Below are 144179 nucleotides of genomic sequence, written 5' to 3'. Positions count from 1 at the left end.
TTTTCTCTCTGGATTCCCCAAATGCAAAGAAATATACTATGTGGGCACCTGGAAGAGAGAAACTGAGTAAGCTAGGGCTTCATTAGGAGACATCACTGTCTCAACACTGTCTCAAGACAGTCATTGTAAAGGACAGTAGAAAGCTCTTTCTGTGCAAGGGATTTGGGCTATTACCAACCTGATGCTTATGCACTGAAAGTATAGTGTGCTGGATGTGACATGCTGCACTGTTAGTTAACAGCAATTGATTAACATTGCACATAGTCAATAAAATCAGTGTCTGCAGAATTATAGATGAATATTTTTAAAATGTATGTTTTCAGGAGAAAGGCAGGAGAAAGCCTTAGCTTGACTTACACCCATCACTGAGTTAATTTTTTAAGAAATTGCCATTGTAGTTCCTAGATGTAATTTTATATAATTATAATTACATGTGATTCATAGCATTCAGTACACATTTTACCTTACCACTGAAACATAGGCATAGCTATAAACTGTGTGCCTGTTTTGTTGTTGTTGTTTTGGTTTGGTTTTGTTTTCTGGATACAACCTAGCTAATAACCTAGAAATATATATAAATAAAATCCCAAAGAAAAACATCCACTGCTCTGATTAAAAAAAAATATATATTTGAAATCAGCCTGGAGTGTAGTAAATGGTAACTTGTAGGATTTCAGTTATTTTGGCTTTGAGTTTCACATGGGCTTCATCCAAGCTGGTGCGACTTTACTACAGGCATCTGTTGGGTCTGGTTCATACCCATTGTGTACCACTGGTCTTCTAGAAAGTTTATAATGCTGTGAATCAGATCAGGAAAGGCTGAATATCACTGAAATTGTAAACTATGTTTTAAGCTGCATATAAACAGCATTGCTAAAGGGTGACAAAAATGTCACTGAAATCTTTCTCTTTTCTTCCTCATGGATGTAATAATGGCAATTTTGCTTCTCAGCCTCAGCTGCTGAGTATCACTGAGACATTTCAAAGCTCTGACATGCTGTTGCCATTTGAATGAACAACCCTGTTAGCAGCAAGATCATAGAAATATCAGAGATTTCCAATTGCTTCCAGACTTGAAGCTTCAGTAAAAGTGACATAAGAGACATAAAACTGTCTGTTAGGATGACTCCTTCCAACATACATTTCTAGTTAACCAGAGGCATCTCAGAAGGAATGATCTTCCTCCTTCCTGCCCACCTCTAATAGATCATAGCATTTCTGAAATTCCTTGTGTGCATGAAGCCACAACATGCTTTCTCATAGCAGCTACTCCATGGCCCTGCTTTGTCCATCCTGCTTGGAGAAGCTTCTGCAGTAATGAAGATCCACTCTTCCTCTTGCTTAAGTAAGAAAATTTTTATTGTGCTGAATGGGTTGGTAAAGAGCATCCAAAGCATGTCTGTCATTTTGCCACTTCAGGCTGTACCAGAAACCTCAGAAATACTGACCAGGCAAGTGGGAGTGATGTCTCACAGCCATTACATGAGCCTGGATTTAGGTGTGTGACTGAAATATGCCGAGAAAGAGACCATACAGGTGCCTCATGCCCTATAACAATCTGGGACTGTTGAACTGCTAATTTCATTGAGGCTTCAGGGTTGTTATCAGACCATCGTGCTGATGAAGTGTGCTCAGAGGCCTCAGCTTTGAGACTCTGCCAAGGAGAGTCTGCTCCTTGGTATCCGAAGGAAAGAAATAGGGATTATGAGCAAGTAACTGATGCTCTTGTCGTGCAACTGGTCACCACTAAATAGAGCCAGACTCCATCTTCTTTGCACTCCCTCTTCAGCTATATATATAGGTATTTCCTTTTCCCTTGACTCAGAATTACATTTCTTTGAACGGTGTTCTACACGTGTACAATGTCTCTTCTCTCTAAAGCCCACGGCTTCTGTGGAAAGGTGATGAAAAAAATTCTCTGTACCAGTAACAGAGCTGCTCTGCTCTTGCATTAAGACCTGGTGTTGCAGAAAGTGCTTTTGTGAGGAAGAACAGATAAAATTACTGCCTCCAGTAACTCTGGCAGACCAGTATTACATTAAGATGTCAGATACAGCAGGTAAACAGAATATATTGCACTATATTATTGGTATTCCAATAATTTTTGCCCTCTGACTTCCTTTGTTTATCATTATTAGGAAACTGTTTGTCTTAAAATTTTTGAAATTTTTACATTCATACCTGCTTGAGGAAGGATTCATCTGTGAAGCTGTTAGCTAAGCAGGACTGTAACTCATTAATATTTTCAGTAAAATGAATGTGCAGACACTCTCCTGGAGATAGGTTGGGTTCACACTGGCTCAGCTGAGGAAATTATGAGGTCAAACATTTTGCCTGGAATGAATCTGAGTTAATCATGTCAGAAATCTCACCACATTCTCAACAACTGCTTGGCTTTATTCTTCTTTTTAGTCACCTCTGTGATATGAATCATTAAGCAGGCTCTCACCCGTATAGGTGGAGCAAGTCTTTTAAAAGAGCATAATTAGCATGGAAAGAAAGCTCTCTTGCCACTAATTTTATGGCATGCCAACAAGTCTTGGAATGAGGCCACTCTACCTCAATAAGCAAATAGGCTACACCTACAGAAAATGAGGTGAAAGTCAGAGGGAACTGTATGAATAGATAATTTCTTCCTAACCTAAAGACTGACATCCATTAAGGAATAAATCAATTTCTCCTAACATCTCCTCTCCTAACATACATTTCAGACATCTATGTCTGTATTTCACCACTGGTTTTGTCACCTTGTGATGCCAATTTTATTGAGATTTTGTTTTACTTTACTTGTATTTACCTCTGTTTACTAAAACCTTTCTCCTGTAGTCTTCCCAGTTGTTTCCATACCTTAGTTTCTTCGTTCTTGTGTGTCTTCTTCAGAGCTTTTGCACTTTACAGATATTATTATCATATTATAATCTCCCTGCTCCTGGCAATTTGAGTTGTAGATCTTCAGGAAAAGACAAAATAATCTGTTTTAGCAAAGTAAAAGAAACCTGATTTCTTTACCCTGTTTCTCTAGCTTTCCTTGATGGAAAAATCAAAGCAGTGCAATACAAGGATTGTGGCTACTATTTAGACCAAGCAGACAAATCTGCTGAGATGGCACCCTTGCAAAGGTCTCAGACAGAGTTTTTAGTATGGCTGAGGCTTCTAAGTGGCTAGAAATGCCAGCCTAACCAATCTTACAAAAAGCTCTAGTTAGACAGGTGTCCATATGCTTAAACAATGACTTAAAACTTTGAGTATTTCTGTGCTAAAATCTCCTTGCCCCAACCCAAACCACACAAACTAACAGGTCAGTTTCCAGGGATCTGGGCAAGCTCACTGAGCACAGAGGCACAAGCACTGTTTAAAAAGCTCATAGAAGGCATTTTTTCTGATGTGATTCCATGAAGAAACTAGTGAACTATGGAAATGCATTCTTGCTGCTAGCTCTTTCTGCCAGGAGTTACATTTGCTTGGCTGGAGTGGTGCAAAGGCTTTGCAGAATAGCTAAGAAGATGTTTCCTGAATTTATGAAGAAAAGAAACCAATATATAATGAGAAAGCACATATAATTTTTTAGAATAAATCAGCAATTTACTAAAGAGTAACAATTTTTTGTTTGTTTAGTTTTTTAAGTTAAATATCATCCAAATATTTGTTTTGAAATTTTATCCGAACTGCTACTGTAGCTCACAAAGACTGCATGAGTTATAAAGTAGCAGCTACAGTATTGTTTATAAACTGCATTTTAAAGCTTTGGCCATTCGTCTCCCAGGATACTGTTTAATATAAAGCTTCAAAGAGTGACTGGAATCCATGATTTTAATAAATTATACCATAATAACAATAGAATAGCATTCCTATCAAATGCACACTTTTATGTTACTCATTACTAAGTTTTAATTCTAAGTAAGAATTGTAACAACTGACAGGTGCAGATTGTTTATTTAACACAGTGGGCAAGCATCACGTGAATTGAATGAGACATCATAAACACACGGTTGGGATTTTATTGACAGATAAACTTTAAATAATTTCCTGTTTTACAGAAAGCATACCTGACCATAAAGAAAAGAGCTTTGTAAAATAAACATTGCTTGAAACATGTTTCAAATTAGTTAAATGTCTTAGAGGTTTTATAGCTCAGTAATAGGTAAAAAGGTGTAATACTTGTACCTACTAGTTATAGAAAATGATTGTCTAAAAACTTCTGTTTTCTCTAGTAGGGATACATCAGAAAAACAGCAATATCATTGCACCAAAGGGGCTGAAATTCTTGCAGTTACCTAGAATGACCTTCCTGATAGCCCCAGGAACTCCTGTCTCCATCTTAGATTTCTTCAAGTGTAAAACATGTACCAAAGCTTAGTCCAAACAAAATTAGCAATATCACATTGCTATCAAAACTATTCTCTTAGCAGGTGACTGTCTCAAGCCTATATCCTTCTTCAGGTTAAATAACTTGGGGAGTTTCCCCCAAATGTTTCACTGATGTTAAAATCAAGGAATTGTTAAAGTAATTTATTAATAACGAAAAGGAGAAAACTTCATCTTCTAAGACATATCTGCACTTTGAGTGATGGCCTGCTCCATTACATTCATGTGATAATCATAGAAATATTTAGGTTGGAAAAGACCAACATTAAACCATGTCCTAAGCACTACAGGTGTTTTGAAAAAAACAAAAACAAAATCAAGGGATGGTGACTGAACTATCTCCCTGGGCAGCCTGTTCCAATGCTTCATAAACCTATTGGTGAAGATATTTTTCCTAATACCCAACCTAAGCCTCCTGTGGTACAACTTGAGGCCATTACCTCTTGTCTTATCACTTGTTGCTTGGGAGAAGAGACCAACCCTCACCTCTCTGTAGCCTCCTTTAAAGTAACTATAGAGCATGATAAGGTCTCCCCTGAGCTTCCTTTTCCCTAGGCTAAACAAGCCCAGCTCCCTCAGCTGCTCTTCATAAGACTTCTTCTCTAAACCATTGACCAGCTTCACCGCCCTTCTTTGGACGTGCTCCAGCACGTCAATGTCCTTCTTAAAAGTGTTCAACTTTCCTGGACTCCTTTGCCCTTCAGGACTGCCTCCCAAGGTACTCTGCCAGCCAGTATCCTTAACAGGCCAAAGTCTGCCCTCCGGATATCCAGGGTGACAGTTCTGGCAACCCCCCTCCTTATTTTTTCAAGAATCAAAACCAAGATTAATTCATGATCACTGTGCCCAAGATGGCCTCCAACCTTCACATCCCTCACAAGTCCTTCTCTGTTCACAAGTAAAAGATCCAGTGGGCACTGTCCCTAATTGACTCACTCAGCAGCAGTGTCAGGAACTTATCTACACATTCCAGACCTCCTAGACTGTTTCCTCTCTGCTGTGTTATATTTCCAGCAGACATCTGATAAGTTGAAGTCCCCCGAGAGAAAAAGGGCTAGCGATTGTGAGAGTTCTCCCAGCTGCTTATAGAATATTTCATCTGTTTCTTCATCCTGGTTGAGCAGCCTATATCAGACTCCCACCATGACATCTGCCTTGTTGGCCTTCCCCTTGATTCTTACCCATAAACAGTCGACCCTGTCATTGCCATTGTTCAGCTATAGACAATCAAAACACTCCATAATCTACAGGGCTACCCCCTGCTGCTCCTTCCTAGCCTATCCCTTCTGAAGAGTTTGTAGCCATCCATCCGGGCACTCCAGTTGTGCAAGCCAACTGTTACATGTAATTTTTGGGGCCTCAAGTGCAGTACTCAGCAATATTTTCACACTGATGAATCTTACAGCCCATGGTGAGTAAGCACGGTGTTTGTCCGTCCTGTCATAATGTGATCTGAGTTGGTAGTTGCTTATGTGCTCCCCACATTTCTTTTAAATAAACACCTGTCATCAGAAACATTTTTAACACCTTTTCTCCCCAGGTCATGATTAGCCCACTGCCTAAGCCCAAGTGCTTGGCTACTGTTAACATTTTTAGTCTCTGAGCACTGCTAACAAACTATCACAAAAATCTTTTGAGTGAAAGCTATAGAGTATGTGCCACAGGAACTTCAAAGAGTCAGGACCCCCTGCTCCTTTGTGGGCTCCTCTCCACAGGCTGCAGCTCCGGCCCAGGGCCTGCTCCACCAGGGACTCCTCCACGGGCTGCAGCGTGGAGATCTGCTCCGCTGTGGGATGCAGATTACTTCTGCAATTGAGCAGAAAACCATCCAGTGGGTGAAGCGTTCATTAAAATCTTTCCACAGTCCTATTTTTGACAGCTCCATTGCATGGATATACTTGTAGACTGATCAAATGGTGGTTAACTGAATTAAATTAATTATGGATTCTCATCTTAAGTGTTAACAATGTTTATCCTACAGAAATTAAAAGACACTTTGAACAAAGAGCTCTGTTGTCAGTCAAGTGACTGTCTCAAAGGTTAGAAAATAATCTGAAATTATCTTGAGTACCTGAAAACAATCATGAACTTTTTATTCTCAGATGATGGGATACAGTGTTAATGGTAACTCTGGAAATCATTGCCATATTTACTGTTCTATGATGTTAGATGCTCTTTGCTGTTCCTCATTCATGAAGGTTTCAATTTCCTTCACAAATAATACATATTTATTTTTTTCCCCACCTGGGTGGGGAACACCACACTACTATGTATCATCTTTTTTGACACCGATTTCCTTTTATGGGGCAGATTTCCAACATAACAGAAAATATAAGGCTACTTAATAACAACACAGGAAAAACTGTCTTGGCTGGCAAAGGAGCACTGCAGCAGCCGATCCATGTGATCCTTCTTTTTTCTGTAGCTGAGGCAATTCATCATAATGACAGGCACACTCGAAAGAAGATCCATAGTCTCTCTTCTAGTCACATATCTGTGGAGCATGTGTTAAATACAAAGCTCACCCATCCCTCTTCCACACAAATTTATGGCTATTATCTGACATTCAAAGCACAGAGAGCTGAAGAGACTGGATCTGACAGCATACATACTATTCTCTTTCTTCTGCTGTTCTGGATGAACACTCTGAATTGGTTTCTTCTAAAACAAAATATTTTCACCAGCAGCTGACTTGTTTCCTCCACCAACACTTGACAAAGTGAAATGCTTCAGGCTCTGCTTAGCTGCATTTTTCTCATGTCTAGAAATAATTCAATATTTTATTATTCTGAAGAATGTCTTTATGTTCCTCAAAAATATCTGGCCAATCAGTTATTACACTATTGTTTTTTAACCCAACAGGCAGTTCAGTGCCACACAACCAATCACTCACTCTCCCCAAGTGGGATGGGGGACAGAACTGGAAAGGTAAACGTGTGAGAACTCATGGGTTGAGGTAAAGACAGTTTATTAGGTAAAGCAAAAGCTCTGCTTGCAAGCAAAGCAAAACAATGAATTCCACTTGCTACTTTCCATCAGCAGGCAGATGTTCAGTACTTTTTTTTTTTTTTTTTTTTTTTTCCACATTAGAAGTCCTGCATTTCCTGAGTTAAGTAAACAAATACTTTAGGAGTTAAAATAATTCAATATTGTGTTTAGAGAGTGTTTTGTAGTCAAAGTCTTAAAAGTGTGAGCAAAGAGAGTTAACATTACAGGAAAAAATAAAAATAAAAAATTGCCAGGGGCTCTGAGCAACCTGGTTTAGTGGAAGGTGTCCCTGTCCATGGCAAGGGGCTATGGAATTAGATGATCTTTAAGGTCCTTTCCAACCCAAACCATTCTGGGATTCTATGAACAGTGTAACACTGAGCCAAGAAAAGGCCACATCCTGCCTGGATTTTTTCTGTTATTTGAAGTGCAGAGTCTCTGTTGTTCACTCTGTTATCATGGGGCAAATTCATGCTGTTCTTTGCGCACACTGGGAACAACTATCGTGTTACACTTGATAGTTTTGTAGCAGGCAACTTTCACCCAAACAAAAATCCTTCTGCTACTGAGGCTTATCAGAATTGTCATGTTTTAGCAGAGGCTCAAAAAACTCCTGACTGAGCAATACTTTCATGCTTTCAATGGAAAGTCCATTCCACTCTTGAACATATCCAGACTTTTCTGAGTACCTCACCTCCAAAATTTAAAGCTACCCCCAAGGTCCCATATAGGATCTACAGCTTAAAGATGTGAGAAATGTCTGTTGCTAACATCTGTGCTACTCTACACAGTGACATCTTTGCCAACCCTTAAGCCTTGTGATATTTCAGTCTTATGGATTTGTTGAGCACCTTTAACCCAATGGCTGCTCCAATGAAAAAGGCTTGTTGTCTCTCCCTGCTTTGTTCAGAGCATTTCTAGAGATGATTTTTTATAGAAAGAAGGAAGGGGCACAAGTGTCCATATTGCAGTGACTATACTGAAAGATGAGTATTTACAAGGCTGGAGCTGAAACTGTTTCAGCTGGTCCCAGAGAGAGGACTCAGTTCATAGAAAATATCCTTGTCATAGTTCATTGAAATGATTGTGAATAAGGTGCTTAAAACCTTAGAAAATCTGACTCCAAGTCTCTACGGGGTAAAGATACGTGTAATACATAAATACATAAGATACGTGAAATACATCATTAGGCTGTTCCTGATGTTTATCAGAGTGGAAGGAGCCATGAATAAGAAGCACGCATTTAATCAACATGGAGCGACATGCCCGTAGTTCCATGCTTGTTGCAAGCAGACTTTCTCTAGCTCATTTAGGTTGTTTATCTGGAGAGGCACTGTGCAGCGTGGTGGAACGCCACAACAAAAGGAGGCATGTGCAGAGCACACATCCACTCCCCCCATGGCCATCCAAGCGCGCTGCATTTCAGCAATGGGGTTGCCACATGCCAACAAATGAAAACAGAGGTATATTTCTGCCTCTCCTGTGGAGAGTGCTTGGAAAGGGAATATGGGAGCTGCACTTAGGTCATACACTATTGCCCTTTTGGCTCACTGATGGCATGCTTGGGACTAAGCACGAAGCTGGACATTGGGTAAGTTGATTTCCTCAAATGGCACTAGACGTGCCAGGTAGAGTTTTTCCTTATGATTCTCAAGGTAGTTTTCAAAAACATGTAGGAAGAGGGAGAAAAAACATTAAAGCCTCTTTCTACTCTGAAAACATCCATCCGTCTTATCAGCCAGGGTAGTCAGTAAAACAAAGAGGAATGGACCACAGACTTCTGACTGGATGTTGACTGGTCCCAGCAAGTAGCTGACCCAGGATCTGGAAATAATGTTTGATCTCTTGATCAGCCAAATTATTACTGCTATTATTGTGTCCACTTGCTGTTCCTTTGTAAATAGCTGAGCTTGGAGGAGGTGATCCTTGAATATTAACCAGCTTTCTTGGGTCCCTCTTCCCTCCAGGGCTTTGTCAGATCCCCAAAGAGGCCAAAGTTTGCTCTTCCGAAGTCCAGGGTAATGAACTAGCTGCGTGCCCTCCTTGCTGCCCTCAGGATCCTAAACTGCACCATTTCATGGGCACTGCAGCCAAGGCTGCCCTTGAACTTCATAGTTCAAGGGCAGGCCCATCCCCCAGGTCCTTTCACTTTCCACTGGCTGCACACTACCATTAAGACTTTTAAAACTTTCATCCTACCAGATGGGTCTAAAACAACTCCAGGATTTGTCACAGCAAACATGGCCTTAGACACCTGGACAATTAATACCTGGAAAGTATATACCAGCATCCCCATCTCTACTGTACGGCTCCAGATTTACAGTCCTAATCCGCCTTTAGAGACATAAGCAAAACTGAGCTTCTTCTGGACAGAGTAGAACAAAAATGATTCTTTCCATGATATAGGAAAGTAAAATGGACAGTTAGTGAAGAGGATAGCAGAAAAATAAACGTTTCACCCTCTCAGCTTTCCATGGTACAAACTGCTGAAGACTGAGATAGCTAAAGATGTCATTGTTTGCTTTCCAATGGCTATATCAAATACTTACAGTTTTTATTCTTCATAGATACAGGTTGTTTCTTTAAAGACATTATTGGTTAATTTAGCTTCTGTATATTTTGTACATCAGGAAGGGGTTCTTCACCGAGAGGGTGGTCGCACGCTGGAACAGGCTCCCCAGTGAAGTAGTCACTGCACCAAGCCTGTCTGAATTTAAGAAGCGATTGGACTGTGCACTTAGTCACATGGTCTAAACTTTTGGGCAGACCTGTGCGGTGCCAGGAGATGGACTTGATGATCCTTATGGGTCCCTTCCAACTCGGGATATTCTATGATTCTATGATTCTATGATTTTCAGTGGGGTTGCAAACTCCTTACAACCAGGCTAAAATTGTTCCTTCATTCCACTTTTCCTTTTTCCTGATGGCCATAACCCCATTGTTCTGGCTTTTAACTCTTCTACCAAAACAACAATTGCTGCATAAAATGCTTTTGTTGTCCATTTGCAAGAGGTGACCTTCCTTTTCCCTTTGGCACAAGTCCCCAGATGAAAGAGTAATCTTTCACGGCTGAATGACTTTCAATGAGAAGACAAAAGCAGAGTGAAAACCTGCTATTAAAGCTGCTGTCTATAAACAATTACTTGTATTAATAGGAATTAATATAAGAACTAATCCATTACGGAAAGAAACTGAAAGCATTGCAAATCCTGTGTTGCAGCTGCAATTTCCTCCTGCAAATAGAGCTGTGGAGCTACTAAACAAATTGGGCACTCTTTACCAGGGAGGTTACCAACAGAGTTTAAGTGCAAAACCAAGCTATGATAGTATTCATGGGATATATATATATATATATATATATATATATTTAGTGTGTATATATGTATATATACCATATTATATATATGATATGATTATTTTTTAATTATGAAGATTGCAAATAGATGATGACAGACAAAAAATGTATGCTATACGCATTTTAGTGGCTTGTTAACAATACAAACTTTACACATGATTTCAAATATTGGAAAAATGACCAGGGTGTGCAGAAGACTAGAAAAAAAATCACAATGAGCTAGGTAATCATTTTTATTTGTAGAATTTTAATGCACAGACAGTTCATTAGGAGCAACAACTATACAGAACAAACTACTCAGAGATGCTGTGCACTAGCATAATCAGTTAGATTAAATGCAACCTAGTGAACCACTAATCAGATTACATTTCAGTGAGCTAATCAATGCAATACTGTGATTACATGGAGTTAGAATAGATTATTAGAATAGAAATAAGAGCAGTCATTTAGATAGACTTAATAATTTGTCTTTTCTCATTTTTACGTTTCTTAAAATTTAAGCTCAGTGGCACTAGCTTTACTAAACCTTTTATTTATTACATTCTATCTGTTTATTTGTAATTCACTAGGATAACTTTGTTCATCTAAGCAGAGGGATTAGGAGAAGTCTCTTCCCTGCCAAACTAGCAGCAACTATTTCTAATCTAGCAAGCTATTTCTATTAAATATTGCCTCACTTGTTTTAAAGAGTATTTTTTTTTTAATTGGTGGTACCACATAAAATACTGTGCTTAAGTTTAATTAGATGAAAACTGTTTTACTTTCTTGTCTTAAAAAATAATAATCAGTCTTACTGATCCAGAGGTTAATTTGCTTCAGTCTGCCATCTACAACTGCACAATATTTCTATTTTTTTCTGTCATTTTCAGAATTTTGTGTATCCTGAGACCAGATGACAAAGTAATATTTGAACAACTAATTTTTTAAAAGTAAAATTGATTCATTTGTTATTCCCTGGTCATGGCATTAAAGGCACCTCAATCTGATGTTTATTCAATATTAAATATATATATATATATATATATATATATATATATATATATATAAATCTTTGACACCTTGAGATCTGGGGTGGAGGAAATCCTGTTTTGCTGGTCACTGTGTCTTTTTTAACCCTTAGGGCCCTCTTCTACATCTAGTTTCCATATTTAACTATTTATTTCTATAGGCCAGGCTAGCTTCTGCTGCAATCTTTGTGAACACTGATGTAAACTGTGCTGAATTTAATCCCATTCTCTCAGTTTCATCTTTTCTTTTTCTCTCCACAAGACTTTGTTCTAATTTCCTTTCCATGGTCACTATCTGCCTGAGCAGCAGCAATTTTTGCTTTATCGTTATTTTATGATCTCCTGATACCCTTTTTAATATCCCCCTACTGCAAGTTTTTTATTCTTTCTATTAAAATAAACAACAATTAGAATATTACTGCTACATTTTAATATTAAAAAAAGAATAAGCAGACAAATACAACTGAAATAAAATCTAAATGCTATTTTCAAGCAGATCAGTATGAAATGCTTGGTGGCATCAACCTGGTTTTCACCATATTTTTGAAAATCTGAAGGCCAATCTATTCCTAAGCAAGATTTCAGGTTAGGAATCCTCAATCTTCTCCTTGTATACAAATGATCAAAGCTTTTGTAATTGTTCCTAAAAGCAGAACAGTTGGTATGGCTTTCTTTGCTCTGCTTGACATACATTTAAATAACATAGTGATGGTAGCGTATGGCCTAACAAACCAGCAGCCAGCCCAAAACAGCAATCACAGAAACACGATATGGAGAAAAAAAAAAAAAAAGATTGAGTCCATAACCTAGTTTGTCTGTTTTTAATCTGAGTTTACAGTGTTTTGTCACCTAGTACGGTCAAACCTGTTAGCCCAAATACATGAGTTCAAGCACTTAGAAGAAATTACAGTTGTAAAAAGCTCCAGTGACCTCACTGTAGAGTAGTCTGTCATGTTATGAATAGGAAGAGATCAACAAGCACTGATACTAATCACCCTTGCTCTTTTGTTTCTTGCTTAGGAATAATAGAAAGCAATAACAGTGAACTTCAGATTTTCTATGGCTGAAAAAATGAATACACAAGGTCAACTCCAACAAGGGCCTGCTACCATAACTTAGTCAGCAGAGTATGGTAGGACTGAAGAAGCATAGCACAATGGTCTTGTACATGGAGACAGACAGCAGCTATTTCTTGGTATACCCAAGCCTTTTTTAGCTTCTTGGCACTAACTACTCAGAAATGAATTTCACTTAGACATTTCAAAGATTTAGTTCTGGGACTGAGGTTCCAGAATAGTTTTTCAGCAGAATCATGAAGATAACCCACCACAACTGTATTCCAAAAGGGCTTAAAGCCACTATAAAGATGGTTTGGCATGGGCAGTTATAACATCAGGTGACTGGAGGCCCTCTCCATGTACAGCACTCATTCCTGGTTGACTGGCTTCTCAGTCTGCATGGGAATTTTTGCTGACTCTACACGAAAATCCATGCATTCAAACAAGCATCAACAAAACAAACAAACAGATGCCTCCACAGGAGGTTTCTTGGTGTGACCTTACATGCTGATGCTGACAGGTATTATTTCTTCCATTTCTCTTCTTTACGCAGAAGATTAGTTTCAGGTAGACTGCATCCACTAGCAACAGAACTCACAGCATGCAAAGACTTCAAGGTGAGCTTGATTTGCTTTCTGGGAAATGATACTTGCCCCCAAAAGCCTATAGTAGGTTATCTAAAAATGGATAATAGAGGGTAGTTCAGAGAAGAAGTTCAGCTCTGTTTGTTCTTCTCAAGAGGAAATAAAGGCCTGCATATTTGCCCATTGGTGCTACAGGACCACTACCTTGTTTTCCCTAGTCTTCCATTCCAAAAAGGATCAACAGTCCATTAATTAAATTAATAGACTGAACTACAACAGACAGTAAGTAACACACAGATTTTGCAACAAAGTCAAAATGCTGTCAGAATTACCTTAAAAATCCCTGTCTCTTTTTGTAAGGCTCAGAACACCAGTGAATCACTTACCAACAGAAGATAATTAGCTTCTAATTAACAATTACACCTGTCACAGCAACTTTCTATCATTTTACATTTTATAGTTTTCCCAGCTTAGCCTGTTCTGAGCCTTTCTGTAATGAATGAACAGCTTTGCCTTACCCTTTTCTACTAACCATACTTGTCTTGGCTAATATTAGACTGCCACCCAGAAAAAAAAATCTTGGCATGAAATATTTCTGAATGGAGATTCTGAGTATCGATGCTCTTGTACAGCCTTGTGTGTTAGACACCACATCCTGTTATACTGTTGTGGATCCCAGGATGACTCTTGCTAGGGTTGTATCTCTCCAGGTACATAGACAAGACAAAAACACCTTTTCTAATATATTTTTAATTTTTTAATGAAATTCTGATTAAGGCCAGAGCAACACAAAACTTAAGTCAGTAAAGAGCTCTGAGGACATGGTAGCAACTTGACTGAATATATGGGAGGCAGCTAGGGTTGTACTTAACAGTGCATAACTTAGCAGAAAAAAAAAGGAAAAAAAAAAAAAGAAGTATGAGATCATAGCTACATAAATCTTGCGTCTGGCTGATGTTTCTTTTTTGTTCCACATGCTCTAGCATAGCAGTTCTTGGGCTTCTTGTATGTCACATATACATATGAAGTAGAAAACACTTGCAAAGTCCCCATATATGAAAATACACTCATACACATACCCCATAGGCTTATAAGGAAGGAAGTGCCCTTTCTCTTCACTACCAACCATCCAGCAACAATTTAACATGTATTTACATTTTTCATTAAAGTTATGTTAACTTTGGAATTTCTCCTAAACATGTCATTTAGAAGATCACTGGAGGACACATAAGTTGTTTGATGACTGGAACACGCTAGAAGAGTCATATGATAAATGTCAAAGCAGACTATGAAACATAAATTTAGCTTAAGCTTTTGCTGTTTGTTGAGAATATATGCTTGTGCAGGAGATCTGAGGCTAAACTCTGACCTATCTTTAAGTTTACATGCTTCTGTAAATGCAGACAAACAAAACACAAATTGTCTAGATAAGGGAAAACTCATTGTTATCGGTCTAGAATATTAAACATAAATCTTGGTTAGTCAGTAACTAAGGATATAGCTCAAGGTTAGTCTTAGTATATAGATACTTCTGTTTACTGTCTCATCTTCTTTGTGCATGTTGTACGTTCCATCCATCATGATGACCGGCAACTTCCACAGTCTGTCCTTTTGTCCCACACTTCCTTCAAGGCATCCTGACCATCTATAACATGTTCTTAAGGTCATAATTGCTTGCACTTCTTTTTTCATACTCTGCTTTCCGTAATATAGTTTCCCATTTCTTCCCTCGTGATAGAAAGATTTACTGTGACATTTTCTAGTTCACTCACTTCCAGCCAAGAGAGAAAAGCATCCTAAGGTGATGTCATGCAGAATTTCCTTCAACAAGTGGATTCAAGACTGTTCTCTTCTGTCTGCCTATTACTTGTATGTTACTTTCACCAAGTAATACGCAGCACGACATAACCTAGAGTGTTGCCCAGTCCATCCACAAGGTAGTACTTTTCTATGCCCTGCATCTGCATGAGTACGATTCCGGTCAAACCAAAAAGAGTAAGGAAAGCAGCTTCATTCTCTAATATCAAACCTGTTTCAACTGGGTGTTTACAGGGTGTTTAATTGCTTACTTAGTAATGTTCAAATATGTTCACGTTTTTTGAACTGAAGCGAGAGGAATTAGTTGGCGCTGTTTTAGACAATATCCAGTGAGGTGCACCAAGAGTGGTGTTTATGGTGATATGAGCTGTCTATCCAATTATGTACTCACTCAGCAGGTATCCCTGTCATGGGAACGTTAGATAGCTCTGAAGTGGTTAAATAGACATATATCCATGAATTCAAAGCATTTGTTGATTTGGCAATTTTCTGCAAGAGATTATAATAGGCACTACACCGCCATACAGTGGATACATACAGTGGATACATACAGCGCCATACAGTGGATGTACCTTCCTGAGAGATACGATGAAGTAACTGGCAGTATCTCCACAGGATTTTCAAATTTGATAGTGCTTCACAATGAGCATTAAAAAAACAGTATATACAAACAAAAAAGTAATCTGGGTAAGGTCTCTTAGTCAGTATAGCTTTCCCAGTTATATAATTTGTTAGGGTAATTCATTACTTTATTTCTTTAATTTATTTCTTTTTGTTTAGTAGATAATGATAGGACAAGGGGGGATGATCTCAAACTAAAAGAGGGTAGTTCTAGACTAGACACGAGGAGGATTCTTCACTCAGAGGGTGGCGAGGCACTGGATCAGGTTGACAGGAGAAGCTGTGGATGCCCCATCTCTGGAAGTGTTCAAGGCCAAGCTGGATGGGACCTTGGCCAACCTGATCTAGTGGGTGGCGTCCCTGCCCATGGCAGAGGTGTTGGAGTTAGATGGTCTTTGAGGTCTCTTCCAGCCCGAGCCATTCTATGATTCTACGACTTCTTTTTCAAAGTCGGCTCAAGAGATGCAGACTCTACTATTTCCCAATCCGTATATGATCTTGGAGGAAGCTGTCTGCTTTTTGTTGCCATCTGCTTCTGGCCCATGGCTAGTTCCTTTTCTGCTAATGTTACATTTTTACAATCTGCTGCATGCACCCAGGCATCTGTTCCTCCCACTTTCTGCTATTTGCATTGCTAATAGTGCCCCTGAATGATGACGGGGTGATAGGGATCCCCCAAGCTGCAATACCCCATGTTAGATAAGAGCCAGTTCCATTGAGCTCCAAAAGAGACCCTCCACTGGCCACAACTGAGCTGATGTGCAACACTTGTTGCACCTCTGTGAGATCATATTGAAGAAAGGAAAAAACTGCTACACAACAGCAGCAGCTGGTTGGAGAGAGGAGTGAGAAAAGAGAGAGAAACAGCCCTGCAGACAACAAGGTTGGTGAAGGAGGAGGAGAGCCGGGGGGGGATCTTATTAGTGTGTATAAATACCTGAAAGGAGAGTGAAAAGAAGATGGAGAAAGTCTCTTTTCAGTGGTGCCCAGTGCCAGGACAAGAAGCAATGGGCTCAAACTGGAACACAAGTGGTTCTATCTAAGCACCAGGAAGCACTTCTGTAATGTGCAAGGTGATGGAGCACTGGAATAAGTTGCCCTGCGAGTTTGTGGAGTCTCCCTTCTTAGAGATCTTCAAAAGTTGTCTGGAAATGGTCCTGGGCAACCGGCTCTGGGTGGTCCTGCTTGATCAGATGACCTCTAAAGTTCCCTTCCAACCTTAACTATTCTATGATTCTGTGAGTGGGACAGCTTTTAAGTCCCAGCATGGTGAAGTTAGAGAGGAAGCAATTGGTACCATCAGTCATGATGACCAGCAACTTCCACATAATTTACCAGTTCAACTGGCGAGTGAGTATAAGTTTTGTAACTTGGTCACTTCTGATCATATTTTGACCTTTATAATGGTAACTAATGGGTATGGATCTCATAAATCCTTTCCCTATTCACCAGCTTAAATTAAACAGCTTTTAGCTTTCACAATGCTTGTCAAAACCTTTATAACATAATTCACATACAAGGGATTTTGCTGCATTTCTTAAAATGAGTACTGCTGAATCTTTGCTGCAAGGTTAGAATAACCTTGATTTTCCTTGCTATGATAACACTCCTTGCAGGTAATGCTTTCCTTGGAGCAGTTTGTTCTCACTTCTTCAGCGATTTTACAATGTTCTCTTTATCTCTTCATCCCAGACTAATTCATTATAAATGTCTACAGCCTGTCTCTGGCCTTGTAAGTGCTTGTACTAGAGCAGTTTGCTCAGCTGCTGATGTTGCTGCTGCAGTTTGCTGTATATCAGGCAGCTGTTTCACATCCTCCATACCTCCTGCTAATTTTCTCCATTGATCTGCTGCATCTCGTTGACCACCAGGCTAGATCGGCCTGAGTTAATGCCAGCCATTTTTTGCTTGTTTCATTGCTGACAGTGGTATTATTACAGAATAGCACCGATTCATTTCATCAGAAACCTTTGAATCTGGTGACAAAATCATAAATTAAAGCCTTGCTAACAGCTTTTTTGTCCTTTCAAATTCATAATTTATGAGGCCCAACAGATGAAGGTATTGACACTCATTTAATGTATCACTCAGGACAGAATTCAAAAGAACTGTCTGCAAACATGCATTTCAATGGCTTAAGCAAGGTAATTTACCTGCTAAATTAAAGGAAGCTATAAGCTTTTTCCCACCAGTCCACTTGAGTAAAAATGATTCTAGTAGAAGGACATCAACACATTTATATTTCCATTACCTTCAGTTTAACAATACATTAAATGACACAGTTGTCTCAAAAATGTCTTCAGAAAATCGTAGACATCAGAGCAGCCCAACGTGTCTCGTGTCTCGGTTCCTTCTCATGCAATGAAGAAACATCCTTGTAATCCAGTCCTTATGTATTCCAGAAAGAGAAATGCATAACAATTTAATGGCCTTGAGAGCCAGTTACCAATAGCAATTCACTGTGTGTACCATCCCTTTCCTATTTCTGTTGTGCTGGCTAGCACAGGTGAGCCAGATTTAAGGACCGGATTTCTCTGTGCATTGTTAAACTCACAATGACTTTAACTCAATCAACACTGTTCATTGTGTGTCGCTGAATTTCTTTGTTTTTCCCCAGACTTTACTCAAGGTTACCTCTCACAGTAAGTATCCAGATGAGGAGAAACTGTCCAAATTTGTAAATCCCCAACAGCATGAACAATCTGAGCTGTCTTTTCCGAAGGAAAAGGAATCAATCCAGGTTGTACAGTGACTCAGACATTTTCAGATGACTATCCTTTGGCTATACTTCAAAAAACACTTTCAGCCTACATAAACAAGCACAGCCATTGAAAGAAGCAGTACTGCCCTTTTCCCTGATCATTTATTTTCACTCATTTCCTTCCTTGTGCTAGCACAAAGTTTTCTGAGAATATACTGGGGAATTAGCTAGCTGAAAAATAAACCTCTTTTTTAGTTTTGGTCAGGTTATATTTTAGTTCCTCGGGTCTTGCCTTGTCACTTGATGGCACAACTAATTTGTTCTAGCTCAAAGGCAAGGTAGGTTTGAGGCCAGAGTAAATGACTGGAGGTGGGTAGCTTCATTTCTTTCTGTGGAAGCACTGATTCAGCTTCAATACAAGGGGAAACTACAGCCTTCCTACCTACTGTAAACTGTGCAGCTACTCCACCAGTTGTCCCCTGACAGCAATGATGTCCCTCCAAGTGAGGGTCACAGTCCAAGCTCCAAGTGCTGTGATACATGATGGCACGCTTGTTCAATGATGCACATTTGGTCTTCGCAAAAGAAAATGGGACTTCACCACTAGAAAACGATCTTCCAACAGCAAAATAGCAAGTGTCATTGGTCTATAAATGGCTTGAATGACAGGTTCCCACCCCATTAATATATATATATATATTTTATTTATTTATTTTTTCCCAGAATAGCCCTAATTGCTTTTGGGCTGGCACTTTTTTTGCACTTGAAACTTTGCCTCATAGGAGCCATTGTTGGGAGACAATTGAAAAAACCAAAAACAGAAAAAGGACTTTCTAGTCTCACTCCTGAAAGACAATTTTTTTCTGGCTTTGATATGTCTTTTCCATTCCTTGGTTTTCCAGCAGAAAGAGAGCAAAATACAATTACTCTTAATGTAAAGCTGTGAAATGGAAAAAGCTGAGAAGGAAACACAGCACAGCAAGCCTTTTAGGTGAGCACTTTTGGCTCTTCCTGAGGAACACGAGTCCATTTATCTGTTAGCCTCATGATGAACAGCCTCAAGACTGGGCAATTGAGCAGCCTGACCACCTGAAAATGACAAGTGGTGTCTACCATTAGGGACAGAAAGAGACTTTTTTTGGTGAAATCATTGTATGGATTCTCCTGGATGAGGTGGGATGTATATTTGCATGCTTGCTTCAGTCACAGTCTAAATATCAGTAAAACCAAAAAACAGGGAGGGCAGTGATAAAGGGGGACCCCAGCAGATGCTTTCAGAGTGGAGAACCAGCTCTTAGATATTTTAGAGACCTGTCCTATGTGCTGCCTTAATACAAATACAGGATAGTACTAGATAGTCAGTGTCTAAGGATTATAATTGCAGATAGTTGTACTCTTGTAAATTTAAGCTGAATTAAGAGGAAGCAATACTGTTTTGCTGAGTATAATGATCAGCTCTTTAAATATACTAACTTACTGAGCAAATTACATGCAGGAAGTTCTTTTCTTTATGACTGACCCCAGCTACTAAACCTCCATAGCATTTAAAGACAGATCTTGACAAAAGTGCCACAGCACAAGACAAGCTATGATGTGCTGGTGACCTTCACCCAGCTCAATGATGTGAAATGAACTCCCTAGAGCCTCCCTGAGCCTGTGGTCATCCATTCACTTAGCACATTCACTGTTCATCATAGACAGTGTTCACCCCACTCACCCTTAGTCATCAAGGTGTCTTACAAAAGCCATTTTTCTCTGCTTCTTCACTAGGGGAAACAATATAGTCTTCAACTAGTTATAAAAAACAGGTTTGCAAACAGAAATACAGAACAGCATGTCTGCAAATAACTCAAGTTCTATTTTCTAAAGTCTGTTTTGCAGTTTCTTTGAAATGCAATGTGCTGATTACCTATTATTGGTCAAACCATGTGTACTTGTGTTCAGCATATTTTAAATGCTTTCTATATTGTCTGTAAGATTTGCAAGTTATGGAGTGAAATATAACTTTGCTTTCTTTTGTATTTATATAAAATGTTGAACTTACTAATTGCCATTAACAAAATGCAGGACTTGCAAAATTAAGCATTATGTGTAGGAATTACATACTACATAGATTTCCTCACAGATCCATATATAATTATTTTTACTTATATAACCAGATTTTAGTTCTCTAACATTACTTGCTTATGCATCGAGGCAGTGAACAGGTGTATCTGTTTTTCAAGCCAGAATAAATATTATTATTCATAGATTATAGTTTCTTCTTAGTTCATTCAAAATTAGAACTAACCTCTTCCAAGTATATTTTTCTCTGCATTGTTTCTTCACAATAGAGCCTTCTGCTGTATCGGTCTTGTGTTTATACAGTTAGTTAAAATGGGGGGGGGTGTTCTTTTGTTCTGATTTCCCAAAGAGTGTATGAAACACTGATCATTATTTTAACCCTGTTCAGCAATGGGTACACTGAACGTTGTATTAATAGGTGCTTATGGGAACTTTAGACAAGTTAAAATAGAGAAGATTTGCTGAAGTTATACTTCAAGAAATAATTCCAGATAAACATTAGAGTCATGTTTAACTATATAATATACAAAATTTGCTGGGGCTCAGGTCAGCATTTCATTTTTTTTTTATGACAATACACTAGTTTTTAATGACTCATCATTCTGGCTTTCTAATTAGTGTAATGTATGTGCTCAAAATTAAGTGCAATTAACATAGGGAACTTTCATTCTACTCTTTGCTTAGATAAAATCATTATTAAACGTATAGATACCTTTTACAGTTATAGCTGTACTTTTTCTAACAGGTAGTAGTAATTCTTCAACCCTCAAAGTATTTTCCTTTCATTCTCACAGGTGGAAAGATACTTTTAGCAAAAATAACCAGTATACTCAGTTACTGTATTGAGTTCTTAGTCTGTTTTCTGAATCTACACCATCTGAAGACTATTAGCTGGTTCTAATGAGTCATATAAACACCCCAAAGATTGAATTGTTTCTTAATTTCACCATATTAATCACCCCTGGGTTGGCTTTGTTTGTTTGTTTGCTTTGTTTTGCTTTCCTGATTCTGCACAGATCACAGATATTCTGAGTCATTTTGGTAGTTAGAAGGAGCCACCTGTAGTAGTTAGAAGGAGCTAAAGACTGAGCATTTTGATGTTAGATTTTGAAGTTAGATTTGAAGTTAGATCATTATTTTTTATTTCAAGTTACATTTTTTACAATTTGTCTTTGTCTCTCTGTTGATGTAGTTTGCCATTTTCTGTGGTGCATGAACTAAACTGTACATTTTTTTTTTGTTATTCACGTAATTTCTCAATTTACTTTATGCTTTTTTATACAAATGAAAACATCGCCTAAAAAAAAGTAAGGGAATCATTTTTCCAGCTTCACCAAGCCCTTCAGTGATGATCTGCTTATGTATCAGCTCCTCTTTTCCCTAGTTTTTAGAGGATATGGTGGCACAGAAGGAACGTGGAGATGACCATATCCAAGGATGAACAGAGGCTGAAAAAAAAAAAAAATCCTGAAATTAGGCAGACAAGACAGAAACTACAGCACCAGTGTTGAGCCCAAGATCTTCTACACTCCCTAGTCCAAAACCAATACTTTAAATCCGTTTTGGAAAGTGATTATCAGCATTTCAGTGACATTTCATAATGGTAAACGTCGGGTTTAAGGGAGCTTGTCCCCATCAAATCACCAGGTGGCGATGTAATGTCGGCAAAACCAGCCGCTCCTGGAAGCTTGGAGATGTTCCCTGGCTGATTGGCATCATGAACACCGCCTTTCTGCGAGCAGCTTTAGCGGTTAAATACCTGATAATGTCAGAAATTCCCTTCATTAGGTCTCCCTCTCCCCCCAAGCCCTATTCTGTGGGTAATTCTCTACTTACTGGTGTATGAGCTTGTTGCAAATGCTGTTCTGAAAGGTGCAAGATTTCTTCTTGACTCTTGCCACAGCTTTATTTTCCCATTTGTGTTCTAAAACCTAACCAGAACTAAAGCATCTATTTTTCCTACACACTGTCCGACTGAGTTCTTGTATTGACTAGGTAGGCTTTGGGGCCATTTAAGATGTAGCAGTAAGAACATCCAAGAAGGTGACAACGTATTTTTCTAATATTTAAAAGGAAATATTCTGTGAATCAGTTGTAATACTGTTTAATACATTCTGTAAGGCAGCATGGCTCTGCAGTACCATCATAATCATGAATTCCCTTTAAACCCTTGTGACTTGTGAAATGTCAGTGTCTCAGAATGAAATATTTTTGTTAAATTCATCTCATTTTTGCTTGATAAAGCTCTGTTTTACCACCAACTGCAAAACCAAATTCACAAAAGCTTCACAATTTCTAAAGCTACACTGAAGTGGTTTAGTATTGAGCACAACTCTTTGCAAAAAAAAATTGCCTGCCTTTAGGACACAGTTGATTGAAACAACATATACAACTTTTCCTGTCCTCCTGGCTTCTCCTGCTTCTCAAGCTCTTCACTAAGTACTTCCTAATGCCAAAAGAAGAGAAAAGAAATGAAAAGGCATGAATTGTTCAGACAAAGAAAGTTGGAGAGTGTTTTGGGGCCCTCTCAGACTTAATAACAAGAAAAATGTAGGTAGGTTTATTTTGGCAGGAAGAAGCAGTGACTAACCATGCACAAAAGGAGTTTCTTTAGAGTGGGAGTTTGAGTTGCAAGTGGGGGAAGAAATAAAAGGACGTCACCAGGAGAAAGAACATTAACATTATCAGGACAGAGAATTTATATTTTCTGTGTGTGGCTGGGATTCCCTTCGTGATGTCTCAATCTGTGCTGATGGGACTCATTAAACCAGAAGCTGCCACAAAATGATTTCAGCCAAACTCTGACCTATCTTGAAATCCTACGAAGTTAAAAGTAAAATGAGCAAAGAGCATTACATTACGTGCTCTGAGAGAAGGGACAGAAAGGAAGGGGAGAACTGAGCCCAGAGCTGCAGAGATCATACAAGACTCTCAGAATACAAACATTAGCCATAAAATGTGAGCCCAGTGAGTTTGCAATGAGTTTAACTGTGTCATGACACTGATAGCTGAGAAAACAAAAGGCAAAATGCATCTCTTTGGCTTTTGCCACCTGCAGCCTGTATATTGTAAAGTTTTTATGCAGCTGAAGAGGAGGAGGAGGGAAACATGCCCAATATCTGCTAAATCTGTGAACAGAACTGCATTACTGATTACAGCTCTATTTTAAAAGAAAGCACAAACTGGTTTTTAAGTCAAAGTCAGAATAAGCTGCAAGAATTCAGTAGTATTCCTGAACTCCTGAAGTCTATCTATGCAAACATCTGGGAAACCAGCAGAGAGATCCAGCTCGTGGGCACTGAAGATGCCATCATGGAGCTGTTATGAAGACACAGACAACCATTTACCTCCTCAAGTTGTGTCCTCCAGTTAGGTCTTTAAATGAGTTAGTTTCTGATTTGGAAGAGGACTTTTGTCTGCCTAACACACTATGCTGTTATATGCTATGCACAGCAGGATCGAAATTGCCAAGGTAATTTACCTTAAGCAAATGAGTTTCGTATGCCTAAACAAAGGCAGCAATCACTAGCAAGATGCTTCCAGGACTTGGAAATTCCATATGAGTGTAAAGAGAGCTTATTCTGTGAGCCCCATCTGCAGAAAATGATAAACACATGTCACAACCTGCTCTCAGTGTAATGCGTGAGCTGCCCCCAGATTTCCAGCATTCCCTTATCTGAAATGTAACAGAAATGGCCAAAGCAGATATGGGGGGGGGGAGGGGTGGAAAAAAAAAAGGAAAAAATCACAGAATGGTTGAGGTTGGAAGAGACCTCTGGAGGTCCTCTCATCCAAAATAGAAATGCACAAGTGTCAAATAACTATTGGGAAGTAGCTGGGTAAGAATTGCTGCCTTTTTTTTTTTTTTTTTTTTAAGCTTAACTAAACTTTCATGAACTGCCTGCAGGGATTTCTGTTCAAAGAAGCAGCTAGAAAAGCCAAAGAATGGGTAGAAGTGTCCCAGAAGAGAGAAGAAAATATTCTGCCTTTTCAGAGCAAATGAAAGCAATCAACCAGGCAGTTGTTCCAAAGACAAAACCAGGTGCTATGCGATGACCAGCAGACAAGAACACATCACTGAAATGGTAAAATGTTTATAACGAGCATAAAAGGGGAGGGGGAATGTGAGGGCAGGGTGGAAGCACCGATCCAAACCCTCTAGATTATTGGTTAGTTGCCTGGGGATGTCCATGCAGTGTTGATAGCTTAGGTTTGATTCTTTTATATGCTGGGTACTGATGTGAGCAAGCACGGGATGCACACACAGGTGAGCACATGAATGTCAGTGAGGACTATATATATCTAAATCCCTGCTTAGACTGTGTCAGGCTGATTAGATTTTCTACTGTAAGATTGTTGCTTCGTCTGGGTCTGGAACAGAAAAAATCAAACTACTAGAATATGAAAATAACAAATACTAATTAAACCTTAGCTATGAAATATCAAAGCGTCATCCAAAGAACAGAATATCCAGTAATGTGGCATCTGTAATTTTTGCCCTTTGGAATATGATTTTGCCTTGAGATTTCTGAAACTATATGAACACCCCCAAAATCACTCAGAATATAGACCTTTGGCATTTGCAGGACTCTTCTTGTTATAAGCAGAGATCATTAGTGTTGTGTCTGAGAGTCTTATTGTATAATGGAAACTCAGTTTGGCTCTATGGACAAAAAAAAGTAAATCCAGACACATGAATGTCTCCTGAGGTTTACATGCACATTCCTCAGCTATTCAAAGAATAGAGAGAAACTGAAACTGCAGTTCTGCTCATGCATTTGTTATTTTCAACAGAAAATTTGTATGGGGTTCATCCATCCCTGCTGGGCAATTTCTAAGAACGAACTGTGTAATTGTGTGCTTCTTACACTCTATATTGTATGCATATAAATTAAAGTAGGAAAACCTCTAAGTCATAATCCAAGCCAACTATTAGCATAATCAGTCTATCGTGCTTCTTGTAAGTCAGTAATGAGAGGCTGGAAGGACTTGTCTTAGATGTACAGGAAGGTCTGGAAAAGATCCAGTCATTTTATAAACCTGAGAATGCCATCAGTAAGAAAGAAATTAAATGTACAATGTTATTATAAACAAATGTTCCCAAATTTCAAGCCCAATTTAATACTGCCTTTGCAATGGACCAGAGTAAGGGGTGATATGTGACTTTACTGCTCTGTCATGTTGCACATTTTCAACTTCCCATTTCTTTCACTCTTCCTCTCTGTACCAGCCCAGCCATGATGCTTGACATGCAGTGGAAAAGGGAGCAGAGACCACGCCTACATCCTAAGTTTGCCAACCCATCTCCAGCACACACAGCTCCATGAAGACTTTTGGTTGCCTAATTCTGTCTGTTATCAATGGCATAATCTGCTTCTGCATCTTCCTTTATATGAACATACAATCACACTTCCACTTTTCCTTTTTTTTCCTTTGGACATACATTTGTAACCGAGGCTCCTAGGCCATTTATACATAAAGGGCGTACTGCAATGTTTGTGCTGAAAATCTTTTATGAACTGGTATGAACAATGTCTTCTTGGGATGTCTGGAAACCACCACACTACGTGAGTGTTGTGCCAGTCTCGGGCAAACACATCTTGCCTTTCTCATGGGTCAGTTTGTGACATGGCACAATTTAATATCCTGGCCCACGTTGGGCATCAGCTACAAGATGTTTAACAAAATCTTCACTAGACAATACGGATTTGCTCCTGATTTTTTTTTCTATCATTCTCTCCAGTGAATATTTTGAAAAGGGAACCTAGGGACCATGAATAGCAACATTTACTTTGGCAAGACTTTTGTCAAGCACCTGCAGTTTGGACATTGCAAAAGAAAACCAAAATTAAATAATTTTTCAGAATTAGATTTAAAAGCAGTCATCCCTGATAGGGCTGAGTTGGAATTATTCAGAGAAGAGGAATGCCCCTGTGCCATGTTTGGAGGTAACTGGTTTGTTTTGTAAATCTCATTGGAAATAAAAAGCTATGCCTGGTATATCTAAGACTGTATAAACATTCCCAGTTGATAACATGCATATTCTGTTCTGAATTAAATAATTTAAAACGCTCTCCACAGAAAGCCCACAGCAAGTAATTCAGAAACATATTATGAGTCTGACATTTCACTCTTGTCCAGCTATTTTAAGATTCTGATATTTTGAAGACATCACAGAGTTTCTGGGTACTCTATAAATGAATTAAAGATGTTCCAAGAAAACAAGCAATTCAGCAAGCCCAAAATATATTACTAGAAGCCCTACGTGTTTAGGAAGCCAGGCCTGGAGGATTTTGCATGAAGACTTTATTGTTTGACCACCTCAGGGCTGGGGCCCAGTGCAGGCAATGCACTTCCCAACACCCTTGCAGTCTCTGGGCTTGCTGGGGCTCCCGTCTCACCTCAGAAGTCCTCAGTCCCTTGCCCTGCACCATGCTTTTGGTGGGACAACAGTCACAAGGCTCTCGTGCAGCACCTGTCTCCCATCATGTAGCCAGAATCTGCCAACACTCTGCTCCAGCATCTAGAGGAATATACCGAAATCCCTAAACCAGAGCCAGACATGTGAGTGCCAGCGTTCCTGTAGGAGAGCTGGGATGGAGGAGCTGGAAGTTTTGGGCTGCTTGTAAACTTTGTCCAACAGGGGTACCCTGGGGGCTCCCTCACTGCTTCGTGGACCTCGTTGCTGACATCGAGAATATTGCTGTCCCCTGGAGCAGCTGCTGAGTGAATGAAATATTTTGGTTCAAATGCACTGTGTTCAAGTGCTTCTGAAATCAGATTTTCTTTGATTTCTGTTTCACAGATTTCTGCTTGAAATAGAACAAATCAAATTAAAAGAATCAAATAATGTCTCATAAATGGTGGACGCTGTCTGTGTGGCACTGTTCTGTAGAATAAAAGCTAATTTGAGGACATTTCCCCTTGATTTCCTGCTGGTAGATAAAATAATAACATGGATGCTGGATTTAGCTGTATTGCAGCTTTTTTAGTTACACAAATAGCATGAGAACCACAGCCTTAACACCTGTGCATGCGACAACTATGCACAGTTTTGCCAACATCAATCAAGGCATGAATCTTTAAAACAATTATGTGAAGTGGAAGTAGGAAGCATTGCAGCTCTGATCCATCACTGTGTTCACTCAAATAATATACTCATTTTGAAAACATCACCTGAAGCAACCTCTTGCAGAGCAAAGAAGGAGGGAGAGCAATGAATTTACATCTGTGGCTGTTAGTTTCCCCTTATGAAGTGGCCAATTTGTTAAACCTCTACAGGGATCACCAACAGGCATTCTGCTTTCCTTGTCTTCTTCTGAATCATGTCACACCCCTAAAGGATTTCAGTTTCATGCTCAGTAGCAACTCAGTGAAATGATTTCTATGCAAACAAGGTGACTGGGGAATTGTGTTCCAGCCGCTCACCTTCCTGCCTCTCCTGAGCAGCGTGCTGCAACCTGCTGCTGCTCTGGCAACCTGCTGGCTTGCATCCTCTTTAGTCAAATGAAGTTTAAGACAGATAAAGTTTCGTTTGTTGTTTGAAGTGCAGAGGGGTCAATCAGGCAACGAGAGCATGTGCTGTTTTGTATATAATAGGATTTGGTATGGGGTAAGGTGAGAACTCAGTAATGGCTTGTTTTCACATATTGGCTTCTTATTTTAACAGGTATTTCTGCTCTAAACAGGAATAGAACTGTGCTCAGTCTCTCCTTACTAGGTGCAAACACGTGTAACCTAAGAAAGGATAACATACTCTTCCTCTGTAGGAAGAGATTTCTACTGCTTATGACAGACAACAGCAGTCCTGACTGCCTGCCTTAAGTGCCTGGCCACAGTCTGCTCTCTAAAGAGGGAGACTTTTGTCCATACAGCAGTCTCATACAAATGCAATACCAGGTGCCTAGAGAAGGTGCACAGTGCAACATGCAACACCCATGTGTATTGCTCGGGTCAGAGATAGAGGTGTGAGCAAGTGCTGCTGGGTTGTAGCACCCTTGTGATCAGCACAGCCCCCTAAACAAGGTGTTGATCCCAGGGTGAAGATCTCCACATTGCCTTTGGTGGTGGCTCCGTATTTCCCTGACAATTTGGAAATGTTATTTTGAGTACTGATACAATAAAACATTAAACAAAATATTTGGCTCTAATTGCTTTGGAAAATTAGTTCCATAAGCATTTTTAAGTTGAATTACTAGATTCAATAAAACTATAATAAACATTCATTAAGTTATATAAATTAGAGGTAAGGACATAATTTGCAAATGTATTTTTGCTTCACTTTGCCTCACTGTTGGCACAGATGTCGGGGGACTATGATTCATGAATACTGTTTTCAGGTCAGATTTACTTTTAAACCCCAAAGTACACTTACATTAAATGAACAACTTTGTGATGCTTTTTTTCCAGATTTTCTGGGAAAAATGAAGCCTGCTAGTTCCAGGCTGTTAGAAAGCCTGCAAAATATTTGTCTCAAAAGCCTTTGCACAGCTTAAAGTGGTCTTTGGGCTTGTATACTTCATTATGAAAGGCAGAGAGGAAAACCAGTAATACCACCCTAATATTAAAATGTTTCCTATAAACAGGTAATATAATTTAAAGAAGAGGAGGCTGAGGGGAGGTCTCATGGCAGCCTGCAGCTCCCTCAGGAGGGGAGGCCTCATGGTGGCCTGCAGCTCCCTCACAAGCGAGGAGCTCTGTCCTCTGGGGACAGCGACAGGACCCGAGGGAACGGCATGGAGCTGTGACAGGGGAGGGTCAGGCTGGGTGTTAGGGAAAGGTTCTGCACCCAGAGGGTGGTCAGGCACTGGGACAGCCCACCCCCCCGCAGGGCAGTGGTCATGGCACTGACCCTGATGGAGTCCAAGAAGCATTTGGACAATACTCTCAGACATATGAGCTGATTTTTGAGTGGTGCTGTGCTGACTCAGGAGTTAGATGATGATCTTTGTGGGCTCTTTCCAACTCAGGATATATACTATGATTCTATGATTCAATGTTTCTTTGGTTCTATGGTTCTACGATACTATGATTCTAATTTAAAGAAAATAATTCAAAAAAGACATAGCTTTCATACACTAATCCTCAGGCAATAGCTGATAGGCTAGAATTTACAAAAGATCGTAAGCATTCTGCCTTTGTTTCAACTTGCTTGCTAAATCTTCAGTTAATAACATTGTGGGATTCAGAATAGTTTTTATTTTTCTTTTTTCTTTTTTTTTTCCCATTTAAAGAGAGTGAACTAATTTGATTAAGGGTTCTATTAATAGTTTAATTGAACATCTGTCTCCAATTAAATTGTAATAGTCTGTGCTAAGAGGTTTGTAATTTGTGATGTTTTGATGATACTTAATTAGTTGAATTCACTAGGTTATGTGTGTACGTTACCTTGAAGATGAACGCTCCTACTTAAGTGCTACGTAGTACCATAAACAAATTTGTAATAGTTTGGTAGACTAATTTAGAAAGGTATTCTGAATAGTTTGTTTTGAGACTTGTAGTAGAGTTCTGTTTATGTCATGCCTAGGTCCCACACTTCCCAATACATTCCAATAAACCCGATTGTCCCTTTCCTCCCCCTGGCTGGAGGCAGGGCCCCTCTAATCCTGGTCATAATATTCATCACTGTCTGGGGGACTGCCTGCTGGAAATAGGAGCAGCAAGTTTCTCAGAAAGCCCCCCCTTTGTGATTGTTTTTCATTGCAACTCCCATACCCATGCCTCTAGGGTTGAGGTAGGTTTTCCATCCCATTTTCTCATGTCCTCTTCATGGTCATGTAAGTAAAACCACAGAGTGGCACGGGGTGTGTACCCACTATATCTTCCTTGAACAGAAGGACGCTTGCCCCTGATAGCTGAGACACTGGTTTGTACAGGTGGGGAGGAAGGTGAATTCTCTCTAAGTTGGTTGGAAACTTCAGAAAGTTTCTCCAAAGTATTCTCTTTTAGTTGGTGGAACTCTTGAGAAAGTTTTTCCACAGCCAAGATGCAGGCCTGTAGGGAAGAGAGACTTTCTTTGTACCACTGGAGTTGTTTAGCCAATTCATCCACCATGGGTGGAGACCTCAAGGTCTTTCCAGGTCTTTACTGCCAATGAATTGGCATATGATGATGGTGCAAACTCCATACAAACTTCCAACACATGGGTAATATACACTTGACTTCATCTGGATCTTTGGATAGCTGGTCATTATCTAGGTCATCATAAATCACCTCCCATACAGCTAATTCCTTCAGGTACTGGATTTCCTTCTCCATGGTGGTCCATTTGCCTGGTTGACGTACAAGATCTTCCTTGAAGGGATACCTTTCCTTCACACCTGACAGGAGATGCCTCCAGAGGGTGAAGACTTGTGCTCCATTTCCAATTGCTTTGTCAGTGCCTGTGTCCCCAGCTGCTTGGCTTCCCTGCCCTCTAATACCAGACTATCGGCTCCAGTGTCCCAGCACCGGGGCAGCCAGGTGACAAGGTGTTCAGCTGGACAACGACCGAAATCCTTTTGCATATCTCGTAGCTCATGCTGGGACAGGCCTTGGGTAGTTATTGATGCTTTTATGGTATCTTCCTCTTCATCTTCCTCTTCGTGTGATGGCCCAGCCACTGCGGAATAGCCCATCTCGTTGTCGTCTCCCTCCCCAGTCTGAGTAGGAGTTCCTCTGCGTTCTAAACGACCTGACTTTCTCATCCATTTTTTCGTCTTGGTTACAGGGGCAACTTGCACTGCCACAGTCTGTTTCCCTGACCCAGCCACAGGACCTGTCACAGGGGTTGGAATGACCGCAGGGCCTGTCTTAGGGTTGGAACAACTGCAGGGCCTGTCACAGGGGTTGTGAAACCAGGTATTCGGCTACCAGGTAGCGGAAAACAGGACCCTGGGACAGAATCAGCTTTGAAGGTCTAATATCACCTACAAATCTGAAGAATCCGGAGTGACTCTGATGACGTCAGGGATATCACATTATGTGTTAAAGTGAATTTCCAAGGAGAGTGAGGTATCAAAGTTCATACTGAGCCAATACAAAATATAAGATACATTGCATTTACAGATGAAAAAAATGGCATCATTTCAGCAGGCTGAAAGCAAAACAATAAGAATTGTACTTATGATTAATTCCTTTCTTGAAGCTATTTAAGCTGTGGAATTCAGAAGGTTTACTGAGGAAATCCACTTAGAAAGCCATAAAAATGTAACAGTTTTCTAAGTGCAGTGAAATCATTCTTCTGTGCTGGGAAAGTGAACAAATGTAAAAATGCCAGAACAGAGAAATATGTAAATAAACTGTATTAATTTTATTATTTCATCCCTTACTAGTATTGACAATGCAAAATGTCTCATAAAATTTTAAATTAAATATACAGGAAAAAAAAGTAAATCTAAAGCAATTTAGTCTCTCTAAGAATGTTTGATGGCATCACAGAAGAGCCCATGGAGGGCGAGAAAGTTAGAGGAGCAAATAGGAGATGCGATGCTTGGGGCACAGGTGCAGTGCCAGGTATTTGGAAGTGAGAGTGTAAAAAAAGAGAACATTCAACCTCTTATAGAGGAGCATAGTTTACAAAGCCCTGTATGTGGTGAACTCACTCATAGGTAAGGAAACTGAAAGAGCAATTTCTTGAGGACAAAGGGCAGCATTGTGAGGGGAAGAGAAAAATGATACTTTTTTTCTAATAAAGTTTTAGATTATATCAAACGAAAAGAGTTATGAAATGCAAGGCTGAGGAAAATGACTCATAGATTACAATCACTGGACAGTATATGATATATATCAAAGAGTGCTATGTTGGTCCTGTGGTTTCTGGATGAGCTAGACTACACCTCACATAACATATCCTCATTGCAGAGATTTGATGTAATGTAGAACCCACTGTATCAGTGGAGATATCTTTTTACATTAACCTTTTTACTGAAACACATAATCAGTTGAAAAATAATGGTAAATCATTGTCCTCCTCACACCTATAATAATTTATTTTCTTCCATCCCCCAAAATATTCTATTTTGAAAATGCCACTATGGTATCCCAAGACAGTAGTGGTTTAGATACTTCCATGTCTCACTTTTCTTTGTAAGCTAAAAGCTAAATGAATTAATCAGAACATGTCTCACATGATACTTCATTCATCTTCAAAAAGAGATGGGAAACACCTAGGAAAACTGTAGGTGTTTCTGGTAGCTCCTAAAATGTACCAGAAGTCTAGGATTTAGTTGTGAGTGGGTTCAGCAAAACAACAGAGTTTCACAAGAAGAAAAATCTTTCTGTAATAAGTATACTGGAAGCCTATTTTGCCTTTAATTAAAAATTAAAAATAAAATTAAACAACAAAATGACCACAGTTTCCTTCCGACCAGCTCAAACTGAAACTGCCTTTATTTTGGCTTTGTCTTCCAGCCTGTGTATTAGATTGCACCTTTGTCTGAGAAGACCCCACCACTACCAATGATCTGCAGGACATTGGTGCTATTGGGCTGCAGCAGAGTACCCCCTTGGACGTTCTTCTTGTTGCAGTAGCTGAAGTGAAAAATTACCAGAGTACTTTTATGAGATCTAACCAAAACGAATTTGTAAGGAAAACTACGAAACCTTGATATGACACTGATCTTACCAACCAGAACAAGTCAAATATTGCAGAGAGCGTTATCAATTTGAGAAGGAAAGCTCTTGATTGGGAAAAATATATATATAAGAAATTCAGTATAAAAGAGAATGAACAACACTGCAGCAGACTTGTCACTATGAAAAAAAGAGGAGTTTAATTTAAAATTCTGCTTTTTGATGTAGGATCATGTAGTCCGGGCTGTGTCAACATGTTATCTGCCTAACAAGAGTATGCAGAAAGCTGGTAACAGTGAGATAAAGTACAAACCAAGGCAACATGATTTATTTTTTTTTTAAATTGCCTCTCTACCTCATATTCTTTTTTGTTGTTGTTGTTGTTCCCTGCATTAAGCAGCCTCACACTCTTTCTCAGATTTGTAGCAAATTGGATCATTTATTCAGGAACTGTAAAACAATAGGAGGTGAATCTGGAGGACAGAGAGTTTCCTCATGGTTAGACCCAAGACGTTTTGCAGTGCTATTGGTTCAAAACTCCATGAACTTTTCCCAATTTATTGAGTCTTGCTGAAATGAAATTAGGTAAGTGGCGTGAAAACTAAGTAAGGCTTTTGCATTGTAGGAGGTACACTGAACTTTGTTCCTGACCTGCAGGGCAAGAAAGGGGGAGAAGAACATCTACACTATATATCTAAAACTCTTACGGACCTTTAAAGCCCTTTTGAGGGAAACAGGGTTTTCCCCAGTTTTTCCAGGTTTTCCAGGTGTTGGAATTGACTTTGACAGCTTTTAGCTAGCGGTAAGAAAGTCCTCACTGTACAGAGAGTATTCAAACACTGAATCAGTCAGACTAGGGAAAAAAGAAAAAGAAAAAAGAAAAAGAAAAAGAAAAAGAAAAAGAAAAAGAAAAAGAAAACGAAAACGAAAAAGAAAAAGAAAAAGAAAAAGAAAAAGAAAAAGAAAAAGAAAAAGAAAAAGAAAAAGAAAAAAAGAAAGATAAAAAAGGAAAAGGAAAAGGAAAAAAAGGAAAAAGAAAAGGAACAGGAAAAGGAAAAAGGAAAAGGAAAAGGAAAAACAGGAAAAAAAGGAAAAAGAAAAGGAAAAAGGAAAAGGAAAAGGAAAAGGAAAAGGAAAAGGAAAAGGAAAAGGAAAAGGAAAAGGAAAAGGAAAAGGAAAAGGAAAAGGAAAAGGAAAAGGTGGGTTAAATTCCAGAACCCAAATCTGCACTTCCAGCATATTTCAGCATACTTTCCAATCACATTAAAATTGTCCAAGGAAATTGAAGAGCATAAAAATCAGTCAAGCTCTATTCCCTCATTTAGTATCTTTTCTATTTCTATAATTGGTCTATTTGTATGCCAGTGATGCTGAAGCCCGTATGTTTGTAGTTTCCAAGTTATAGTTACTGTAAGGTAGTAAAGATTTAGATTGTTTGCTGACTTTGTTGTAAACTTTAGACTATGCATTTAAAATTATGATCTGGTTTCTTTTCTGCATGTACCATCTTGTTGGGAATAAGAAACTAAAATGGAAAGACATAATAATGCAAATATGAGTGACTTTATTCTCAAACACAATTACATCAACTCAATGCTGAAGAACTGGAGCAAAACAAATTAAATGGTTTTAGTACTTATGCTTTTTTACAATTTATACACAAGACTAGAGGGAAAGAAGCTTTCTGACCTCTGTTCAGTCACCAGGGAACTAGAATCTGGTTATCCTCTATTTTTGGTATATTATGTGACCCCAAATCTGTAGTTGTCCAATGACAACAAGGTTAAGGAACTTCTGAGGGCAACAGAATCAGTAGGCAGTATAAAGCTATGTGTATATTTATGTTATTAGCTTTTAAATAAAAAAATATATATATAATAAAATAAAACAATAAATTATAATATATAAAATATATTATATTTATATATAATATATTGTATACATTTATATATTATATTTATTATATTGAATAAATTATATAATAAAATAAATAAAAATAAAATGAAAAAAATAATCTTTTTGGTAAACAGATGGCAGGAAAAAACTGCTAAAATGTATATACTTTCATCTGCTATTTTGCAAAATAGCTTTAATTCTAAGTGAGCAGAATGTTTTGTTTATTTTTTTTTCTGCAAAGAAGAGATATTGCTAACCCTACTGTATCCCCTTTTATTTTCTGCCAATATTTTCTTCCTGCTAATTTCTGTCAAAGAATTACTGAAAAAAAGGAATATGAACACAAGAAAATGTGCCAGAACCAGGTGTTTAGCTGACGAATTTAATTTTCTTTCTGCTCCTAAATAGAATGGAGTGCACTTTCTCAGACAGATGTAGTTTTTATATATATATAACTATATATATATATAAATATATACATACAGACATATGTATATAGTTTGTCAAGAAACAATGGTTATTTGTTTCTCTTTTCGGGAGAAGTGAGTCAACAATCATCCGCTGCCTGTAACACTCACATGAATACTGTAATGAGTTATTTCTGTGGATGCCACTGCATAGAATGAAATATCAAAAGGTATATATATACTGATTTCAGCTTGCCCAACTAGTGACTTTTTTCAGGACAAAATTCAAAAAGCAGGAGGAAGATTATCTAGATAACAACAGACCAATTAATTCAGCATCAGTCCCAAATAAAGTCACAGGAGAATTGCTACAAGGTTCAACCAATAGGTAGTTAAGGATGCAATTGATAACATCAACACATCTTTACGGAGAACATGCTTGAGGATCTATGGCTTGTTTAATGGAAAAAATTGCATGTGTATAGTGTAGCCTACATAGACCTTGTTCAAGTGCTCAGTTTAGCTTTGCAGCAGATTAGGTAAGATGGGTAAGAACTAGCTCATATAAATGGATCTGACATGACAGGCTGACAGATTTCAAGAACACAATTATATGAAATAATTTTAATTGAAGTCACATTGTTTCTAGTGATATTTTTGCATGGACTATATTAGGTCTTTTTTTTTTTTTCCACCAGTAATCCAGAAGTACTTTCAAAAATTTTGATGATCAAATTTTCAGGTGACAAAGATGGGTAGAATGAAAATGTTGTGACAGACAAGCAGTTTTAGAGAGCAGCAGAAACAATCTGTAAGTTGGGCCTAGCCATGAAATTTTCATCTTAATAGGCTTCAGTGCAAAGCACCACATTTAGATGCACTGATGGCAGGACAAACTTAGAGGATGGTGGACTCCACTCTGTTGTAGAAGCTCAGGGAAGGCTCTGCATGATGCCCAGAAATTTCAACCTGAGGTCACAGTGTCATAGTATAACCAAAAAACCAAACCAACCAAACAAACAAAGAAACAAACACAAACACAAACCGTCTTGCAATGGGAAAAGGAGTGTATGCTAGTAGCATTGAGCTAGATGTTACAAATTCCTTTCCAAAGATTTGGAGAAGGTGCAGAAAAGAGTTTCCACATTGACTCAGGAGACAAGGAATACACTTTGCACTTGAAAGGCTTGAGGAAGACAATGTCTACTGCGTATCAAAATGAAGAGTGAAAGGTGATGTGATTACGATATACAAGTACATCCCTGGAGGGGAACAAGAATTTCCTGAAGTGCTTTTTAATCTAGCAAGGAAAAGCATAACTTAGATCACTTGATGCAAGCTGATGCCAGAGAAACTCAAACTGAGAGTAAAGTACAACTCTTCATCATGACAGTCGTTAATCATTGAAGCAAATTATGAACAAAAGCAATCGATTCTGCAGTGCTGGATGTCTTCATCAAGACCAGGTGCTCTTCAGGAGCATACATGAATGCAGCAGAACTCAGTGTCTAAAATGGCTTCAAGGACCTGAACACACTGCTATGTTGCCAGTGCTTCAAAAACACAAAACAAATGGTAGCATCCCTTATCTCTGGAAATAAAAGAGCATAGACACAATAGATTTCTATATACAGACAAGTGGAAACAAGCATTCCCATTTTTCTACAGTATTCACATGGATCTGCTGTAGATGCCAATAGAAAACAGCACATCAACTAACAAGTTAAATGTGTCAGAATAATAAGGATAAACATTTCATAGGAAAAGGGGTAGACACAGCAGTGTAAGCCCTACTGCATTTCTCAAAGTGAACAAGAAAAGAGAAACTGCATGGACACAGGTATCTGAAACAAAGCCCTGTGATTTGAGCCAGCTGAGGCTGTGTGATTCATGGCATTAATGATCCTGGCTTCTGAGAAAATCTGGCATCTTGTGCAACAGCTGCAACAGCTAACAGGACAAGGATCAACTCAGAGAGAGACAATGGCACATGCTACAGATGGAAATGGTTAATGCTGAGAGGAGATTCGAGGATGAAATATTAACCTGCACTGCACTGTTTCAGATTTCTGCCTCTCCAGCCCCTTGGCTAATCCCTTCTTGACATGGTTTCCCTGCATTGTTCTCCAGGGGTATATCCAAGGGCTAGATCTGATCTTGAATGGTGCCTTAGCAGATGGCAAGGCGGTGAGAGTCTCAGGGGTCAGCTTTCAGGCACAGCAGCTCCAGTTCTGGCCCTGGCAGTAAGTCAGAGCACACAACCAATTAGGACCACTAAGGGACCAATGACCAGCAGAGATTTGGCATCTATACAAAACCCTCCCCTATCCCACTCTCATTCATCCTCCCAAAAACATGCCATTTGCCTTGGAGTCCTACAGTAAGAGGGAGATGCTGATGATCCAAAACACAAACAGAGGGATCAGGCATGAATGTATTTTACTTTTTCAGAAAGTCTGCCTAAAGAGTCAAAGGCAGCAATGGCCTCTTTCCTCTTCCACAGACAGATTGAACTGTGAAGGTTTGCCTGCCACACAGGAGGAGTTTAGGAATGCTTCCATCTCTGAAACATATAGCAGAGTTTTGTTTATACAAATTCGGGTTTTGGTCAGCTGTACTTTGCTAAAGCAAATATTCTTGCTCTTATGCAATGTTGTGGTTTAACTTGGCCGGCAGCTAAACACCACACAGCCATTCGCTCACCCTCCCCCCTCCCTCTCTGGGATGGGGGAGAGAAATGGGAAAGTGAAGCCTGTGAGTTGAGATAAAGACAGTTTATTAAGACAGGAAAATAATAATAATAATTATAATTATAATAGTACTACTAATAATAATGTGTACGAAACAAGTGATGCACAATGCAATTGCTCACCACCCGCTGACCGATGCCCAGCCTATCCCCGAGCAGCCGGCCCCCCCCCCCCCTCCCCCGGCTAGCCACCCCTATATGTTGTTCAGCATGACGTCAGATGGTATGGAATACCCCTTTGGCCAGTTTGGGTCAGCTGTCCTGGGTCTGTCCCCTCCCAGCTCCTGCTGCACCCCCAGCCTGCTCGCTGGCAGGACAGAGGGAGAAGCTGAAAAGTCCTTGGCTTGGTGTAAGCACTGCTCTGCAACAACTAAAACATCAGCATGTTATCAGCGCTCTTCTCATCCTAATCCAAAACATAGCACCCTGCCAGCTACTAGGAGGAAAATTAACTCTGTCCTACCTGAAACCAGGACATGCAAGAATAATAATGGGAGTTGGTAGCCTGTATATGTGAGCTGGAGAACAGGAAAAAAAATTCTCTTACCGTCTTATTCTGAAAAAGCAACTAAATATAAGGTGGCAGCCAAATCTTTACCCTGGGTAGTAAGGTTCTTTGTAAATTCATGTTTAATCACTGTGTCCTTTTGCTTCATCTCTACTCCTTTGTTTCTACTTTTTTCTTTCCTGGATGTTATCTACTTCAGGCACAAATCCATAAAAGATATTCTGCTGACAGCAGAAGGTAGTTGTGGTAATGTAAAAGGATGCCATGTAATGCCTACTAAGCACCTAGCTCAATCTTTCATCCATGTCACTGAAGTTATCAGGGACAGCATTATGTTAAGTTCACCTGGAGTAACACTTGAAGATGCCTTATGCCATCTCTCCCATCTGTGAAAAACATAGCATAAAGTTGTACACAAGCATAAAGTTGTACACACTCACTCCTGGGCCAAAACACAGGACATGCAAGGTTGAAGGGATGCTCATGGTTCAAGCTGAACCATGAGCTCACTGCTTCCAGATCTCTTCAGGTGAACATCCCTGCTCCACAGGTTATATTTGATTCCTCAAGAGCCCCCAGGTATGACAGGTTAAGAACAGTCATGAGTGATATGGATAGCAGTCATTTATGTTTCATAACTACTGAACTTCTAAGCAGGTGACAGATTTAAGGATATTAGTATTGACATCTGATGTTTGCCAGGTTCACCAGTGCTGTGCTAAAGCCAAATCCAGGTCTTCCCCAGTACCGAGATGACAAGCTGGTTTGAGGCCTTTACACATATGTCGTATTGCCCCGTTTTTCACAAACTGAAGCATGAAAATACTAACTAGGTAACCATTATCAGAAGTGACAGTGTCAGAGTGTCAGCAATGATTCTGTAGGCAGACAGCACCAACACTTATGGGCAGGTAGGTGTGTCCTGGTTTCAGGTAGGACAGAGTTAATTTTCCTCCTAGTAGCTGGCAGGGTGCTATGTTTTGGATTAGGATGAGAAGAGCGCTGATAACATGCTGATGTTTTAATTGTTGTAGAGCAATGCTTACACCAAGCCAAGGACTTTTCAGCTTCTCGCTCTGTCCTGCTAGCGAGCAGGCTGGGGGTGCAGCAGGAGCTGGGAGGGGACAGACCCAGGACAGCTGACCCAAACTGGCCAAAGGGGTATTCCATACCATCTGACGTCATGCTGAACAATATATAGGGGTGGCTAGCCGGGGTGGGGGGGCCGGCTGCTCGGGGATAGGCTGGGCATCGGTCAACGGGTGGTGAGCAATTGCATTGTGCATCACTTATTTTGTACACATTATTACTATTATTATTATTATTATTATTGTTATTGTTATTATTTTCCCTGTCTTAATAAACTGTCCTTATCTCAACTCACAGGCTTCACTTTCCCGTTTCTCTCCCCCATCCCGGAGAGGGAGGGGGGAGGGTGAGCGAACGGCTGTGTGGTGTTTGGCTGCCAGCCGGGCTAAACCACAACAAGGTGATATACTCCTCCAAGGAAGGAGCCAAGGAAGTTGCTCTGTGCTGCTCAGATGCAGTACCCAAGGACCACCCCTCTAACTTAGCACAGTGATGATAGGACCAGACCACAAGATGCAAAAAACCATTCTTGTTCACCCTATCCTGATCCCAGTCAAATAGAGACTGGCTTAAGGCCTAAAGCCTACGGTTTAATATCCTTTCTAACCCCTACTGTCATGTTCAATTTCAGTTGTGGTTTGTCTGACTGCTTTACAGGCTAAATCACACAGTATAACTGCACGAACACAGCTTTCGTGGCTCACCGGGGCTCAGGAGAGCTGTGGCTGTGATGCGTTTCAAAGCAGGAAATCTGGTGGAAAACATCAGCCCACAGCAACCAAGGGCAGGCTGGGAAGCATTCAAACAAAGGCCATTGTAATGCAGCACAGGCAGGCAGATCAGTGAATGCTGAACTGCCCCCAAAGCAAATGAGCTCTTTAGACTTTTCCATGGACCTGCTGCCTACCTGTTGAGCACCTGTAAGGGTGTCCTGAAGGCACACGTGTGCCCTTTTGAACAGCAGCCCATAGTTGGGAATGGTATAAAGGAAAGTAGCCAAAAATTAGTTACAAAAATAAATAGGATTTCTTAAAAAAAAATAAAAAATAAAAAATAAAAAGCAAAAAAGCCTTGCTTGGTCAGGCAGCAGGAAGTATAACTGCTTTAGTACTTGCATTGATCTTTACCTTGACTAATAACTTTTCCTGTGTAACTATGAACAGGATTGGAAAAAGAAACATGAAGTTAAAAAAAACAAACAAACAAACAAACAAAACAGAATGTGGGTGAATACACTTGCTAATTTTAAATCTTTTAAACGCATGAACCTACTGCCTTGAGACAAACCACATCCCTGTCATCATTTCTGGTTAGAAAATGAAAGCTGTATGCTACATGAAGATGAATGATTTAAGGTCCCCCAAAAAAGTGCTGCCATTCATTGAAAATTTATATACTATGAAGGCAGAGATGCATCTGGGAGAACAAGATCTGTGGACTTCCTTTTGTCACCACAACACGATCTGGATCAGAGCATGTGGCACTGTTCCTGACTCTGCCTATGCTGTACTGTTACCTAGGGGAAGGTGGCAGCTTCTACTAGGGCACCAGGCTTGTGAAACTCGGTGGCCATCTCCAGCTTACTGAGGCACCGGTTGACCCAGAGCCAGCTGAAATCTAGGGGATTCTCAGCCCTGATTTCAATTGATTTTGAAGGAAAACAAGAAAAAAAACAACAAAACAACAAAAACCACTGCAAGTTAAAGCAGTCTTAATCAGTCTAACTCACAAAATCTTTTTTTTTTTTTTTTTTTTTTTTTTTCCCCAGTGGAAGCATCCAGGTTAACTGGAATGATCATGTCTGTAATTTCCAGGGGTATTAGCAGCAAAAAATCTGGAAGAACTTGCTTTGTGACATATGTTATTTGTCAGGCAGTCTAAGACATCCATCAGTCAGTCTTGAGAAGTCACAGTGATTTTTTTGTCTGTATTTAATACAAACAACACCACAGCAGCTGAGTGCTTTCAAACCTCCATTACAGTCTAGAAAAAAAAAAAAAGAAAAAGAAAAAAAAAGACAGAATAGGGGTAAAAGGAAATACAGTTTTGTGCAAGACGACAGTATAGAGTTCACAAAAGGATTTTGCCCTTGGACAAGTGTAACAGGGCATCAGGCCCAGTCAGCATAGGTTCAGGAAAGGCAAGTCCTGCCTGACCAACCTCATCTCCTTCTATGACCGGGTGACCTGCCTGGTGGACGAGGGAAAGGCTGTTGATGTAGTCTGCCTAACTTCAGCAAGGCCTTTGACACAGTCTTTCACAGTATTCTCCCGGAGAAGCTGGCAGACTGTGATTTGGACAGGTACACTCTGCTGGGTTAAAAACTGGCTGGACGGCTGGGCCCAGAGAGTGGTGGTGAATGGAGTGAAATCCAGCTGGCGACTGGTCACCAGTGGTGTTCCCCAGGGGTCAGTATAGGGACCCATCCTCTTTAATATCTTTATTGATGATTTGGATGAGGGAATTGAGTGCACCTCGGTAAGTTTGCAGATGACACGAAGCTGAGGGGAAGTGTTGATCTGCAGGTGGGTAAGAAGGCCCTGCAGAGCGACCTGGATAGGATGGGTTGATGGGCAGAGATCTTGAACCTGCTTTTTGCTTACAGCAGGAGGGACTTTGATCCCCCATCCCTCTTCAGGTTCAGTAGTAATACTTTTAAACTAATAAAAGGTAGATTTTGATTACATATAAGGAAGAAATTCTTTATTATGAGGGTGGTGAGGCACTGGAACAGGTTGCCCAGAGAAGCTCCACCCCTGGAAGTGTTTAAGGCCTGGCTGGCTGGGGCTTTCAGCAACATGGTCTATTGGTAGGTGTACCTGCCCACGGCAGGGAGGTTGGAATTAGAGGATCTTTAAGGTCCCTTCCAACCCAAACCATCCTATGATTCAGTGATTCTGGGGACAGACTTCCTGGTGACCTACTCCAGCCCCATGTCTTATGGCACCCACACCTTCTCCCAGCCTGCCACAAACACATGGGCTGCTCCACATATGTCAAGCGATGTCTGGAAGTCTTAAAAGATGTCAGAGCCCTGCTGCTGTACATACTGAATCCTGAATGACAATCCTGTGCACTGAACAAGGCAGGAATAAACTGCTGTTATCCCCACTTCACCAGCAGCATTACTGAGAGGGGAGCTGGTGAACTGTTGTGGGGGAGATATTTGAAGTTCTGTGCTCCAAATTGCAAGCATTTGCCGTTTCTTTTAGTGTTTTCCTTCCTCTAGGTACTGGCAGAATAGGATCAAAACTATATCAATCTGTAAGGTAGGAGAATGTGAAGGTTTCATAGGGACAATCTTTCTGAATGAGATGGAGGTCAGGCAGAAAATAAGATGCACATTTAACTGAAATATGAATTGCATTAATGCAAAGGGGTCAAAACAATGCCAAATATTTCCTTGGTTTTGAATGTTTGGTTTTGAAATATTTTTTATCCAGTTTGGTACATAGTCATACTTTATGTTAACAGGCTTTCTAAATGTTTTTTGTTTCTTTATTATTTTTCGTCCCCTCAGGGTCTGTGACCATCATCTTCTCAGCAGTTCCTGAGGTTTTAATGCGACTTTTCTATTATATTCAACCTGTTGATTAATTGAAGAGTCTCTCACTAGTTGAGTTGGCAGGGTATTTGAAAGTAGTCTTAGATTGTCTGCCTCTGTGAACTGGAGAAGGAGCAGAATCAAGCAATTTGCAGAAAAACTTAATAGAATGATGCTGGAGAGGCCCAGGAAATGATGGTGTTAGTTCAGAAAGGAAATGAGCTGAAGGGAATAGAAATGTTTTTGCTTTCCTTTCCACACAGAGCAGTTCATCTCCAGAGAGGAGGCTTGCTTTCATCTTCTGACAGAAACCTGTATCAGCAATTTCTCACGGGATCGCCTTCCTGACAGTCCTTCAGTTGCACTTGTACCTAAGAGACCTTTGCTGATTTCTGTTTGTATTAGTCTTGCAGCTACTGGAAATTTCCTCATGCGTACCAGGAGCTATCATCCAGCAGAAATGATTAATGTTTTATACAGGAAACATTCTGGTGGTTTTGAAGGCATTAATTTTTTGTGCTCACATGCTCCTGTGTTGATTTTCCCTCAGAATTACGGCTGGGACTCTCATTCTATCATTTTTTTTCTGTCCCAGTATGTCACATCTTTTCATAAGAGTCATCGCTACAGTATTTAAATCCTAGGCAGAACACTTTCTTTTGAAATACTTTGTGATTTTTTAAAGACATGCTTTTACAACATTTACACACCAGCTCTCAGTCTTACGATGTGCTGAAGCACAGTGCACACAGCCAAGAACTGTGCTGCCCCCCACATGAGCAGCTGGATTTCTAAAGCAGATGCCTAATGAATTGCACGTCTCTCCATTCCCATCCCAGTAACTGCTTATACTTTTCTTTCCCTGTGGACAGTATAGAGAAATACATTAATATTAAATTAAACGCTATAGGTTATGGAAACTTTTCAGAAGAATAAAGTCTTATATAGCTCCAAAACCTCAGACTATATATCTAGAAAATCTTTGCAAAACAGACAGGAAAAAAAAAAGTTATTAAACGTTACATGTAGTTTTCCATTTAAAAACACCACCATCAGTAAAATCAATTCTTTTCCCTGCCTGTGAGCTCCCCTCGAGGGAGACTTCAACATTTCACCTTGGGCTTCGAGTTATGCCTGAAACGTGCAGAGAAGATTGTAAGAGTGTGAACATTTAGATACTGGTGGGTATCTAAACCCCATAGGCTCCTTTGAAAAATCCCATGCTATATTAGAACAGTAGCTAGCAAGTCTTCTTCTTTTATTACTCTGAATTTTATATGTATTTAAGGGTCATTGACTAGGAATATTTTTCATCCAGGACTAAACAACCAAGTACCCCTTGGTGGCCATTATTTAAAACACAGCAAAACATTATCCCTGGTAATGAGAATACACTGAATCTTAGGTTAACAAGCAGAGAACATGGATATACTAAAACTAGACTGAAGGAATATAAATATATTTACACATAGTAGTTTGCAGCTGTTTCTCGGCATAAGAATACTGCACTACATGGGAATTGCAATGACTATTTTATTTTATTTCAAATGTTATAGATTCTAAGTCTCTATATATTTCCTGTAGTTTCAGCAGTAGATTTGCAGCCCATGGATACATGACATTCTATATGTAGTGTATATATTAATATCTATCTATCTGTCTTTCTAAGTCTTGTCCAACAGACATGGGAGTATAGTTGGATAAATGGGTAGAGAAGATTGTAATTTAAGTCATCTTTTAACTATCAGGTCAGTGTATAAGAGTCATGACATAACTTAAAGTGGTGCTTAATAATCATAATAGACTCGTTTAACAGGGAAGACTCATGTATTTGCAATGTAACTGAAGCTGAGCATCATAAAGAAAGAGCTAATAAATGACCGAGTCTTGATAAAAATACAAGAAAAAAGAAATAATAAAGAAATTCATGTTTTTAAGAAAGAGCATGAGTGGAAAAGAATGATGAGCTTGACAGTGCCTCTATTTCAGCCATTTTGGTTGACTAAAATGTCTCTCATTGTTTTCTGGAAAACGGCAGAGAAAAACAGATCTGGAAAGAAGGAATACCAGCGACCAAGACAGAATTCTAACTCAGCTGAAGACAGAAGTAGAAAAGTCATGCCAGTGCTTTGAGCAACAAGCTATACTCAATACAGGGTTTGTTTGGAAAGCTAATTTACTATTTATAGGTGATGGGCAGCCTTCCAGTAGCCAGGCTAATCATGTAACATTTTCTTTCTAATATTTTCAGTATGCCACACAGAGAGATTTAAGTCAGTAAGCAAGGCTGCCAGCACAGAAGCATGTCCTGTCACCACAACCTCATGTTCTCCAGATTATTCTGGGGTTTGGGACTCCCAGCCCTCCATTCGACCGGCTTGGCACTGTGGCAGGTATTGCAGCCCCGAACTGACAGTAGTTTCTCCTTTGCCCACGTGCAGTGATGGAGAAACCTTAGGAAGTCTGAATGTTCTTTCTGAACAAGTACCCGACATATTTTACTTATTTTTTACTCCTTTTGGGAATTAAAATTTTGGTACAACTGCCTTAATGCACCAGACCTTGAAGATGCACCTTAAAGAACCAGACCAGGCTGGAAATATAATACAGCAACACGAACTTGTGAAAGGGCTTAAACCTGAACTGAAGTAAGAGAAGCCTTTTTTTTTCCCATCTTTTCTCGACCAAGTTCCAACAAAGATGCATATGGGACCTGTGTAACAGGAGAAATCTGCATTATATTGACAAGGCAAAAGGCAGAATTGAGTTCTATTACTGACCTGGAGCACTATTTAGACCTGACAAATCAAACGCCACATCAGAAACTCATCAGTTGTGCTAGGATTAACCACCTCCAACCCCCACCCCCACCCCTTATTTTTTTTTGTTTTTATTACAACCCTCCAGTCCTCTTCTCTCTCCAGATAGAAATAAACTCATTAGCCAAAATTGGAAATGGTGATAAAAATTTATAATGGGGGAGGAAAATAATGGTACTCCCTTTAACAAAGTCTGTCTTCAGAAAGCAGCCATAAAATGCTAGGGAAAAAAATAATGAATTTTATGGCGGCAATGAGAAAACAAAGATAATTAAAAACAAAACCAAAATTCTTTACCATCATGATACCAATGTAATAGCTTCCCTACAGGAAAATAAAGGAACTATCATCCATGTATGGGGGAAGAAATTTTTATTTCTCCTAGGAGCAGAAATAAGTGACAAGTGTTATCTGCACTTCTATCCACCAAAGAGATTTAATCCAAGGTACTGCAAGGCTAGAAACATTCTGGTAGCATCAATCTCCATTCACTAGGCAAATATTATGGTGACAAGGCCCTGTGTGGTACTCCAGTAGTTTTTTTCCTCATCAGACTGAAAAGCGTAAGGAAATTATGGGTCTGTGGAAAAGGATTATTGCAGTTCTGCAGAAACTGTTTTTGCTGAGCTGGTTTCTTCCTGTGGCTTTTGCAGAATGAGCTGTACCTTTTACAGTACCAAGATCAGGTGTAAGTGTCTGGCCAACTAGAGGGAAACAACTTCTGTGCACAAGTAAATGGATAACGAAACCTGCTTGCTTTTAGTGGGCAGGTCCCTGAGCATCACAGAAGACCTCCTGCCACAGGGCTTGAGCCCACAGGCTCTCAACAAAATTCCTGGCGAAGGCAGGGTCATCGTCACCTCTGCTGCTCCAGCAGCTTCTCTCCCACTGAGCTGCACAGCCACTGTCTTGGACGGCATACTGAGCTCTCCAGAGTGGGGAATATTTGACTTGTCTATCTACTGCACTGAGACACCAGCTGTACCATCTGACTTCTCTTTTATTAATCCTTCCTTACAGGTGCTTTTAACTGGAAGCATTGCCTGTCCAAAGCAACCATTTTCTGCTCATGCTACACTTCTTCAGCTCTTCTATCATCCCAGCTCCAGTACTTATTACTGCCTCAAAATTTCCCCTCAAATGTCATAACTGTATATAGTATATAGTGCAGAGACTGAGCTGCTTATTTTGAGAGCTAAGATGGAAATAACTGCCATTCGTTACACCTTTCTTCTTGTCCTTTAAGAAGATTTCCCATTCTCCAGGTCTCACATGTTTTTTAGCAGCAGTTAAGAACAATTTTCAGGTTTGAGTGGAGTAATACCACTCCATAGCCAAAGTGTTGGCAGAATGAAGTCCTGTGCTGGCCTGGTGGGCAGTGATGAACCTGTGCCTCTCCATCTCCAGAAACTTGCAGTCAGAGAGATGCAGACAGGTTCACCTTGGTGCCCTGCCACCTTGCAGAGAAAAACAGAAACGCAGCCAAAAGCATGGGCTGTGGGCATAACCACTGCAGCAGGGATACAGACAACCACATTTCAAGGCTAATCTAAGAAAAACCCCACTGAGCTGTGTAAAGAAATCTGCCGGTGCTGAAAGAGTAGGAGGCTTCCTGGGAGGTGACTGAGCACGAAAGGGCAATTTCACAGAACGGGTGTGCATGCCAGGGTGTATTTAAAGATTGTTTGATTTTCTTTTATATTCACTTATTCTTAACAGTGCTCCTAAGATTTAAATGCTGTACACAAGGTCTCTGGTGAGAAGCAAAGTCTTTGCAGATAAAACAGTTTAAGCTAACAGCTTCCCTTTCTGCAAGCATCTTCGAACTACCAGCTGTGTCTGCCAGAGTGAGTGTTGCCTTAAATAACTCCCTCTCAAGACAGCGAAGGTGAAGCTGGCAACAAGACAGATCTTTTGGATGAAGTTAAAAAAAAATCAGTCCATCAACAGCTCTCTAGAAGCAGTAAGTCTCACACCTGCCTTTTTAATTTTAATAGGCTTTAATTAATAGCACTTTTGGAAGGTGGGGCTTTACAACAAAACATTTCAGCTCTGTCCCTGTGTTGTGTACAACTTTGTGCTGGGGCCATCCCCTGCCGCTGCTTCCCCACTGTTCTGTCTTCTTGGAGCCCACCAGGCATGTGTCTGAACTCTCCTTCCTCCTTTCTGCCATTGATTTTCCTTGGTCGAGCATCTGTCCTCCCTGTTCTGCCCAAAGAGCTCTCAAAGCCTCTGTCACACTGGCCCTTGGCTTCTGTTGTGCTCATTTCTTTAAATATTTGTGTCACTGAAGAGAAACACCCCAAGCCCACCTTTTGTAGGATCTTTGCCAGGCTTCACCTTTTTAAGAAGTAATTTCTATGAATTTAGCAATGCAACTCAGCTAAAGGTACATACTCAAAAATACAAACACATTCAAAAATTTCCCAAGTTTGTTTCTGTTCCCTAAGTGCATATTGCAGACCAAGGTAAAAATTTCCGTTAGCAGTTCCAGCAGTTCAATAAGGACATGAAAAACAGTTCACTCTGACAGTTCAACAGTTGAATCTGTTCAACTCCAGTAACTCACCTTGGCCTTTATAAGGGGTTTCTATGGTGGCATCAAGTAGACAGCAAGCTTACCTCCCCCCAACAAGTTATTAAAGCTACCAGATGAACACTGAATTTAAACATAACTCATTCTTCCTCTCTTGGATAGACTTGATCAAGTCTCTCAACATTGTTTGCATCTATATGCAGAGTTGAATATGTATCATTTTTTGTGTACATTTTCCTTTCATTTAAGGAACAATCCAAGGCTGAGGAAGTGTCAGCAATTAAAGCATTATGGAGTCCTTGTCACTGTCAACATTCAAACATTATTTGTACTGTTGGTTTTTTTAGCAAGTCCTGCTGAGATTCAGAAATATTTGCGTTCGAGGATTACTAATTAACTCTCATTCATCAACCTCTTATCAGTTCACAATGTAAAATACAATTGAAGTCTGAGTAGAAGACTGACTGGTTGTGTAAAATACCTATCATTCATCTATGGAGGATGAAGCACCAAACTGCACTTTCTACAGGAGGATTCCTGTTTTTTGCCCCTTCACACAGCTCTGTCCCAAGATCAAAGAACTACTCTGTTAACAGGAAGATGAGCAGGGTTTCTAACTCGTGACATGCCAAATCACACAGGCATCAGTCCCAAAGAAAATCCCAGCAAGTTTCAGTAGCCTGCTCAAGCCTACTCATTGGGATAGGTGCTTGCCATTGGGATGTAAGGGATGCTTGACCTATTTTTAATATATAGCTGGGAATAAAGACACCTCAAAGTGCTGCCTTAATCTAAGTTTTTATATCGTGGCACTGAGAAAATACCCAAAAGTCCAAGGAAACTGATCATGACATGGAAAAACTTGGGTAGTATAAATATCTTTTCACAGACTGGATAGTTATCAGCCTACAGGTTGTATTTTACAGTCCCCAAATACCTGCTGTTAACATTCGTCTTCTGCTAACAATATCAAAGTATCACAAGACAGAAGAAAAACTCTGCTACGCCTTTGCACATTTGATGATTTTCAGGTTTAGGGTCTTTTTTTTTTTTTTTTTTTTCCCAAAGCTTTTGTAGATAAGAACAGACTGAGTGAATATTGGTCTGTTCAGACTTTAAGAAGAGCACATCTGGAGCAGAGAGGGAGACAAAACTTGCAGAAAGGAAAACCTCTAATAGATTGGTTGCATGTCAGAATCTGTCAGCAGCATGACTCATTTGTACTGTAATAAATTACTGCTTTTCTAGGCTTGAATTTTCTCACTTGCTGTTTCACTACAGCACTGCATGAAATAACCCAGTGCTGATCACAGCACTGTGAGAATGCCACATGCAGTTAATCATTAGCAATATAATTTTAGAAAAGAATGGAGAAGGGTGGTGCAATGTATGAATAAAGAAATATTAAACAAATAAACACAAACAAGCAGCAGGAGGATTAGAAATGAACGGCATGGCGTAATTGCAGTGTGCTATCTTAAGCTGAGTCATCAATTTGAGCCCAGCTTGGTTTTGTTAGTGTTATTGCCATAAAACAGACACCTGTTTTTTTCTGTCATGGTAGTGGCCATATATGTGGCCCCTGGCAATGTCTTTCTGAACTGGAAGGGGCAGATTTTCAAGCACACAGGGCATGATCACCAGCAACTAAGTACAGAAAAAAAAGTGGAGCATCCCTCCATCTGCATTCTTTCTTTCTTCACAACAGACATTTCTCTTGCCTTTTTTTCATTATTTATTTTTATTTTTATTTTTACCATCTTCTGTGCACTTTTCCTTTGTCCTAGTCTTTGGTCAGTTGGTGCCACATCTGACCAGTCATTTTTTAGAAGCCACAGTTGGATGTTGTGAAGGATCAGTGAATTCTGTCATATCCCCAAACAACTAAGATAGTGTCGTGCTTCAGTGTGGGTAAGAAGAGAAAGCAGGAGTGTGTGAAAAGGGATGAAAAAAATAAAGGGGCCTTCTTCTGTGAAAAGGGCAGACTGGAAGACTTGTCTTGCTGGACATTTCTACAGTACTTTTCCCTGAAACTGGAGGAGGAAGAACAGAATTTTTTTTTCACTTCCCTTGAGGAATTTGTCACTGCTTTTTTTCTCTTTGAAAGAAGAAATTCAAAACTCAGATTTAAAATTAAAATCAGCACCCACCACCACCCCATACCATGTGTCTCCTCTAACATGACACTTGAGAGTCAAGTATCCAATGTGAGCGTGACGTGGAAGAGACTTTGCTGAAAGTCAAGAACTGATGCAAGAAATATGAATCCACTAACATGAAATAAAGACTTCTGACACACTTAATGCTGAGTTAAACGAGTGCTTTTAGAGCTGCTTAAACAGCACCTGGCTGTGTTCTTCCATTCTAGTAGATGTTCCTTTCCATCTGAGTTGCAGATGACATGTGACAAAAGGATCATGACTTTTAATCAATGGTAATATAAAAAATCAAGCACAGGCTCTTTGATGTGACCGATTTCCCACAAGTACTGAGCAGGCTTACTGACAGTAACATCCTCCCAGAAAAAAAGGGAAAAACAAGAAATTGTACTAATCATCTTCATCATACTGGCTTGTGTCAGAGACAAAAAATCATGAGATAAAGTTTTTAAAAGTATCCACAAAAATATGCTACTTAAGTACATGTGAAGTGTTTTAGGTGGCAGCACAATAATCCTGACTTCACAGGAACATTTGACAAAGGATAGTATCTGTCTGTAACCCTGTTATTTTTATTTCTTTGTCCACCAGCAAATGATCTAAGGCTTTGACCTGGAAATGCCTTTTATCAGGCTTTTCAAGGCTTCATCAGCTGTTGTGTGTGCACATGTAGCAAAAACAACAGGAAATGTGGGGCAGGAGAAGCAGCAATGAGTCAGGGGTGAGCAGGCACGGCAATTCAGATGCAGTGCTTTACCTGACCTACTGGGAATTAAATGTATACCATTTTATCACTAGATATCACTAAAAAAGTAAACAGTGCATGATCATTTGATGAATTATTCATTCAAAAAAAATCTTACATTTAATCAGATTCTCTGCTCCTCAGCTCCTTGTCTGATGGCCTGAGTGGTAATTAATGTTTAATAAAAGATAAATAGGCATGTTGGTGCTATGAGTCAGATGATTTTAAGTTATTCTTAAGAAGAACCTATTCAAAAACTGTATGTCTGGAGTAGGTAAATTTTAAGGTATTTTCATACATGCTGCTGAAAGATGATACTGGTCTTCAAGATATCTCATTAGAGAATTAGTCTTAGAAGCTGGGGGGTCTTTGTCTAAAATAATAGCAATGATAAATATACAGAGCCAGAATCTGTTGAGGACTAGAGCGCTGAGGGCAGGCCTAAGATATTACGGTATTTCAGTAGAAATACTGGCAAGATATTTTTAAAGTATGTGGTGCTAGAATATGAAAAACCTTACAAATTTCCACCCAAATTTAAATCCCTCATGGGACTGAGTGACTTTGCCAAAATCTCACTGAGCAGAAAAAAAAACCCACACCTGAATTGCTAAACATTTTTGGAAATATGTGTGAATTTTATTTCTGTTCTGAAACCTTCCAGCTTAATAAACTTAAACTGTATTGTAAAATGAAATGTTTCCTCAGCTCTTTTATTTTAGAGGGTTGGCAAGTAGTTTATTCAGAATCAGTAGAACCACACTAGTTTTTAGTAATTTGCTCATAGATAACTCATGCTGGTAGCTTGGAATTCATGCAGTTTTCTGCCCTATTCTCGAGCACCTGTAGAGAGCATAACAAACCTTTAATTAACTATCAGAAGTAATAGGACAGTCTTTAAAGTCAATCTGATTGTTTAGGTTGTTTATAGTCAAACACAGCTGATCGTTAGCAGTCATACTGCTCATGCACCAAGCGTTGGGATAACAGGTGGAGAGATTACTGGTCCTCAGTCAATGCATCCACACCACTGAGAGGCCTCTGGGTTGCATCCCAGTTTGCTGTCTGCAGTGCAGGGTGAGCACGTTTTCCAGCAGCACTGCTTGAGCAGTGAAGCACAGGTACCCTGTAGAGCATTCTTATTCCAGCATTCAAGAGGTAAGGTGTGTTCACAAAGCTCAGGATTGGTAACTGTCAGCCCAGACCTTGCTGTGACATCCTAACAAAAAGAGGAGCGCTCCAAGTGCTGGCTTGTCCTGTTACTTGCTGCTCAGTCACAAAAATTACTCTCCAGTTTACCTAATCTTTCATCAGAAAACACAATATAGATGAATGTGCGTGCCACAAATAGAGGTAACACAGGGCTACAAGAATATTTTATGAAGGGCCAGTACTCAATCCCCAACAGGTCAGTCTGCAATGTATTTTTTTTCTAATTGATTCTGAAAAAATGTCTCCCTCACCCTCACACGTCAGTAATTTCAGGCAAATGGGGTTACTGATGACATTTGAAACTTAAATATTTTGCAGTCTTTCCCTGCAATGTTGTTGTTTGTTTGCATGACACTGGGGATGTGCCAGATGTTCTAAGAAGTCACCAAAACTTCCTCTCCTCTTCAGCTTTTCAAATCCGTTTATGCTCTGTCAGCTCTGTTTCTTCTTCAGTCTGGTATTTTAAATCTGGCCCAATCATGTCTACGGCCCATCTAAGCACCTGGGATTTCATGGATATGTAACTGCTGCAAAAGTGAGATCTGAAATAAGCTGCAGGCCTGCCCAGAGAATTTACAGTCTCATCGGAAAACAGTGAAATGGCACCAGTGAGTTAGCCAATAAACTGTACGTGACAGTCACAAATACTATTTTCCTTAAAAATAATGTTATTAAAAATGGCAGTGAAATGACATCACTGTGTGAGCGCCAATGGGAAAGTGATAAGTCTCTCTGTGCTTAGGAATCTTTTCTCAAGCAATAGATAAAGCCTTGCACATCCACAAAAACTGTAGCAAGCTCCTTTGGGAAAAGTTAGATCTCACTTCTGCCTGAGAGAGTAAGAAATGTGAAGCCAGGATGCTCTTGGTGGCAGTAAGAAGAAATGGCTTCTTTCAGGATTTTTGGGCACTTTAGCAGTAAGTAGTATCTGCATGACACAGGAGAGCCTGCTATCTCATTTTTTTGGTAGTTCCAGTTCACTTGTCTTCTTGATATTGTGACATGTATTTCCCAAGTCAAGATAGCAATTTGGCTCTGGTAAAAGACCTAAAAATGTGTGACAGGAGAAGACAGAGGAAAAAAAAACAAAAACCAACAACACCAAACTGTGGTACCTAGAAATTAATTTCCAGTTGTTTGTCTTTTCATATTAGTCAAGGGCATCAGATTAGCTTTAGAGCTGGCAATAATAACACCTCTCAGATCTGTGAGCATTTTAGAAGCAGAGCTATTTCTGTTTTACAGTTAGGGTTGTAAATGCAGCCGGGGTGACTTTCATACAATGACACAGTAAGCAATTAGCAGAATTTGAATTAAGATCTGCCTCTATATCTTACAATACCAGAGGATGTCCTTGCTGTGCTACAGTGTTGTAGGATGTGCAGTTGCCCGTTTATTTTTTTCTAGTGGCAGCCCTTCATGCCCATCACAGATGGAAAAGGAGAAGGCAAAGCCCTATGTTAGATACACTTCAGGGACTGATGGCAAAGCAGTATTCCTCACCTACCTAGACACTTCAATTTATGTGGGCATAGTTCTGCCCTGTTCGAGCAGATGATTTGGACAGATGACTTTCAGAGATCCCCTCCAGCCTAAACCATTCTCTGAAAATGACATCCCTGTTGGCCAGGTGGAGGAAGAGCTGCCTTTAGATACTCAGCAATGGGAGCTGGGCAAACACAGGTCAATCACTTTGGACAACACCAAAATTCTTCGCTATTGAGTAAATCAAAACTTTATTTTGCATGGCAGCACTGGTGTTTTCTGTAATTAAAAGGCTGATGAGAAGTCTGGCAACAGTTTATGATGAGCTGGGGTACCCTGTAGGGGCCGAGAGCTGAACTCTGATCCAATGCCACCCACACCGTTCTCCAGCAGTTTTCAAAAGGGTCTCCAGAGGCAACAGCTCGTGAACCTCCAGTTTAACAGTATTATCCTCACGCTTCATCTTTGATTCAGAAATGTCTAGGGTCCCGTTGCACTAGGTGGTGAACAGTCATGGAACAGGCAATGACCTTTTCTCCAGCAATCTTGTAGCAAGGAAGACAAGACAAAGTAATTAAAGAGAGAAAATAGATGGGTGATTTATCAACACATTAAATGTCGTTTCTCCCCAAAATGCAATCTTCTCACAGCCCATTCTCCTCACTCCAGCCCTCAGCCAATTCCCTTGTGTTTTATTAACCCAGGTTTCTTTCAGAACTACCCATGCTCCTGAGGGAACATGCACTTTTGATTTCATTTCCTCTAGATGACTTGCATTAGCCAGCTAATATCTGCTTAGAGCTGCCTTGCAATCAAGCCAGTCATTTCATAGGTGCCACAAGCATCACGAGCAGAAATTCTGGGAGGATTTCATGTGAATTGGGCCAAAAGCTGACACACAAACAAGCTACTCCACGTCAGAGCTGCTCTGCTAACAACTGTTTATTCAATCTTAGGATGATTCCCTTTATTCAAGCAGCATAGATTATCTCTTCGTGAGACAGAAACAGATGACCCTGCATTTAGCATGCTAGTTTGAGCATGGGTTCACCAGAGAATAGTTGACATGAAGAGCTTGCTCATGGTCACAGAGGAGCCATCATCCTACTGGCAGCCAGTGGTTCAGAAAAAACACCGCTCCTAGAAGCACTTCAGAAGGCCAACTCCACATTAATAAAGGTTTGCCAAGAAATCCCTTGTGTAATTAAGCAGTGCCAGGGTTTCTGGGTAGGGTGCTTTTATTATCACGCTCAGTCAAGTGGAACTGGCACCGTAAAAAGCGCTTCAGGCTCTGAAAGAGCACTGTACACAACAGGGGAAGAATAAATGTGATTCTCTTCTGATGTAGATGTACTATCAAGAACACCTAATCCAGAAGCACAGGGGCAGCTATGTTTTCTTTTTTTATAAATAGGGCACATTTCACTGTAGTGGGTGTATGGAACAAACGATGTTGGTAACCCTGCTCTGCAGCAAAGAAACCAAAACTAGGTTTGTATGGCTATGCGGCTTCACCAGCAAAACTCTGTTAATGCAGACTTGGCCTGTTCACTGTGAGGCTAGGATTTTGAAGCTTTCAAATATTTTACCTAGTATTTACAATAAATGACTTAAAAATGCATTCCTTGAATTTGTCATAATCCTTCCACCCTGCCCCTATCTCTCCCTCCCAAGGAAGATCATTATTAGAATTGTAACACTTTACAGTATGTAATGGTAACGCCCATACATATTTACCTATGTATGTGCATGCACACACAGAATATACATTTATATATACATGTATGTGTATTTGTACATATATTTGTAAGACAAACTCATAGAACACTTTTCTAAGGCAAGATACTTTGAAAAGCTTCCAAAGCAACATGGGCAAATGAGAAAAAAAAGGACATACACAATGTGATCTAAGATGGTGGTGTCCTTGTGAGCATGTGTAAAACCACGTTCTACAGACACATATTAAAATACAAATACATGAAAATTGAAAAAAAAAAAGAAAAAAAAAAAAGGGGAAAATCTGGCTTCCAGAGATTCCTTTCCTTCCTTCAAACATTTTCTGAATAGCAGGTCTCCATCAGATGAAGGCTTTGAATTTTCATTTATTTCACACCTAAGAACATCCAATTATTCAAATGAAACATATCACTGTTTTACTGCAAATCTGGGCCAGGAATGGAACTAGATTTTGGAGTGAGGAGGCTGAATAAATGGTAGAAGCTTTTACGAATAGTGAATTTTGTTTTAAGTGTTTCTTGGGAGCTGTCATCACCTTTTCTTGTCAGTGAAAGTTGTCACTTAGTGACACTTAGTGGCCTGAGATAAGATTTCCTATCTTTTTGGTCATATTATTTGTAAATTATTGTCCTTTATGTTTTCACTGCTAACAGATTTGTTCTCTTTCACTCAACAACAGTGTCCTTTCTTCTTGTTAAGGTGGATTTTTTTTTTTTTTAAAGACAGGTCTCCTCAAGCACAGATGTAAATCTCACATTCCCCTTTTCCACAGAAACATGCCAGTGAGGTGTGTCAGAGGCTGATAGACTCTGACCTATTCAGAGATGCAAATATTAACAGAAAATGCTGAAAACCCACTTTTAGGCCTCCACTGGAGGAAGCATTTTCAAAGCATTTCTTCTAACATGGAAGAAATCTCATCTGACCTAATTTTCTACCCTGTTTGTTACCTCTCGGCTGTCTCATCTGAGGTTCCACCTGCTGTTTCTCCATCTGCCAGCCTTTTTTAGATCAGATGAACCTTCTGAGTTACACATTAAATGTCAGGCAGGCTTGAGAAAAATTGTTTATGTCTGCTTTTAAACAGATAATATTTTCCATTAAAAATGCAACATAGAGACACTAAAGGCTAAGATCTCACTTGCTTTTGGTTACCTTTAGTCTTGAGCAAGTCTGCTTTTGTGCAAACTGATGCTATTGGTTCAGACCCATGGTCATCCAAGCAGAATGATACCCTGTGAAGACTATTATTACTGCCTTTTCCAGTAATATTCAAAGCTTTGAGCTGGGGGCTAAAAAGAATACGATAACTCAGCCAATGTTACCGGAAGCCTTGTGTGGACTGAAATCAAACCCAAATCCAGCATCAAGGAACCATCTATCTTCTCCCACTTACCTTCTAAGCAATTCCAGAGCAGAAGACAAAGATTTAGTTTGCATTAATAGGTCATTAAGTATCAATTAGCTGAAGGATGTGCAACTTTCGAGGTTGCAATACTTAAGGACAACTACTCCATACAAACCCAACATTTGAGGTATGCTTTACCATGCAGCATTTACAGAATTCTGCCAAAGTGTAAGATCACATCTGAGAAAGCCTTGTAAGGGCTTCGCTGTGGGATTTTATGGTGATCTTTGTTTTTCTGCTACTTTTGCCAATCTTACATATTCTGCCAAGGGACTTATGATCATCTGTTCTCTGCTATTTCTAATTGCTCTGCAGACTTAAGAGAGGTACCAGGAATCATTCACACCCATGAAAATCAATGGAAAAACTCTGTTTGTTTTCAGTGAGTTGGGGATCAGAGTTCTGGATTATCAACTCCACTGTGCATCATCTATCTGACAAAAAAAAAGATGCTGTGCTGTCAGTGTTCTGGGAAACCCTAGAAGTAAAGATCTCAGGAGTTTTCTGCCTTCTGAGCGTAGGAAGAAGAATGGGAAATTCATCACATCAGTATGCACTGCCAAACCTCATTTTTGTGAGACAAGCAAACGTATATTGGAGATACGGGTGTCCTAAAACAGCCATGTGAAGACAGTAGGGATCTTTCAAGCAACTTTGCATAAAATCTTAGAGGTAATTAAGTAGTTCTATGTGGTATATTAAGATTTTATGTGTAGGTAGTCATTCTCTGCCTGCCTACTGTTTTGCTCTTGGATGAATTTCAGCCACTGAATGCGCAGCCCTTCATGTCCAAGCTGATTGATCCTCCATCCATGTCACATGCTTCCATATGAGAACACAGAGACCAGAGTGCCCAAGATAGGAAAGCTAGGATGAGCTGAATAGGTACTTACTGAAGAGATGCAGGCGTGTTACTTCTCCTCAAGTTCAAGACGTAACTTACGTTAATTCACCTACAACTCTGTTAAGGGAATAAAGGAAAGTCTCATTAGGGGGAAGAGGGCATTTCTTGCCTTATGCCTCAGACAAATACAATAGCTTGAAAGTCATTCAACCAAGGGCATGTAACACAAGTGTTAACACTATGATTTACAGTAATAAAACCAATATTACAATGTGTCTAATTAGAAGCCATTATAAGACCAATTAAGGCTGTCAAAATAGAAAAAAAGCAACGTGTTTTTTTCCCTGGAGGACTGGGATATGGTGAGACTCATTATTAACTCATAATTTGAGGACAGAAGATTGCTTTCAGTTTGAGTTGAAATCTAGGCTCTTAAAGAAAAGAGACCTCTGAGGTATATTCCTCTCTGGCAGACATTGCTTAAGCAAAGATTATCACAACATGGTAGAAGCATTTTTTAATACCCAGAACACTTTTAAAAATGTGAATACAGCAAAAGCTATTTAGTTCAACTTCAGCATCCAGCACAATTCTGACATTTGCAATCCACATTTCAGCATTCATTTCACTGCAGGAAATAAGACAAAATGGCATTTATTGTACCTGGAAAGGGTGGCTGGACAGCCTTTAAGGAATCTAATTAAAATGCAGCTTGTTACCAGAGCCGTGCATCACACTGTGCTGCCATAGAAACCAGGGGTCCCATGGACCTTCAGGGCCATCTGAGGGCATGTTTGCAATAGGCACGAGAACCACACCGATCGGTTATGATACATTTTAAATGAATGACCCGAAAAGTCTGAATGACTTGCTGATGTTAACCTACAAAAGAAATTACTTAACCCCTGTATGCTCAGACAATGGGTCTGTCTCAGGAGCCAATTTATTCTTAGTGCTGCTTTTTATGACATAATACTCCCGCAGCTTATTTAAGAAGTGTGCAACTTATTTGCAACATCTGAGTAACAAAACAGTTTAATTTGAGTTCCTAATAGAGAAACAATACAGCAGTTGAGACCTGTGGAAGAGAAGATGAACAACAGAGATTTGTACCACACTTAGGCTGCTATTTCCAGTGTTTCCTGCAGTATCATGCATTTGGCTGGTCACTAGGGAAGCAACTCTCAGTTATTGCTTTTGGTGGCTAAGTCTCTGCTAGCACACTAGGTAAAAAAATCACACTACAGCACTGTGCTTTTCTTCCCAATTCCTTCTGTTAGAAAAGAAAGATCTTTAAACAACATTAAGTTATAAACGTGTGATCTTACATTATATGCTGTCCTGATACCAATTTTCCATGGAAGCAATCAATAGATTTGCCACTGAGGCATTAAGAATTTAACAGTATGTCCAGGTCAAGAGATTCTCTTGACACATCATCTGTGAAGGAGACTGCAAATTGGTAATGGTTTGTTGCAGATTACCATAAAAGAATTCTGCAAAAGAGCACAAGGCTTTAAGCTTCATTAAGCAATTTAACTATTGATGAAAATATCCACAAGTTGTTTGAATGATCAAGGGGATTTTTAATTGCTTTTGAAAAAGAATTTGATAGCAATTCTTCTGAAATAAATGAATTTCTCTAGAAATATGGGGTTGGGACTTGAAGGTGACATTGGAAATTGAAACACCAGTTCTCAAAGCACCATGAAACCATCATGTTCATGTGATTTTGGCTGACAGTACAACACTGTCAGCTCCCACGGTATACAAATGAGATGAGCACATACCTGCACATAATCTGTTCCACATTGGGCATGTCCCAGAACACTGGAAAGACTTTAAGGGAAGTTTAAAAGCCTATGTAGGGTTAGAGAATGTTAAATGAAAAAAAAAATTGTACCGTTCAGGTTTAGAGGCAACATTTGATTCAGAATAGCTATCAGATAATAAAACATGAGAGAAGTAAAAACGTCTCATGTTTATATCTTTTTAATGTATGGAAAAGTATCCAGGCAACATAATAACTAAAATTACCACCTATAAAAACAGACACTAGACTGTACTTTTACTAAATGAGACTTTATACAAGACAACTTGATTGCAACTAATCCATCACTCTTCTGTACTCTTGTAGCCCAGTGTGTTAAAAACCTTGAAACGGTAATTCTTTAAAGAGCCTCACAATACCCTGCTAGCCTTCTGTAACCCATTATTAATGGTTTCATTCACTCTTAGGTTCTCCTTAGAGTGGAAAGTTCATTAGCACTACAAATAAATCTCTTTTGTCAAACAATTTACTCCATCTGAGGAACCAGCCCTGATACTCTCATTCTTCATCCTGATTTTGGTATAAACCAGATATCTGTTTGCTTGTTTTGTTCCTCCAGTTCCTTCACAGGAAGCAACGCAGCCTGAATTTTTCAACATGTGCTCTTGGAGAGAAAATAAGGTGTTACAAATCATCACTAAATTGTAAGTTCATTTTTAATGGGTTATATTTTATTTGCTTCAGTTGAACACTATTATTTACAGACAGAGTTAACAGAACACATCACAAAACAATAAAATTTCAACAGCTAATATTTATAAGTGCATAGTTCATGCTCAGTTACTTTTTTCTATATATAATACATACACATATATATAAAGCTCTCACAATAAGTCATCTCTGCACAGAAAGAATAGTCATTGGAAACAAATAAAAACTGTATCATAAACAATATCAAATTACTGACAGCCTATCAACAAAACATGTACAGAGTTAAAAATAAGCAGTAGACACTTAGGTGTTTTTATTTAGTATTTTCTTTTTAATTTTTAAACTTGAAGCCACAATATCCACAGCACAACAATGACCTTGCCAACCAGCTTTCATTTCAGCAGGAGGGAAATGCTGAAACAAGGTGGATGCAGTCACAGATACTCCAATCATTGCTGATGGAAGACTTCAAAATACACTGTAAAAACTGTAAAAAAATTTTACGACTGGGCACATTGGAACTCAGCACTTGTACAGGATGTGACGTCTTTGTTAGTAGGTTTCAGGAGATACAAAGGAAGGAAAGGTCTCTCATGCTTCGGGTTCATAGTCTTGATACTCTTCCTAATGAGAAGAGCAGATATCAGTGCTACTATTTCAGATAAATACAACCTAACATATAACCTAACTTTTACTGCTTGTCCTAGTCATACTAGATAAAGTGAAAAAATATTATGGATTTTCATGTGATAAGGACATTGCCTTTTATTATTGTCACATCTTCCAGATACTCTGTCTTACAAACTGTGGTGTTTACAGAATAGGCTTTCACAGTGGTTAACGTACAATTCAATTACCAGAAAGACTCACAGCAATGAACTTGTGAGTAATTCTCAGCAGGCATAATGATCTAGGGAAGAAGGGGAACATTGGCTTTCTGTGTGTGAAGTCTACATATATAACTCTTCGGTATTTTTGTTTTTTAAATCCTGTTCATCTGAGTGGAAGCAAGCTGCTACACTTTATCTGGGATCCAGCAAAACACTTGGATGTGTGCTTCAACAACAAAGACCATGAATATCTGAATACATGCAACTGGGCTCTTATGTCTGCTTACAGTGAGTTACATGAACCTGTCACTGAAGAATCAGGACTGCAGGCTGTCTTACAAAGGGCCATTGTGAAACACTTCATGCCTTAAATGGTTTACTTAAACACCAGAGGCAGGTAAACCTTATCTCTGGCTGAACTGTTAACAGACATATTTCAGGCATGTTATCTGTACTGATACAGGACTTGACCCAGCACAGTCAGAATTACAGACGGATCTCTTCTGGTCCCCACTGATATTGCCTTGAGCTCATGAGGCCACTCACAGCAATTCACTTGCCACAGATGGGAGGAGAAGAATCTTCGGGCTGAACAACAAACCAGGTGCTGCACATACTGATAAGAGCCAGTAAATCATTTAAACATGTGTTTAACTCCAGGTACTTGAGCAGCACCCATATTTTCAGGTATATTCATGGTGTTAAAGATCAAGCATGCTTTTAAATTTTACTCCATCTTGACCTAGATGTTTTATATTCCTAATTTTCAGACTAATCATAGAATCATTTAGATTAGAAAAGACCTCTAGGACAATCTAGCCCAACCTTTAACCTAGTACTGACAAGTCCACCAGTAAACCATGTTACTAAATTCAAAATCTACATGTTTGTTGTTGACCACCAGGGATGGTGACTCAGCTGCTTCCCTGAAAAGCCCATTCCAATGCTTCACAACCCTTTCAGTGAAGACATTTCTCCTAATATCCAACCTAAACCTCTCCTGGCACAACTTGAGGCCATTTCCCCTCGTCTTATCATTTGGTGCTTGGGAGAAGAAACCAAACCCCACCTCGCTACAACCTCCTTTAAAGTAATTGTATAAGGTCTCCCCTGAGCCTTCTCTTCGCCAAGCTAAACAACCCCAGCTCCCTCAGCCGTTCTTCATAAGACTTTTTCTCTAGACCCTTTACCAACTTGATTGCCCTTCTTTGAGCACGCTCCAGCACATCGATGTCTTTATTGTAGCAATGGGTCCAAAACTGAATGCAGTATTCTATGTGCAGCCTCACCATAGCCAAGTACAGGGGAACAATCACTTCCCTGGTCCTGTTGGCCACACTATTTCTGACACAAGCCAGGATGTTGTTGGCCTTCTTGGCCACCTGAGCACACAGATGGCTCATAGTCAGATGGCTATCAACAAATATCCTCAGGTCCTTTCCGCCAGGCAGCTTTCCAGCCACTCTTCCCCCAACCTGTAGCATTCCATGGGGTTGCTGTACCTCAAGTGCAGGACCCGGCACCTCATACAGTTGGCCTTGGCCCATTGGTCCAGCCTATCCAGATCCTCCTCAGAGCCTTCCTACTCTTGAGCAGATCAACACTCGTGCCTAACTTGGTATCATGTGCAAATTTACTGAGGGTGCACTCGATACTCTAGTCCAGATTACTGATAAAGACATTGAAGAGAAGTGGCCCCAATACTGAGCCCTGGGGGACTCCACTAGTGACCGGCCTCCAACTAGATTTAACTCCATTCACCACCACTCTTTGGGCCTGGCCACCCAGACAGTTTTTAACCCAACAAAGCATACACCTATCCAGGCCTTGAGCTGCCTGCTTCTTCAGGAGAATGCTGGGAATGGGAAACAGTGTCAAAAGCCTTACTAAAGTCTAGGTAGACAAGATCCACAGCCTTTTGCTCAGCCACTGAACGCTTCACCTTGTCGTAGAAGGAGATCGGGTTCCTCAAGCAGGACCTGCCTCTGATAAAACCATGCTGACTGGGCCTGATTGCCTGGCTGTCCTGTAAGTGCTGTGAGATGGCACTCAAGAGAATCTGCTCCATGGGCTTCCCTGGCACTGAAATCAGACTTACAGGCCTGTAGTTTCTCAGATTCCCATTCTGGCCCTTCCTGTAGATGGGAGTCACATTTGCTAGCCTCCACTCAGCTGGGACCTCCCCTGATAGCCAGGACCACTAATAAATGATGGAAAGCAGCTTGGTGAGCACTCCCACCAGCTCCCTCAGTACCCTCAGGTGGCCCCATACACTTGCATACATCTAAGTGGAGTAGCAGGTCGCTAACCACTTCCTTGTGGATTATGAGGGCTTCATTCCGCTACGCATCCCTATCTACCAGCTCAGGGGGCTGAATACCTGGAGAACAAGTGGTCTTGCTACTAAAGACTGAGGCAAAGAAGGCATTAAGTACCTCAGCCTTTTCCTCATCTTGTCACTATGTTTCCCACCACATCCAACACAGGATGGAGATTCTCCTTAGTCCACCTTTTCTTGTTTATATATTTATAAAATCATTTTTATTGTCTTTAATAGCAACACCCAGACTGAGCTCAAACTGGGCTTTGGCTTTTCTAATTTTCTCCCTGCACAGACTCATGACATCTTTGTAGTCCTCCTGAGTGGCCTGTCCCTTCTTCCAGAGGTTATAATTATCTTCACTACTATAAAACTGCCACTCCAACTACTGATGCATCACAGTGCCAGATACCATAGTAATGTTTTAGATAGCAGGATTGGGATTAGCTCAAGAAAAACAATAATTTACTCCCATAATTGAATTAACCCAAGAGTGTAATAATTAAAAATCATGTTTTACAAAGCATGATGTCAAGAAATATATTGTACCAAAGAGTCTATGAAGACATAGAAGTTTTTCCCACATTCCCTTACAAACATAAGAAAAATATACAAATTTACTGTGGATTACTCAGAAAGTGAGGCACAAGTATTTCAAAACACAGACAATGTTTTCCCATTAAACTTTAAGGAACGAATTTTCCATTTCCCAGCACTGTACCTTGGAGAGATTTTGGCCAAAGAAATTATGTTTCTTCTGTGGCCCTGCAGTTCACAGCACCAGTGCGTGCCACAGTAATGCCACTCAAGCATGTGGCTCCCCACCCTTGCTTTTCTCCTATGTGCATGCACAGCAAATACCACAACAGATTTACCTCTGGAGGCATTTCATAAGCCTCATTCTCAGGATCCACAGGAACATCTGTATTATTCACCATTCCTTCCTGCAGGAAACCTTCTTCATTCTACATTTAAAACAGAGAAGAAAAGTGTCAGACAAACTGCTCGCTTCGTCATTTATTCCAAAGCATGTCCTCCCCAAGCAGTGACTACTGACTGTAAAGGGATTTTACAAAGTATAGACAAAATCTCAAGAAATATGCACAGCAATAAAAACCCATAATGGATTTTGGATCCTAAGTGACTCCTCTCCTTGAGTCTGGACCTCTGTTCTGTAGCTCTGTTGTAAATTTTGCCGGCTTAAGTACCATCCTGATTTCCATTTAACTGAGTCAGTGCAGCTACTGTGGCTCAAGGATGTTGCCAGGGGTTGTGAAGAACTATAGAACATCAACTCCAGAGAGATCTCCTCCAGCTTCCATGTGGGTGTCCATGTGAATGACTACCATTATCTTATCGTATAGCTGAAGTGCTGCTATCCCACTTCTCTCTTTCCACGGACAAGCCAAGAAGTCAATCTACACAAAAGAATGATATTACCACTAAGTTAAACCCATCGGAAATGTGTTGGACAAGTCATAAAGCAAAACAAAACAAGCTTTTGCTCCTTAAGGGTAAATACAGTCCCACATAACTTGTTCAAGTTGGTTATCCCATTTATATCTGTTGGGGGAATTATTATCTAATTATTATCTAATTACTACTATCTAATCTAATAATCTATTATCTAATATTATATAATAATAATAATTATTATTATCTAGTTGGGGGAATAAAGTCACAGGTGTGCAAAAGTAATTGTAAGAGCAGGCAAAAAGAATTGGGTGGCATCAAGACAGAATGACACAGTAATTTTATTAGATATTTTGTTATATTATAGACAGATCAATCACTCTCATAAATCATTGCTTATTTTCTAGTTTTACCATTATTTCAAAGTGGCTAAAGGAGGGAGAAGTATTATAATTCAGACTTCTGCATGCTGTGTTGTTTTTTTTTTCTTACAGTTTTAGAACGTAGCCATATTGGAAAAAGTTTTTTTTTTTTTTCCTTAATGAGTCACATTTTTATATGCTTTCTTACGTCAATTAACATGTTACACTATGCAGTATTAGTATATGATATGAGGCACCACGTGATGCAAGACTTGTTACACTCTTCTCTAGGCATCTGTTAGTGACCATTATAGAAGTGCGTCTACTTTCAATGGTAATTTTTACAAAAACCTCTCAGAATTAATGGGATTACACAGGTGTAAGGACTAAATTGCTGAATAAAACTGTGTGTTTTCCTAGAACTGTATATACTATTTATCATCTAAACCAAACACAAATTCTGAAGGAAAACAAAACAAAACCAAGCAAAAACCATGCCAATTGGGCCAATTTCTGTAGTAGCTGTTAATGCAGAAGGTCATGGAGCAGAAACATGAGTTTTGCCTAGCATAAAGACTGCTGGAGTTAGTACTAAACTGTAAGAAAATTGATATGAAAACCAGAAGACTAGCTCAATGGCAGTTTTGTGACTACACTGAATTATTCCATTTGCCAGTCTAGACAGAAATGTACTAAAGAAAAACTATGAAACTTAGGAAGAAATTCACTGAAAAAAAACCTGCAGATGAGTACCATGGAAAGGAATATAAAATTAATGATCTTTAAGGTCCCTTCCAACCCAAACCACTCTATGATTCTATGATATTTCTATAAATTACTTGAAATAAGGGGACACATTCATAAAATACTACGAGACATCCTCAATGATACACTGAGATTTCACACAACTAAACCAAATAATTCAGACTGAAGTTGAAAATGCTTAACACATGAACAAAATTTCTCCAAAATCATAGCTGAATTCAATCAATCCCTCTTTGCTCTTTTTAATACTTCCTCATCTTTATCTTTTCTTTTAGTTTTCTTTCTTTTATTAGCTTCTTTGTATAAGAATTTGTACATCCTAATAATAAGTGTTCAGTAGTAATAACAACCGTACAATACTAACATTCTGCAAACACAGGAAAAGGAGATAGGCCTTGCACATTTCCATTTCAGATACTTAGTACTGAACACATTTTATCCTGCACATTGTTCATACTTCAGATGTGACTTTAATGATTACCTCTCTTTCACACCCCCCGTCTTTTCCTTGCCCCCCTATATAGCTTTTAGCAATGACTTTCATGCTTATTCTGATGTTCTGCTCCCTCCTTTTGCTGTTATTCCCTTTCACTATTTATTCTCAGCCTCACACTTCTGCTGTTCACTGTTTGCCACATATCAGCTCTTTCTGTGGTCTAACCAGGTAACCACAGTCATATTCCATTCCTCACTTGCTGTATCCTTCCATGCACTGACTGTGCATCTGCCAGATACAAATCCTGTTCTTCCTTAGATCAGTCATATATTCACTTTGGCACTTGTGCATGTGCATGCACACACTACTTTCACCCTCATCATATGAGCGTATGATGTGCAGAATTTATTTCTATAGTGTGAATTCTTCTCTCTTGCTCTTACTACAGACTACTGTTATAACAGTGACACAGTATCAGTCAGCAGCTCTGCTGGAGTCTTATTTTCTTATCTGAGAAAAATTTCAATTGGTCGTGCCTGTTTTTTGGGATAGAAGTATACAGTCTTTTGGTGAATTCCTCGAGTATACCTAAGTGAAAAAGATTACACATAGGACAAGTCACCAGTGTAATATAAAAGGTCCAGCATGAAGACATACATTGCTCCTAAATGGGACCAGACATCCTTTTTCCTTTAGAGGTAAACAGAATAGTCTGTGTGGGGTCAACACCTGGTATTCTGCTGAGCTCCCTCCACACAATGCCTGCTAATTAGTATTCTGCACTGCTCTGTGGCACAGTTAACATAGACAAATTCCACAGTTGAAGGGACACTGATGAATAGAGCTGCTACTATCTTTATTTAGCCTTGTGTTTTCCAGGAGAACTAATATTTTTGGATGTTCACCATGACATGTAATTTCTCAGGCATGAAACTATCAGAAAAAAAGAGGCCCATTTACAGTTCTACCCTGGCTTATCAAAATGCTCAAACTCCTGAGATTATTTGATGTGCAATATTTAATTATCCTAGTTTTTAATCGCATTTTTAGAAGTGTTTTTGCCTGGTTACTTCTCTGAGAAGTAGAATTAATCCCTATCAGCTCTGGCTGAATTAGCTACATCATGTATGTGATGCAAATTTTAAAGCTGTTACAGTGCACCTCATCTAACGTATCAGCTCTAACGGCCTACAGCTCCTGTCTAGTGCTCACTCTTTTATTCCAAAATACTATTTCATTTCTGCTTCTCCCTATCATTAAAGAACAGCTTTGGCTAACAATCGGTACATCAAGTAAAACTGCTCAAAAATCAGCCTGGAGGTTGCATGAGGAAGAAAGAGTGAAGCTTAACGTTATCTGCAGCAGGAAAAAGCTTGCAGGCAGCAAGTAAAACCACCAGAACCATTAGTTATGATGAAACAAAAGATTTGCCAACAGAATTTCAAAAAAGAGCTTCAAAGCTCATATGCTATTTTTTATTTATTTATTTATTTATTTATTTTTATTTTGTTGTTGTTAGGAACCCCTGAGCTGCCCATCAGGGTTACAGAGACACAATGCCTAAAAAAGGCAGAATTTATCATCTTCCCAACTTCTTTTAGCAAGTACCAATGGCAAGTTCAGGATGGAGAATCCTTTAAGGCCTCAAATAAAAGAACCAACAGCACTAGTAAAATACAGTGATCACAACATCAGTATTTCTTTGAAATGAAGAAACTCACAAACCATACCAAACCACCATGCCTTGGTGGCACCACTCTTTGCTTTGGAGTGGCTTGTTACCTTTGTCTAGTTGTAAACAGTAGCCCAAACACTACCCTTCATCTTGATGTTACTGCAGATCACACGAGAATGCTGTTACTCAATGTCACATTTGTTACATATAAAGTATAGCACAGATCACTACATCACAGTTTTAATGGCTGTTCTCTCTGCTTCTAACATACAATTCCTCTAAAGTTAGAATATCATGAAGGTAAACAACCACCCCTAGTAACACAGACCCATTTAAGGAACACATTATATCATTATTTACTTCCATTAAAACAAAGAAATGCAATTTTACTTTCTCATGATCAATAATTCCATATCCTAATTTAGTTACAGAAGAGGAAAACCACCTTAGAGAACAATTTTTTTCTTATTATGAAAGATATTTTTCCCTTCAACCTGCCACCTCTTTTATTTTTTTTAAACCATATAGAAGGGTAATTCCAGAGGGAAAGCTTTTATTAGAAGATCTAAAAAGCTAAACATTAAATTTCTGAGAGATTAAATAAGTTTTTAAATGGGGAGTTTGAGCTCTTTGGCAGGCAAAACACTTAAAAACGGAAAATTGCAAATCATGCAATAATCAAGGTGTTGAAAGGTGAAGTGAAGAGAGATGCTCATCTCCTGAGGCTTCCCTGAAGAACAAGCAAGTGCCTGCCTGTATCTTGGTTTAAAACAAGGTCGCTCTGGGTGAGACTAGTACTTTTGCGTTCTCTAGTCTTGTGGTCTCAGACCCTAAATTACGGAATTAAGGATTCCAACCTTGAAAAAGCTTTGTGATTATCAGACTTGGACAGCCCAAGACCTGCACACCATCAGGCAACCTAACCAGCCCTGTTTAAATTATAGGAGTATTTGACAACACTTCAGGCTTATCCTTTTTACCAGGAAAAAGAAAACAAATGAGTTTCTCTTATTTCATTGTTTTCAGTGAAAAATAGCAACCCATTCCTTCCCTTCACTCACTTTTTCACCTTATAAAACTCTTGGTAGAAGGGAAGAGACTGTTTAAGATGCTCTACTCATGGAAAACCGACCAAGCGATCTGCTTGTGCTACTATACTTCGGTCAGCACTGGGTACCAAAATGGTTCCCTACTGGAGTGTGCGTTTGATCTTCTCAGTGAAATGTCTTTGGATGCTGAATTATTTAAATCAGAAATAAATTATTTCACCTCAAGCCACAGACAAAAGCAACTTTAAAAGGAAGCAGTGTAATTGTAACCTAGCAGTAGTTCTATGCAGTGTAATTTACTATCTCTCTGGTTTGTAACACATTTTTCCTTTCCAATATGAATGCTAAAAAAGTCTTACAATCATAAATATTATCTTGATTACTGCAAAGTAATTCCTTCTGGAGTGGTTCCATATTCTGAGATAAGTAAAGCAGAGTATTTAAGTGTTAGGTCTTCAACTCTTTATACTGGCAAGAGGAGATCACCTTGGAAATCAGTTCTACTAATCACCGAGGTGGGAAGGCACCTCTGGAGATCACCTAGTCCAGCCCTCTCCTCTGCTCACAGCAGGGTTACTTACAGCAGCCTTCTCAGGAACATGTCCAGTCAGGTTTTGACCATCCTCCCCACAATCTCACTGGGTATTGCGGTCCAGCATTTGACCACTCTTGCAGTGAAGCATCTTTCCCTTATGTTTAAATGGAGTTTCCTTCATTTCAGTTAGTGCTGACTGTGCCCCCTGTCATTTCACTGGGCATTGCCTAAGAGTCTGGTTCAATCATCTTTACCACCACCCCCATCAGGTATAAATATACACTGTAAGCTTCCCACCCCAAAACGTTCACGTTCATGTTATTTAACACATGCTGGTTTTCTGTCTGTTCTTATGAAACAGACTGTTCTTATATTCTTATGAAACTTCCCATGCAGATAACGTGGGAGGATTATTTCTCTAGCAGAAAGCTCTACTGTCCACAAACCATTATATACATAAAAATAAGGCAAACAATAAGGTGTTTTCCCCAAACAGCTAACAAATTAAAGTAAAATAATAAATCATAATTATTTTAAAGAAAATAGAATATTATAAACTCATTAGCTCTGGTCACATCACATCACTTGCCAGTCTGTTATTGAGTATTTTATAAATAATGGTTAGTTGTGAACTAAAAGGCTCTATGGAGAAGGCAGTGAACAAGAATAGGTAAGAAACTGTTTTACAAGGTAATTTTGGTATGGCTCTTTTGTAAAGGCCTTTAAAGTCCATTATGTAAAGATCTTTGAAAACCTCACTGAAACATCCCACGCAGAGCACTGTTGATGCAGTCCGGACATTTGTGCATATGGATCAGGTGCAAACTGGTAGGCTCAAAATAAAAATAAGACTGTAAATAAATAAATAAATTACATCCAGTAGCATTATTACATTGCAAATTTCCGTGTAGTGCTAAATTGGTGTAAGGCTAGTATTGCCCTGTACTATATTTCCAGAGCCTGTGCACATCAAGGACAGAACTGTCACAGAGGTGGGGGGGGATATGATACTTGGTGGGCAAGGTTAACAGCTGTTAACTTGGTTAACAACTAAAGCTGTTAGTCTTGTGTCTGTTACCATATCCCAAACATATAAATAGGCAGGGCTGCCTAAAGTCCTTACCACATGTAACTGAATATCCCTCCCACCTGACTAAGCCCATTTCATTTTGATATTACGCACTCTGCAAGAACTTCCCTCATATAACCATCAACATATGGCTGAGCTTGAAGAAAAATTTGGGGATTCCTGATTAAAAGATTACCTTTTGTACAGCCTCGGTGCAGCTATTTTGCCTGCTGTCCAATTTAATTTCTTACTACAAGCTGAACTGCAATTTGCTCTGCCAGTGGGATTAAAATTCCTGTTTGAAATGAAAAATCATGTGTACTCTTTCTTCCCCACCAAATGTCAAGATACTTTTGGGGCTAGATACTGGAGCTAAGAGAACAAGTAACTGCCTTTTCCATGTGGCAACTTATCTTTTACAGGTATTTTGAACATAAAGCCCAACTTACCCAAAAGGGAGAAAACTCCTCGAACAAAACAGCAAATCCCAAACAACGTGCAAAAGAAAGAGGTGCCAAAATGGCCTTGATTTATTTGGTTTCCTAGTCCTAATGTATTCATTATGTGGGGCTGTTTGGTTATAACTGAGTTGTCAGGTCAGTTTAGGATGCCCTCAAGCTCCTGCTCACTCACTGAAACAGCCAGTGCCTCCCCTCCTGCCTGTGGCTGGAAGCCTCAGCTGGGAATGAAAAAGCACTAGCAGCAGTCTAGTGATTTTATTCCAGTGATAGGGAGACACAGAGAGCAAACATACCTGTGCACTGTCTAGAAAAAAAAAATGCTTTTAATTATCCCTACACTAAACACCTATGTAAATAAAATTTCAAGAAATCACTATAGCTTACATGCAGCATGAGTGTGAAGGAATCTAGCTGTCCTCGTTTATGACTCAGAATGTTAATAGTGAAATGGGGCTACTGTTTTCTTCCTTAAATAGAGAGTGTAAGTGAAGAAGAGGCATTTAATTAAACAAATAAATGTCAGAGCAACAGCAGAAGTCCAAGAAAATGCTATCATAGTGCCTGCAAGTGCTACAGGCTGCATTTAGATTCATGTTCTTATGCCCTCCAGTTGCTAATGACAAAGAAGTGAAAAGGATAAAGACTGAGGCCTATGGACAGAGGAAGAAATGTGATGACTGTCTAAATGCCTGCAGTTACATGTCCATTGTGGTGTCTGCAAGTGAGTACAAATAGTTTCTGTTTACAAAAATTTATGAACTGTTGTAAATTTCTAAAAAAAATAAAAATAAAATAAAAAAATATTAATACAATACAGAATGTGTATATTTTTATTGCCTTAAAAATTCCCCATTTAGCATTACTTGTAAAGATGAGATTAAATTCGGTTCAGAGTACTACACAAACATTTTTGTGAGCAATCAACTTTCCTAAAACCCATATTCATGTTTTGCATTAGCCAGGCCAGTAAAATTACCTAGTTAGAGCTGCTGTTACTTTTGTTATTCATTGATAAATGTATGTAGTTTACAGGTCATACTAGCAAGTGGCATACATTTGAAAGTCACGGACACATGCATTAATTACTGGTGATGTGAAATAATAAATTGCATAGGGGCTGGGTCGATGTGCCATCCATACTGCACGTAAATGCATCCAGAACACACAATCCTCCCACCTTCACCCTTTTCAGCTTTGTAACATTGAAAACTCCACTGAAAACATTGAACATGGACACTGAAAAATCCACAGCCAGGGAAAGAAAAAGCTAGGGCTCATCCCATCTAATTGTGAAGTACCAGTAACGATACACGCTAGCTAAACATCAAGTCAGGGGGCAGGCTGCCAAAAAGCTCTGAACTCTCACAGCTGCAAGGCAAAACCAAAGCCTTTACTAAAGAGGGATGAGAGACTTGAATTTTGGAAAAGAGCCAACTTGTGTTCATCCTCACAATTAAAAGAAAAAAGTGTGGTGCAGGAACACAGACCAGTCAGCTAAGTGCCCAAATAAATAAAATACCCAAATAAACACAAAACTTTTTGAAGCCAGCTAGAGAAAACAGGGAAATGGATTCAAGCCAAAATCAAAACAAACCATGACAAACTATTTTTTTTTCTCCTGGGTCAGTGCAGCTCTCCTCATGGATGTCAGATAACTTTAATTTACTACAGGCTTTGCTGTGTCACACTTGACATTCTTCTGAACAAGGTAGAGAAGCATAGGTCAATAAAAACATTTTAGTGTGACTGTAAGTAGCCTTGTTGATACTGGACATTATTCAAGCAGATCATTCCCAAAATGGAAGTCTCTATCAGGTAAAATTTCACAGACACCAGACACACAGTTCAGTAACACCAATAACTTCATTAAGGATTTGGAAGAAGGACCAAAGATGGTATGTTTGTCCTTCAGCATAACAGACGGAAAATTAATAGCCTGAATTTATTTTTGTTATTCTTATTACAATTCAAAGTGAGCAGAACAAAACTGAATAAGTGACTGAAATAAATAAGATGCAGCTCAATGGGAAAAAGTGTTAAGATACTGCATTTAGGCACTCAACAAATCGAAGAAGATGGGCAAATAGTGCACAGAAATGAATTACAACATCAAATAATAACATGAGCCAGTGATGTCATGCTATTAAAAGAAATGCGGACCATTCTTTTACGTTTTAACAAGGCCTGTGAGGTAATTGGCTTGGTCAATTGCAAGCATGCCTTCTCCTGAATCCAGACTTCAGTCTACACAATGCATGTTAAAAAGGATGTTGGGAGATCCTCAAGGAGAACAGCAGGAATTATTATGTCCTAAGATGGAGAGGAGAGATGAAGAGACCTGTCAGGAATGTGTAAGTGAACTTATAGGCTCATATAATCCTAAAGCAATCACCTTAATTAGAAGTCTTTAAGAACAGACTGTCCCTACATCTTGCAGGAGCTCCATGGGATTATCCAAACGCATCTGACCTCTACTGCAGTGAAGGAGTGTCTGATTCGTACGAACCTATCATCAAGAACGACCTCCCAGTATGATACCTGAGCTTTGCCTTCATTAAATAAAAACAGAACATTATGGTAAATAACATTGATTGATCATGTTAAGTTAACCAATGACTCTGCAGTCGGCATAGAAATAAGCAATCATGTTCAGATGTGGCTTCACTGTTGATGTTAATAAAGATGATTTAAAATAGCATGGTCCCACTCAATGCTTCAAAGTTATTATATTTTATTTAAGACTACATGAAGATCATAATCACATTCCAAAATAATATAAATTTTTAGTGCAGATAAATTCCAAAAGTCATTGTACAGGCTACTTAAGTATACATTCTCCTTCCTAATAGAAAAATTTAGATGAGGAAAATAAGTTCACTCTAAAAAAGTTCTCACCTCATGTAAATAGTTCATCCAGTTTTGTATTACCTGAAAGAACAATCTCTAAAACATAATTTCTCTTATTAGAAAAAAATCCCCTATACAGAGCTGCAGGAACAGCAACGCTCTAGCATCATGAACAGAAGTAGTTCTGACACCGTTAGATGTAGCCCCGGAGACAGCACACATTTCAGTTCTGTATCACATCTTATGTGAATGTAATCACCAAGCAATAAAATAACATGTAATCTTTGTAGGTCCCTTCCAAACGAAACTGTTGTATTCTATTCTAATTTCAATTGTTTCCAAACTGCCTACTAAAAAATGCAATTTAAACAACAAAATATAAATAAGTAGAAATGTACACACATACAGGCACACATATGCACATGTATGTGTTCATGAGTGCAGGCAGAGAGATTAATAAAATCCCATTTGCTTTTCATCTAACCAAACCTTTCCAAAAAGCAAAACATTGTAAATGTAGGGTCAGATTCTGATGCATTTATGCATGTCACATGGTACTTCATTCCAGGAGGGTAGGGTATGAGTGGATAAACTAATGCAACAAGCATGCACTCATTTGCTTTTACTCTCCAGCATATTGAGCTGTGGGTTGACAGGAGAGTTAGTGGCAGCACGGTCACATTCAGAGGCTGTAACTGATGGGCAGGACGTGCTGCTAGTGAAGTAGTTAACTCTCAGCTATTAGCAGTGAGCATCTCTCTTCAAAGTGTTCCTTCAATTCCAACATATTACAGCACTTTACTAGCTGGGGAATTTTAAAATGCTTTATGTAAGGAAGAAATAAGCAATTGCTCTGAAAAATACCTGCAGCAATTATTTGAACTATAAAGATTTTGGGTGTATTTCCTGCAATTGTGATCTATTCAGCTGCAGATCAAACACTACAAATGACTAGAAAGTCAGGATGCATTTTAAAATTTAGATTCCTGAAGTATCCCTCTTCATGTGGAAGCAAGCATGTAACTATTCAGATCTCTCACTTGCATTGGGAAAGATTACTTCTTAGTTCACTGGCATGAAACACAAACTTAAACTAAACTTTTAATTTTTCTCCTGTAAAAGGGAATAATTCCTTTTAGCTAAGTGGAAGGAATTATTTAATAAAGCCATAGAAGGCAAGGAGAATATTACAGGACTAGTTCCTAAATATATGATACTTGAGTATCTGGTTTCTTTCCCTCCTCCCTGGAATTTGGTACTGTTACCATTGCTTTTCCTTTTGGCTTAGAAGGAAAGATCAGACTGAAGTCTCCTGTCCTCTAGACTGTGTGAGAATGGAGTTCAAGGCAAAATTATGACCCTGTTTTCAGACATCTGCTGTTCTGAAAGTGATACATACCACACAAATCTTTACTACTTCTTTATATATAGAAAATCACCAGAGTGCAAGTTTGGAAGGGCCTTGAGTCACCTAAGTCTCTGCTTTAGGCAGGTTCAGCTTTCCCTGAATCATTCCCAGCAGATGTTTGGGAAAAGCTGACTTAAAAGCCTCCTGTGACAAAAGTTCCACAGCATGGCCAGGCAGTCTATTCCTGCACTTAATTGCTGTTAGCATTAGTGTCTTACCTGGTGCCCAACCTCAATCTCCTTCACAGCCATTTAGTGTTAGTATTTCTAGTCCTATCCCACTGGGCACAATCCACTTTCTCTCCATAGCAGCTGTCTGATACAGGACAGACCATTATCCTGACTCCTTTCAGTCTCCTTTTCCCTGGACTAAACAACCTGTTTCTGTTCATACAAAACAGTTTGCTGATCTGTTGTGTATCCACCGCCCTGTATCTCCGTTGCTTGTTTCAGAGTCACACGTAAGGTACCTCTTGCTATAGTAAGGATGTGGCTGCTTGGTGTTTGGAGTGGAGTCTAGTAGGTCAGAGAGGCAGTCATTGGGCTGCTACAGGAAAAGGAGGCCAAGCCCCAGTGGGGTATAAAGCAGGAAAGACACCTTAACTAATGTGGGCTGATGATCTCCTCAGCCACAGATGTAGCTTCACAGGAGAATTGTTACTGCACCATTTTTACCACAAAGAATCTTCTATTGATAAACTGTCAAATATTTGAAATTAAAATGCAGACCTGCTCTTAAGGGATCAAAACAAAAAACAAACAAACAAACAAACAAAAAAAGCAACAACCAACCAACAAACAAACAAACAAACACGGAAAATCAGTTGTCAGAATTGTTTTTTTTCCCTCTGGTCCTTCTTTATTAATAACCACAGTAGTTCACCAAAGTTTTGCCTGTTAGGCAGAGGTCTGCTGTCTGCACTGGGAAGGAACTGGAGTCACAGTGTTGTGACACAGCAAAATGATCACCATAAACTGCCACAATTCACAAGTGTGAGTTGGTACCACAGCCACAAGGAGCATAACAAAAGCGAAATACCCTCTTCTTCACAGATGACTTTATGGCTTGAGAGAGGGGACTCTAACTATGTTAGAGGCACTGCCCCACTAATATTTAAGCATACGGGAGGAAAAAATTGTGCATATTCACCGTACAGGTAATATTCAAAAAGCAGTTGAGGTGAAGTATTCATTCTGTCCACTACATCCAGAAAAACAGAAAACAAACAAACAAACAAACATTTATGTCTGGAAATTCTGAATGAAATATTACTAGCATAGCAATTGTACTCATTTTACCCTCAACTTTAGACTATTCATATATAGAAAAAATAAATAAACCAGACCACTTTTCTTCAAATTGTAAGTCTTTTACCAGTTATTTACAGAAGTTCAGTTGAAGTAGAGAAAGAACAATTTTATGTATGTCATGCCAATGAGAATAATTATCAAAGTTTATTTCGTTTTAATGAAGGGATTCAGTTAAAACACCAAGGAGGAGCTGAAAGAACATACAGTTCACAAGCAGCAAATTATAGTTGCTACGGTTCTTTCTCCTACAATTCACATTTGCAGTTCCTGCAATCAACATTGATATGCTACCCAGAGCAATACAACATTTTCAGCATTTAGGTTCTCACTGTCACAGAGCTCTTTCGTATTTTACAGCTTTACAGAGATTTTCAGCACTGAGGATGATGCAAAAAGGCTGCCCGGACTGGTCCATGCTTCAGAAAAAAGATGGTGTGTTTCTGACATGGCTCCTTGCAGTTTGTAAACAACACAAGAACCTATCTGCTACCACTTATAGAGACACTCCTCTATGCACACTCATTTTGGTGAGCATTTAGATGTGAACAAGAGCCAGATCTTGAGAATCACTCATGCAGATCTCAACATGAACAATGCACTTGCATGATTACCACAGCTGGATGCTGAAACGTTTGCAAATGCTCAAGCTATATTATCAGTTAGATGCCCAGCTGGTCAATTTATGCACAAATGCCATTTTAAAAATGAGCCAAGTTAGAAAATAATTAGGTGGAATACAAAGCTAAAAGTAAATGTAGTTTGCCATGAACAAAAAAACTAAATAACATTTGGCAGTACGTTATATCATCTTTTAATCATGATTTCCAAATTATTCATCTCTATTTTGTTCCAGTTGTCTATGAAAAATGTTTGAGCTCTCCCCTCATGGAGATACTTCAACAGCTGTCAATAAAGTACAGTAATTTTTGCAGAAGTTTAGCACGAAGCTAGTTGATGTGTTTACTATTTCATAAAAAAACGTTTTTCAACAGGCAGATTCAACAAGAAACCATACTACTGAAAATAACGATGAATGGCATCTTGGCCTGCATCAGAAATAGTGGGGCCAACAGGACCAGGGAAGTGATTGTCCCCCTGTACTTGCCTCTGGTGAGGCTGCACCTAGAACACCAAATTCAGTTTTGGGCCCCTCACCACAAGGATACTGAATTGCTGAAGTGTGTCAGGAGAAGGGCAACAAAGCTGGTGAAGGGTCTAGAGAAAAAATCTTAAGAGGAGTGGTTGAGGGAGCTGAGGTTGTTTTATTATTCGGTGTACGCTTTGCAACAATGACAACAAATGTATATTGTATTTTAGCATTCTGATAAGTGAAGCCTAAAATAATGTTGGCAGTTAAAGCTTAAAAGCTGATCTACTTGAACTTGAATTATTTTTACGCATTTAAGTTCATATAAGCCCTCATTTAACAAAAGACTTTTAAGCATATACTTAAGCAAATAGCAAGCTTCCATGAGAGTGAAAGATTTTATATAGGTTTAATGCCAAAATAACTCCATAGTAAATCAAGAACTAACTGAAGAAACCTGAAGTATTTCATGTGCCAGAAATCATACCGCTTAATATAAGCTACGATTTCTTTGAAATCTGATGCCTATCACTTTTATCCAGTGAGACAGACACGCTCAGCATTTATCCATCCATCTGTAATTCCATAATTAAATCAGTGATAAGAGAGCTTTTCTACTGCATCCTCTATACAACAGAAGCTTAAAGATTCACACATAAAGGGACAGCACTCAAATAAAGTGTGTTCCTAAGACATGTTCCAAGGCGCTTTGGAAACAAGATTTATACAAGTCAAAGAAGTCTTTCAGAACAGGATTTCAAGACAATATTCCTCCAGTTGCAGAAACAGAAAGCCTTGATCACTGAAGTTGTTTTTTATACTGCTGCTGATTACCTCAGGCAAAAGAAAAATGCTCCAGAACTGTGTGTTGTGTGGGTGATACTCCCATTTCCCAATTGAGTTAGACCCAACGTTTATAGCAGAGGTAAAGTGTTCTAAATTGGCTTGTATCAGTACAATGACTCAGTGATCACTGCGTAAGTGGGAGGACTTCAAGCATTTGACATTGCTTTTCATATTCTTGCTGTCACAAATGCAAATGTTAGAGAATTTAAACTCATTTTTATCATGTTATTTTAAAATTGTAAAAAGGACTTTGATCGTTCAACAATCTGTTAAATATTTAGCAGTCAGGAAGAGAGGATTTTTTTTCCTTCTGCAAGTGTTTAAGTGCTTTCAAATGCAATATTCCTTCACATGAATACCATGTATTACTGTTTCTGCTTTCTTTCCAGCACAAAATAAATACATAAATAAAATCCTCAATTTAAAAATCAATGTTTCTTTTCAACTTAAATGAAAAGAGAAGACAAAGTTAATATAAACAGGCAGAATACGGGGTTGTGAACCCCATAAGCTATGCAATCTGTATGCAGAGAACGTGTGCATCTTGGGTCTTCCATGAAATACATTTTAACTGTTGTGTCTCTGTTCAAAGCTAAGTGCCTTGCAAATAGTGGCTGGAGACATGCTCATTGAATGCAGAATTAATGCTACCTCTTCAAAGATGTAGGTTGCTGGTCCTGCTGGCACCGATACACTAAAGCACTTAAACGTGTTAATCCCATTGAAGTGGATGTGATTGTGTTTCATCATAATATTAATCACTCACTATTAGGATATCTGTCTCTTTAACCAATGAGCTGAAATTAATACCTGGGGGGACTGTGACCGAACCCACTCTGTTGGTCAGCCTCTCCTTCTAGCAAGGTAAGGAGAGGTGGATCCTTCACCTGCCCACACAAGTGCTTTCCCCTGCTTGCTATGTGCCTGCCAGGTTAACAACTCATCTACATCGCAGAGCACCAGTTCAGACACTTCTTTAATCACCTTAAGCATGCTGGGTTTTGCAGTTCGCTCAAAGCCTGTTGGAATCCCTACTATATGAATAATTCAGGTTTGAGCCTTACACACACAGGGAAGATTTGTGTACCTCAGAGTACTTCAGAATAGTACTTCAACAATGACTATGTAAGTTCACAAAACAAACAAAACAAATAAACAAAACCCCACCACCTTTTGGTCATAGTCCTTTTTTCCATTCCACTACTGGGTATATTCCTGGATATTTGTTGTCAGTCAAAATACTGCTTTCAGAATGTGATTGTTAAATTGTGTGAATGGACAGGCAGTCACCTCTGGTGACATGATTGTGCAGAGAATTAGCATGAATCACTGCCTAGCCTAAGCTTCCTGGAGAAATGTAACTGACTATAGCTTGTTCAACAGTATGAAAAACCTAGAGTAAATAATAAATTCACTGTACTGTAAATGGTTGAGAAAGAAAAAAATCTCCTTCCAAATATACTGCAAGAGGCATTGTATGTTTTATGTGAATGAGAAAGGAACAGAAAAACATTGCAAGATGGGGGGAGGAGTGTTTACTTTTAATGGACTCTTGCACCTTTCTCCCACAATTATCATGATGCTACCACAACTGTGAAAGAAACTGGGCAGTTGCTTTGAAGAGACATTTTTTTCTTTCTGTTAATGAGTAGGATAAGCAAGATAGCAAACATCACCCCCATAAGCAAGTTAAAAATGTGGTTTACATAGACCTAAGGGTTTCTAGAAACAAGGCTTACATGGCTAAGGTCTCTCCCTTGCAGTAGGCAGACTACTCTTAGTTTCAGGTTGTTGGAAAACAAGGGGAAGGAAGCCAGCCCACACGGTCTGCAGCGATCTCAGTTTCACAAGGGAAGTGGAGATGGCTCTGGCAGCAGCCAGGACACAGCCTATGTAGTCAGATATTGTCAATTCCAAACCAGAGCCTCCGGGGTCACTGTGACACCATGCCAGCTCCTCCACTGCTTCCTTCTGCCTGCTATGGCTGTAGTCTTCCAAGCCTTAGTCTGGTGCTGGCAATCATCCATAAAGGAGAAATACAAATGCTACTACAAAGAGAAGTCACACATGTAATATGATCTTTCTCCACAGCAGACAGATAGATCATGTTAGATTAGTTTAGATTCACAGCTTCTTTACATCTCTTTCAATTACAATTAACTGTTTCTTAATTATTTCTGAAACAACTTCATTTTATTCCATTTGACAAATGGCTTCTTTTTATTACTGCTAATGACAAAATAACTTGGCATCATACTGTAGACTCAAACAGGTTTCACAGAAATAAACACTAGGGCAAAGTGCAGTGTTAGCAAAACATACATATAACTGATGCAAATTTATGTCCACCCATGAGTTAGGCCATCAATTTGTTTTCTGCTGAAACTTCAAAACTACTGTCAGTCATTTCAACATCCCGAGAGGCTTTATCACTGAGACTAACAGAATAATTCTCCCTTCTAACTTCCTACACTGATCAATGCACCATCTGATGTACAGATTTGAGCCAAGAACACACAGTAGCACAAGAAATTTTATAGATATTTAAGTGATACCTCAAGGCTGTACAACAACTTGACATGCAGAGTTCTTAAAATATGTATTTTCTAGGTACTGAGAAACACACAGTCAGCAGGTGTATATCAGAGCACTTGCACTGACTTGACCACTGTTTATCTACCATGATCAATCACTGCTTACCTATCAAGACTGTATGTACCCCAAGTCACTGCAACTCTAAATGCAAAATTCGTTAAGGCTACAAAATCCTTTCAGGTAAGTTTTTACAGAGTCCTAACTGAACAGTTGGATGTAAGATTTAGTTAACTGGAGCACTGATACATTTTCAGAGAAGGTCTGGTCAATCATACAGGTATCATAGAAGTTCATGACAGAACAGTAAGTATTTTCTTAGTATTTTAAAGCTGATGAATCTCTACAATGTTGTAGGAAAAGTAACTTGTATCATGTAAAAGTACAATGATGACAGTGATCCTAGGAGAGGAAATATGCTCATTCTGTCCATCTGTGAGGGCTCATAACTGCAACTGTTCATCACTTTCTTGGCTTTACTCTGTGAAACAAAGATAATAATAATGTGGAAATCTCATATCTCCCTTCTCAGTAACCATGGCTGAAACTGTTATTTGCATATTAGGTTTTGGCTGGTGTGGCATAGTAACCTTTCCTTAATTTTATCTTCTCGTGTCATTTCATCATAACTGCTTTTCAATGAGACAGTTTAAAATCTTACTTAAAACAATGGTTGTATTTTTATTTTTTAAAAAATGATGAGCAATTTCGACCTCCAAATTATTAAACTGAGTGCTTACAGTCCCAATGTTTGTCTTAGAAGTTTCAGTGCATAAATTCAGAGGAAAAAAAAAAGACTATAACTAGGTGTATCTGTTTGGGAGGGATGTAGATTTCATAACCATGGGGCAGAAAAATATAGACGTCATTGAACATCTGGTCTAAAGTACTGCAGAAAATTTGTCTTGACCCCACCAAGATATTCTCAGATATTTTTGGCCTTAGTTAATACTCATCACTTTTGCTGCCTTCATGCAGTCAAGCCAGAATGTTTGCAGCTTTATCTGAAAGTTTTACAGCACCAACCAGTAACTCACTTGTCACTCTGCAATGAGCAACTAGCAAAGTTTAATTTCAGGAATATTTCCCAGTGGTGTGGCAAGCTTGACAGATGGAAATAAATGACCTTCTGAGTATAAAATTACATGTATATTGACAAAGTAATGTGGACATAAGTGAAGAAGCTTGTTTGCATCTTTACGGGCACTAGCTCTCACAGAGTTTAGTTAACTTCAGCAGTTTGCTTTCAGCCAAGTGAAAGGTATGGCTCCCTCTGCAAAGGAAAGGGGAACGCCTGTCTCCAGAATGTGGCTACTGGAATCAAGCCACAAAAACAGAATTAAGATTGGACATATTAGGCTAAATGGGTAATTCCCTAACACTTGCATCTTTGAAACATTGCTCAGTTTCCTTCTAGAGAACAAGCACCTGCAGCTTTCCCAAAGGAAGTGTTCATTCCTCCTCTTGTCTGTCTAAATAAATACCTTTCTGGCACAGAGTTGTCTGAGCACAGAAAACAACCTACTTTTACTAGTGTTGCATACAGATGATACACCTCACTGTCAGACGGTAGCCTCAGACCTGAGCTCATCACAGAAAGAGGCTGCCCACAGTTGACAAAACTCCCAGCCCATCTGGACTCACTTCTCAAGGGGGTATGTTTTTCTGCCTAAAATACATTTTGTTTCCCCTTCTGCTTTTTTTTTTTTTTTTTTTTTTATGCTTTAGGACTGCAGACCACAAATCCAGCATCTATTTGTTGCCTGCCCCTCAAAGTCACGGCTCTTCTGGTGGGTGGCCCCTCAGTCCCAGTCCCACTGTGCTTTTCAGTTTGGGTATCTGCTGTCCTCTAACGCTAGTTCTCACCCCATGAGAACAGTGAAAACTGCAACACTGACTGATACAATGAATGGTCCCATGCCACGTACACAAGAAGATGTCCTGGCCCAAGGGGCAAGACCCTTGGAAGTGACTGGGCTTCTCTCCTCCATGTCCTGAGAGGAGCGCCTACCCTGGCAACCTGAATATCACTGCCTGATGTCTTGCAGGACAACTCCTCCAACATGCAGGTCTGGTAGCTGAAAACTAAGGAAGATAAGGAAGAAAAAATGCAGTATTGACCAAATAATATTTGGTAAGCGGTATTGATAAAGAAGAAAAAATGCAGTATTGACCAAATATGCAATACTCCTCAACACTCTTAATTCAGGGGACATTACTGTTTCTGCTCTGCCACTTAGATTCTACGTTTTAACTAACCCTCAGTCTTAAAACGTCAGTAAACTACCCATTAGGTGTTTAAGTACTCTTAACACACTGGTGTACTTATCAAAATACTAAAGGAACTTTCCAGTTCAAATTGAACAATTTTTCCATGATACATTTCCTTGCTTTAGTCACGGCAAACTGACACCGCTCAATAGCCCGTATTCAACCATTTGCAGATTAAAAGTTGTCTTTCTACACAGGAGTTTAACAAAGTAATTAACTCTAGATGCTGAGCTTGCCAAAATTCAGAGTGAAATCACCACAGAGAAAACCTAGACTGAATTGCCACTGGGAAGTTTTGCTGGAATAGTTGTATGTATTGGTATCACAAAACTAGTCTGTCTTTACTTATGTGGCCATGCCAGCAACAACTCCCATAACACAGTTCCTTTACTGGTATGGCATGCTCTGAGAAACTTCCTTATACTAATTTTTTGGTTTGTTTTTTAACTATAAAAGCTGTGTTGACATTTGGGATGAAGTTCCTCAGAGCTATAGCAGTGTCTCTCTGCCCTAGAAATATAATCAGCTCCTCAGACATCTATCAGAACTTCTCATGGATACACTGAACCTGTTCGTGCTTTCCATACATTCAGTGACCAGTTTAACCTTGCCTTTGCCAGATTTGGGTTGTATAGATCTGCCAGCACTTCTCTAACAACACTTTTTTTCTTTTCTGTCAATTATTAAAATGTGTGGTTAGTTTTTTCCTCCTAGTGCAACATGACTGCTGAGAATGAGCCTATTTCAAAGTCTGTACAGTTCATAAGCAAAAAATTGTGCTTTGATGCTTGCTCCTCTTCAGGAAGAACTACACAGCAAGAACCAGCTCCTAGTCCCTTCCCTGGACAACCTTTCAGTTTCACAGACTGCTTCTTGAGGTCCATTTGAAGTGTGGAGTGATGAGCTTTGCACCACTACAAAGCCAAACGGTCCCAGAGGCTACCATGGCTTTGAAGTCAGGAGCACACTGTGTTTACTTTCAATTTCTGTTTCCTTCAGAAAGTTTTGGAGGGAAAAGTTAAAAATAAAATGCTCACTGCTGATATAAAGTAGTGCCTTTCAAGTGCAAACACCAAGTACAAACAAATATTTGCATGCATGAAGAGATGCTTAAGGTATCATGCTATCATCCTGTGACATGATCAGATATGGCCATAACTGAGCATAACAGTCTCTGCTTTGAAAAAAATCTGATTATTCTTTTTTTTTTCTTCTTTTTTTTCTGTGGGGAGGGGAAGGTTACGCTTCAGGTAATATTCTTCAAAGGGCTATATTACAGATACTAAGATAAGCAAAGCACTCAAAAATCATGAAACACAATCTGCTCTGCTTTATCTCCTAATATGTACCAGTATTACCAATATTGCCAACATTAGTCACCCTCCTCATGATACCGGGTGTTTTTCTTATGCTCTCAGCTCCCATAATCAAAATTACACAACTGCATTTTAATTTAAAATTTCCAGTCCACCTGCTGCCTGAGAAAACTAGTGCAAAAAGTAAAGCCAGAAGCTCAGAAAAGCAAGTTAAAAGCAAGTTATTTAGACAGATTTGGACTCAGGGATTTATTATGATAATAAGTGTACACCAGGGAGTATTTTTCAAAGTAGCCCAGCTTCCACCGGGGCACCAAAGCAATAACCAGACTTAAGATTCAAGGTACCGCAGCTTTCAAAAATCTGATTTTTTACTACGACCACAGAATATTTGAAAAATCCATTTCTAACCCCATTTTAATATTGGTTTAGATTGTGACAGAGAAGTCAGTTGAACACCCTACCTCTGGAAGCCACAACACTCAAGCGTAAAGCCACTCATCAATCACAGGTCTCACAAGCACAGGTCTCATCCAAGCACAGGCTGGGTTAGTGTCTGGGAGAGACGAGTGAAAGCTCTGCCTTTCCTGCCAACTTTACACCATCAGGAATACGTGTGACTCAGCTGCCTCACACCATCTTTATTTTTATGCAAAGTGAAGAACAGTTTTGCTATTCTTAAACAGAAAGTATGTCACAGGCACTGCCTGCTAATGCCAACGAGTGCTCTGGGTGCTGTGCTCCAGCAAGGTCCTAGCACATCCTTGGCTGTCAGGCAGGAAAGGGCAGCCCAAGCTGAGCTGCTCACACGTGCTTTTAGTCAGATGCAGAATGGATAAGACTGGAGAGATTTCGATTCCTTTTGGTGTAGAGTGCACCTCAAGCCAAGAGCTGCTCTGGCACCTGAGAAATACAGGTGGCACCCATGCCGTCCCCCAGCTTCATCTCTTGGATAGTATCAACCAAAACATCATCCCCGGCCTAGGCCTGCAGTAAGCGCCAAAGTCTTTAACCCTGTCATTCTGCTCATCTCTTTGAATTGGGCAGTATAGGCTGAACTATGTAAAACCAGTTAGTGCTCTCCACGCTGAGTTACAGACATGTTTAATGGCTTTAAACTAAAAGAGGGGAGATTTAGACTAGAAGCTAGAAGGAAATTCTTCACTCAGAGGGTTGGTGAGGCACTGGCACGGGTTACCCAGAGAGGCTATGGATGCCCCATCCCTGGAGATGTTCAAGACCAGGTTGGGCAAGGCCCTGGAAAACCTGGCCTAGTGGGTGGCATCCCTGCCTACGGCAGGGTGGTTGGAACAGGATGATCTTTAAGGCCCCTTCCAACCCAGACAATTCTATGATCTTTGGAAGAGTGCTGTGCTCTGTGACTGATAATCTGACTCACTGAAGGCCTGTGTCACTAACAGTATACACCACAGTCACAAAACAGGGTATTTTCCCTCAGTTTAGAAGCTATTTTGATGCTATATGTGATAAGGAAGAAACATTTACAAGCCCAGATAGCTTGGGATAGTGCAAGGGAGTCTTGAGACAACGCGATGTTAACATGCTTCCCATGACCGTGGCCTAGACAAAGTACCAGAGTTTCCATGGGAGCTTGAGGAGCTTTCAACATCAGTACCCTGACGTCCTGATCCTGCTCAGGATTTTACATATACACGCTTAAGTTTACATAGTCACACTCAAGTGTGTTTACATAGTCACACCCAAGAACAAATCCAAGCATGCATCCTTTACATGAGCTAAAATGTTTCTTTCAGTGTGATTTTGGGGAGGCAATTCACAGAGTTGCTTATCTTTTTCTTTCTATATTTTCCAATAGGAAATAGTGCACTTAGTAATTTCCTTACAACTGTTACAAGTTTTTTCCCCAGCTGAGCCAGGAGGAAAAACAGGATTTCAGTACATTTGAACATTTCTTATAAAGTTACCTCCCTCTCTTGCTCACTGCTGAGACACCAACCTTAATAAAACAAAGTAATTCCTCCCCCACACTTAAAATCACTGAGTTCATTAATTACTTAATGATTTTTGTGCTTTTCTGTTGCACAGCTGCAAGCCTCAGGCTATTTTCCAAGTATCAACTTTTTTTGTCATTTTTATTACCAAATTTTGTGCATACAGATTTCCCAGGTGTCTTGTGGAGTGAGACATGTTTCTTCACAGTAGGAAAGGAAGAAAATGATAGAATGGCAGTATTAAAATTAATATTAAAACATTTATTTCATATGTCAAATCAAACCTACAGTACCAATCCCAGAAGCTGTTATATTACACCAGGGTAAGAAAATATGGACAAAAGGTATATATATAGAAAATATATACTGGAAATGAAAAATTATTGATTGAATATGATAGTGCTTTGAGATATTATCAGGTATATAACATTTTGCTATAGAAGCTGTGTACCATAAAGTAGAATTGCCTAAACGTTAGGCAATTACATCATTACTGTTTTTTCACTACATGTAATTCTACTGGAGAAGGCAATAATTTATCATTGGCCTTTAAGGAATTATTTTAGAAGAATTTTTGGATGGTGTTTGGATATTCAAACAAGACAGCTTTTAGGAACCTATTTTTGAAGGAATATGAAATTAGCCCTCTCTGAAAATCATGCCTTCTTGGATGTCAGGGCAGATTATCTGAAGAAATTATTTATTTAAATTATTCTTACTTTTAACCCATTAATTTTAAGAACTAGAAGGGATAGGACAGAACACAGGTTGATCTCCTTTGTTGACCTCCAACTGCTACTGCCATTACAGGTGTTGGGGGAGTGCAGACATTTAACACATACAGAAAGCCATCCTCTTGTTTACTACAAATCAGAGCAAATGACCACCTGAGCAGAATTTAATAGCTATTATGCTCTACGTCTGTAGCCACTACAATAGCAATGGTCACTAACACATGCTCAGAAGATGTCTTTGAACTAATCACTGAACTCCTAGACTGCAGTATCTTTCTAAAAATTAGCCAAACATCTATTATATTGGCATAATTTCAAGTTTATATTTTACCCAGTCAAAAACACATAAGGCCAAAGTACTTGGAATTAAGCAAAAGGCCTAGATCCCATGTCAGTGGCATTATTTACAAAAGCCCAGTCGTTCTTTCATCATGCTTTGTGGCTGCAAGATTTTCAAGACTAGAGCTGTCATTCATCTCTTAGGTTTATACTGTTGGAATCTTAGCAATGACAATGAAAAGCAAAATGTGAGGCTGTCAGACTTATCACATCTTATCTAGATCACGTGGATCCCTCTAGCATTACAAAAATCCTTAAGTCATATGCCCACAAAAAGTGGAGGTGAAAGTAGTTAGCAAAAATTGCAGTGATGTTGGAAAGCATCATCATTTCAGCAAACAGTACTACAGCAACTGTTGACAGAGTCAGGAATATAAAGAAAACAGCAGTGGCACCATCTATTTCCATGTTGCCAAGCCTTCAATTACCCTGCAGTTAATGGGGAAATTTCATCCATGGTTCTGGGAGGTAGAGGAGAGGTGGGCAGACAGTGAAGATAAGTAGAGGAAATAGTTTTCAAGAGTAACCATGTAAGCATGTCTCTTTATAGTGGCCTTTCCTGAGGCCAAATGCAAGCCAGGTGTCCAACTCTTCTTCCCTGGGAATAATTAGGAATGCTATACACTATTTCTCAGCAACACTTGTATTATGGAAAAGAGTAAACTTTTCTCCTACCCCCAACATGCACCTGCTCCACCCCAATTTTTTTTTTTTTTTTTTTTTTTTTTTAGAAAATGTTGATCCTGGCATTCACATTCCTACAGCTTTGTACAGATCAGTACTGTGGATTTATTTTTCCTTTCCTACTTATAAAATGCAGGATGAATAAAACAATCTATAAAACTATGGATGATTTATATAAGCACAGAAAATAACTCTATTTATGTTATTTGGCATCTAAGAATTTTGTAAAAAAATAAAGAACAAAACAAAACACTTCCAGACAAAATACACAAATAGCAAGTGAGACGGTACCTTAAGATCCTACTGTGTAAAAATCTGTATGAAAAAGGAATAAACCGGCAAAGCTGTCATTACTAAACCAACTTCCATGGTGTAATGAAAGGAAATGTCTCATGGCAGCTTTGGTGAAACTATTAAGTCCTCGTTTGTGATAGCTCTGTTCCTCTGCAGTTTCTGATAGGAAATGTGCAAACTAAATGAGGAAACAGATATCTCAACTACTCAAAAATCATTTCTCAACCCATTTGTTTTTTCCTAATGCTACCATTATGGTAACAGCCATGTTACTTATGAGCTTCCATTATTGTGGGGACTTTGTCTTCACTTAATCACCTTCTAGCAAATGGAATATACAGAACAAAACATCCAGAATGAACCTGTCTTGCACAGGAATAATTTTTGGGAAGAGTAGTGCTTCAGGTTTGCAGTAGAATTAAAGTCTATTTGTCAATGTCAACCATATCCGTTCATTTTCATGTTCTGAATGCTTTACACTCTGCTGATGATATATTCACCTCTGCAAAAGCCTTCACCTTGCTTAAAACAACAGTGTCACAAACTCTTATGTTCTATATAGACAAAGCATAGATATATTACACACTGTACAGGTAGGGAAGGAGGGCTTATCAGATCCTCACTGATTCAATGCACAGTCACAGGAAGTTTATGACAGAGCAGAACCATTCTTCTTGCAGCAGCCTCTGATCCAAATTTCAAAACACTTCAAAATGCATCCCTGGCATTTTAAGCTCAAGAGTTTGCCTAGGAATGTGCCCTTAAAGTAAATGAATTGAAGCTGAGTCCTCAAAGTGTAGCTAAGCATATCACTTGCCATTTGTGAGCTCCTCCTTGGGAGATTTGGTAGGTATGTCACCAAAGTGAAGCTCTAGGATAAGGCTTCACCAGGTAGCCGATGCCAATATCACGTTGTTCAGAGCAGGATTTTGCTGACAGAACATGCAATCCCAGATTTTGGTGATGCTGTGAATAGTCTGTCAGTTTCTGGCAGGAGTCATAACTCCTGTTAAGATGTTCAGAGAAAAGTTATCTGATGGTGCATCATAAATGATTTTCGTTTTCCTGTAATCCCCATTCTAACTCTCAGCTTGTCTTTTGATTCTTTCTTTCAGTCAGAATCCTTGGTATTTCTCCGGTCATTTAAAGAAATCAGAGAACCGTAATAGAACAACTTTCTTGCAGAATTATGTATCAGAATATATTATAAGAGGGAATGAGTTAATTGAAACGTAAGAGGTGCTGAACACTCAGTACAGAAAATTTATTAAGCCAAAATAGTGAACAATACAATTCCCAGACTTCCCAAATAGGGGTCATTCCTTTTGCTTTAGCTACTATAGGTACAGACTTCAGCAAAACCTTATGGTTTAAAATTCTTTTCTCTGCTTTCTGTCTATTACTCTGTGCCATGTTTGTTTTCATAAAAACGGTATCTTTCTCAGAGGCTCAAAGGAGTGAAACACATGATCTTATTTAATTTCCTTTTCCTAAAAAGAGCACTAATTTCAGGGCTGCATTGTAGTTTGAGGAACGGTATGTCTTGCAAATTAAACTGTGAGAAATAGCTTTTCCAGCAACATACTGCATAATGCAAGATTTGGAGATTTATTATGTTTTTCATGAGTCTTAACATACTGTACTTGTCTATTCACATTGTACTGAATCCTCCTTTTCAGAAGAGTTTCCTACACGCACCATGCTAACAAAGACGACATTTATGAGTTTTACCATGAGCCTTTTTTCCTCCTCAACTGACTTTGTCATGGTAGGAGTATGTCAATTATTTATGGCATGCATTTGGGTGGAGTGTGGGGTTTTAATCACCAACTTGAGGAATTTTTGTTGTTGGACATTTTGACCAAGCCTGCGATCATTTCAGAGTGGTTCAGACTTAGTAACACTGAAAAGCCCAGTGGGATGCACATTCGAAATACCTATTTTAGGGCACTTTTAATTAATCAGAAATTAGACACCTTAAACTTAGAAACCTAATTACGGGTCACTCAACAATTCCTGTGAAGGGTATCTTAATTTTTAGTTCAAAAATGACATAACTTATTTTATAGCTGCTTAGAAGGAAACAGAATAATTAGTTGTGGTGTTCTAACCAGCAATATAAGTTTCCTTTTCACCTGGAAATATTCAAAACTGTACAGTTATCTGCAAATAAAGCTTCACTAAATTAATTTCTCCACTGCCATGGATAGGCTCCCATTGCACACAGTACAACACCAGGAGACAGAGGAGAACTGCATCAATAAAAAGCTAAAATGCGTATATTGTTCCACTTTTTCAAACAAACGCTGCTTCTCCTCTTTCATAACATTAGAGTAAAAACATCACATCCAAAAGCAATATTCCTTCCAGTCATCTCAGAGAAAGGAGTAAAAGAACCAGGACAAGCCTACATTATCTCTTATGTGCTAGGTTTTGGGGAGCTTATTTTCATTTGTTTTTCTGTGGGAACTTACCATAGACAGGTGAATAATCTTAAGGAGTAAGTCAAGTCTGTCAGAAGAAACGGTTCTCTTTCCTGCCTATATTACCTTTATGAAATCTTGAGAAGCTGGAGTTGATTTTACTGCAAGATGAGGATTAGTACCTATACTAATTTTTTCCTTTGAAGAGTAACAGAATAACAAATGTTCCATCTTTCCTACAGAGATGCAAACAACAGGAAACAGCTTCTGTAACCTAGAAAACCCACGACCCTAAACAAATAAACAAACAAAAACAAACCAAAAGACAACAAGAAATGCAATGCTTTTTTTTTTTTTTTTTTTTTTAATCTAGTTACCCTCCTACCAAATTTTCTAGCGAATACTTGACCAGACCAGGTGGTCTAAAATAACAATCAGTGAATATCGACAGACAACCACAGACAGCAAATACTCTGGCAAATAAGTAGACATCTAGGGTAGGCATTTGAGAACCACTCCACTCAGGCCTTAAAGCTGTTCTCACAGAAGAGAACAGTAAATCTCCAGCTGACTGCATGGATAAAAGATGTAGGCCACCACTATGCACACCTGAAAATTCTAGGCCTGGAGGGAAGCAGAATCATGAGCAATAAAACACATAGACCTGTTAAGAGCAAATCTTATCTGACAAGATTTCTTCTTTTGCAGAGAAATGCAAAATGTGAGGATTAAGGAGGAATTTGTATATTTAGATTTTAATGAAGCATTTAGTGTTGCAACTCAAAATTTTAATTAAAAGAATAATTGATTTGGATAAAACGAGGTCTTTTCAAGTAAAACTGAAAGCCTGAAAAGAAAGAATACTAAAAAATAACTATTTCAGTCTGAAAGTAGGTGCTTCACCAGTTACTAAAGGGATCTTCTTAAACATGTTCATAGTGATCTGTGGCAGAAAAGACAGTACAGTATTCACAAATTTAGAAATGGTAATGAAGTGGAAGGAATTCTGAATACTGGCAATAGAACAGGAACACAAACATCTAGAAACAGAATCCCAAGAACAAAAACTGCATAATCCACTCTAGCAGCTGTATCTGTATTTGTTCAAGAGCGTTGTTCAAGACATTTATTTGTTCAAGTCACTTAAAACAAACAAACAAAAAAACCTATTTCTAGCACTTGTTAGAAGGAAACCTTGACAACACGAGCCAAGTGTAACTGTTCCACAGAAGTGTGTTCAAAACAACATTAAGATCCAAATTATAGCTCAGAGATGGTACCTCGCCAATTCACTTCAGGCTGTCAAGTCTGAAACCTAACAACAGTTTAAAGGTCAGCACAATTAACTATCTGAGTAAGTTTCACCACAAAAGAAGCATCCAGCTAATGCCCATATATACCCGCAATGGCAGATTCCCTTTCCCACAAGGATTTCCAGTATCAGCTGTGATGATTATGTCCATATGGAGATACACTGTTAAGTATTTAATTTTTTTTTTAGTGAAGGACATCTCCAAATTTTTGCACTAGAGCATTCCTGAGATAATAGTAGTTGTGTACAATTTATCTTGGACTATGTGGTACTTTCACTTACAATTTTTTTCTTAATAAAGTATAGAATAACTAAAGATTAAAAAAAAATGAATTTCTATAGAAAAGAGAAATTTGAAGACAGTGTCCTTACAACACCCATCTTTAAAGTATCCAGGAGAATGTGTTAGAACGCTAATCCATCACAAAATATTCCAGAACACTTGTACAAATACAATTCTTATAACCGTTTCAATTGTGCTCACCTTTCATTTATTTACATTCTATTATCATACATATGAAAAACCACTGCAAATACACATGCAGTAATGTATTTGCCAGAGTATTTGCACAGTCCCTTCAGAAAGGCTTTGTGAGTTTGGAAGACAGCCAATCCAAAAGCAGAAACATTACTGCATAACCAGTGGCCAAATGCATAGTACAAATAACAAATTGAAAATAACAAAGACAGAGCAATCAACAGTCTGGAACAGCCAAATAATTTTGAATAATGGGCAAATTCATGGAAACTGAAGTCTGTTCATACACCATTTATGGACGCAACTGCTGAATTTTTTTTTTTTTTTTTTTTTAATAAAGATTTGAACTAAGCATGGGAAAATGTACTGTATGAAAAAAGATCTCTACCAGGACCAAGATGGTTGGTTTTCCTTTTTTTTCCCAATTTTTTTTAATGATTATTCAGTCTTTCTATTACAACAAAACACACTTCTATTGATTAAGTTACAGAAAAATGTAGGTTTTCCTCTTCTCTCCCATTTTATTACAATGTGAATATTTTTCAGTGAGTGCAAATAAGAACAGAAGCCCAGTTAACATCAAAAAATATATCAGCATGAAGAGCAACTGAAAGAGCTCAGATTTGATTTTTTTTTTGATCAACGTGACCTTTACATGATAAACAGCACAGGGATGATAGGGAATAATAGGTCAGCTATCTTCATAGATGAAAACTGAAAGACAATATAAAATCACCAGTGTCACAACCAAACAGACAAAAAGTACTTTCTCACAGAGCATTTTAGTTAAGCTTTGGTACTCCCCTATGTAGGACAGTGTGGCTGAAGAGAGTCACATGCATTTAAAAGACTACTGGACAAATTGAGGGGTATCACATAGAAACATGGCACCCTTCATATAGCCTACTGGTACTTCTGAGTGTCAAAGCTTCTCAAATTTGAATCCCTGCTGGCAAAGGGGGAATACTGTGGAGCAATACCATGCTCCATGTGTCCTGCATCTTCAAGATGGGAGCCCATGCCACACCAATGTTTATAGCTCTTCCTATATCCTTCTGACTGATGCATTTATAAACAACAGGACTAAAACACCTAATGCTAATTTCCAAGGTGGGGAGGAAGGGTAACTGTACCAGCAATTACTCATGCCCCGGAGGAATCAATGTGACACTGTATAGATGGGAAATTTTTCTCAAAGTCAGCATGTACTGGGAAGGTTAAAAAAAAAAAAAAAAAAAAAGTGTGGCCAGGGATGGCTCCTTTACACAATTGCAACATGTTCAAATAGGTGCGGAAGGGAAAGCACAAGTGGCTAGAACCTCAGAAAGCATCAAAGGCCATTTCTGTCATCTGTGGCTATGAAAAGAGATATGATCATTTACAGCCTTATGGCTTTTACAAACATTTCTACCACAGGATTTACTCCAGTGTGTTGGGTGTTGGAGGGAAATTCTCACAAAGACTGCTATGACTGCTTTGGCTGTTGTTTTTCCTGGTACTTACCATACTTCCCTGAGAGTGAATATTGCTGTGGATGTGTGTCGTTAGGTGCTTTTCTAATTTTTGACTGCAGGATCAATGTCTACTCAAGCTGCTTGGCCAGTGGGGTGAACCCTCACTCTTCTGACATAGGTTTGGCCTCAATTCATGACAGCTTACTGAAGTCCAGACACGTATCTTTTGCTAGTGTCTGGTGTCACAAATGGTTACACCTAATAACAACTGAAATCACAAATAGTGCCACCGCCAAGTAAGAAAAATACCCTTGTTGGGTATAGAGAAGAGAGTTACAGGAAAACCTCACTCACCCACCCCACCTTTTTTTTTTTTTCCTCTCTCTTTTTTTTTTCCTTCAAATTCTCCTCTCTTCTCTATGAGGTAGAAAATGATTCCTGCCCTCAATACTGAATGTTCATTGTTGTTGTTCCCAGGAGCTATTTGGGTGTTTATAATCAGGAGTTAAATCATTTGCTCTTCTAGAGCAAACAGGATGATGTTGCCTACTGAGTATGAAACATCTCCACTGTTAAAAAATATAATTCTAGACAGAATGATTTCTCAGCCCGCTAGCACATCCCAAATCAAAACATACCTTCCCTCTGAGCTGGTTCATGAAGGCCTATAAAACAAAACAAAAAAACCCTACAACAGCATCTATGCAGAATAGTTTATATACGGACAAACTACTAATTATATTCTCATACTTTCATTTTTAGACATTTCAGGACTGAGAAACAACCAAGGCTATGGCAGCAAATGTTAACTGAAGATCTAGCCACTTAAGTATCTTTTAATTCAAATATTTCATTTTAATTCAACAGTGTAGAAGGCCAAAAAATCCACCATTTTTTCCTTTCAAAATTCACTAAATATTTAATATCATAAGCAACATCAAAGAATTCAGTGACTTGTAATTTCAACAAGCACAATAAACAATTTAAATCTTACATTGTATGTATAACCCAACTCTGAACCTTCCGAAGCAGTAGTACCAAAAGATGCATTTCTGAATCTGAAGAAACCAGTGTCACGTCTGAATTTCACATTGCTCTGTGAGACTCCCCTTTGTCTTTATATTAAAAGCTATTAAATAGAAACATTGTCAAAAGAGATTGCTGTTGAGCTTTGTTTTCCTGTTACTGTAAGCAACTTAATCTTCGAAAAGCTTAAGACAAACAGTCATCACCCAAATAAAATTTTAATTAGTTTCAATTTGAGAGGACAAGTGATTCATGGGGGTTGGGCTGTGCATGGGTAGACAGCTGGTGTCAACATTTCTTTCAGCATTCAGAAGCTGTTGACAGCATGGTTTCTAAAATGCTTTAGGAGTGCTGGCAAATTTTAATTAATACAAATAGTTTTTGTAGAGGAATATGACACTGATCGTCCAACTCTGGCCTCCAAAATCAGCACTGTCTCCCTCTGAGACAGGCCTGCAACTTAATTTTCACATCATGAAGTCAAGCATCCTGCAGTGATGTTCCTAGGTTGTTCTGCACTCTCAGGAAGAGGGACAGATCTGTGGTAGTTTTCAGCATGAAAAAGATTTTTGATCCTTAGACTGGTGCCAAAGTCACAGAGGATGCTCTAATAAACCATCTGAACACTACCTGTAGGTGCCTAAATCGAAACTGAGGCAGTGAATCTGCACTTGCATATAGGTCTACATCTGGTAGACAACTGGCCACTTCAGGTTCCCACCTCTGACATCAGCATTACTAATTGGACTAAGTAGTAGAGTACCTTCTTCTGCCTCCCAGACGGTGAGAGGAATCTAAGCTTCCTGACTCAGATTTCCAACAGACTAGAAGCATCTGTTCTAAAGATGAAAAGCAACATTTGGCTCTTAAGATTTTTTTTTTTTTTGAAATAATCTGCATGCTCTTTGGAGTGTAAGAACAAATGATTTTTGTCAGTTTGAATGTTTGTGTCTCTTGTTCTAGTGGACTACACTTCTGCATTTTTCTGTATAAAACGTAAAAAAAAATAAAATCCTAAAGCAAAAAAAGCAGTACACCTACAAAGTCTGGAGCACTGTATTACTCCATCCATCCAAATTATACACTCCTCAGGATACAGTTCAACTTCAGGCAACAGCATAGGACTCTTCACCCAAAGACTACTATAAAAGAAAACATGAAATGTTCTACTCACAAGCTTTTATTTCAATTCGTAATGGATTTGAGGGAGGCACTTAGCAGTCAATCCCTTGTGACTGGGGAGGTGTTTCTGGTGAGTCTGGTCCAGTATTAGAAGTACAGAAAGACAAGTATCAACATGATTAGCTTCGGGACAACACTGCCCTGTGCACAGGTTCCTCTCAATGACACCCACTAAGGCATAAGGAATCCTCTGCCCCAGCCACAGAAGAGGTAAACTAATTCATTTTCCACAAGGACCTGTCTCAAAGCTACTGCAGTCAATGTGGAGAGACTGACCAGGACCTCATGTTGCTTGCTGTCTTCTAGAATGGAGCTGGACCATGCAAATCCAGTTGTTTTTGCAACATCTATATCTATCATATCTGGACTGACCATAAGAAGTCACATATGAGCCCACTGTTTTCAATTCAGGATGTCTGAATATATACATTTTAACTGCATCTTTAAATATTAACCAGCACTGAACACTTGATTCAGTTTCTCAGCTCTTACCTCAAACAGAACTAGACATTTATATGCAAGATTTGAGACAGTCCTGTCTAAACAATGTGACACAGAAGAAGAAAGTCAAGAAAAACACACATAGAACAATGCTGCTATCATAGTTCATCCTACTGGATATGAGTTTGTGTAGGGAACATTTCAAATACAGTCCAAGTACTAGGCTAATACTTAAATCACAAGGATGAAAGAATTACTATGCATTGGAAGATATAGCAAAAGTAAGCAAGGCAAAATTCTTTCTCTGAAATTTAAAGTATAATCACTATGGTGCAAAATCTCACATACGTCTCACTGAAATTTTAATAGCTGCAGCTCTGTTCTTCTGAAATGTTTCCCTGGTGTAAACTTGGCTCCATCTGCGATCACTAACAGTAATAAGATTGGATAATTTTCAATGAATCCAAACTACAAAGGAGATATAAGCTCTGCTCCCTTTCTGCCTAAACACTTTTCGTTCCAGTGATGGACATGCAGTGAAGGAAAAAGGCTAGAATATACTGTATTCTACCACCCTGTCCTCACAAAACAACTGTTCAAGAACTGAATTGCATTGCAATTTGACTAGCCTTACAATTGCTCTATCTGGTATACTCAGCAGCTATACAAAGACTTCATCACTGTGCAAAAATTGTCTGCTTCTCCAGCAATTTGAAGAAGGGTCTGATAGCTTATTGTGTTACCAAGAAAATGTTGCTGAAGACACAAACTGCATGAGCTGGGAAGAAAAAAAAAGGAGGAGTGGAAAGTGGAAAAAAAGATAAGATAATTCTAAAATTATTATCACTTACTACAGAATTCAAAATTCTATGTACAGAGGAGTAAATATGCTAGTAGGGGAAAATAAGCTAAAAGGCTATGTATGCTTGTCACTGACCAAAGCAGAAACAATAGACTAACTATAGACTAACTGGATATTGATACAGTTCTACTTCAGGTAAACAAATATATGATAGTCTGGATGTACTGTCTAATAGAACTACTCACATCTGTGTTTATTTATTTTTTATTTATTTTTTAATTGTGAAGCAGTTCTGTGCAGTGCTTCACTGAACATTATTTCATACATTCAATGCTAAAGAACAAAACAGATGACAAGAGCACCCTACTCTTTGGCTTCTGTGCTTCTTCACCTTGTTACTAGTATCCAATTACATCAGTACTGATGATCAAGAAGTGGAATATATATTCAGCTTGAAATTGGCCTTGTACCAAATTATCTCAGATTCTTAGATGTTTAGTCTCTACACAGTCTAGAAGAACAAAACTGTTGATATGGCATATTTAGGGCCAGAGTAATCCTGAATAAAAAGCAAATGCCAAGGGAATGGAACACAAGTGTTTTAGGCTGAAGTAAAAACATCGCTCCTTCCTGTCTTTCCCCATCCTTCCCTTCTGAACTCACCCTCAAGGAGTGTCAGTCCACGCTTGACATGGCTGAGGAAAAAATGAGATAAAGCTTACTGTCAAAGGAAGTGAACAAAACTGAACTGTCACCTTTGTCCAGCTGACACCATACTAGCCTTACCCTCTCATTCCTAGTAAATTGTAGTTTCTTTAAAATCTTACCAATCTTCAAGACATACCAGGGTGATCAATGAAACAATGATACAAACTGAAATAAGTCAACAGGCTTAAAACAATCCTTCTTCATGAGGCAAGGTCTCATATGAAATGGGATCAAGGGATGAATTTACCAGACCCCAATACCACTGTTCCATGGTAAGAATGTTTCTTGCGGCTCTGTGTTATTTGGATGTTATTCACCTATTGCTTGATGTCTCTGGAATACAGCACCTGCCCAGATGAATAATGCTGATTCCCACATTAAAGTAGAGAGGAAGACAAAACATGATGTGGAATACCACTACTAAGAACAAAATATTGTCATGTCACATTTAAATACCAGAAAAAATGTATATCCCAGTAATTTCCAGCTTCTAGAAACTTCTTCCTGATCACTATTCAATAAAGCTTTGTGCCCGAGATTAACAAAAATCTGAATGCCTGTGACCCATGGCATGCATTACTCTGACAGTAAAAGACAAGCAGAAATGTGTCACAACTGTTCTGAGCACAGAGTACAGAAAACCAGAAAAAAAATCTTCATGGAAACATCCCAAGGACATACTTTGATTAATGAAACTATACACTCAGTGTAGTCAATCTACTTAGAGACACAATTGAAAGCATACTATTAAGGAAAAAAAAATATTGCTGTTCCACTTCATCAGTTACTCAAAACATGAGTATGTAGTTCAGATTATTTTATATTATCAGTATGCCCATTCACTTTTGATTGTTTTCCCTGTCAAACGCTGGAACCTCTCCTTACTTCATGGCCAACACCACTGACTACAGTACAGTATGCCTGCTCACCAAAGTACTATTGAATGGCTGAAAAATAGAAGAATTTACTTGGAGTACTGCATCCAGGTCTAGGGTCTCTAGCACACGAAGGATGTTGATCTGTTAGAATGGGTCCAGAGAAGGGCCACAAAGTTAATCAGAGGGTTGGAGCACCTCTCCTATGAAGAAAGGCTGAGAGAGCTGGGGAAATTCAGACTGAAGAAAAGAAGGCTCTGGGGTGACCTCATTGCAGCTTTTCAATTCTTACAGGGGGCTTATAAAAAGGATGGAGAACAACTTTTTGCTCAGGCAGACAATGACAGGACAAGGGGGGAATGGCTTTAAACTAAAAGAAGGGGAGATTTAGACTAGAAGCTAGGAGGAAATTCTTCACTCAGAGGGTTAGTGAGGCACTGGAACAGGTTGCACAGAGAAGCTATGGATGCCCCATCCCTGGAGGTGTTCAAGGCCAGGTTGGATGGGGGCTCGGCCAGCCTGATCTAGTGGGTGGCATCCCTGCCCATCATAGGGGGGTTGGAACTTGATGATCTTTAAGGCCCCTTCCAACCCAAAACATTCTATGATTCTATGATTGAATTTTACCCTTGACGCACTTCCAATTTTAATGTTAACATATTACAGTAATTAACCCCCTCTAGCACACCCGGACATAGCTGATAATGAGTAGCATGCAGTCAAGCACAAGCATATGTTTTCAGTGAATGCTTCTTTCTCACGCATAACTCACTGGCAAGTGTGTGCCGAGTCTCCCCCAGTGCTATTCCACAGAACACGCAATTGCTGAACTATTGTCTAGTCTTTTGAGTTTGGACTTGAAGTTGTGTTTCTTCACATCCATAGTTCAATTCAAACATCAGCCAAAGGCTCCCTCACTCCTAAGATGTACTTGGTTCCTCCTAGTAGACCTTTCAAACTCCTCTTCTGTTAGCTTCTCATCCCAAAACAAGTGAGAAAACTTTGTGCAATGCCTCATTGTGAGGAAGACGGCTCCTCTTAGGCAAAAGGAAACAGGACAGCTGTATTTCTTTGTCCCCACCTCTCTAATCAGTCTCAGACTGTGGCACATGCTGAATGGCATCTTGTCAGATGTTTACGCATTCTGTTAACGAAAAGAGCCATCGATCAACAGATAGATATCCATCTACCCTGTTCCAAAGGACAGGCCACAATGTCTGGTGATGAGCCAGGCAAATTCCTTCTTCCCCCTCAGAAGAAATTTAAACAAACAAAACAATTCAATGTGTCTCAGATGTGAATCTGAAATTACATGACAGTCTTACAAAAAGGGACATAACAGATGAGACACTAACATAGTAGCTCTTCATTAGTATAATACATACTGTAGTTTGAAACTCAGTCATGATTTTAACAGCAATGTTGACATGATTTTTGCAAGCAAGGGACAGTTCATGTCACAACAAAAATTACAAGTTATTTCAAGTTTTCTTCCTTCTAAGGAATCTTTAGTAAATGCTATGACAGGTGTGTTTTTTCTCTGAATACCAGATATGCTCATCTAAATGTAAAGAAAAGCCACAAAGTCAAGATAAGATCTTATTTCCCTTGCATCATCACCATTTATAAAGATGTTTCCAGAAAAACTACATCTTCAGTTCCTCCTGCATAGACCCATAGGATAAAAATCCCGTACCTATTTACATCTGGGCAAGCAAGTTAGTCTTCAGTTTAAATAACTGAAATTGAGCATAAGGGTAATAAAAAAATTGACTTGTAAGGTTATGATTCAGAAGAAAAGCAAGAACGCATCAATCCAGTTTGGATCTATCAGGCTACATGAGAGTTCAGGAGAAGGAAGTGGTTACAGCTGTGGTATATGCCCAACAAACATTTCTAAAACAGTAAATATGAATAAGAGGAGAGACAACACTTGGAAGAAAATTCTTTATGCCTTGTTGAAATTCTCAGCACTTGCTTTGAGTGTCAGTGTCATGCCACGTACAATGGACAATCACTTCCCTTGCCATCCTGGTGAAGGGCAAACCAGTGTCTACCAACACAAGGTGGCTGAAGAAATAAAGGATCTAAGATGCAATCTCTTCTTCCCATAGGATTTATGTTAATGCCCAACACTGAAGAAAAAGGGAAAACATCAAGCTCAAATATTCAAATTCCAGGGCATCTAGACTTCAGAGCCACTATTTGCCAAGCAAAAAATAATGAGCTGGGTGTAAGAGAAAGATAGAAACCATTGCACACACAGTACCATTGGCTGAGCCCTCTTTCTTCCCTGTTCCCAGGACACTGGGAACAGCAGCAGCAGAGATTTAGGTGGAATTTGAAGCCAGCATCCCATATCCCAAAGGAAACGGGAATAAGAGGTTGCCTCACAATGTTTTGAGCATTAAAGAAATAAGAGAGCTACCCTCTCTCATGCATGGTCATCCTCTTTTTCCTCTTACTCCCTGGCCATCAGATCTCCCTTCCCCAGCCTTTTCATATTTCCTGAACCCAACATGCCCCCACTGCAAGCTTTGTCTCTACAGAACAAAACTGACTTTTCCTACCTAGGGGATGCAGAGAAAAAACCTCAGAGCATTTCAGAGGAGATACCAATAACAGGTGAGAAAGAAACCTACAGTTGCATGTCCTAGAACATCAATGAATGCTTCTAGATCTAAGAGCTGCTTGACTTCTGCCCCTTCTTTCCCCAAAGGATATTTTTGTAGTAACTCTCCCCTTCCACCACAGGCTGAAAAGAATAAGGGGTGGCAGAGGTACTAAGACACATATGACTGTGAGTGCCAAACCCTGTGCACAGAGTTACTCTAAGCATTGTTGCACAGACTTGCTTTCATTCACCTAAATGATTTGGGTACTTTCACAACAAAGGAAAAACTCTCTTCCTCTCCAAAATAAATAAATAAATAAATAAATAAATATTAAAAAATGTTTAAAACAAATCGGTGTTTGAAAAGCAGACTTGAAGCATTATCATTCCACAGACAACTGTGACTAGTTCCTTATCCTTCTAACGTCAAAAAAACCTTTGACAGACCATCCACAGCTATGATCAATCTTTAGCTAAATGTGTATATGATTTCTAAAATGGTAGCAAAGTTCTGACATGGGATGCACATTACAGCCTGCAAACTTCACACAATACCTGATGTGTCATTTTCCTTCTGATTTCTCCCTGAAAAGGGTATCAACTAAATGGTTTTAATATACATACTTACAAAGCTTACCAGAGCCCAGAAACTAAGCTGCTGCCATCAGTGCAATCTTAGCTTTAAGCACCCACCTACTGCAGTAATTGTTACATGACCAGGCTTCATGCTGCCTTTGCAAAACTACAGTTGCTCTCACCTCTTCAGAGCTTTCAAAATTAAAGCCCCCTCAGACCTAAAAGCAGGCATGGCTTCAATACCAGAGACCTTAGAGACCTCCAGATCTAAAATCTGCAACTTTTAATGGCCTAGTAGCTGATTTGAGCAATTGCCAAAGACCACAGTGGAGCTGATCATTGTGTTGCATACAGCAGTAGCACACATTTCAGAGCTGCAGGGAGTAGCGGTGGCAGAGTTAAAGGGAAAACTTTACCTGCAAACTAACCTTGTTTTGCTTTCATGGGCACTGTTGTAATCCATCTGCAATAACACAGTTATGTACTTGGCTTTGTAATAATTACTGTAAAGAATACACTGCCAGGTCAACAAGATCTACCAGCACAAAGCGTGACAGAAACTTTCAACAGCATTTCGTCAATGGATGATGCCAGGATGGGTGTAGAGCTGTCTGTCCTGGTTAAAACAGCTACCTTCTTCTCAGGCAAATTATAAATGCAAAGTGCTCCTTAGCACACACAGAACTTCAGGTACCAGAATGCTCTTAACAGCCTGAGCTAGCAGAACAATGTATCTTGGAGGTGATTGTCATCGCTTTAGATATCTTGACCAGTTATATTCATCCACGTTACTTCAAGTATGACCTATAGTCCTCCATGCTCTCTTCTCATGGCCTGCATACTGACATGAACAGTCAAGTTTGATTCCCCTTCAAGAAGCCAGTGAAGGACTCTATACAGTTACTTCACTGCCTGTAATGTACCACACTTGAAATCTAGAGTAAAAAAATTGAGCTAAGGAACAAAGAACCCAGGAACATGATGAACAAACAAATCAACTACCCTCATCTAAGGTTTTTACCACTCCCAAACAGACTCCAGAGGAAGACCTATGTTTTGCTTTTTATAGTGGTTTCATTAATTCTTCCCTTGTTTCCCCAGGTTGGAAAACAGCAGGCATTTACAGAATTCCTACCAGCTGCATTATAAACACACCTCTGAAATGAAGCTTAGGGAAAAATCTGCAAAGAGAACTAAGACTTTAAATCCTTATTTCATAGATGTATAGATAGTGTGTAGGAGGTGGAAAGAAGCATTACTAAATCTGTTACCTTTCCTGTGAATGATGAGCACGCCACCCCTTCCAAAAATAGACTGTGAAGGAAACATTATTCTGATGACCATGAAAAGCAAATTCATTATACTAGTTTAGACTGCCAGTCAGCTGTATTCAAACATATTTCCTCCTTCAAAGCTACTAGTTATTCCTTTTTACTTTATTTTTTTAAAGTAAAGCCATGAAATTTATTTGAAATAATGATATTTGGAAAAAGAACCTCATCCTCGTTTCAAAAATCTGTTTTATAAATTCTAAGCTAACAAGAGGAACCAACAACAGGGCAGCGCATAGGCTGTCTTGATGCTGTGTACAAGGACAAGCATTTAGCTGCTAAATGGCTTGGTCCAGCATGACCAAATACAGAAAATGCACTTCAGATAAATTTCTAAGAACATGGTGGGGATGAGGAGGAAGGGGAAAAATCTTTCTTCAATGTGAGTGCCAGCATGAAACACACTCAAATTGACATCACCTTTCCAGTGACTTTTCTCTTGACCTGTTTGAAGAACTATTTCCACAGAGGGAAATTAATTCAGCCTTCAACTCTGTTCAATCTCTGATCTTTCTCTACAAAATAATTTAAATACAACATGTCTATCTGAACCCTGTAATTTATACCTTGAGGGACTTGTAAGGTAAAATATTGTGAGCACAAAATTAAAAGCAACCCATCCCTTAAACCTGATACAACTAGGAACCTGAAAAGAAGCATTTGTTCAGATCAATGACACAAAGAATTAGCAAAGTCAGATGGGTTAAACAAGCATCTTAGAATGTAATTCTTACACGGGTAAGATATGCCAGGTGTTAAGTATTGAACTGAAATATTTGATAGCTTTTTCAGCTACTGGCACCTTCCCTTCTTCAGCAGGAATGGACCGTCCATGTTACAAAAGCTGTCACTATGGATAAGAACACATTTCTTATGAGTGACACTCATTCTGACACCCTAATTGATTTTTTCCCACCACTCTATGGTGGGAAACATATACCTTTGTTTAGACCAGAGTGCATTCTTTGGACACTTAACCCATCACGGTGAATTGGTAAGAGAAAAATCCCTGTATCTCCTTTACATATAATAGTGCATGAAGAAGGGATTACATTTCACAATGCCAAGTTATAAGAAAAGAAAAAAAAAAAAAAGCCTGGAGCCTTTGCTTCATCCCATAACCCCTGAGAAGAAACAGGCATGGCTGAAATTATACTGGCAGTGTCAGCTGCTCTAGGTGATATCCTTTCTGCACAGGATGGAGTAGGAGGTGGGGAAGAGGGCCTAAGCAGCCTCAAAGGCACAAATCCTATTTTATACATTTGTGAAGGAAGTACGGTTACAGACTGCTCCTCTTTCTGTTTGTGGCTGATCTACTAAGCAGGGCAAAAGAAGTTATTCTTTATTAGCTGGGTACGTTCTGACAAAGCATAAGCAAACAGCTCTGAAAGCAAACACCAAAACCTTAGAAGGCAATTAATATGTCCAGTACATTTCAAAACCCATATCTGGGTTTGCTTCAGTCTTGCAAAAATCAGTTCTTGGAGGACATCTTTAGCAGCTCACACCTCCAGTTTCCTCACAGGAAAAACTTTGCATTAAACAAGCCACTGGAGAAAAAAAAAAAAAAAAATGTATTTCTGAGATATTAAATTTAGCTTTCTCCAGTAAAAAATTCTGATCTCTAGACTAGAAGCTAGAAGCTTTTGAAACAAGTACTTAGAGACAAGTAATTTGCAACTAAAATGGTTATCAATAATCCTTATACAGGCCTCTTAAATTCCTCTAAGGGGCAGATTTAACACAGCTGAAAGCAGGTGAAAGTTAGATGTTAGTTTAGTGTAGAAAAGATGGGTCATCATGGCTTCCTTTCTCTTTAGTAATAATCTAGCAGCTTTTGAGATGTTGCAGACACATGTTGACTCTTTAGGAAGTTCCATCGGTGATCAAAATAGCCATCAAAATGAGGTATATCATATGCCACTGATACTTGCTGATTATCACTACTCCTTATATAAACTCCCCTTCTACTAATAGTAATAACTACAGCATTGCCAGTAAGTAGGCGATCCTAACCAAAGCATTCTGCCTTCTTTCTTCCTCCCTCCTCTCTTTTACAGGTGTTTTTTGTTTGTTTGGCTTTTTAGATGATATTTTGAAAATACAGATCACCTTATTTCTCCACAGAGAGAAACTTCCTCTATACTTCAGTCCCGAGTCATTTTCAAGTTTCTATTACTCTCATCAGCACAGCAATCCAGGACCTCAATTTGCCACTCATACCTATCAAGCACCTCACTGCAGTGCTCTGCTGAACAGAGACTGGCAGACATAAAAAAATGTAGCAGTGCTTTGCCAAAAATGTCACTTCAGCACCTGTCACAAACTTTTTGCTAGCTAAAACCTGTCAACTGCAATGTTTGGCTTGTACTATATCAGCAAATGGCACCAGCTATCTTCACAAACCCTCTGAAGATGACTTCCAGATAGGCACCAAATGAATCACATTTAAACTCCATGCCTTTCCAGGGTAACTGAATTATGCTTAAACAGATGATATTGGCCAGCAGAGAAAAGAAAGACCAAAACACAGCAGAAGGAGACTTACAGGTTATCAAACCTGTACCTTAAGCTTTACAAAAATACCACTATTAGGTCTGCACAGCTATCATGGTTTACATAAAACTGTTTCCTATCTGAAACAGCAAAATCTTTTGTGCAACAGTGGGCACGAACAGGAATAGTTGGCATGAATATGAATCATCCCCAAACGAACTTAAACATATTGCTCTAAGTAAGCAGCACTTTCCTGAATATTTAACATGGGTTTGGCAACTATTTAGAACAGGGTAAAATATATGACTGTGAACACTGCATGAAATCCCACAGATGGATACATAGGAAAGACTGGAACACTGTGAAACAGAACTAGTGCCACATGAGCCTGGGGGACTTGCACAGCTAAGTCTCTGTGCACACAACCAACCAGGATCAGGAGAGAGGAACACAGCAGCCTGGAACATGCTATGAGGGCATATATTAGGTTAGAAAGAAAATTGGAAATGAAGGAGTTGGAATGGAGACGAGAGTAAAGAACGCAACAGAGAAGAAAAAAAAGCATAGACTTCAAACAAGCAAACCCTTACAATAAATGCAGACGTCACTCACCTGATGAAAACATGGGAAAGGCCTTTTGTTTCTCCTTCACAAATTAAAGATGTATTTTGCTACTGTAGATAGATTTAGAAATGTTCATTACATATGAAAAATTCATATTGCAGAATGCATTCATCCTTCTATTAGCTAGCAAAGAGTTTTTAGGATCGGGGTGAGGAGGGTAGTTTTTTTCTCTAGGGTCAAAGGTAAATCTGCAGTTGAGCAATTGCTAGAAAAGAAAGATCAGTATGAAGCCACCCAAAAGCTACACAATCTAAATTCCTCTGCAGATAATTAGGAATACTTTATAGCCAGAAGGCAGCAGGTAGACTGGGAACATCAGTCTGCACTAAAATGTTATCCCACAGCAGGAAGCCAGGAAAACCCATGAGACCTTTACATTAAACTGATAGTTGTTTCTGAATTAATGAAGAGCAATAAACTCCAGGACATCTAGCTAATACCACACAAGTTATCCTGCTCTGCGACTCAAACAACTCCTGTTCTATTTGAGTCAGATATGTCAATACATGAAAATGATGGAAATGCTTTAACACGGAGAACAGTCTGCCTTTAAACGCTGCTCTTTTGCCCTCTGAGGAAAAATACTGACGATGAGCCCCACAACAGGAAAGGCATTTTCTCAGCTAACCAGGGAGGCTAGGAACAGGTCACAATTCAAAATCCTCCTAGCACTTCACGACTCTGGTCAACACACACAAATCTCTAGCACTCCTAACTGGAGTCAGGCATCATCCGTTTTTCCAAAGTTTTTGTTATTTTCCTGTGCATATTCATCTCTATATTCCCCAGCCTCATAAATATTTCAAATAGTGTTTCAATGTCTCAATGTTCAAATAGAGATTTGACTGTGTTCATAAAGCAGATTCAAAATCTTAATATTGTCTACCTGGAAGTGCCTTATAGTTTAGAATAAATTAAAGTTTCCTGTGTTACTTGTTTCAGAAATATGGATTAGATTTTCAGAAGTGTTTTGTTATACAATATACTGCTGGTAACTCTGAGACTTGAAGAGTTCAATCCCCTGTACAAAAGGCCCAGCCAGAATCAGTCCGGCTCTACTGTAATCAAAGACAGATCTCAGTTCACTTGGCAATCCCATTTACTTCATGAATTTGAAGAAAAAACTAGCAAATGGTTTCTCTTAAGAGGTGCTTTCAGTGATTCAGCTTATGAATAATGTGGATCCCCTAATGGGGATTAATCTCTTCCCTTGTTCTTCCACTCTCAGTCCATCTACATACATTAAAAAAGGAAACAACACTAATTCCTGATAAATACCCTCTCAGTTTTGCAGCATTTGTTCATAGATTATGCACAGATAAAGAAATAAAATGGTAAGGGAAGAAGCAACCCTATCTCAAACTACATGCTCTTTGTTATAATTTAAATAGAAATTTGAGAGCAAGTATTGTCTGATGGATGCTCAGTTGTGACTGCATAAGCAGGCCTGCTTCTATATGTCATCTATCACATTTTGGTTTCCCCAAAGACAACACTGTCTGGTAGTTTTTCTACTGCAAATCACCGATGAAAGCTTTCCAAAAGCACAGTCTACTGCTACAATTGCTTCCACAGACAAAGCATGAGTGTCACCATCAGAACCACAGCTGGGCCAATTCTGAACAACCAAAAATTTCACCCTGTACATTGCACCACAGGGCAGAACTGGCATTGCTTGGTTCAAGTTTAGAGGGTGTCCTGATTTCAGCTGGGATAAAGTTCTTCCTAGCAGCTGGTATGGTGCTGTGTTTTGGATTTAGGATGAGAATAATGCTGATAACACACTGATGTTTTAGTTGTTGCAGAGCAGTGCTTACACTAAGCCAAGGACTTTTCAGCTTCTCACACTGTTCTGACAGTGAGGAGGCTGGGGGTGTAACAGGAGCTGGGAGGGGACAGAACCAGGACAGATGACCCCAGCTGGCCAAAGGGATATTCCATACCATATGGAATCACGATGAATGATAAAATGTGGGGGGGAGTTGGTTGGAGGGAAAGGGAGCGGAGGGGAGGACAGGGAAGTTGCTTCTGCTCAGGGACAGGCAGGGCATTGTTCAGCGGGTGATAAGCAACTGCATTATTCATCACTTATTTTGTATACTTTTATCATTATTGCTATTATTATTTCCCTTTCTTTTTTTTTTGTCCTATTAAGCTGTCTTTATCTCAACCCATAAGTTTTACCTTTTTCCTCCAATTCTCTGCCCCATCCCATGGCAGGGCAGGGAGAAGAGTGAGCAAATGGCTGTGTGGTACTTAGCTGCATGCCAGCTTAAACCACAGCAGAGGGTTAGACTTCTGGCTGCTTGTCAGGCTCAACAGGGATCTAGATTATCACAAACGCATCCATTTTCTGATGTGGCCTTATATTAGAGCCAGAAATGGCAAGAAGTAATGGAGTGAAGTAGTTAAAGAAGGCAATTAGATGATACTGCATTCTCTTAGACTTCTTGCTCTACGGTGTCTGTAGAAAAGCACCAGGTCTGGAAGTTAATAGGATATAAGTTATTTCTGCATTTGCCAATCTGAAATTTCACTACAGTTTCTTTCCTTAATTTATGACTTTATGTTTTAGCCATAATAAGCTCCAGGGGAAAGGAATAAACCTGCTCATTACAACAAGAGGACAGCAGCTTAAGTCTCGTGTATCTCACGCTTACTGTCCTGCTGTTTGTTGGGGTCTAATAGCGTTTAGGGACATCAGCTGTTAAAAGCATGAAATGTAATGGAAAGGTGGTAAAAACAAACAAACAAACAAAAACCCTCCATAATTCCATTTCTGAATGAGGGAATTCTATATCTATGCTCAGTAGCTCTTCCTTTGTGTTTCCGAGCTAAACTTTTTAAGACTAATTGACTCATGTACAGACTGGTGAGAAGATATGGAACAGTGATCTTTCAATAAGACAAGCATTCTGCAGTGTACACTGCATGTAAAGGTGGTCAGAACCCTAGGAGATACTTATATTCTATTAAAATGCAGATTTTAAAACCAAATTTTACAGTGATTAGACTTATTTCTGGAATGTCACTCACAAAAAAAAAAGTACATTAAAAATCAATTTTAACAGTTCCAAGCTTTTTACAAGTGTCATGTCAGTATTAACTCACAGAAGGAATTATGCACATTATATTTCAAAAGTTATAGACAAAATGAGAAAATATCTGTTTGAACTTCCCAAGATAACTACTAAAATGCTTTCGGATATTTCAGTATAAGATAATGTATAAAAGGACTTCTCCCCAGTTTGATACCAGTGCCAGTGATAGATGCCCAGAGCCTGGACATGGTCATGGGTCAGCAGGAGAGCACCTGAAGAGCAGCACACAGGAATTCCAGCCACTCCAACCAGCAAGTGAACTTCAGCAGGGGCCCAACTTAAATGTCTCTATGTTTATTCACCATGCTAGGTGCATTAGCAAGAGGAGGTAGAGATGTGTGCATGTCTGCAAGGCTACAAACTCATTGGCATGACGTGGTGGAATGACTCTCACGACCGGAGTGTTGGAATGGAAGGATACAGGCTCGTTAGGAAGGACAAGCAGGGGAGATGAAGAAGGGGCATTGCTCTATGTCAATGATCAGCTGGAGCAATCTTCTCACTCTTCCCTGCAAGCCTGGTAAATAAACTAATGAGCTATATTACCTGCTCTCTAACCATACTTCGTTTATATGATAACTATTATATTATCTGCTACTGTAATTTTGTTTTCACAAATATAATTCAGAATGTAATATGTTAAATTAAGAGACACTTTATAAAAAAAAAAAGGATTTAGGGCATACAGATACCAAGCAAGATCTTTAGGATGAGGCCTGTTACTGTTTGCCTTAAATTTTCTGTGTTGCACGTCTTACCATTTAAATCTTTGCATTGTTCTCCAAGCAACTTGAGGTTTGAGCTTGACTGTTTTTTGTTGGTGGTGGTTGTTTTTTGTTTGTTTGTATGTTTGTTTTGGTGCTAGAGTAGTATAAATAAAATTATTTGTCATAGAAATCAGTGAACTTACAAACAGATTTATTTCCAAAATGTTAGAGAACCAAAACATGGAGTGACATGAATTTTGTGAGGTTAAGAACTTCCATTATTTAATTACCCCTTTTAAAGTAAAAAACTTTGTAATCCATATTTTGTTTTCTATATTATAGCTAATCACTAGCTAGTACCCCTTCACATTAACTGGATCTATACATCCATGTTGAGCTGAAAATAGAGCACTCAAAGGATTTTACAGTTTTCTTGACTTAGGAAAAAGCATGTTCATTTCTACAGCAAACATAATCATTATTAATCTTCCATTTTTCTTTGATTTTTACATGATTAATTTAGAAGTATACTCACACTACACAGAAATAAATGATGCACAGGCACAGAATAAATGTAAAAATGTAAAACACATCTTGTATCTGTATACTGCAGTATTTCTTTTTATTGTCTTCTCTTAACAGAAAGGAGGAAGCATGAAAAGGAGAAGTTCATTTCTGATTCCAGGAGGAGTTAAAATGATTACAAATAAAAGTATTATTGCTGGTAGACTTTAAAATTAGGCTTGAATTCATAACTACTTTATAAAGAGTTAATATGGTTTTAATAGGTTCTGTGCTAAAAGCTAGTGCAAGCTAGAAATAAAATCTGAGTCGATGCAGGCTGGCAAAGCATGAAAAAGTTTAGAATTCTAAATAATCTTAAGAATTGTTTTGCCATTTATTAAAACACTACTTGTAGTGCATTAGCCCTTTTAATGCTAATGCAAGCCTACTAACTGCAATCATCCTCACTGTGTTAAGTAGTGAGTTTCTGCCAACGTGTAAACCCCCTGGAGCAGTTCTCTGAATGGCACTATCAAGTCATCCCTGTCACTCACTAGTCTCAGCTGTCATGATGGCTGACAGCATGGTGTGACAGCAGCCCTCCAGGCTGGCCTCGGCTGGATGGCTATGCCTGCTCGTCATGGTCCACGTGCTGTGCAAAATGCCACACAGCCAGTATTAAAAGCTATAGGAGCCAACCTCATACAAATGTCTCTAGAAAGCATTTTACCAAGAATTTGCTCAGTATTTCCTTTGCACAAATACCATTTTATCCACAGGTATACACTGTGACTGTTTTCAATGAGTTCAAAGTCAAAACCAGAGTTCCATCATGGCACAAGAAAAATGCCAGTCACAATGCAAGATTACGGGCTTTCACACTCGCACACAAATCTCTAGTGGAAAATCCCAGTGACGACTGTTAGTTTATATGGGCTTCCAGACACGTTGGGAAACAGCTGATCATATTTAATTCACAGTCCCTGACCCTGTAATTGAAGGCCTCCAGTTGCACGGAGGCTGAGTTTATCAGCCTTCTGAGTTCACAGTATAATTCAGGTTGGAAGAGGCCTCAGGAAATCGTTGTTTCTCCAACTTAACGTTAGAATTTGGACCTGATTTTGCAGGTCCACATGAACTGGAAGAAATAATTCATCATAAATTTAGAATCCAGCTAAAACAGATTACTAGCTAATGCCTTTTAGTCGTCTGTGGAGAAAAATAAAAAGAAGATCAGCCTGTAATGACGTTTCTATCCACTTTTGACGGATAATTTGCATTTTCCGCTCAAATCTCGTGACTTGCACTGTGTGAGCAAATGTTCTTCTTGCACGTGGGATACACAGTCATTTGCTTTAGGACAAACTCAAATAGATGTCCATAGGAAGAACAATCTGTAAAAGGCACTGGCTAACCACACTCAAGCTCAAGGAATGAATTTGCAAGTCATAGTTGCATATTCCCAGTTCAGAGTAGACTAGGGATAACACAGCCTTAAGAGACATTATGTTATAGAGATATATAAACAAAGTTACATTAAGATTCACATTGTATGCTTCTTTTGTACCTTCCCTTATTTCAAGAAACCCCATCCTCTTTCCTCAAAGGGACCCACTTCCAGTGTGGATATAATCACTGAAACCAAGCCGTCCCATATGCATGGCTGGTATTCTGAATGCCTACAACTGGTCCCCACCCAAACATCACTATACTTGAAAAACCAAATCAAAATGAATCTTATGTATCTCTGAACTGCACATGAATGCAAAAAATACTAGGTTTTATAATATCTTTACATGATTGAATTTAGATGTCAATGTTTTTGAAATGGCTGTTCATCCCTTGCAAAAACAGTAAGACACAGAAATGCAGAGTAGTCTTTTTAGAGCCATAGGTACTAATCAGCTAGGTGGCCATACTGCATACATGATTGAGAATCTCAGTCTAAAAATACCAGCATCAAAAATCAAATGTATGGTTTAGCGTATCTAAAGAACAAAGCATGGGCTGAAAATAATGATGCTGTTTATAGGACTATAAAATAATATGTATGCACATTATAGATGTTCTTTAATTTCACAGATGTGATTTTATTCTGTTATAACCATCACGACTCATATTTAAGCATTACTATATACAGAAGAGAACTAAATGAAAGTCTGTCAAGGTTTGTATCACGTTTTATAAGGCACTATAAGTATATATTAATATTAACATGAAAAAATCTTAGTTATGGTCAATACTAAAGTAGACAATCGCATATTAAAACAATGATGATTCTTATGACACCCCACTAAAGGATTCAAAGAGCTACCAACAGAAAAGAATATTCTTGACATAAAACTACCAAAGGGCTATTGGTGAACATTAGATTACACTACTCTGGTCATTCCATACTCATGTGTCCCCTGGCATGTTCATTAGATACTCAAATCTATAAATCTTCAAAATAGCTTTTACAAAGGACCGTGAGCACATCAAAAGCAAGATTTTCTTTATATCTGAACAAAAAGAGACTAAAAGCACACCCCTCCCCCAAAAACTCCTTTGAAAAAGAACAAAACCATCATATTTTCAAGACCAATCTACTGCAGCAGAGTGAATGCCTACCACAGTGTAATACCACTTTCTTCATCTGACTTAAGCACCAATAGATTTGTAAGATTGACAGAAATACAACAGATAAGGATAAAGAAGAGCATTTAAGGATTCAATTCTAACAGCACTTCTGGACTCTAAGTGGAAAAAAGATATGCCATAGAACTTCTTCATTCTAAATCAATATGACACCCATATTTCTGTGCAAATACTAGTATTCTTCATAACCCCAGTTTGCTATTATGAACACACAAATGTTCATACATAAAACAGTATGAAAGGAGATGTTTGTCTCTTCTGGGTTATTTTTGTCTCCAAACACAAATATACATGTTTTGGGAAGTATAATTCCCACCAGCTATAAGGGGCCACTTTTCATCTAGTGTAAGTGGAAGAATATGACTGCAGTAGATCAAAAATAAAATGTGAATCTTGGTATTGAGCAAATATATAATGTTCACCTCTGTGCTGAAATAATACCTACAGTTTTTTTTTTTTTTAATATGATAAGCTAGAGCAAATTTAATCTGATGAGTTCAGGATGGTTTGGAGGCATTCTTGAGTTCATGTCATTATAATCGTGGAAAATAGGGACTCTCCAGCTACATCTTGACCTAAGATGCAATGTATCAGTGAACTGGTACATGACCCCTTCTGCTTTTCATCTGCAAAGGATACAAATTGTGCTGTTAAACTTGAGATTCAGCTGTTTGACCTCTCAGCTCTAGCAGGTTCCTTTTCAGTCCTGAGTTATTTGGAAAAACAGTTATCTTCCCATTCAACTGAACAGCAGCAGCACAACTGCTGGGCCCTACTAGAAGCTACTGAGTTCAGAATCATCATTAGATCACACTTCAAATATATGAAGGCTTTAAAGTTAGATGCCCAATCCTCCTCAAGTTCCCAAATCCTGTAGGTCATTCAAAATACAAGCTACAAAATGCAGATATTTTCTTTGCTGTTTGTTTGTTTAGCCTAACACAAACCATCCTCTATTCATAGTATCTACATATGCAAAAGGAATCACTCCATCTGCCCCTTGGTTCAGAAGCCACCCATCATTTACTTCATCATTTGGAATAAAGTGTAAACAAACCAACCTGTTTAGCCAACTGATCCTTCTTCACCAAGCCAGTGGCTGCAGCAATGTTCCCTGCGCCTTCCACTGTCTTCTGTGCCACTGCCGTCACTCCTGTCACCACAGCTCCCCCAACATTAGATACTTGCTCTTTGGTCTTCTCAGCCACTGAGGAGAAGCAGAAGATGGAAAAACACATTACAGCTCTGGGAATTTTAAGTTACTGACGTTTTCAGAGAGTCATATTTATGACTGACAGCTCATTGTCATGAAAAACCATTGGGCCATTACACTTTGTGTACCCCAAGTGGATCTTCAGAAATGAGACTCAATCTGATCATACTGGAGCAGCACAGGTAAAAATAAGCTTCATCTGTGGCTCAATTTCTTTCATGTGAAAGACATTCAACATATGCATTCATGTCTAGCCGTACTTTAGGGAAGAAAAGTCATTACTTAAGGGCCCTGATTATGCCCAGCTCACTGTGCAATGGATAGTAATCACATTCAATACAGTACAGTTTGGAAATGCATTCCAATTAGTCCATCAAACACACTTGCTGCATGTTACAGGGCATGGAAGACAATGTTTTTTACTTTGGACACAAAAGCTATTGATTATTCTTTTTACTTTTTTTTTTTTTTTAAGTATTTTTTATATATATATAAATATTAATATACTTTTTAAATATTTTTTTTTAATAAGCAGAGCTACTATTACTTGACCAGAGAATTTCTAATACAACATCTTATCTGATTTTCTGAGATTTCTGCCCAACAGCTGATGTTTCCATCCATAACATACTAATCTACAAAAAGATTGAATGCCAAAAATGCCAAAGCAAACCGAATTAATAACTTACTTCAAAGCCCCAGGGAAACAACAACTCATTTAGCCTACATATACATCAGTGGTTGCCTTTCTACCTTTCAGAGTATTACTGAATTCTTTCTGCTCATTCATTCCCAAGCATTCTTCCCTGACAGAAGCTTGTGCTATAGTGAAACCACTCTAAGAATAAAGAGAACAGATGACTTCATGCCTTCAAGTTACAGGGCCAGATTTTCAGGGAAAAAGGAAAAAACAAAAACAAAAAACCCACAAACAAACAAACAAAAAAACCCTCATTTACTTATCTAAACAAGGGATTGTTGTTAAAAAACATCCAGAACATAGCTTTGTAATTCCAACTAATCTTGTATTTTCCTCCAGACAAAATTCCATCTGAGCCATAAATTGTATTCATAGTCCTGAAACGTGGCAGTGAGAAGAAGGGACCTAATGCAAAATCCAGAGAGCATAATTTCTAAAATGAAACAGTATGGCTTGATAGTAAAAGAATAGAGGAATTGCTTGGACATATTTAAAAAAATATATAAATAAAGCAAATCTATGAGGAGTTGTTCTGGAAAGCAGAGAAGGTAAGTGAAAAGAGATTTGGGTTCACTGTAGTGATGCTCTGAGATATAATGTAAAGACACTCTGAGAAATGCTAGTGAAGTTGCCCTAGAAATCTAATCCATTTAAATAAATGCTGTTAAAGTTGCTGTGTTAACTGTCTTTTAGGATACTTATAAAGACCTACTTGTCTTTTTTTCATAGGACTAAGAGTTTGCCAGTTCTGGTGATCTTATGATGCTCTAGGGTGTTGATATCATGTGAAACCTAAGGTGCAATAACACATTTTGTTACATGAAGAAAAATGATTCAAGAGGCTAGACACAGTCAAATGCGAACTAGAACCACAGATCCAAATAAATGTGTGTTCACAGTTGTTCAATTAATCCTTTCTTACTGTTTGAGCTCTAAGGTCCTGCTAGTTTTGCTATTTTTGAATAGTTTCTGGTGTAAAACCCTTGGCTGGTAAGGGGACTGACACACCTCAAAGTGCTGAACAGCTAAATATGCTTTTCAGTTAGTGACTTTCCAAACCCAGGAATACTAGACTGAGGATTTCCTTGTTTTAAGGTATGACCCGATTGCACCAGGTTTAGTTGCATCAAGACACTAAAATGAGGACTCCTGACTGTGATTCACAGGAATACACAAAGCATGCTATTTGTCAGGTTGCCCTTTCTCAGAACTTCTGTAGAGGAAGAAGTGTTGCTTTTTGGTCTTACGGGGTGTTAGCTTGTGTATCTGACTTGCCTATCTAATTAACATGTCTACTGGCCTTTGACTGTAATAATTCATCCATTTTCTTTGGCTGTGCATAATCCATCCATCTTGCTCATCTCCCAAGGATAAACAGCTAAAAATGTACAGTTTCAAAGATGGAATATTTACAGGGCATGTCCTGATAGTCAAAGAAAAGCACTGGTTTGTGGAAAGCTCAAGGTGAAAAAGCCATCTAACTCAGTACTTCAAGCAGATGTCAGTTTCCTGAAGTGAAATGAAGACATGGTCTCAACAGTTAAGAACCGTAGTCAATCTTTTTCTTAATTCTTTTATATGATCATTCTTGTGTTTTTTTTTTTGTTTGTTTGTTTGCTTGTTTTCCTTAATATTCTTAGTCATTGGTATTCCATTGCTTTTGTTTTAACTTTACCAGGTGTCTTATAGTGAATGTATAAATTAAAGAACCCACTTATGGCTTCTTTGTAAATGAATTCTTCAAGTACCTAAGGCAATCTGATCATCCAAAATAAATATTCAAAAGTGTATTTAGTGCAGTCAGAATAATGTTATTAATCCAGAGAAAGCATGTAGTTTTCATCTACTTCTATTGCTCAAAATAGAAAGCAAAGTTCTCATTTTGGAATGTTCCAAAAGTTTCATGTTAAAAGCTTGTATTACCCAGTTATATATGATAAGCAGGGACAAAGAAACCTTAAACGCCAATAATTTTTGCAGTATGCTATAGTCAGTATTAGAACTTCTCTTTCAATGTTAGCCTTGGCATGGCCTTTGTACACCATTCCAGATCACTTACTCCACAGGTGGATACAAGTAATCGGGCTATAGCACAGCCAAGCTTTACAGAAGCTCATTTACTGTTTCTCAGCACTGTGATGCAAAGCAGACATCAACTTTACAAAGACTTAATGGCTTAAGATCATTAAACAACCTAGTATTTAGATTAATTAGCTGGTATTAACTCCCTGCATTCTGAACTGATTTGTTTGTGTGCACTAAATGCTTTTCCCTTGATACTACTTAGTGTAATCAATAAAACACATAAGACTGGAAACCTATTTTGTTTTTCCTTCTCTTGTTTTTAGGGTTACAGAGCTGAAGGCTTAAAAAGTTGGAGCTTATTTACAGAATCACTCTGGAAATAGAGCTTTGATAATGTTTTTGTATTCATCAGAAATAGGAAAGTAGAGTTTCTCCTGCTAGTATTAGTGCCTTTGCAGATCTGTGCTATGTGTATAGTTTTCTGGATTTATCTTAATGATTCTGATTTCCAAAAGACAGTATCTTACTCTCTGCCCTCTATCCATTTTGCATTTTCATTCAACAGCTAAACTCCTTTCAACCAGTTTAATGGGCCAGAATTATTGAGGTTGTGGCACAATAACCATTATTCTCAAGCTTTGGGTATTTCACTTTGAGTCACCCTTTTCCTAAAGTGGAAGAGGAGCTTTTTGCCTAAAATGAAATTTGCTTAAAATTCTCAGTAACATTGTTACTATTCATAGTTGCAGCACAGAACAGATATGTTCTCCTTATGTTTTGCTTTGTAGTCTGTTTTATATCTTGCAGAACAAAAATTAACATCTTTTCAAAAATTTTGTTCTCCTACCTAAGATTTCCTGTCTTGCTGCACGTATTACAGCAGATCAAGATGGAAGGAAAGAACTTCCTCAGTAAGCTAGCCTGCTACAGAAACCCACCTCTTCAGCAAGTTTCACACATGTGCAAATGGCCTTGACTTTTATTCTAACACAAAGCCCAGCTTAGTCAACATCACCTCTATTAACTTGCTTGCTAGTGCTTTCCGCTGCTGTTCCCACATCTGTGATATGGGATATATATGCCTCAAATCTCATTCTACTGCAATCATCTACTGGTTACAGTAATGATCTCTCTGAGTATTTCTCTTAATTGAGGTTTACCATTATGAGATTTCAAACCTCGTAACAAGAGCATAGATCTGTTTAGCCTGCGGCTAAATTCTGAGGGCCTGTGAGGGATGTTCTGATCAGTTTTGTTACTAAAAATACTATTGGTTTATTTCTCAACTGATTATGTGCATTGTGATATTTTGTACTGCCAAGTTAAGTCCAACTACAGTTGTTTATCCTTGGTATTGGCCTGTGCGAGCACAGATGAATGACACACTGGCTGTACCCAAATCAAAAGAAAGAAGAAATCCTTTTCTAATCCCACTCTCATTTGTTTTCTATTTTCTTAAGGGAAAAACACCTTAAATTTCTTGACCAAGCATCTTCTTCACATCTCTAGATGTCCCATAATCTATAGCAGAAAATTTCACATTCGACTCTATGCACTATGGTCAGCTCAGGTTTTCCTGCATTCTGTATAGGTATAAGACTTCCATTAATTTTGCCACCCACTTATCACTCCAAATTATTGGTTAGTTGTTTCAGTTCATATCTAAAATGAACCCTGCAAATCAATTTGAAATGCAAATTTACTCTTTTTCAGTGTAGAAATGCCAATGAACATATATGCCCAGCATTAACTTCAAAGTTTGAAAGTGTTGCTACTGAGAAATTATGCAGTTCTAAAAAATATATAATATAAAAATAAACAAAACCTTCATAACTGTGACAAATTCAAATTAGTTTATCAAAATTCTGAAATGTGTTTCTTTCCTGTAAGCTATTTCCCTCTTTTCTTCCCACCCAACCAGTTCCAGGGAGACATATTGGTGAGTCACAAGAATCTTTTAGGAATGGAAGGAGCAATGGGGCATGTCCATACTGTCATTGTAGCATGACTTTATCTGAAACCACATTATTTGTAGATCTCAATCAAGGACGAAGAACCAAGAAGAATAACAATGATACTCAGGTATTAAGTTCATGTGGAATTCTCTGCTGCCACGGATACAGTCATAGTATAGTTATACTATACTATAGTTATATTTAGCTATACTAGAGGCAGCCAGCTTAATGGTAGCTTGGGTACAATCATGCAGGCTGCAGATAACAGCAGTGATTACACTGCAGAGGTGCTAATGACTGCAGAGGTGAAACTTCATTTTGCATCACTGTTTCACTGTGGATAGTCAAAAAGACTTAGGCATGGACAAGCTGCTGACACTGCTGTTTGCCTTAACTGCAAACACTGCCAGTGATTTTTCCTTTCTACCCAGCTCTTACAACGCCAACTGTATAGAGGAGGTTCCTTCCACAATATTTTCCCTCCTTCATGTATTGCAGTAGTTCCTGTCTGTTCCACTAGCATCAGTCCTGTCTGACTGGTTCTATGAAGTCCTAAAGCAAAAGATTAAAGTCCTCCCGACATATGTCCAAGTCCCTACACACTTTGTCTTCCACGTTCCTCCTTTAGTGACACTTCTCCACTCCCACCTCCAGATACCGCTGTTCCTCCTCAGATCACAAGGAGACAGACTTGGGCATAGTCTGTCAGAAACCAGGCTTTTTTTCCACAAGACGTTCTTCACAGGAAAAAAAAAATAATTATTTTATGCCAACTAGTTTATAACTTTCTGGCATCGAATATTTTACCTTTGACAATAAACAAAGAACAGAAAGACCCTTGATTTTTCTACTTCTACAAACACATGCTATTTCCTTCTGTTAAGGAATCTGGTTTCATTAGCCTCCTGGCTCATCCTGGTATTGTTTGACTTCAATTCAGAATATTGCTCAGAAAACTCTCCTCACACATAAACAGCTATATTAAATTTACATTTTCAACTGTAAAACATAAAGCTTTATACATTTTTGAGAAAATGAACGTTGCTTTCTGCCTCTCAGTTTGACTACATTTTTCCATCCTTCAAATATTGGAGTGCTGTCAAAGAAATACACCTAAATTTTTAACAGATAAATGGTTGGTTAAACAAAAGTAGGGAAGCAGTTGAAATTGAGAGATAATTATCTTACCTGTTGTGACACCATGAACAACTCCTTCCTTGGTCCTGGAACCTAAACAGAGAACAATATTAGGTTGAAAATACTTGTTCTTAAGTACTGGTAAAGACGAGATGGATAATAGAGCAAAGTGAATAGATAGATTACATACAGTTGCACACAGCATTTCCTAAAATGATTAAAATTAATTCAAGTGAAATTAATTCAAGAGATATTTAATCTAATGGAAAGACCAACACTATCAATGACGAGCAACTGTGTGAATGTAGATTGACTATAGAAATGAGTAACACTGGAAACATTGCTGCAGCTTATTTCTTGTATATATTGACTTCATTGCCATTCTTTTAATAGTCACATTAATTAAGCCTGTCATTCTGCAAACTCACACGGACAACTCTGCACAGAAGTCATCTTACTGTTAACATCCTAATGAGACTCGTGCATGTATTTTTAGAAGATTAGAGCCAAAGTTCCCAGAAGATCCTTATTACTTATTGTAATAACTCTTACTTAGATCTTGGTTTGCAGGGGTTAACAAGCATTACTGAGCCTGTGGAAAGACCCACTGGTTAAAATCATGGGGAGCTTGTAGGATAGCCAGACTTAGAAGGAATCTGAAAGGGACACATAAGGTAGTAGACAGTACTCAAATGTGAAAATGCCACAGGAGTCAAACCCAAGGTCTGCGTAATTCAGTTTGTTTCCTTGTCACAGACAGAACAATCAACATAAAGATTCTACAGACCAAAATCTAGAACTTGTGCTATACTGAGACATAACGTAAGACTTGTGTGAGCAAAGTAATTTTGCCACACTGAAGCCAAAACACATTCTGGAATGCCTATGTGAAAATATCATGACAATTACTTTTTTTTAAAAAACAAACAACAACAACAAAAAAAAAACCAAAGAAACAGACAAAAAACCATAAAAAGTTACCTTATTTATTATTTAACTTTTAGTTTGTATACCATTCAGTATTTCAGACATCATAATTTGTGGTTCTGACTTTACACTTCCAATCTCTATAAAATTTTAGCATTATCACTATGTATAAATATAAACATACACAACATGCTATGAGCAGAAATATATTACAAGATAATAAAAAACCAACAGAAATGTATTAGAAGAAAAAATACTTTTTCCACAATTCTGTATAATACAATTAAACACTGAAATAACATACAAGCTCATTCATCAATGTGTCTTATTTGCTGCTAGTACCAATTTGTAGAGCTTAAGCCATGGCTCTATCAGATTGGTTACAGCATTGAAAAGGCTTTGTTATCTATGAGCAAGAGCATTATTCCGTTATAAAAAATAAAAAATTGTTGCATCAAGTAAAATGACTTCCTGTTCTTTAGCTAATGAAGAGGATAAACATTGAGAAATCTTCCTTCCTCCTTATTTTGATTTTCTCTTTAAAAAGCAGTAGCTTGTTTTCTCTCATTGAAAATATTTACCACTGAACGAGACATTAATTTTATTAAATACAAGGTGCTAATGTCTAAGGACTTGTTTTAGAATTTCGATTCTCAGTCTGGCAGCACCATGAGAGCTGAACAAGCAAAGTACTTCAAACACATACTGGAATACAAGCAGATGACTCGTTCTACCAACTGCTAGAAAGAGACTAAACACCATTTTAGGCTTACAACATGTCTGTTGGAATGTATGACATTAAGGATGTACTTTTTACTTCATTGTTAGACCTGACCAAAATCTCATTCATGTTGTTGAAGTTATTGCCTGCAATCCAAGCCATTAGCAAATCCAAACCTGTGAACAGCAAGTATGCAGTTCCCTAGGGCTGAGATAGTTGAGGTAAGGGACTGATGGTATGACAGAACTCTCTGGGGCCTTCTGCAATGCATGTATCTCCAAGGAACATCCACAATTGATTCCTATCTTGTGTAAAACTGCTATAACCACAGCTAATCTAGAAACGCTAGCCTCTTTCCATTGATAGGCTTTGTTTTAGTGAAAACACAACTAGCAGACCTGTATAGGACATATATATATATGTATATATATATATGTGTCCTATATGTAAATAACCAGCTAAGCAGTGGTCCAGACCTCACAGCATATGTTAGAGCTAAGCATTATTTGTCCCATTACTGCACACTTACGTGGAAGTAGCTGTTTCTCCACTTAGAGCTACAACAGGACCTGTAAGTACATTGGGACTTGACAGAACAGGCCTATAAATGCAACAGCTGAATTTGGTAGGATGGCTTCTGGCCGGGAACAAACGAAAGCTGGTTATCCGCATAGTTTCTCATAGAAATAGTCTTTCATTCTGCCATTTCCAAAACATTGACAATCTTGCTCTTTATACCATGCATAAGAGGAAGATTGCCTATGGCAGGGGGTTTGGAACTAAATGATCTTTAAGGTCCCTTCCAATCCAAATAATTCCATGATTCTATGATTGGAAGAATTAGAATATGGGTAATATAAAGACAAAAAGGGCCTGACACGGACCAGCACTACTTGGGTGAATCAAGAGCAATAGCCGTACATGGCAATGCTACTTTTCCTTGTTATAATACACAATTGTGTGAGCTGGAGGGAACCAAATCCCCATTTTTTGCCTTTATGTAATTATCTAAAATACAACAGTCTCTCTTCACTTCATTATTTATCATGATCAGTATTTATTCCAAAAAAGAAAGCATCTATCAGCAGTTTGGCAGTACACTCATTTCTTGGCCCTCTGAGAGATGACCAGAATATTCCAAGCAAGCCTTTACTGAGATTCAGGCCACTTAGTAAGAGCTCGATGAAGACAGGGAGACATAACCCAAATTAGGGGAAGGCGAAGTTATTGTCTAAGGAAAATACTTGTTCACAAGTACTGAAGCCCATTATTCCACCAGATGGACCTTGAGTCCCGTTGACTACTCCACCAGCTGCTATTACCAAAGGAAAATAAGAAACCTTAAGAAAACAAAGTGCAGCAGAGGAATTTGGATGGTCTTGCCAAACAGGTCATGACTGTACTTATCTACTCTAAGGGCAGTTAATACAGGATATAAGAAATTCTTCTGTTACCCATTCCTCACCTGATAAGCTATTTCTCCATTCTGCTATGATTTATAACAGCCAAAATGATCAGATTGGAAATTTTCATTCCTGAGAACTAAACATGCACTCGGGAGTCAACTGAGCACAAACTGTAGCTCCCCGGTACCAACACAGAGCTCAAATGAATTCTTTAGCAGTGTATCACTGACAGCATGCAAGAGCATTATCCTCACTCACAGTTCCTGGTTTCAAAATAAGCATGGGTAAGCATTGCCACTCTTTTCCTTACCGCATAGCACCAACAAGTTCTGAAAGATACATGGAGATCCAGTTCTGAATTTATGGCACTCATGATCCAGCACAAGACTGCTGAATCGCTGTCCTCCTTTCTAATCAATGACAAGGTGCTTCTTTGACATAGAGAAAAGTCCTGGTGCTGCACTGGCCACTACAAAGCCACTGCATTTCAGCTGGCCAATGCTCAAGTACATCAGCAGAGGAAATTAGGAAAAAGCTAACTGAAAGCATATAACCACACTATAGACTATATTGAACTGTCTGTATTGACTGTATTAGTTTTTTTTAGGTTATTAAAAAGCAGGACAAACATGGTAGGAGGGAAGAAAACAGACTTCTGCATGAAAAAGAGAAAGAATCCACAGTATATCCTTCAATAGACACCCTCAGAGTAGTGAGTTTCCCCTTTGCCAAAGGGAACCTTTTTTCCCCCCACAATGACCACATTTGATTCTAGCTTTTGTTAATAGACCTGTATTATGTAGAAGTATGTTTCAACCTTTTAGTGTAGCCATATAGCTAACCATAACCCAGACAGAAAGGTCCAGATATTTTCATTATTTACTTAAATAACACTCGTAAATTCCTCAAATTCTACTAATAAAATTCCTCCCTTAAATGAGAGACCATCGCACCTCGGGGTGCCAGCAATTTTGTATTTTATTAATTCTTTAATCACAGTGGAAGACTGAGTGTCATGGAGGTGACTGTCAAATCTGAAAATGATTAACAGGTCCCTCTTAGCCCAGTTTTGTCAGGCTCTTCTTTGCAAGATGTCAAGTAGCTTTCACAACAGAATCTGGCTGTGAAATTTGTATCTGAAAATCCACCTACAAAGGCAAGGAGAGAGAAACCTTTAGAAGCCCTAATGCAGTATCCTGTTCCTTCCCTGTGATTATAAAGGGTTTTCACCATTTTTCAGACTGCAACCATTATCAGCCTACAGAACCAAGAGATTATCACATCAGCTTTTGCTAATGCTGTTCAGGAGATGAGTTGCCCCTGCTGTGTGCTAGGGAAGCAGAAAGAGATATACCCAGTTCAGAAATTGAAGGGTGTTCAGGGCAGTCTGAAAATGCTGCTTTGGCAGGGAGCATAGAGCTGTGACCTACTTTCAGCTGGCCTCTGCCAGACCCAAGCCCTCACAGAAGTCCCCTAACACCACTACAACACTTCAATGATTTCTGCTCTGATGTTTGCTCTCCTAGTTTTATTTCTAGCTTTTCCATTTACAGCTGGAAAACCTGAGGAAGCAATAACCCAGTGGGCTTATCTCTGTGGTCCATACCCTGTCGCTGATTGTGTTGAAAATTCCTCTATGGAAGCTGGCTTGCTAGACCCAGGCACACACCCAGACAGATTACCTGCCAGAAATCTGGGGAAGAGCTTCTGATGTGATGAAAGAAAGGCTCTTTTGTCTGCATGACTGAAACTATGCATATAGCTCTTTCCTCCTGAAAAGCTGTCATCTGCTTCGGGAAGGGTCCTTTACCATTACGGCAGTCATATGCACAGACCTCTATTACGGCTTAGGGCTCTGTTGTCTTATTATTTTTGAAATAAATAGCAAGCCTGCCCTCCAAAGTTCAACCTCATAAAAATAGGAAACCTGTTGCCTTTGGGAGGAGAACTAGGTTCAAATGTTACTGTGATCAGGAGAACATGTCAGGCACAAAGATTATTTCAGTACACAATGCACGTTTTTAATACAAAGAAATCAATGACTCTAAAAGCATGTTCAGGAATGACAAGGAAATGAAATTAAACAAAGAAAGCCATACCCTGAAAACTAACTCCACTATCAAGCACAATGTGCAGTGAAAGAACAGCTATTTTGATACTGAAAATGAGCAGACGCTCATTTTAAAATAGACTCATCTTACAACTAGTTTTCAAAATGACTTCCATCTCTGTTGGCAAGAGCACGAAGCTTTGCTACAGCTCAGCAGGAGAAAAGTATATTCTAAATAAGTAGTCCAAACTATCTGGAGCAGAAATAATTTTTTACAGACTGACATTAGCCCGCAAGGGCAGAGGGAATCCTGGAAATACATAGGAATTGAAGAAACCCCAGTGCTTCCATTTAAAAGAAATGTCTCCAGTTTTCAACTCCATTCAACTTCTCTTTGATATGTGTGCATCTCCCTAGGTTCAAATAGCATCCATTACAGAACTGACCTGCTATAAAACCATTAGAGCATAAAGGACCTACAGAAAACAGTATATTTTCCATTCTGTTACAATACAAATTAATTTGATAAACAGAGAAAGAGGTTCCATAATTTTTTTAAATGATCATTTATTCATATGGTTTGGAAGATTCTTTTCCTGTGAATTTTTCATGGTGGCATTTGCAAGAGAGTCTTCTAAAACCTGATACTTGCTAAGTGAAGATGACGATCATGCAGTCAACGTACCAATCTGGGATTTGAAGATTATCTTATCCCTGGCTCTGTACAAAATTCTTGTGTGGCCTAGGTAAGTCAATTAACAACTGCTTCCCATTTTCCACCTTGCTGCCTGGGGGGCTACCTGCTCTACCTCACTGACTGTAAAGGTACTTCTTGGAGGAGCCATGGAAAATAACTGGTATGGATATGCAATATTAAGTACAGAACATTAACTTAAAAATTTGACTTCAGAAGACAAGGAGCTGATACTTTGGTACACAAAACAGTACCACTGAGGATCTGTATTTACGATTTGTGAAAGAAGAGAATAGGCTCCTTTCTATGGAGTGTACACCTTTCCACTTATCTTCATTTTATTCCAGGAAAAGCCATGGGCATGTCTTAGGTTCAGCTCCTGAATTAACCTCTCAAGTTTCTTCTCTCAAAACCCTGCTTAAAACCTATGAATTCTACAGGATTGTTTTTTTTACACTGTTTTTTACCTCTTCAGCCTTAACCTAGCAAATGTATTGGATACAGTGTCAGCTAGTCACCTGTATTGTAAGGCCCCTTCTACAGCACAATCTTGTCCTGGATGCTGCTACAAATACGGCTCCACAGTACAGTCATGCATGGCCAGCAAAACACAGTGACATATGAACCATCAAGTCACATGAGAACCAAGTGACATAAGAACCAACAAGAGAACGCTTAAAAGACTTGGAGCTCAGGAAGGCTCAACTCTCATCTTGTTTACTTTGCAATAGTCTCCTATGAGTTGTTACACATTTTTTTTTTTTTACAGAAGAATAGGTCTGATGAGAATCCAGATCTTTCTTTCAGATGGACATGAAGGTCAGGGTACACCAACCAGCAGCATGAACTCTACTGTCCACCTACCTACATAGAGGACGCCTTCTTTCGTCTTTCCTGCTGCTTCTGCTACACCCTGCTTGGTTTTTTCTGCTGCTGCTACGACTCCCTCCTTCGCCTTGTTAAGTCCTTTCATGAACACATCCATGGCTGAAGAATTTCTTCACACAACACTAGAAAAAAGAGTACACTCTGAATAACAGTTTTTCAGCTGCTTCTTTTTTTTTTCTTCTTCTCAGAAAAGGAAGATTTCATTCAAACTGATTGACATATCCATTATTTTAGAATATTATTTATATCCATATACTATGTAGCTTTGATCTACATCTCTATTAGAGTTTAGAAATACACACACACCTCTCTATATCTAATGTTGCATTCAGTATTTCAAATAAACAGTTAAATAAATAGAAAACCAAGGAGTACAGTTACACAAATCGCCTTTATATTTTCTCACATGCTGCCATAAGTAGTAAGTCAAACAGCACTGCAAGAATGGTCCAAGAAAGGCTTGGGAGTTTCCACAGAAACCTACAGTGAGGTTGCTGATAACAGTGCTGGTTGGATGATGGATTCATTGATACAAGTCCTTTCCTTGCCTACCACCATTTCCTCCAAAGGACAGTTCTGTGCACGTACTGACTGCAAGATTTAGTCCTGTGATTTGATGATACTCCATCTTATCCAGAGGCCAACTTAAACACTAGCAACTTCAAAAACACCCCTTCTAAATGACAAATGTTGATTTGCTATTTTTAAAGAACCTTCTGCTATAACCCAAAAGGACTGGAGCAAATACAAAACGCTGCTTTTCCAGTAACCCAGCAAATTGTGCACAGTCCATGTCACTCTTCTGGAAACTGAGTTTTCCCAAATGTATTCTCCACTTATATCAGGACTGAGAAAAGATTTTACTAAAAAGCAGAAGCAGGAATACACAATTTTAACAGTGCTGAACTAAAGCTAGCAAGGGAGTTCTGCAGCAGGTATACAACCCAGGACTGCATTTAAACTACTAGCTAATTAATAGTAATTAAAACCAACAAGTCAGGGTTCCTTCAACGAATCTATTAACAATAATCCTTTCTCTTCTTCCACCGACACAGAAAGATGTGGTGCCTGCTATTTTCTTTCCTCTGCCGGAGTCCGAGTAGGAGGAATGGATGTCTAGGAAGGCATCTGCGCTGCCGCAGCTTTCTACTAACTTGTGACGAGCATTTGAAGAAAGGCAGGATTAGTGCTCCAGGCACACTGCCCACGGTACCTGTCACCCTGGGGCTGCGGGGCGCCTTGTGCACACACATTTGGGGGCAGGCAGCCCCCATCTCCGCCGACACTGAGGGGTCCCCGGGGCAGCGCCGCAGCCAGATGCGGGGGCGCCCGGGGGCAGCAAGGAGATAAGATATCTATACATAACTATATATCCCTATGTAGATCAAATAACGGACACCTGTGGAGGGAGGGAGGGAGAGGGCAGGGCGTAGCGACCATATATATGTATATAAATATATAGCTGCCTACCGAGGGGGAGGCAGGGCGACGTGACCAGATAGACACCCAGAGGCTTCGGCTGACCCGCCGTCGGCACAAGGTGGCCACAGCGCCCGGCTTCCCTCAAGGATAAATGTACATGGGATTCAAGGATTCATGTTCAAGGATAAATGTATATATGTATACCCACGTACACACACCTATATGCATGCGCGCACACCTTGTACCCACGCACACCTATGGCTGCCCAGCCACAAAAGCTCAGTCCCAGGCACTACCGAGAGGGAACAGCGAGGTAGGAGCGAAGGAAGGGCTCCGCTCGATCGCTCGCTCGCTCCCTCCCCAACCCGACCCGACCCGACCCGACCCGACCCAGCCCAGCCCTGCCCTGCCCTGCCCTGCCCCCGGGCGCTCTCCCCGCCGCTTACCGCCGGGCTCCACCGCCGCCGGCTCCGGGCCGCTGCGAGGAGGCTGTGGGCGGGGGGAGGAGGAGGAGGAGGTGGTGGAAGATGATGATGAGGAGGAGAGCGATGCGCGGAGAGGGCCCCTTCTCAGCACATCCCCGGGGCGGGGGAGCGCGGGCTGGGTCTCCTGGCGCCGCCCCGACGGCAGCGCTGCGGGGAGCGAGTGTGAGGGAGAGGCAGGGCGAGGGGAGGAGAGGAGGGAGGATGCGCCGCGGGGAGGCAGGCAGGGAGCGGGAAGGAGGAGCGGAGGAAGGTAGGGAGGCTCCCCCCCGCCTCCCCCCTGCCTCCAGCCCCGGCTGAACGAGGGTTGCCGGGGGGCGCGATGAGGTAGGAGCCCCCGTCCAGGATCCGCAGACCGCGGGGGGCACGGGAGCAAAAGGGGGAGACCAGGCATCTTGCCCTCTTCCCCCCGCTCTCACCAAAGGCAGAAGCTCCGCGAGCTGTTGATGGCGATTTCAGCAGCACAGCCATGTTTCGCTTCACCGACGGCTCAGTAAATTTTCTTCAATCCCTTAGGTACTTTTTCTTTCTCTTCCAAATCATCAGGCCTAAATGTCTCGAGTTAACTGATGCTGTTCTCTCAAGTCTTATGATCCCGGCACATTTTTAAGGATGGCAGGAGATGGTCTTGCAAATGTAATGTGTGTTAACACTACCACACACACTAAATAAATAAATAAATCTTCATCCCAGATCATGAAGAGAAACCCAGCCTTACTCCTGCCAGATCCCTGCACCTCTCCTAGTATCCTCCACCTCATCCTGCACCTCTCCATCCATCCTCCTAGCCCCAGGGCCACTGCTGCTCCTTCCTCTCTTGATACCCTGAAGTCACTTTTCCTCCAGACAAGAGAAAGCTATCAGACTTCTTCTCTATTTTGGTTTCAGAATTTAGTCATAAAAAGCCAAGATCAGTAGGAGACAAGGCATCAGAACAGATGGACTTTCAGCTTCAGTACATCAGTTAGCATGCTGTATAAAATCCTGCAAGACCTGCGGAAACAGTTTATTTTTTATTGCATTCCAAAAGAGGAACAGAATATGGTATAGACAAGATACAAGGATGGGAGTTGCACGGAACATCTTCCATCCATCATCCTGTGCAGGCAGCTGATGTGCCCCTGGTTTTATTTCCATTCTGAACACGTAGCGCAGAGTTTTCAGCCTTTCAGGTTTCTTTATAAGCCTTAATATTTCTCTACTGTTTGGTAAAATTTCTTTTGTTTCATCCCACTACTAGTTTTAATCAAACAAGCATTTTGCAATATATTTTAATTCTTTGCGTAAGAAGATGCTGACTGAGAATACAAATCATTCCTTTGTAATTCTGCCCTCCAGAAATGCCTTAAAATTTATCCAGGAAGTGCATTGCATAAAGCGCCTCATCTCATTCATTATGTGCAGCACATTCACACTTAGTAGTGCAAAGACTAGATTTGGTTATTTCCTCCCAGTTTTGGGAAAGGAACATGAGTATAGTTTTAAACAGTAAATCCAAGCAAATCAAAATCATACACTTTCTGCATGGAGGCAATGATTTTTCTTTCCATATGTCACAAGCAAAAGCATGCAATTTTACTTAATTTAATGCAAATTAACAGTTTTATTTTGTTTTTAATATTGGGTTCAATCATTAAAAGACAACATTAACAGTACTGTTTCTTTCCCCTATTGCTTCTTTCCACTCTCTTTCCTCCACACTAAGTTGGGTCCCTCTAATAAGGCCAGGAGACTTGCTGGAGTCAAAGCACTGTGGTTCCTTTTTGCTACACCTTGTTTCCTTATTCAACTTCTATGGCCCTTTGGCTCACCCTTGCCTTTAGGGGGCAGAAAAAGAAGAGCAACTCCCATTTGAGATGATCTCCTACGGTAACAGGCTTACCTCAGGTTCTCTGTCTTGTTACAGAATCACAGAATCACAGAATCGTCTAGGTTGGAAGAGACCTCCAAGATCATCTAGTCCAACCTCTGTCCTAACACTAACAAGACCTCCACTAAACCATATCACTAAGCTCTACATCTAAACGTCTTTTAAAGACCTCCAGGGATGGCGACTCAACCACTTCCCTGGGCAGTCCATTCCAATGCCTAACAACCCTTTCAGTAAAGAAGTTCTTCCTAATATCCAACCTAAACCTCCCCTGGTGCAACTTTAGCCCATTCCCCCTCGTCCTGCCACCAGGCACGTGGGAGAACAGACCAACCCCCACCTCACTACAGCCTCCTTTAAGGTACCTCTAGAGAGCGATGAGGTCTCCCCTGAGCCTCCTCTTCTCCAGGCTGAACAACCCCAGCTCCCTCAGCCGCTCCTCCTAAGACTTGTTCTCCAGACCCCCTCACCAGCTTCGTTGCCCTTCTCTGGACTCTCTCGAGCACCTCCATGTCCTTCTTTTAGCGAGGGGCCCAAAACTGAACACAGTACTCGAGGTGCGGCCTCACCAGAGCCAAGTACAGGGGGACAATCACCTCCCTAGACCTGCTGGCCACACTGCTTCTTATACAAGCCAGGATGCTGTTGGCCTTCTTGGCCACCTGAGCACACTGCTGGCTCATATTCAGCTGCCTATCAACCAGTACTCCCAGGTCCTTCTCTGCCAGGCAGCTTTCCAACCACTCATCTCCCAGCCTGTAGCGCTGCTTGGGGTTGTTGCGCCCCAGGTGCAGGACCCGGCACTTGGCCTTGTTGATCTTCATACAGTTGGCCTCAGCCCATCAGCCCAGCCTATCCAGATCCTCCTGCAGAGCCTTCCTTCCCTCGAGCAGATAGACTCACGCACCTAACTTGGTGTCATCTGCAAACTTACTGAGGGTGCACTCGGTCCCCTCGTCCAGGTCATCGATAAAGATATTAAAGAGGACCGGCCCCAGCACTGAGCCCTGGGGGACTCCACTAGTGACCGACCTCCAACTGGATGTGACTCCATAATTGTTCTGCCACTAAAATAATAAAGTATTAACTATCAAAGCCTTATTACAATAGGATTTTCTAGCTGTTTTGCAAAAAGCCTCAAACACGCTGTAATAGACATTGTGTTACACTTCACACATTAGACTCATAGAATCATTTCAGTTGAAAAAGACCTCTAAGATCATCAAGCCCTTCCAACCCAGGCTGTTCTATGATTCTGTGATTCTATTCAGAACTCTTTAGGCCCAGCCACACAGGCAGTTCTTTACCCAGCAAAGCATATGCCCAACCAACCCATGAGCAGTCATTTTCTCCAGAGGAATGCTTATGGGAAATGGTGTTAAAAGCTTTACTGAAGTCTGAGCACATAATATCCACAGCCTCTCTCTCATTCACTTAAGCATATCACCTTGTCATAGAAGGAGATCAGCTTCCTCAAGCAGGACATGCCTTTTGTAAACCCACACTGACTGGGCCTGATCACCTGGTTGACCTGTAGGTGCTGTATGATGGCACTCAAGATGATGTGCTCCATAACCTTCCCTAACACTGAAATCAGACTGACAGGCCTGTAGTTTCCTAGATCCTCCTTCTGGCCCTCCTTGTATATGGGAGTCACATTTGCTAGCAGCCAGTCAGCTGGGACCTTACCTGATAGCCAAGACTGCTAATAAATGGTGTAAAGCAGGTTGGTGAGCACCTTTGCCAGCCCCTTCATTACCCTTGGGTGGATCCCACCTGTCTCCATATACTTGCATACCACTAAGGCTTCATTCTGCTCTCTGTCCCTATCTACCAACCCAGGGAGCTGGGTACCTAGAGAACATCTGGTCTTGCTGCTAAAGACTGAGGCAGAGAAGCTTCACATTTGGTGGAAAGCCAGCTTCTAAAAGCAGATCCAGAGATGTTAGAAGAGCTCTGGGTTTGCTTAGATTTACTCAATGTACTACCTTTTATTGTCAGCAGGCCCAGCAATTCATATACCTTAGGGCTTAGGGAACGCCAGTCACTCAAGTGTTCTCTCCTTACTAATGAAGCCAGGAAACTTGAATGAATTAGTATGCCCTTATAAAGAGTGAATATTTGTCCTGGTTTCAGGTAGGACAGAGTTAATTTTCCTCCTAGTAGCTGGCAGGGTGCTATGTTTTGGATTAGGATGAGAAGAGCGCTGATAACATGCTGATGTTTTAATTGTTGTAGAGCAGTGCTTACACCAAGCCAAGGACTTTTCAGCTTCTCGCTCTGTCCTGCTAGCGAGCAGGCTGGGGGTGCAGCAGGAGCTGGGAGGGGACAGACCCAGGACAGCTGACCCAAACTGGCCAAAGGGGTATTCCATACCATCTGACGTCATGCTGAACAATATATAGGGGTGGCTAGCCGGGGTGGGGGGGCGGCTGCTCGGGGATAGGCTGGGCATCGGTCAGCGGGTGGTGAGCAATTGCATTGTGCATCACTTATTTTGTACACATTATTACTATTAATACTATTATTATTATTATTATTATTATTATTATTATTATTGTTATTATTTTCCCTGTCTTAATAAACTGTCGTTATCTCAACTCACAGGCTTCACTTTCCCGTTTCTCTCCCCCATCCCGGAGAGGGAGGGGGGAGGGTGAGCGAACGGCTGTGTGGTGTTTGGCTGCCAGCCGGGCTAAACCACAACAATATTGCACTCCTTATGTATTATCCAAGTTTAAAGCAGCTTTCTTTTTCTCTAGCATTCAGGGGTTCTTTTTTCCATTGATTTATTAGAGGGAGGCATGATGCTCTGCTGTTTGACAAAGTAACAGCTGGTGGGTTAATAAAATCATACAGCTAGATATAGAGGTAAAACAAGAGGTATTAGTTTCAAGAGCAGAAATAAAACTTAAAAATTCAGCTGTAGTGCTCAAAAAAGGCAGCTGTTAAGTTCTAGATCAGAGGGTGAGAGGCAGAGAAGCTAAAAAATAAATAAATCTAAAATTCATTCTGAAAATGGGTGGGACTTAGTGGAAAACAGAATTAACTATGGTAGGGAATTAGCACTGTATCTCCAAGGTAATACCTATTTAAATCACATTGTCTACAACAGCTGGCTTTTTTAGGTTGTCTCCTCAGTGCTATTACTATAAAAGTAAGTTCTCCCCTGAAGCCTTTCCTGTCTGAAGAGAGGATTGTAGCAAGCAGATTGCCCACTGATCACATTTAAAGCAAATCTTTATTTAATGGCACTGTTTACTTTGCATGATCATTTAGAGTAAAAATCAATTAAGTAGTAATAAAAGCTCCTTCAATCAATCCTGCATTGTGGGCTAACTTCTTGGTTTACCTGCTAGTGATCAAGTAAATCTACTTCATCAGTATGAAAAGAACAGTTACAGAGTTATTGACATCTGACTGATATTGCAGAGTAAAATTTATCAGAATTTGCTCTCTTCAGGTAGAAAAATTTCAAATGTAAAACTCTTCAAGCAGAAACACTGGAAAGATGTCCCCCTTGAAGACTATATATTAAACTGAAAGCACTGTCCTGTTCATTCAGAGTGACTCACACAAATGTTCCCCGTTGCCACAGAACTGGTATATGATGTTACTCAGCGGAACGGTACCTTTGAAAACCTGAAAACCTGCAATATGAAAGGAAGCTCTCCTAGTCTACATAACACTGCAAAATGACAGGAAATGGGCAGGCTATTCACAGGTGACATTTATTATTCCACTGCAGGGTGTTTTTTTTTTAATGATTGCAGATCATATGAAAACTGCTTTAATTTCACAAATTCATTAACTGTGTAAAAATGGGATTTTTATGTAAATGTATTTCAGTCTTAGGTTTCTTACAGGACAGCTTACTATCTGTATTGCTTTAAACTCCACTGAAAGTTCAGACCATTTTCATACTCTTACATCACGCCGTTTGCATTTCTGTTCACACTCAGGTCCCTGTGTGGGACATTGCTGTTCTTGACCATGCTGTATGTGCATGAGCAATTTTTGAGAACTCAGAAACATGTTCAATTTCAAAAAAGTTGAGTATGACCTCTTATTTGCTTACAAGTGAGCCTGAGTCTTAGTACATCATTTTCTTAATACTTAGCATGTTCCAGGGTGCTTTGGTTGTCAGTGCAGGTGGATTCATTAGAGATCTAACCAAGAAAAAGGTCTCTGCCTGGGCACATAAAACCTAGAAGGAGGGGTTTTTCCCTATGTCTTAACACTTGAACAAATTTCACTGGAACCAAAAGCATGTCTGAAAAAAAATAAATAAATACCCACACATACATCCCAGCAGTGATTGCTAACCCTCAAATTCCTTCTTTCAAACATGAACGGTATAAACATTCTCAAAACAAAAGTTCATAGGTAAAACATAAGATTTGTCCCCATCAGCTCAGACTTAGATCATCCATTTTAGGCAATTACTTATTATTGTGTATATGAATATTTATATATATAAAAGAGAGAGGGAATATATATAAAGTGCATAAATTAGAATCAGTTGAGACAGATAAATGTACAAAAATACCATGTTGGGTGTATGTATACACATTTACGTGTGTGTGAGTAGGTATGTATGTATGTACATATATATATATTTAAAGAAGGCAGAGATGACCAGAGGTGACTCTCTGACCTAATAAATATCAGCTCAAATACACAATCCTGACATATCTTTAGCCAATGGAAAGAGGGGCCTCACAGCTTTATACCATCTCTGTTACACGCAAAGCCTGCTAGACCTTCACCTACTTTACTTGCAGTCAAGGCTGAAGTTACAGAGATACCACATTTTGCATAAGCAATGGTAACATTCTGTAAATTAATGAATTTATCTGGGCTAGAAATTCAGTGCTTAAGAGGAAAGCAACTCTGTTTGTTCCACCTGTGACCTTAGGTGAAGCTGTACTCTGAAAAGCAACAACAGCTCAAGTGCCAAGGAGGCCATCTGGCAGCATGTTTCTACTCAGACACGCAGTACATCAGATCAAGCTGACCAGAGGGTGTCTGGCAAAGCCAATGCTGATTGTTCTTTAAGATGTTTCCCATTACATAGCACCAATGAGATGACTGTAAATGAGGGAAATAATCATCTTCCTCCCATGTGATGCAACATGTTAGCACTATCTGATATAACTGACAAGCTAATACTAGAAAAGTGGGACTCGTCATGCAGTATCATGTCTGATGCCTGCGTAGTCCCAAATCCTGTTTCAGCTAGAGGTCAGCACCAAATGAATCCAAGGTCAACGATAATACTGTATGCTCTGAAGTAACCTGCCACAAACCTATGTATCCGAGCTGGTGGAGGCGCAACACATTAATTACCTGGCAGCATTTCTCAGGAGAAACACCAGGAAGGCAGCAGCTTTAATTAGATACTAACGTTAGGAACCAGCAAACTGTTTAAACAAGTGTAAAACCCAGGCAGGACCATACTACATTCTATCCAACTGTCTTCTTTCTACAATTTTTAAGGGGAAGCAGACATCGCACAAAAGTAAAATGGCAAGTTTCAAACAGGTTGCAGTTTTGTCACCGAAGGTATTAATAGCCTAGAGGTGGTAAACATATAAGCAATCCAAGCACATGATTGCACCTTCACACAGAAATTCCTGTTTTTCAGGTTGCTTCTGAAAACGTTTCCTTTATTGCTACAAATCTTTTATCTGACATATTTAATAAACAAAAGCACGCTATGTAACTGATGTTCACCAACAGTTGTTATGCAGAAGGAAGATTTTGTTATTGAATATTCCATGTCTGAAAAAAAAAAGTATATATAAACAAAGATATACAGAAAAAGTAGGTAAAGACTACATAGCTTGCTTTATTACTTTTTGCCTCATTAAGTCATAAGGAAAAGCTAAAGTCTTCTCTGGAAAAGGCAACACATCATTCCCTTCTCATTTCTTTGATCCCAACATGCAAGATCCCCAACCAGCTAGGTCCCTTAGATACATACTGTACTAGGACTGGTACAATCACCAAAACCTCATTACATGGTCATGAATTGCCAGCACTTTTTGTAGCATTAACTGTGAGTCTAATTCAATTCTCATTTATTCTGAAACTAATCCAGAGATTTCCTCAGAGAGAATCAAGAAGAGCAAGAATATGAAGGAAAATATCTGTATAAGAACTTATATTCCATTTTCTCTGCCTCCATTTTTTTTTTAATGACATGGAATCAATTAGTGGGATTCTATCTCCAGCCCACACTGTACCTTATGTCTATGTGTTTATTGCCACAAAACATTTAGGTACCCGTCTTGATTTAAAATCCTTATTTTTAAGGCAATATCCAGGGTATTAATACTTATCTATATGCAGCTCAGGGCACACAGTGACTGCAGGCAGCAGTTTCACAGTTCTTCAGAAGGGGATCTAGTCTTAAGCTTGAGCACTGGAGACAAATAATAATAATAATAAAAAGATTATTTTTCCTCATTTTCATGCACAAAATAAATGCACCTGTAAATTAAATTTAATTTAAATTACCATTCCAGGAACAGCCTCAAGCTTAGATCTTGAAGAAAGTCTACACTAGCAACACTTAGTTTTTGTTAGGTTCTCCGATTTGTTTCAGTTCACAAGTACTCTGAAGCATTCATATTTACAGTGATGCCCAGGAGGTAGGAGAAGAAGACTCAAAAGACCACTTAAGTATGGAATAAGTTGGTTAGGGAAGAGTCAAAGGGAGAACAAGGCCACCAGAACACAGGGGCACAAAGCAGCAAAGTGGTGGCAACAAAAGTCTCAACAAAAAGGTCACAGTAAGCCTCAATTCAAGTTGTCAGCGGTATAAGTAGACGTGTCTGGGGAATGACTTCTCTTGCATGAAGGTTGATCGGGGAGAAGGAATGAAATATTTTCAAACAATCATTAGTGTTGGATGTCACAGACACCTGGCAGAAGAGAGGCAAGAACCGATGTGCTGACAGCAAACAGGTGGCAGTAGGTTCTGTAAGGACAGGCCATAAGGAACCTTCAGGTGTGCTGTCCAAGAAAAGCAAGGGACAGTGCAGAACTGTGAAAAGAGCGGTGATATGGTGGAAGCAATGCCCTAGGAAAATGATTTCTGTAGCAACTTATGAAGGTGATATGAGTGGAAAAAGGAAATATTTGTCAAAGTCAGAGTAGAAGCTGTATTTGCCAAGGCCTAACCTACAAGCTGTCAGACGATCAGATCATCTTAAGTGCTCCAACCCAGCAAGTTACAGCAATCATGTTCAGCCTCTCCTAGGATAAAAGTTTGTCAGACCAGACTGTAAGAGCACTTGCTTTCCAGATCATTTGTACTATCGGTGACTGTAAGGTGAGTCACTGTCAGATAGAGAAATACTCAGAATTTAATGCTTGGGTGAGTGAGGTCAACCACCCAAAGCATCTAGACAAAGGTCCAGGTTTGCAAAATTTCTGCCTGTAACAGCCGAAACTCAGCTTTCTCCAGAACCAGCACTACTGTTTTATTTGTCTAAATAGACTTTTTCATTTAGACAATTAAGTCTAGGAATTTTGACATAATTTCATACTCTCTCTGTCACACAAAGGCCAGAGTAATGAAACTGTAGGACAGCTATACTGCTTGTTTTTTATTATTATTTTTTGTAAACCATCTTGTATACAACTTTCATCACTGTTAATGATAGTATCAGTACTAAACATTACATATTAGTAAGATTCAGATTCAGATGATACTGATTTGGCAGACACTAACCTCCCAAAAGTACTGTTTTTCATTTTAGCCACTACAGATTCGGATTTGATTCAAATTTAAATTTAAATGTTCTTGCCTTAACTTGCTACCAAGACAAATATACACTTTCTTGGGGATTTTAGAAGGAAAAAGGAGTAACAGTGAGAGAAATCAGATACTGCCTGGACTATGGAGTGTGAAAATAACAAACACAAAATCCAAATCAAGGCTTTCTAAAAGTCTGAAGTTGTTTCAGATCCCTAGATTTTGTTCAGGTTATCACAAACACAGAAGCTGTAAGAAATAAATTGTTCTCAATGATTCACTTTGCTCTGTCCTTAGGGTGCATTCAACACTCATTGATGCGGCTCAGACTCGTCAGTAGCCACTGCCCTGCTTTGTGCTCTGTGCAAGAATCCAGACAGTCTTGCCTGAAACAGCTGGATCTCGCTTTTTAAAACAAGTAGTCAGTTCCTTGATATTTGCACTCTACTTAAAGAGTGTTCTGCTTTCATACTGGGCATCTGTATCTTTCCCTGGGCCAAAATACAAATTTCCTTTTGTGTTTTGAAAGATACAGGACTTTTACAGAATCAGGGTGTCTCAGGAGGTCATCTGCATCTTATGATCCTTCTTTATATAAAATATTTAGAAAGACCAGAAAATATCCTTTTTTTCAAAAGAGCTAGTTTTGTGACAAGGTACAAACAGGCAAATAAAGCATAGATGAAGGATGTGAGAAGGACAAGTGAGAGTGAAACAGGTGAACCATTCACAGCAACCAATAATCACAGATCACTGCCTGCCTAGGTACTAATTGCCCTGCAAAATGAGAGTTTAGCATCACTGTAGCTTTTATTTTATTTTATTTTTATTTTATTTTTTTCCCTTCCTCAGTGAACTTAGATTAGAGAATGGGTTGTTTCTCTCCAGCTTCCACTGTAATTTTCTCTGCTGTTTGCTGTCCAGATTTGCATGTGTTCAACCCATGGCTAACGCACCACAAGATGCTGCCTTTGTTGCTGTAATTTCAAGCTTCTCTGATAGAGATTGATCTGATTTGCTACACAATTAAAAGACTCTTGCTTATGCAGTTGCTCAAAAATATCGATGTCAAGATGCATTGATCTTGATGCGTCCTTTCACACACCACACACCCCCATTCAATATCTTCCTTTCCATGCTGTCAGGAGCAGTGCTGCTTTGGTTTTGTTAGGAACAACAGAGGCTAGCAGCAGGGTTTATGGCCCTAATCAGGACCCTCTCATACATAAGACTGTTTTGGCTACAATCTATGTTAAGAATTTGTATTTAAACTGTTTATAAAAAGCTAATATGTTTTCAATGTTTGAATCAATTGTTAATAATAATTATTTACTGTTAAGGTCTAACCAAGCAGTAAATTGTTCATACCTGTGGCATAAACTCATCAGTACTGTCTTCTGCTGGTGTCCTTATAACCACATTTCTAGGTACTTCTGAAACTCCCTTCAAATATTAAACTCTTTCAGAAGTACTTGAAAAGGGTATAAATCATAACTGTAAATAATTTCCCTTGCTGTTCACAAGCCAAATTCATCTTTCTTTGTTCTATGACTAGCTTGAATGCTCTGCTGAAGGAAAGCATTCCCCATCATGAGCAAACTTGTGTTTCAATTTGAAATGTATCTGCTGACATACTTTTCAGATCATTTGGGAAGCTGACTACAATTTGACTGATGTTCTTCACTTAAAATCAGTGTGCTGAACACCTTAAAGAAATGATGGGTATTATATTTCCATTTAGTGATTTTAGAAGATTGCAGTTCAGTCATTGCTACTCTTGTCTACTGTGGATAATAATTCAGTCTGTGGGGGTCATCTGTGCTGTGAGATACTAACACCATCAATAAGAAAATGAGACGTTGGCGCCTCATTAAGCCATCTCAGCCTGAGAACAGCATTTCCAGTGTCTTTACATTTTTTTTCACAAGTCAGTTATATTGCTCCCATCCAGAACCTTCTGAACAAACATAATGTTATAATTTTGTAGATTTGACACATTTTTGTCGTCCCAAACCACCTTCGGCTGCTTTTGACTTCAGTGATCCCAATTTGACTGTACTTGTCTGATTGGGGCTATCAGTTAGTCCAGCTACAGGAAGGAAGGAAGGAAGAAAGGAGGAAGGAAGGAAGGAAGGAGGGAAGGGAGGGAGGGAGGGAGGGAGGGAGGGAGGGAGAGCAAACCAACCAACCAACCAAATGTTATATCAAATACATACCAACCATATGTATTTCAGATAAAGATATTCTAGGCTAGCTCTAATTTGTCCCATGGACAGAATACCCACGAGTGCAATGAACACATCTTTTCGTCTACTTTCATCCAAGTGAAAAAGTTTGTGTACCCTGAGACAGGTCTGTGATGCAAGTCAGTAAGTCAGGCAGAGTGGGAGGTCTGCTCCAGAAGTGCTCTCCTGATCTGATTTAGAACAGTAATGTAGATTCACTGAGGCAAATCTCCCCTAATGCAATTGTGAATAAAAGAAAAAAATGTAGTCATATGGCCTAAACTAATTTGAATGCTGTTCTCCAGCAATGAAACAATGAATCCATCAATGTACTTTGTACAACTCACTTTCCTTTTCTTCTGAGTCGTACAAATGGGCACAGCTACAGAATGAGAAAAGGTTCATTTCTTATCACTTACAGAATGTCTCTATATGGTCTATTTTGTTGGTAAAAATGTGGGATTGGGATTGTAGAAGATAATGTCCTTGTACTGCAGGATAAATTCAGTACGGCTTTATTGTAGTATTTCCAATATTTGCAGAAAACATAACTATTGTATTGTAATTCTGCAACAATAATACCTCTTCTTCCATGTCTGAGTTAACTTTACTACTACTAACAAAGGAAATAGGGGTTAGTTTTAAAGATAACTGGCACTGCTAGCTTCAAGTATTTTGTAAAAGTCATACCAACTAATATGAAGAAAAGATTTTCAGTGATGATAAAGGAATTCTGGTACTCCTAGTGTAGTATTAGTTGCTTTATTTCATAAAACAGAAGGACACTATTTTTTCTTTTTTAATCTTTTTTTTTTTAAATCCAAGATGTTCAAAAACATTTTAAGAGTTTTGCTAAGTAAGCAGCAAACTGCATAGCTGAACCTGAGCTACCAGTTGTTTTGTTTAGAGAAACTACTTCATAAAGAAGAAAAAGAAAAATCTTAAAAAGAAATTGAGAGTTATTAATTCTGTTTTGGTTACTGGTTGCTTCTCAAGGAAATTATTTTTGAAAAACACACCTGTCTTATGTAAAGCTTGTTGGAGAAAATGGAGAATTTCTCATCAATTTCATCCATTTTGCAACCTTGTCTTTGGTGTTAAATTTCTTAAACAGGAAGTTTTCCCTTTTTGACCTTTTTTTCGGGTAAATTCAAAAAAACCAACTTGGCAGGCAAACTGCTTGGTATCTGACGTTATGAATTCCTATGGGAAAATAGGCACGTACAAATTATGTCAATATTTGATATCTAGTATTATTCTTTGTGAATATTCAGAACGGAAATATATGTGGAACAGGGAGGCACTTCTGATGGAAATTTTAGTTGTGAGGTATATGTACTGGTTGTTAAGGTAACAGAATACGGAACCGAGAGAAATTTTCATTTGTCTAATTCTCATTGAACTTGATGAATTTTGCTTGACTGAAGAGTTCATTATCTAAAAACTATAAAGAACATAGCAAGAGGTTGAACACTGAGAAGCATTAATCCTTTGGAGAAAACAGTTTGATGAGTCTGCTAAGTTACTGAACCACTTCTTCAGCCACAACATAATGACATATTCTTCATGTCCCTCTCTGCAAATTTTGTACATTGGAAAGAGAGAGACAAGGTTGTAACTGACAGAGTATAATAGAGGATAGGAAATGTAAGGACACTGCACAGCATCTCAGAGCTTAGAACCTGGTAAAAAAATGTGGAGTCAAGTTCCTAATGTTAATTGCAGTTCACACATCTAGAAAGAAGGCCAGAAAGATTGCAAACTAGACTGAAGGATGATTCAACCACAACTAAGTTAAAGCATGGAGACAGTAGCTTGGAGGAGGCAAGCAGGCTGTTGACCTACTCTGTAAATGAGACTCGCTAAGTGCCTCATATAGGCTGCATCAACATAGGCAAATGAAATTCTTCCTTAGCTAGGCCTGTCAGTGTGGAATAGCCTTGGTTGGAGAGGGCCCTTTTGTTTGCATGTACATTTATATCTGGAAGCTGTACATTACATTGAGCCTTTTAGCAGGGCTGAATTTTCTATCAGTTCAGCTATGCAGACTCCCAGACTG

At 39.3% G+C, this 144179-nt stretch overlaps 1 protein-coding gene across 1 annotated transcript; it reads right to left on the bottom strand.

Annotated features, from left to right (window-relative positions):
• Positions 1-60899: 60899 nt before the first annotated feature.
• SNCA (synuclein alpha) lies at positions 60900-130329 on the bottom strand. The gene is made up of 6 exons (XM_035540236.2): positions 130225-130329; positions 128333-128478; positions 121722-121763; positions 115702-115847; positions 64759-64848; positions 60900-61357 (listed from the first exon to the last, which is right to left on the bottom strand). The coding sequence occupies exons 2-6, from the start codon at positions 128451-128453 to the stop codon at positions 61325-61327; spliced, it is 432 nt and encodes a 143-aa protein (XP_035396129.1). The 5' UTR covers positions 128454-128478; positions 130225-130329; the 3' UTR covers positions 60900-61324.
• Positions 130330-144179: the final 13850 nt, after the last annotated feature.

Source organism: Cygnus atratus, chromosome 4, assembly GCF_013377495.2.
Source record: "Cygnus atratus isolate AKBS03 ecotype Queensland, Australia chromosome 4, CAtr_DNAZoo_HiC_assembly, whole genome shotgun sequence".
In the NCBI taxonomy this organism is placed as follows: domain Eukaryota; kingdom Metazoa; phylum Chordata; class Aves; order Anseriformes; family Anatidae; genus Cygnus; species Cygnus atratus.
Note: the sequence above shows the minus strand (reverse complement) of the source record. Positions and strands in the feature narration are given on the sequence as shown.

What these genes read in the sequence shown, in the direction of transcription:
- SNCA (XM_035540236.2), bottom strand. Translation starts at nt 128,453, where the DNA reads ATGGATGTGTTCATGAAAGGACTTAACAAGGCGAAGGAGGGAGTCGTA. An exon ending in AGAAGGCGTCCTCTATGTAG is followed by an intron (nt 121,764 to 128,332) that starts GTAGGTGGACAG and finishes TTCTCTGTTTAG; the next exon opens with GTTCCAGGACCAAGGAAGGA. An exon ending in TGTTCATGGTGTCACAACAG is followed by an intron (nt 115,848 to 121,721) that starts GTAAGATAATTA and finishes GCTTCTCCTCAG; the next exon opens with TGGCTGAGAAGACCAAAGAG.